The sequence below is a fragment of the Hyperolius riggenbachi genome, chromosome 8, assembly GCF_040937935.1.
Source record: "Hyperolius riggenbachi isolate aHypRig1 chromosome 8, aHypRig1.pri, whole genome shotgun sequence".
Lineage (NCBI taxonomy): Eukaryota > Metazoa > Chordata > Amphibia > Anura > Hyperoliidae > Hyperolius > Hyperolius riggenbachi.
The window spans coordinates 235,450,969-235,568,859 of record NC_090653.1 but is presented as its reverse complement, the minus strand read 5'-3'; the positions used below and the strand labels follow the sequence as shown (position 1 = coordinate 235,568,859).

Below are 117,891 nucleotides of genomic sequence, written 5' to 3'. Positions count from 1 at the left end.
TAAAGTTTCGTACATCTAAGTGGTCTCGTTTTGGTTTGGGGATGACAGTGATTATTGATTGGAGAAATTCTGGGGCTGGAGTTTTACCTTGTAATATGGAGTTAAAGAGCCGTGTGAGGTAGGGGGTTAGTGGCCTTTTAAATTTTTTGTAATAGATTGCGGTTAGGCCATCAGGGCCAGGGGATTTGCCATTTTTCAATTTTCTGATGGCCTCGGTCACTTCCAGTTCAGTAATCGGGATATTTAAAGTTGCTGACTTTTCTGGTATTAAGTGTGGAGTGGGGGTCGTATGCAGGAACTCACTTATGGATGGGAGGGCCCTAGTATCTTGGTTTGCCGAGTAAAGTGTTTTATAATAGTCGGCAAAGGTTTGGTGGATTTTAAGGGGATCTGAGGTTGTTGTTCCCTGCTGTGTTTTGATTTGAAGTATTTTGTTGATATTTTGTATTTCGCGTAGTTTTCTAGCTAGCCAGGAGTTGGCTTGTTTTGGTGCACATAGTGTTTTGACTTGGTCCACCACATGGCTTTTTTTTTTGCTTTACAGCTTAAAAGACAGAGTATGGTTTTAAAACTTCAACTGTGACAGTATGATGCAATGTTATAAAAAAAAAAAAAAAAAGCTGTATAACTAAAAATAAAAAATGTGAGACTTTTCTTTGCTGCAAATGTTTAATTTTTTATCTGTAATACACATACACTTCATTATATCATACTTTTTTTTCTCTTCAGTTTTGCTTTAAAATTAAAAAATGCTGGAAGTTCCTTCCAGCATTTTTTAATTTTAAAGCAAAACTGAAGAGGAAAAAAAATTGGACTTTAAAAAAAAACACTAAGAAATCAGCAGGCCCAGACCAGTTGGCACCAATTTTCACCGACATTTCTAAAACATCACTGACACCCACAATGGTCCCTACCTGTTTAAAATGTGCACATTTTGTACCAATTCCTAAAAAAATAACATCAAAAACTCACGTGTCTAAATGATTACAGTTGGCCTGACATCCCTGATCAAGAAAGACTTTAAAAAACGGATACTGGCCTATCTTAAATCCATCACAGATCCCCTCCTGCTGGACTCTCTGCAATTTGCCTACGGGCCTAAGAAGTCTGCAGATGAGCTGTTAACATGACTTTGCACTATAAACTAGACTAGAGCATCTGGTGTCCACAGGAACATGTGCCTGGATTTTATTTGTGGACTTAAGTTCTGCATTCAACACCATAGTACTATCATTATTACAGAACAAGCTCTACCAGTTAGCTATACCTGAATCCATCTGCATATGGATAATCAATTTCTTGATTGACAGCAGGAGACAACCGTTTAGACTGGGGAAACACATAGACTCTCTGTCAGTCAGTATTGGAGCCCTTCTGGGCTGTGTGCTCCCTCACTGCTTCATTCACTTTATACCAGCGAGGCAGCGACTGTATTTCCACAGATCCATCTGTAAAGCTTTAGAAGTTTGCAGACGACACAGCAGTAGATGTGTTCATACGAAATGGGGATGAGTCTGCATACAGGCAAGTAGTGGGACACCTTTCTTCCTTGTCTCTGATGAAGCAGGGCTAGTCCCTGCGAAACAGCTGTCAGACTTTGTCCTTCCCCCAGTTTACACACTACTCTGCATTCTAAATGATTTTACAGAGCAGGCCAATTAATTTTTGAACTGTCCTCTGCAAAGAAAAATAAAATACAGTGACTGATAGTTGAGATAACAAGCTTCAGAAGACAGAGCTCCAAATGGCTCTGTTGTATAGATCAGTGTTTCTCAACATTTTATTGGTATGTACCCCTTTTAAAACCCTGTACTCACCAAGTACCCCCTAGCATAGTAAACATTATCACAAGTACCCCTTGACAAATATATATTTCATCGTTGTACATTATAATTGGTTCTAAACTGTTTCCAAGCATTTCCTATTGCTTTTAATTTGCTAAAACACTAATTTGGTGTGGTTTAAATAAGATTTATCATTTTCTAAAACTCTAAATTTGTTATTCTTGGTTAAGTATATAAAGCCTGAGTACCCCCTGAAACCATCAGAAGTACCCCCTGGGGTACGCGTACCACACGTTGAGAACCTAGGGTATAGATAACAACTGAAGTTTCTTAACTTCTCCTGTACTGGAAACAATATTAGACTTATGTATCTGTGCCTAATGTTTTATTTCTTAGCTGTACTACACATACAAATCATCATAATTTTTTTTGTCTCTTTAAGGCCATGGAGTTGATAGATTTTTTTTTCATATAAAAAGCTTTTTATTTACATAAAGTCCAGCAAAATAACATCATTACCAACTGTCACAGTATACAAAAAGACACAGAAGGAACAATCAGAGTAAAATAAAAAAGAAAAGGGCATCATTAAGGACATAATGTGGAATTAAGAAGGAAGGAAACCTTAAAAAAAAAACACAATCTACCACACTCACCACAACAATGCTATGAGAACAGAATTATAACTAGAACCACCACCTGCCATAGTATATAAAAACTAAAGTCATGAACTCAAAAAAGACCTTTGTGCATAGTGCTGCTGGTCAGTGCTGCTCGGATACCCCTTTTCAAAATCCAGATTGGATACGGATCCGGATACCCAGATATCCGATCCGGGTCGGATATCTAAGTTCACAAATTTCCAATCCGGATCCAAATCGGATATCCGACCCTAGTATCCGGGGTATCCAGCCGGATTCAGATATCTGGCTAGAAAAAACAGAAGTGGCCTTTAAATTGCTTTAAAAACTTTTTTTAAGGGTAAATGAGGCATGCATCATTATTTTGTAAAGGGGAACACTAATTGATGATGTGAAAAATGGCTGTCAATTAACATCAGGCCTAGGTTCCAGACAGTGGTCGTGCAGCCCACATTGTGTCCAAACTCCAACCACACAATTGGGACATGGCAATTTTCAGCCCCAAAAAATTACGCAGCAATTGTGTTTTGGGTTAAATATAGGTGGTATCAGCACAGCAGCAGTGGCCTGTGGCACCCTGGCGGTGGAAGCCGCAAAGGCAGCAGGAGCAGGGCAATGCAGCAGCAGCCGCAGCAGGTGTAACGTCTGCCAGGAGCATGCCGGATGTGGCACTTGGCACGTGGCACTTGGCACTTTGCACGTGCCACCTGACACGTGCAAAGTGCCACGTGCAAAGTGCAAAGTTCCACGTCACGTGCAAAGTGCCATGTGCAAAGTGCCACGTGCAAAGTGCCACGTGCAAAGTGCAAAGTCACATGCAAAGTGCCACGTGCAAAGTGCCACGTCACGTGCAAAGTGCCACGTGCAAAGTGAAAAGTCACGTGCAAAGTGCCACATGCAAAGTGCCACATGCAAAGTGCCACGTGCAAAGTGCCATGTGCAAAGTGCCACATGCAAAGTGCAAAGTGCCACGTACAAAGTGCAAAGTCACGTGCAAAGTGCCACGACACGTGCAAAGTGCCACGTGCAAAGTGCAAAGATACATGCAAAGTGCCACGTGCAAAGTTCAAAGTGGTGCCACTTTGCACGTGATGTGGCACTTTGCACTTTGCACATGGCACGATGCACGTGGTACTTTGCACGTGGCACTTTGTACGTGACGTGGCACTTTGCACGTGACGTGGTACTTTGCACGTGTTTCCACGTGGTACATTGCACTTTGCACATGGCACTTTGCACGTAGCACTTTGCACTTGGCAGTTTGCACGTGGCACTTTGCATTCAGGGCATGTATTTAGTCCAGAGGGGCTGTGCATTGCCCCTGTAGGTTTGCAAGCGAATGCATCCATGAGCGCTGTCACCAGTCTGTATGTATGTTTATCAAATGTGTATACCATTTGTCTGATTAGCTGCACTGGAAATGTTGTGTTTTTATTGCTAGATTAGCGTTCGGTCTTCCCCAAGGGGGTCCGTCACAGCCGTGGGGAAGTCTAGTAAGCATAATTTGTGCACATATTATCGCTGAAGCTAACACCCCCCTTTGCCTGAAGTGAAGCTAGGTATGTATTTTAGTCCATTGGTCATTGGAGCTCTGCATATTTTGGCAGATAATTCATTCAGGTATAGGTTCACCCCTCACTGAAGTTATGTTCCCCCATTTTTTGTGCCTGCAATGAGTGTTGGTGTGTATTTTAGTCCAGGAGTATTGGAGCTCTGCACATCTTATACTATTAAAACATTCAGGTGTGAGTTTTTGAACGCGCTGCCATTTCTTTTGCTGTATGAATTGAATGTGTGTATACTAGTGGCTAGCTGCATTCACTGATTCACAATTATTCACAAAGCTTTAGATTAGAATTAGCACACAATTTGCATCTGCTTTGCATTCAGGGCGTGTATTTAGTCCAGAGGGGCTGTGCATTGCCCCTGTAGGTGTGCAAGCGAATGCATCCATGAGCGCTGTCACCAGTCTGTATGTAACTTAAACTATAGCTAGCTAAGGCTAATAGCTGGCCAGCAGGCAGCAGCTGGCCTGGTCTGTGCACAGAACACACACAGACACATAGCAGCTGCAGCAGCACTGGAGCTCACACTCTGACTGTCTGTCACACAATGAAATCAAGCTAATTAACGATTTAAGTATAGTGTAGTGATAGTGAAGGGGTTAATCACTGAACAGCTTTAGGTTTATAACTGTGTACAGGCAGCCCTTGCTACTAGGCCATCAGCACTGGAGCATGTCTCTCAGTGAGCATTCAGCAAGCTAGGACGATCTGTCTCATCATGGCAGCCCTCATTATTATACAGGGGGGCTGGCCAGTGTTCCTTTCTGTGATTGGGTGCCAGGGTTTAGGCTGGGAGCCCTCTGATTGGCTCAATGAAGTCAGGTGGGGCTGGCCAAGGTTCCCTTCTGTGATTGGTTGCTAGGGCTTCAGCTGGGAGCCCTCTGATTGGCTCCAGGACGTCATCTCCTTAGTTAAAGTATTTCGGATCCGGATATCTGCCTAATATCCGCGGATATCCAGGTTATGCGCCCAACTATCCGCAGATAGCTATCCGGATTTGGACCCAACTATTTGGAATCCAAATCCGGTTGGATGACTGAAAAAAGGTTGGATATCCGGGTTACCCGGATATCCGGAATCTGGATGAGCAGCCCTGCTGCTGGGAAACCCTTTCAAGGTTGCTGAAATATTGCCATAGGGAAAGAAGGATAGAAGGGAATGTCATAGACCAAGAACCATTAGGGAGAGGTAAGGACAGTAGAATAGGCATTGTGGGTCTGATAGTCTATCCAGAGTGCCCATGTCACATAGTACTTATCAAATAGACCCTATGATAATATATTTTAGAACTCGCCCTAATCATAAGTGGATTTGCTGGGACCTAAGTAGAGTCATACAAACTTTAGCAACCTAAAATGGGATAGCAACACTGTTGCCATCATCAAGAAAACCCATTAAAGGATGTACAAACTATGGCAGCTGAAAATCATTGAATCCACCATCACATCATAGATACTCTGGTTCAGTTCATGATTCGTACGGGAGAAGGTGAGACTGCAGCGCATCATTGGATCAGCAGAAAGAATCATTGGCTACAGTTTACCTTTCCTGAAGAACCTTTAAAATAGCAGGTGTAGAAAAACAGTGGCCAAGATTGACTCTGCCCACTCTAACCCTGCTCCCTCCTTCTTCCAACTTCTGCCTTCTGGGGTGAGATACCGGTCAGCTGTAACAAAGACTTCCAGGAACAGAACCAGTTATTTCCCTCAAGCAGTAGCCTTGCTTAAAAGGGAACTTCAGCCTAAACAAACATACTGTCATTAAGTTACATTAGTTATGTTAATTAAAATAGATAGCTTACATAATTTCTTACCCACCCTGTTTTAAAAGAACAGGCAAATGTTTGTGATTTCATCGGGGAAGCCATCTTTTTCATGGGGGCAGCCATCTTTTTGGTTGAAAGGAGGTGACAGAGCTTGAGACACAGTTCCAACTGTCCTGTGTCCTGATCACCTCTCCCAGCTGCTCGCGCTAGGCTTCACATCTCAATTTCAAATTTAGAACAACATCAGCAGAAATCCCATCATGCTTTGCACAGCATCAAGGGAAAAATGCCCGGGCAGTTTTCTTCTGTGCAGCTAAAAATTAGGCTTGGGTAAGAAAGACAACATTCTGATGCTGTGAAACTGTTAAAGAAACACCAAGCCTTTTCAGTGCTGATGAGTAGATTTTTAGTCTGGAGGTTCACTTTAATGTAGAACCACACTAATTCTGACACTACTAGGACTTGAAAACATTATTGCACATGCACAGAACTGGGACTGGAAAATAAATGCTTCATCCCCTTTTCAAATAATATTAACTCCTATACTATAATTATCTATACCGTCTGTCCTTGCACCATATTTTCTGTATCCATTAATAAATTGCTAAGTCAAATTCCTTGTAAGTTCAAACTTATTTGGGCAAATAAAATTATTAGGATCATCTTCATTTGTAAAGTTATGTCTAGCAGGGGAGGTTTGGAGACTTCAATTATGAGAACAGTATATTTTGCAGCTCTCAGTCCAGAAACCATGAGGTTGGAACAGGGACAGCAAGTGGCAGGCAGTGGTTCAGCAATTTAGGGGAAGACAAAAAGGCAGGAGTTGGCAGCAGAGGAGGTAATCAGTTATGTAGAGGTGTGGCAAAAAGTAGGTAATCACAGCCTGGAGTTGGGAGCAGAGGAGGCAATCAGCTAGGCAGATGTTTGTTAACAAAGCAAGAAATCACAGGCAGGAGTCGCAGAAGTGGAGGGGCAATCAGCCAGATAGAAGTTTGGCAAGGAGGCAGGTAGTCAGGAGTCAGCAGCAGTGCATGCAATCAGCTAGGCAGAAGTTTGGCAAGGAGGAAGGTAGTCAGGCAGGATTTGTCAGCAGTGTAGGAAATCAGCCAGTGAGAAGTTTGGCAAGGAGGAAGCTAGGCAGGCAGGATTTGTCAGCAGTGGAGGAAATCAGCCAGTGAGAAGTTTGGCAAGGAGGAAGCTAGGAAGGCAGGATTTGTCAGCAGTGGAGGAAATCAGCCAGTGAGAAGTTTGGCAAGGAGGAAGCTAGGCAGGCAGGATTTGTCAGCAGTGGAGGAAATCAGCCAGGGAGAAGTTTGGCAAGGAGGAAGCTAGGCAGGCAGGATTTGTCAGCAGTGGAGGAAATCAGCCAGGGAGAAGTTTGGCAAGGAGGAAGCTAGGCAGGCAGGATTTGTCAGCAGTGGAGGAAATCAGCCAGGGAGAAGATCAGCAAGGAGGAAGTTAGTCGGGCAGGCAGTAGTCAGCAGCAGTGGGTGGAGGCAATAAACTAGGCAGAAGTTCAGCAAGGAGGATGGCAGTAAGATAGGCAGGAGTCAGCAGCAGTGGAGGCAATCAGCCAAGCAGAGGTTCGGCAAGGAGGACGGTAGTCAGGTAGGCAGGAGTCAGCAGCAGTAGAGGCAATCAGCCAAGCAGAGGTTCGGCAAGGAGGACGGTAGTCAGGCAGGCAGGAGTCAGCTGCAGTAGAGGCAATCAGCCAAGCAGAGGTTCGGCAAGGAGGACGGTAGTCAGGCAGGAAGGAGTCAGCAGCAGGGGAGGCAATCAGTCAAGCAGAGGTTTGGCAAGGAGGAAGGTAGTCAGTCAGGTAGAAGTTAGCAACAGTGGAGGGGCAATCAGCCAGGCAGACGTTCAGCAAGGAGGAAGGCAGTAAGGTAGGCAGGAGTCAGCAGCAGTGTAGGCAATAAGCCAGGCAGAAGTTCAGCAAGATGGAAGGTAGTCAGGCAGGCAGTAGTCTGCAGCAGTGGAAGCAATCAGCCAGGCAGACGTTTGGCAATGAGTAAGGTAGTCAGGCAGGCAGGAGTCAGCAGCAGTGGAGACAATCAGCCAGGCAGAAGTTCGGCAAGGAGGAAGGTAGTAAGGCAGGCAGTAGCAGCAGCAGAGGCAATCAGCCAGGGAGAGGTTGAGTAAGGAAGCAGGTAGGCAGAAGTTAGCAGCAGTGGAGGCAATAAGCCAGGCAAAAGTTTGACAAGGTGGTAGGTAGTCAGGAGTCAGTAGCAGAAGAAGCAATCAGCCAAGTGGCGGTTTGGCAACACACAGGTAATTAGGCTAGCAAGGGTGGATTACAATAGGAATGCAATCAATATACACAGTGACTACTACAGCACTAGTCAGTGGGCATTCTTGGCCATTTGGTGTAAAAATGTTTACCTATGCACCATGGATGGTTACACAGTGATGCATGGTCTCACAAATATTGGTACAAACCTCTTTTGCATGTCAGTCATGAACCTACAGGCACTCAACTACTACCCAACTCCTAATACCATGGTCTGATGGGGAGGGGGGGGGGGGGGGGGAGGGGTGAATTGAATAAGGGCCTATATGTTCCCATTTTTAAAAACACATTAGTACTAACTTACGTAATGGAGGTTTCCTTACCAGACTACACTTGTAAAAAAAAGATTCCTGGAGTTTGACTTTAACGTAAAGCAACTTTGGCTGAGTTGAGCAATATTTTGCTTTTCATTACCATTTCAATGAAATTCAGACCTGCAATACACCACTACATAGCTTTGTGTGTTGTAATGTTTAGAATTACCGTTGGTTACCCAACCATGTCCATATGCAAAATGAAGGATTTGCAATCCTTGGGGAACTGAACCTCAATAAATGTGCAAGACATAAAAATAAGCGTTTTACCATATGAACAGCCTTCTAATTTGTGAAATTTTATTGCACGATTTGATTTGGGATCTAAGGAACTGCGTGTTTAGAACATCTGGTAAACATCTTATCAATGCCGGAAAAAATGACCCTTCGGTCTAAGAGCTAAATTGGCTTGTTCTGTTCAGGATGATTTAGAATGATCAAATGATTGAATCATTTATGATGGCAATGGGCATACAGTGCTGGCCAGTTTCGAGTCTAAGTTCCCACTAAAAAAACATAACAGAGTTCACAGACCTGTTGACATGTGACAAGATACATCTTTACTGCCATCCACCAACTGGCACACAGGGAGGTCTCAGCTTACACCAGGTTTGTGCTCTAAGGATGCATGTGCAATTTAAAGTTGCATAATTTAATCAAATAACCATTCAACACAACATGCTATATAGAACTGGAGGCCACATGTTGCTTCTACTGTACATGTTACACTTCAGTTGGGCCTGATGCATGTAGCTGCAGTAATATAGCTGTGCACAGGCAGCACACAGCAATGTTATTAATATTATTATTTTTATTAATTAGATTTTGCACATGCTTCACCCCTCCTCTGGAATGCCCTCCCACAACACATCCATCATTCGCCAACCTTTGTTACCTTTAACTACTAGCCGACCGCATCACACCGATGGGCGTGGCCGCGACGGCAGCTCCAGGACCGCCCAACGCTAATTAGCGTAAAGTCTTGGGGCTCTGTTTTGCAGATTGCGCTCGCATCTCCTGCTTGGTGGTCGGAGCAGAAACCACCGTCTACTTACCCGTACAGCGCTGCGATCTACAGCAGCGCTGTACTGGGGACAGCCATGTGACACAGCTGTCCCCTCCATTGGCTCAGAGGTGATCAGCTGTCATAGGCTGAAGCCTATGACAGCCGATCACAGTGATAGGCTGGCGGGAGGAGGGAGGGAGTGGCCACTGCACATGTAATAAAAAAAGACACAATTTTAATTAAAAAAAATAAAATAAAAAAAGACACAATTTTAATTAAAAAAAAATAAAACGAATAAATATTTATAAAATAAAAAAACAAATACCTGGGGTGCAATCAGACCTTACCAACAGAGTGCTCTGTTGGTGGGAAGAAAAGGAGGGGGGAATCACTTGTGTGCTGTGTTGTGCAGCCCTGCAGCTCGACCTTAAGGCCTCTTTCACATTAAAGTCGCACTTTAGAAAATGTTCCAACGCAGACTAACGCACAGCAATACAAAGTCTGTGCGACATTCACAGTGCACACGTTGCGTTTTGTGTGACGTGTAGCAATATTTAGAGAGTGCTGCATGCTGTGCGTTTAGCAATACATTTGCTGCGTTATGTGTGTTGCACATGCTCAGTAATGTTTTTTTTTTTTTAAATGTAACGCATGCGCCGTTTTCATTCCATCAGTATGCGACGAAAATGGCGCACCAAACGCAGGGCTAAAGAATGTACTATAACGTCCAAGTTATAGTCTTTCAATGTGTTACATTAGAGGCACGTTATGCGACCTTAACGTCGCATCTAACGCAACTTCCCACTGTGAAAGAGGCCTTAAGTTGCAGTGGCCTATTTTACAAAAAAAGGCCTGGTCTTTAGGGGTTTAACACTGTGGTCCTCAAGTGGTTAAACGCTAAAAACTCACTTGTTCCAACAAGCATATGCTCTACCTTAGGCCTCTTCCCCTTTGTCCTAAGACCAAACTGCACTCCTGCTAGATATCCTAAAACACACTGCCTTTATATGTTTGTTGTATACTGCCCCTCCTCTTGTCCCCCCCCCCCCCCCCCATTCCTTTAGATTGCAAACTCACAAGGGCAGCGCACTCTCCCCATTTTGTGTATTGGAAGTCATTATACATTTTATTCATAATGTTACTTTTATCACTGTCGTTACCAATTCCATATCTTGTATCGATTTGTACAGCAGGGATGGGCTGCACCTTAATGGGGAGGGTGCAGCTGCATTGGGGGAGAAGATGGCTAAACGGTTGGAGGAGATTTTAAACTAGGATCTGGGGGGAGGCGGGAGGATAAAGTCTCAATACGTAGACAAGATGAGGTAAAAAGACAGTGGGAGCCTAACATTATGGGGGGTGGAGAGGGGGGTGGAGACAGTGTAAAGATTAAGGAGGTTGGTAAAAATTCAAGTAGCCCATTTCATGTAAACAAAATTGGTAAATGTGGTGGTAAAAATATAAAGTGCATGGTAACCAATGCTCGGAGCCTTGCAAATAAAATAGACGAACTAGAGTTCATTCTGAATGACAAAGGCTATGACATTGTGGGAATAACCGAGACATGGATGGATGAAAGCCATGACTGGATAGCTAATTTAAAAGGATACAATGTGTTTAGGAGGGATAGAACAGGGAAAAAAGGTGGAGGGGTTTGTCTCTTTGTTAAGAATTCTCGTACAGCTGTCCTCAACGATGAGATGGAGGAAGATTGCGAAGATGTGGAGTCCGTTTGGGTAAATATTCATGGTGGAAATAAAAGTTGCCAATTGCTTATTGGGGTATGCTACAGGCCACCTCTTATTAATGAAGCTGCAGAACTGCGATTACTACAGCAGATTGAAAAAGCTGCAAGTAAAAATGAGGTCATAATTATGGGCGACTTCAACTTTCCAGACATTGGCCTCAATTCACTAAGATCATGCTAGAGATAATAAGGCAAGAGAAAACTTACCTCCACACGTGAGAGAGCTATCTTACCTCTTCATTCCTTAAGTTACCTCTCCTGTAGTTAATTTACCTCCTCTGTAGTTAATTTACCTCCTCTGTAGTTAATTTACCTCCTCTGTAGTTATTTTCACATGCAGCTAATTAACAGCCTGTCTTTAACTCTTGAGTTATTTTAAGGATTGGAGAGTTAATTTAAAGACAGAAGAGTTAACTTTAGGCTTGCCTGAGGTAAAATGTTTCCTGAATACTACATGCCTTATCACCATGGTAACAACTCTAGAAGAGTTATTAAAGACAGGCGATAAGTTTAGTGAATTGAGGCCATTGACTCTAGTATTGAGGCTACCCAGTCTGGTAAAAGCAGCAGATTTCTGGCAGCACTACAGGACAATTACTTGACTCAAATGGTAACTGAACCAACCAGGGGGAATGCGTTACTGGATCTGATCATTTCTAATAGACCAGATAATGTATCAAATGTGCAGGTTCAAGAACATTTGGGAAATAGTGATCACAACATGATAACGTTTGATCTGGTGACTGATAGGCCACGGCGCAGCGGGACCACTAAAACTATGAATTTTAGAAAAGCAAAGTTCAATCAAATTAGGCAGGCACTAAGGTTGGTGAACTGGGATAATGTACTACAAGGGGAAGACACTGAAGGGAAATGGCAAGCTTTTAAACTTATACTCAATCAATATTGTAGTATGTATATCCCATATGGAAACAAAATGTCTAGGAATAAAAAAAGGCCTCTATGAATGAATAGAAAGGTTAAAGATAAAATGAAGTGGAAAAAGAATGCTTATAAGGTCTTAAAACAGGAGGGGACCGAGGCTGCACTAAGCAATTATAAGGAGTGCAATAAAAATTGTAAAAAAGAAATTAGGCAGGCAAAGATTGAAGCTGAAAAACAAATCGCTAAGGATATTAACTCTAACCCAAAAAAGTTTTACAAGTACATTAACTCTAAAAAAAGAAAGGTTGACTGTATAGGACTCCTAAAGGATGAGGGTGGGAACTCAATGGTGGATGACCAAGGTAAGGCAGAGTTATTAAATGCTTTCTTTGCTTCTGTCTTCACAAAAGAAACAGCACTGTTGCAAACTACAGAGGCGGAAGAGTCTCAATCTTCTAACTGTAATATTAAATACTTAACGCAGGAAAAAGTGAAGGCAAGACTAAATAAATTAAAAATAGACAAGGCACCTGGCCCGGATGGCATGCATCCTCGGGTCCTAAGGGAATTAAGTTCAGTTATAGATAAACCCCTTTATCTAATCTTTTGTGACTCTCTTGCAACTGGCAGAGTCCCAGTGGATTGGCGTACAGCCCACGTTTTCCCATTATTTAAGAAGGGCAAAAAATCAGATCCAGAAAATTATAGACCTGTAAGCTTAACATCAGTTGTATGCAAACTATTTGAAGGGTTACTAAGAGATACTATACATGACTTCATAGTAGAAAATAATCTTATTTCTCAGCATCAACATGGGTTTACTAAAGATAGGTCCTGTTTGACTAACATGCTCAGCTTTTATGAGGTAGTGAATGCTAATATGGATATTGGGAATGCTGTAGATGTGATATACTTGGACTTTGCAAAGGCCTTCGACACTGTTCCCCACAAAAGTCTGGTGCAAAAGTTGAGGATGCAAGGACTGGGGAAGAGTCTGTGTTCATGGATAGGGAACTGGCTAATGGACAGAGAACAAAGAGTTGTGGTCAATGGATCGTACTCAAAATGGGAGACTGTTAGCAGTGGGGTCCCACAGGGGTCTGGTCTGGGTCCAGTGCTCTTCAATTTATTTATTAATGATCTAGTAGATGCAGTAGATGCAGTAGTGAGCAATGTTGCTATTTTTGCAGATGATACAAAATTGTGCAGAATCAACAACTCTCAGGAAGATAGTGTCATATTGCAACAGGATCTGGATAGGATGGCTATATGGGACATACATGGCAGATGAAATTCAATGTTGACAAATGTAAAGTCATGCATTTTGGACGTACTAATGGTCTAGCACCATACAAAATAAATGGGATAAAGTTGGGGACATCAAACTTGGAGAAGGACTTAGGAGTACTCATTGACAACAAGTTAAATAATCGTACTCAATGCCAAGCAGCTGCAGCTAAAGCTAACAACATTTTGGGATGCATTAAAAGGGAAATAAAAACTCGAGATGCTAGCATAATATTGCCCCTGTTTAACTCTCTAGTAAGGCCACATCTGGAATATGGAATTCAGTTCTGGGCACCACATTACAAAAAAGATATTGCAGTTTTAGAGCAGGTGCAGAGACGAGCAACAAAATTGATACATGGGATGGAAGGTCTCACTTATCAAGAAAGGTTAGATAAACTGGCTTTATTTAGTCTAGAGAAAAGACGCCTTAGAGGGGATCTAATTAACATATATAAATACATCAGAGGGCAATATAATAGCTAGGCGGATGAGCTTTTTGTCCCTAGGCCTTCTCAAAGGACTAGAGGACATGATCTGCGCATGGAGGAAAAACGTTTTAGCCATTTATTTAGGAAAGGGTTCTTTACAGTTAGAGTGATTAAGATGTGGAATGCATTGCCACAGGAAGTCGTTATGGCAAACTCTATACCTGGATTTAAAGGGGGCTTAGATGCTTTCCTTGCGTTTAAAGACATCCATGGCTACAATTACTAGGTAATGCCTAATGATGTTGATCCAGGGATTTTATCTGATTGCCATCTGGAGTCGGGAAGGAATTTTTCCCTTTAGGGGCTAATTGGACCATGCCTTGTGGGGTTTTTTTCGCCTTCCTCTGGATCAACAGGTGTATGTGGGGGACGGGCTGGTGTTGTACTTTATACTGGTTGAACTCGATGGGCGTATGTCTTTTTTCAACCAAAATAACTATGTAACTATGTATTTTGTCTCTAATTATTTATTTTGTATATTGGTGTACACCATTGCCTGTATTATTATGTACTCCATGTTTGTTTCTTACTTTGTACAGCGCCATGGAATATGTTGGCGCTTTATAAAGCAATAATAATATATGCAAATTATGCAGCGCTGTACAATAAATAAGATTACAGACAATGATAACAGGGGTGTCCGACAACACAGTACAAGTAATAAGCAATAAGATACACAATGCCAGATCATGTGCTGGAATAGTAATCCCAATAATACAAGTTCACATTATTCTGTGGGTAAAGTGCACAATCAAGTATGCTATAGAACAGGAGTGTCAAACTCAAATACGAAGGGGGCCGAAAGTTAAACACTGGAGCAAAGACGCGGGCCAACCACATGGCCGTTTACCTCACTTATAAAGTTCCCTGGTATCTAATGGTCGCCCTCCCTCCCCTATACAGTTACCTGGTGTCTAGTGGCCCTCCTCCCTTCCGTATACAGTTTCCTGGTGTCTATTGGTCCTCCCTCCCCTTTGCAGTTCACTGGTGTTTATTGATTTCGCCTCCCTCCCCTACACACTTCCCTGGTGTCTAGTGCTTTCCCCCCACCTCCACATGTGGCTTCCCTGGTATTCTAGGGCTTTACCTCCACTACAGCTTCCCTGGTGGTCTAGAGTGGGCAAAACATAATGCAAAGTGGGGAAACCAACTGGGGGCCAAATCTGATGGAATTGAGGGCCAGATTTGGCTCACGGGCCGGAGTTTGACATGTATGCTATAGAAGGAGAGAGGGCCTTGCCAAAGGCTTAGAATGTAAAGGAAGGGGGTGGTGACACAAAAGGAGGGGGCAATGACAAAGTAAGTGGGAGATGGAAGGTCCTCAAAAAATATTTTCAGGTATTAGGAGATAAACTTAAGGCAAGGACCAGGGCCGGATTTATTATAAGGCACTGTAAGAACACGCCTACAGGTGCCTGATGATGGAGGGACGGCTCACTCCCCTACCCAAGCACCTTCCTCCTTCCCTTTGCAGGGTCCTGAGCATATCTTAAATGAGAGTTTAGTCACTTGGCTCTCGACATTCCACTGACAAGATCTCCCTTCAGTGGGGGCACCACTAGCTAGCTACCTAATGGTAAGGGACACCTGTAACTACCTATGCACTCTACTGGTTAGGGAGAAGTCACAGCTGGGACAGGCAGCACACTTGCGGTGCTGTTCGGTGGGGGTTTGTAGGCTCATGGAGGGTGAAGTCAAGGGTGCCAGGGCATCTGTGCCTATAGGTTCCTGTGACGTAAATCCGGGCCTGGCAAGGTGGTATTTTCTGAAATAATGCCAGTGACACGTGCTACACCTGAGAGACAGGGGGGAGCTTAGAGAGTTAAATAAGTGGCTGAGAGATTGGTGCCGGAAGGAGGAGTTTGAGTTCCTGAAGAACTGGGCAGACTTTGCAGTCAGCTACAGGTTCTACAGTAGGGATGGGCTGCACCTAAATGGGGAGGGTGCAGCTGCATTGAGGGAGAAGATGGATAACCGATTGGAGGAGATTTTAAACTAGGATCTGGAAGGAGGCAGGAGGGTAAAGTCTCAATATATGGGTAAGTTAGGATAAATAGACAGTGGGAGCCTAGCAATATATGGGACAAAGGGGGAAGGGGACACTGTAAAGAGTAAAATTAGTATTTAAACAGAGCCGCCAGAATATGTAAAAATAACCATAAACAGTGGACACTGACCGCCAGTGGATGACAAGCTGACTTATAGTTCTCTTTCTCTATCTTTGAAGCTGGGGATACAGGGAGAGGCAGTGAGGGTGCAGGCTGGGGAGAGTTAAGTATGGGTGCTGGCTGGACAGAGGTAGGTGAGGGTGCATGCTGAGGACAGGTAGGTGAGGGTTCTGGCTGGGGAGAGGAAGGAGTGGGTGCTGGCTGCTGGGGAAAGGTAAGTGTTGGTGCTGGCTGGGTAGAGGTGGGAGACGGTGCTGGATGAGGAGAGATAGTTGACAGTGCTGGCTGAGGAGAGGTAGGTAAGAGTGCTGACTGGAGAGAGGTAAGTGTGAGCGCTGGCTGGGGAGAAGTGGGTGAGGGTGTTGGCAGAGGACAGTTAGGTGAAGGTCCTGGGTGGGGAGAAGTAGGTGAAGGTGCTGGCTGAGGAGTGGTAGGTGAGGGTCCTGGCTTGCGAGAATTAGGTGAGAGCACTGGCTGGAGAGAGGTAGTTGAAAGTACTAGCTGGGTAGAAGTAGGTGAGAGTGCTGGCTGAGGAAAGAGGGTGAGGGTGCAGGCTGGGGAGAGGTAGGTGAGGGTCCTGGCTGAGGAGAAGTAGGTGAGGAAGCTGGATGGAGAGCGGTAGGTGAGGGTGCTGGCTGGGGAGAGGTCGGTGAGGAAGCTAGCTGAGGAGAGGTAGGTAAGGGTGCTGTCTGGGTAGAGGTAGGTGAGGGTGCAGACTGAGGAGAGGTAGGCGAGAGTGCTAGGTGGAGTGAGGCTAGGTGAAGTGCTGGCTTGGGAGATGTGGGTGAGGGTGCTGCCTGGGGAGAGGTAGGTGAGAGTGCAGACTGGGGAGAGGTAGGCGAGAGTGCTGGGTGGAGTGAGGCTAGGTGAAGTGCTGGCTGGGGAGAAGAGGGTGAGGGTGCTGGCTGGGGAGAGGTAGGTGAGGGTGCAGGCTGGGAAGAAGTAGATAAGGGTGCTGGGTGTAGTGAGGCTAGGTGAGGGTGCTGGCTGGGGAGAGAAGTTGAGGGTACTAGCTGGGTAGAAGTAGGTGAGGGTACTGGCTGAAGAGAGGTAGATGAGGGTGCAGGCTGAGTAGAGGTAGATGATGGTACTGGCTGGGGAGAAGTAGGTGAGGGTGCAGGCTGGGAAGAAGTAGATAAGGGTGCTGGGTGTAGTGAGGCTAGGTGAGGGTGCTGGCTGGGGAGAGAAGTTGAGGGTACTAGCTGGGTAGAAGTAGGTGAGGGTACTGGCTGAAGAGAGGTAGATGAGGGTGCAGGCTGAGTAGAGGTAGATGATGGTACTGGCTGGGGAGAAGTAGCTGAGGGTGCCCTGTGGAGAGAGGTAGGTGAGGGTGCTGGCTAGGAATAGGTGGGTGAGGGTGCTGGCTGGGGAGAAGTAGCTGAGGGTTCTGGCTGGAGAGAGGTAGGCGAGGGTGCTGGCTGGGAATAGGCGAGTCAGGGTGTAGGCTGGGGAGAGATAGGCAAGAGTGCTGGGTGGAGTGAGGCTAGGTAAAGTGCTGGCTGGGGAGAGGTGGGTGAGGGTGCTGGCTGGGGAGAGGTGGTCGAGGGTGCTGGCTGGGGAGAGGTGGGTGAGGGTGCAGGCTGGAGAGAGGTAGGTGAGGGTGCAGGCTGGGGAGAAGTAGGTAAGGGTGCTGGGTGGAGTGAGGCTAGGTGAGGGTGCTGGCTGGGGAGAGAAGTTGAGGGTACTAGCTAGGTAGAAGTAGGTGAGGGTGCTGGCTGGGGAGAAGTACCTGAGGGTGCTGGCTGGAGAGAGGTAGGAGAGGGTGCTGGCTGGAAATAGGTGGGTTAGGGTGCTGGCTGGGGAGAGTTAGGTGTAGGTGCAGGCTGGAGATACCTAGATGTGAGTGCTGGCTGGGTAGAGGTAGGTGAGGGTCCTGGCTGGCAAGAGAGGGTGAGGGTGCTGGCTGAGGAGGGGTTGCCGTGTATGCTGGTTGGGAAGAGGTGTGTAGGAGCAGCTGGAGATAGCTAGGTGTGGGTCCTAGCTGGGGAGAGATAGGTGAAAGTACTAGCTGGGGAAAGGTAGGTAAGGGTGCTGGCTGGGGAGAGCGGGTGGAAGTACTGGCTAAGGAGAGGTAGGGGAGGGTACTGGATGGGTAGAAGGAGTTGATGGTGCTGGCTGAGGAGCGGCAGGGGTGGGTGTAGGCTGGGTAGAGGTAAGTGAGGGTGCTGGCTGGGGAGAAGTAGGTGAGGGTGCTGGCTGAGAAGAGGAAGGTGAGGGTGCAGGCTGGGGAGAGGTAGGTGAGGGTGCAGGCTGGGGAAAGGTGGGTGAAGTTGCTGGATGGGTGAAAGTAGGTGAGGATGTAGATAGGGAGAGGTAGATGGGGGTACTGGCTTAGGAGAGATAGGTGAGGGTGCTGGCTGAGGAAAGGTAGAAGAGAGTTTTGACTGAGGAGAGGTAGGTGTGGTGCTGGGTGCAGTGAAGCTAGGTGAAGGTGCTGGCTGGGGAGAGGTAAGTATGGGTGTTAGCTAGGGAGAGAGGGTAAGGGTGCAGGCTAAGAAGAAGTAGGTGTGGGTGCTGGCTGAGGAGAGGTAGAAGAGAGTGTTGACTGAGGAGAGGTAATTCCTGAGGGTTCTTAATCCAGGGATTTATCTGACTGCCATTTGGAGTCAGGAAGGAATTTTTTTCCTTTTAAGGCTAATTGGCCCAGGCCTTGTAAAGATTTTTCGCCTTCCTCTGAAGCGTACGAGAGGAATCGGCGCAGGAGACTTGGGCGCAGGATACAGCCAGTATATGGCTGTATTATATAGTATTCCCCCGCCAGGCCGCCATGGATAGTGGGGGAATGAAATAATTTGGCTTCCAGCGATTGCTGGAGGCCGAATTACAGTGTTTTATAAGTAACTTCAGCTCCGTCTTCTGACGGCGCTGAAGTTATTCACTGCTGCGCCCAAGTCTCCTGCGCTGGAATGGAAGTGATCGTTATCTGGTTCAACTGGGATATATGAGGGTATAGCGCACTATTGTACATGTTTTTGTATTTTATTTATCCATATATTCATTTTCTGGTTCCACTATTTGTAATTTCTTTCTTCTATAATAAATGTATTGAGCTTCATCCTTGTCTGTGTGTCACATTCCTTAGATAAGAGTGTTGTGCTTCCTATAGGTACAAATGATGGATATGTTGACAGGTAACTAGTAAGCTTACAATGTGTTTGCATACAGCACATGGGTAAAAATGTACCTGCTCATTTTATGTATGCATTAGCCTTACTGCCACTACAATTGTTTTGTTACACCTCCCCACCCCAAGAAAAAAGTGCAGGCCTCATCAACCACAATATGACATGCAGCAACCATTACCTTCAAATTCCACACATCATTACCCTAAAAAAAATAATTAAGAAAAAACCAAAAACATGCAGCATGTATTGACCCGTGCAACAATTATCAACCCTGAACATTTGGCTCTCCCATAGTGGCTCGCTGAGTGGCTTATACATCCAACAAACTAAAAACTATTAATGCACCCGATACCTTTCTTAAAGGATACCTGAGGTGAGAGGGATATGGAGACTGCCATATTTATTTCCTTGTCAACAATGCCAGTTGCCTGGCAGCCGTTGGTCTTCTGCCCTAAGGAGTGTCTCAATCAAAACCCTGGAACAAGCATATGGCTAATGCAGTAAAACCTGAGTCGTCAGAGTACCTAAGCTGCTGCATGCTTGTTCAGGGTCTATGGCTAAAAGTATTCGAGTCACAGGATCAGCAGACTAGTCAGGCAACTAGTATTGTTTAAAAGGAACCAATTATGCAGCCTCCATATCCCTCTCACCTCAGGTTCCCTTTAAATTATTGCTTCTGCTGCTGGAGTCAGAGTCGAGGAGATGGAAAAATGTATTGACTCCTAATAAATTTAAACTATGATTAACTGCCTAATGGCTGCTCCACACCGATTGGCGTGAATGGCCTGGAATAGAGATTGCAGGAGATCGCGCGCTGATGTTTGCGCAACCACACTTGAATGACGGAGCTCCGCCTTCAGCCTCGATCGCCGATTTAGCCGTCTATTAACATTATACAGTGCTGCGATCTACAGCAGCGCTGTACTGGGGACATGGCTGTCCCTGAGGGACACAGGAGCGATCCGCTGTGATAGGCTGACTGGGGAGGGTTAAAATAAAAAAAAAACACACACACACTATTTCATTTAAAAAGAAAGAAGAAAAATATTTGTAAAAAAATAAACAAACATTGGGGGAGCGAGCAGACCCCACAAACAGCAAGCTCTATTAGTGGGGAGAAAAAGGGGGGGGGGGGGAAGAATCACTTGTGTGCAGAGTTGTACGGCCCTGCAGCGAGGCCTCAAAGCTGCTGTGGCCCAATTAGGAAAAAATGGCCTGGTCACTTGGGGGGTTTAACACCATGGTCCTCAAGAGGTTAAAACAGAAAATATGATAAAATGTTCTATTTCTCAGTTAATAACCATCATAAATAACTTGTATATACAGTAATATCAGTACACAGGCCACAAAAATGAAATAAAAAAAAATGATTTGTGCTTCTGCAGTAAAGCAGTCACTGAGGGCCTGATTCACTAACCGGTGCTAACCTAGTTAGCACGCCTAAAGGCTTTGGGCATGCTAAGTAGTTAGCACGCACAAAGCTGAATCAGATTCACAAAGCGGTGCTAACGGTTAGCACGCTTGTGAAAAGCCCCTTATCACTCCTAAAAATCCTTTGCACGTGCTGATTAGCGCTCGCGTGCAAAGGCCAGTGCATGGGGTGCAAAGAAAACGGCGCATTAGGTGCGCCCTAAACGCCGCACCCATGCGCCGCTTAGGGCACATCCAATGCGCCGTCATAGGCGCATCGGGTGCGCCATTTTCGTTGCACCCAATGCGCTGTTTCGCGCGCACCGGCCTTTGCTAATTAGCATGCGCAAAGGACTTTTAGGCATAATAAGGGGCTTTTCACAAGCGTGCTAACAGTTAGCACCGCTTTGTAAATCAAGCCCTATATGTTTAAAGCCAGATAAACATACCTGGTCTTGACTGTATACCATATATACTCGAGTACAAGCCAAGTTTTTCAAAAGTAGGGGTCTCAGCTTATACTCGAGTCAGTGGCTGCTGAGTTGTGTCTCCCCCCGCCGTATGCATCAAGCTGTTTGCCCGTTTTGTACCGTGGCTGCAGATTTAGATTGCTACGTGCTACTGTGTTCCCCCCAGCAGCTGCTGGAAAGATACGCAAAGAGCGCACTTCTTCAGCGTAGACTGGAGCCGACTGCCTTAAGTGACGGGGATCGGTTCCCGAAGCTGCATGCAGCGGAGGCGTGGGAGCGATTTGAGCGGATGGGGCTGGAGGAAGCCCTAGGTATGTATAAGTCTTTTTACTGTTTTCAGCTCTGATACACTTTAAGTTAATACTGGTACTCATAGGTCAATAATGATTTTTCAATTTTCACCCAACACAGGTTGAGCGCTGCTTTTATTATGGCTTTTGTAGCCTCTGTATCCCCCATTGTAATAAGGGTGGCCAATGTGTCCTCAAGTTTAATTATCAATGGTAGAAAGCAATAGACATCTGGCATTGCCTTTGTCTTAAAGTGGTCATATAGACTGTATCTGTCCACTTAGTGGCCAATTGACCATCAGATTCAATAATTATTATCGAATCTGATGAAAATTGGTCCTGCCAGGTGCATTCCCGATCAACAATTTGACCAATTTCGGTCAGAAATTGGTTGCAAGTATCGATCGGACATGCTGAAAAATCAGAGCCCAACATGGTCGATTAGGAGTGCGTCGGTAATAACCCCGAATTATGAATGCAACGGAACCCCCCCCCCCCAACTCAAATTTCTATGAAAAGTTATAAGTAAGCTAAACTCAAGATACTAAGATACTGTATAATAGCAATTCCAAACAATAAGTACCTGCCAGGAAAACACACACCATAGATTTTGAATCATTTGTTTATTAGCATCGAACCAATAAGAGTAATTTGGTCGTTGAACCACTGATTAAGGCACATTTGATGATTCTTAAAATGGCAATAGACAATTACATTGCATAGTCTGTTAGAACAAGCACAGTCTCGATTTCTCTATTTGGCTATTAGAGTAGACAGTGATCAGCAAACGGACGTACTTTGGAGGGCAATCAATCTCCAGCCCAGGACTCTTCTGTATTATAAGCATACCTAGTATTTAGTCACGGCAGCCATTTTGTGTGAAGCCAATGGGAAAAAAGTGACAACACTGCAGTTTGAATAGAGGTTACACTATGGTTGCCAAGCATACCTAGTATTTAGTCACGGCAGCCATTTTGTGTGAAGCCAATGCTAAAAAAGTGACAACACTGCAGTTTGAATAGAGGTTACACTATGGTTGCCACAGCTTTAATATAATAGTCTCCTAAAAGACTCATTGGCTAACTTGGAAAATCATTTCAATGTGCAGTGTATTCTTCTTTCCAATTGTGCCTCCGTTCTTAAAATGGCTGCCAGCACTTTGATTCCTGCTGCAGTGATATTAACGCTTAGAACTAATACACTGCTGCTCACAAAATGGCTTCTTACATGACATGCATTAGGCAGCTTCACCTTCTGGTGTATCTAATAAAGCAGCCCAAAGAACAACGATAAAAGGAACAGTATAGTAACACATAGCAACCACTGTTGTTGTCACATCTTTACAAGATGCATTCTGATTGGTTGTCAATGGCTCTTGCACATTTTACATTAAATGTGTCCATTTTTAATGAATCCTTCTAAACGATAAAAATTTGTGAGTGTCATATAAAAATATCAAAGCTACAACAATTTCAAAAGATAGTTAAATGCCTTTAAGTGCTTACACTTCTATGAGTTATTTCGTTTATCATCAGAGTACAAAGTACAAATACGTCATCACTATAAATTTTTAACGCTTCAAAAACGTGGTTTATAAAATAGATCCGATCTAGATGGTTAGTAAGAAGAGGAAATGGCTTGGCAGGAAGTTTGGGCAGGTTGAACAGAACAGAGGCTATAGAGAAGATCTTGGAACAAAATGGCTGAACGATGGTTTAGCCACTGTCTTGCCATGGTTATGTCTATACTTGTGTAGCTGGTAATGCCAAATCAAACAGCGCCCACCTACGATGAGATGACCCTTTGTTCCCGGAACACATGAACCCAACATGTGTAGGATATTTATCAACTTCTCCAATCGCTCAGCAATTAATCAAAACGTCAGCGATTGACTGTTTGAGCTGAATATTGCCCCATATGTACCAGGTCGCCCTGCTAAAAACATGTCAACCTTCACAACTCACACAATTCAGTTATTAGCTTTCTGTGAGAATCTTTGTGTACAGTAAGCACTAACTTCAAGATCAATAGAGTCCTCTTGTACTTCTGTGTCGTAGTTAACACTCGTTATGTGTATATCCTTGTCATTTACCCACCCTATTTATTAGGCACCACAACATACAATGTTTGGGCTCTACAAAGCAGTAATTTACTTAATGTAATCACAGATCCTTCCTTTTTAGTCAATGCATATAAATTGGTTGACCAGAAAGTAGCAGCCACTTCCAATTCTCCACATCACCACCTTCTTTACTGAAGCATTTAGCATACATTTTAGAAGGTTTTCAAACCATTTGTTGTAGTTGCAATACAATCCATTCCTATGGGTTGTAGGGATGGAGGGTTGGGGAGGAGGGATGCATGTTAACATGTTAAAGACATTAGCATTGGAATTTTCTTTTTATTAAATAAACCACCCCATACTGGTGTGTGTCATTGGGGGAGAGAGGCATTATTACTTACCTAAGGGGTACTGCTCCTCCGGCCCGTACAACATGCCTGACCCCAAACTGTAAACCCCCCCCCCAATTTCCAGTGCTGAGGTAACTTTAATGCTGCTGGACAAACAGTTACTGGCATTCTGTAGCCATGTGATGAATGGTGCAATGACTGATGGATACAGGAATAATATCTTGTGTGGCAGACAACAGCAAGTGGCTGTTACTTTCTGGACTTATGCAGTGCCTTGGGTTTAGCATGTTCTTCCTTTGTGTGTGTGCCTTCCCTCTCATCTCCTCCCACAAATTCATAAGGATAATACCAGCTTAACTGGCTTCTCTACAACATGGCCTTAGACTCTGCTGGGAGTCTGAGATTGGGATCCCCTATGAGAGACAATTGGCAATGTGACAAGGGTAATGTCCTTTATAAAGTCCTCCAAAAAAAAAAAAAAAAAAAAAAAAAAGCACCAAGTAAATGAATAAAATAATAATAAATGTCTTTTGTAGACTTTGTCAGAATTTCCTCTTTTAAAAAGGATTATATATGTGTTTATCTATTCTGTTTATCACAGCTATTCATACAGGTTTGATTTTTTTAACAATACATTAAATAAAATGTATTCACACACTGGAGATCATTACATCATCCTGCAGATGTTTTTCAGTGGCCTTTCAATGGGAATGTAGCACTTAACGTGGAAGCCTGGCCTAAGTGATCTCTCTGGTTTAGGATGAACTGAAGGTAAGGCTAGATCTTTCGTCAGATTTGTACTGTTCTCTTTGTCCTCATTGGGAAAATCTTCTGCAGCTTCCTGTCCCAGAGGAAGAGCAGGAAGTTAGAGGTAATCTCCCTACAGGTAGGGGAAATGTTCTGGTAACAACTGTCCAATATTGGCCAGTGTCCCGAATTACAAAATGATCCTCAGTCCTTGACCTGGTGACTTCCCTGCTCTGTGGCCACCTTCCTCAGACATGGAGTGAAGGAGAATTTCACCAATGAAGGGAAAAAGATAAGAAAAAAAAACTCAACAGAGGCTCTACTTTAGACTGACAAGATTAAGCCTCCCTGGACTCTTACTTGAAGGCCCTTATTTGATTAACTTTTACTCCGGAGTTTCCTCCTAAGTAATATTGTCACACTTTATCAAAAAAATGCCCTTTAAGCCACTAGCAAGCCAGAGAATACTCAGAATGATTTTAACAGTATTTTTTCACTTAGTTTTGGTACTTTTTTGAATTGCAGAGTGCTAAAAAGTTATTTTGAAGAGAATATGCAAAAAATATCTCCTAGGAGATAACTCAGGTAAAAAAAATTAATTTAATAAGGACTGAAGAGTCTAAACACCAAGATGGTATTTTTACTACTTAAGTACTTGTGTCAGGTTTCCCAGATGAGGTTTAGGTCATAATGCCTCAGGGAATCATGGGTTTCTATAAAAGGCCTCATAGGCTGTGGCTTAAAGAGAACCTGAGATGGGGGCCTTAAAAAGAAAATATACGTACCCGGGGCTCCCTCAAGCCACCTCCGGCCTGATCGTTCCCTCATCGTCCTCCTCTGCCTCCTCCAGCAATTGGCCCCGGAAAGTCCTTCAGTCCGGGGCCAACTGCACATGCATGGGATGCTGCCAGCGACGAGAATGTGCACAGGTGGACTACACGACATGCTGGGGCCAGGTATGTATAATTTTCTTTTTAAGGTCCCACCTCAGGTACACTTTAAGAGGTATGTATACTGAACATGGGGGCTGCATATGGAAAATCAGCTAAAAATTGCGCAGGCAGGCTGCACATGGGGGTATGTAGCATCTGGGGGGATGCATATAGAAGAGGGGATCATGCAGCACCAGTGGGAGGTGATGTAGAAGAAGGTGGTTGTTATACATGGAAAATGGGGTTTACTTCACTTGCAAGCACAAATATAACATACATGCCAGGGGGCAGTAGAAAAGAGATGGCTGGGGTGGGGTGTCAATAAGTAAAAAACTGGTGCTTACTAGGAAAAAGTCCCACAATGCACTTCATCATGAAATACTGAAATCGCTGAGGAGGTAACAAAATGCTGAACGAACGCTATTGTATTCACTGAAACCCTATGGCCACGCTACATACCTGCACACTGGACAACTATATACATTTACTAGATCATGGCTATAGATGATACATAATCCTTTATCTCTACACTGTGCATTTCACTACAATTATCATTACTTTAAAGCCTGAAATTAAACTTGTAATATTTAAACAATTAAGTGCCCCCAAAAAATCATTTTAGATATTTTTTTTTTGCTTTTCAAAGAAAGTCTGCGTTGCTGTCAGACCATCCCTTTCCTGTTTCTAAAGCACCATGGCAAGCTGAATGGGGGAATCTGATTGGCTGCTGTGGGTGGTAAGAACGTCCTTCCTGCAGACGTGTTAGGCTAGATTCACAGTGGGACGTTGAATTTTGATGCCACGTTAAAGTCGCACTGCAAGCTTACAACGCAACGCGCCCAAAAAGTGGCAACGCAGCGTTACCGTCGCATACAGCAGATACAGTAAAAAATACAGGCAATGAAAAGTAGGCTTCCAAGTCATTACTGAGCATGTGCAAACAGTCCAACGCAGCTAATAACGTGTATAACGCACTGCATGCAGCACTTTTACTTAACGTGCAGCGTTAGACACCAACGCAACGTGTGCACTGTGAACAGGGCATTGATTTTTCATTGCAGTGAGTTATTCTGCGTTAAATGCTGTTTTAACGCACAACTTTAACGTCCCACTGTGAACTTAGCCTCAGTGTGAAAATTGTATTCTATGAAAATTGGTACAAGCCTGGCAGTAATGCTCAACTGAAAAATTACTTAAACGTTAATCTCTGGGCAACTCAGCTGGTTTCCTTGTGGTTCCATAGTAATCTCAAGAAAACCTCACCCAGAGATCCCCCTTCCCCTGGAACAGAAGCCTCTGCAGCCTTCAGAATTAGTTTATCAGCTATTGCTTGGGTTAAACTCTGTGCAGGCGCTGTTCTCATAGCAAGTTGTGCCGTGACACCTTCGGCACTGCAGCCACTGGCGTAACTACAATTCATGGGGCCCCCCAGCAAGACTTTGCTGCCCCCCATTGTTCACACCCTTTCCCTTGCCTCCCCTTGGTGCCCTTTGTGGCCTTCTCACAAGGGTCATTAAACTCGTGTGGCCATCATTGTCTTCACACCCATAACAAGTGTAGCCATAAAACACCTGATCTGAAGGATGGTCCCCTGCATCGGAGGAAGGGAAGGTTAGTAGTTGGGGTCCTCCTGCGATCGCTGGTTCTGCTCCACTCTAATTACGCCCATGACTGCAGCTCCTTCTCCCTATCATTGTTCCTTCCATAACACAACCTCCTGCTGATGAAATACCATCTTTGGAATTAGTGAGTCAGCTGAGGCCGGGCACACACTGGGTCCTTCCTTTTTTTATTTTTTTTTTTTTGGGGGGGGGGGGGGGGGGGGGCTTTGCGACCACATTTTCCGCAAAGGATCCATTTTGCTGCAAAATACAATAGCATTAGAAACTTGGATTTGCAGGCAGTTAACCAAATTTTTACTGCTGAAAAAAAACATGAAAACGTGATGCTGATGGACACAAAACTGAGTTCCATCTAGCGTATGTCTGTAACTTTATTCTACATACATACGACACCAGTAGGAGGTCCTTGAGTGTGGAACAGTGGCTGAGGGAGGCTCAGTAATAGAAAATACAAAATATAATGCCATGCTAAAAACGGTAAACCTTTAAGGCACTACTAAAAGTTAAATAAAAAATACACAGCAGGATAGGTGCCGACTAGTTCAGCATTGCTCAGCTCTTTCTGCCACCGTCTTTCCTATGTAGTGAAATATTTAGCATTGCCTCCCCCAAGGAATGAGGCCAATTATCCACATGACCCATAGCAACCAATCATATCCTCTCCTTTATAATCTAATCTCCACTAGAAAAATCACAGCGAGTATTTCACTGGTTGCCATGCAATGACTTCAGAAATTCCTGGTACCTGAAACAGACACATACCAAGCATCACCAGTGGGGATCCACACATCAGGGCTCATTCATCAGAAAGTGCAAGGAAAACTGAAGGCAGCTGCACAAAGCCACCAATCCGGTTTATGCAGAAAATGGAACAAGAATAACAAATGGTGACTGTAAGCAAATGCGTTACTTTTGCTCCAGGTTTCTTGGTAGATACATTAGCCCAGCTATCCCTATAGATCATGGAGGCATAGTGTGATCCTGCTGCCATGTAGGGGACAATGGAAGGATCCCTTCATGTATAAATGTTGTGTGGAGGCTCTAGTCATGCGCCAGCATGGCGCACTGTGATGTCATTCTACTCTGATGATATCACTATCATACTATAGTAATCCCAAAGATCACACACCAATGTCCAGCAGAGGTGGTGGGTGCAGGACCAAGTAGCCACAGTCCATAAGTACCCAAAGAAGGTCTGCACACCACTTTAACAGGTACTTTTTATTGCTCCATCACCATATACAATCGTTTCGGGGCCACACATGGTCACCTTTGATGATCATGATCCTAACTGTGCCTTGACAAAGGGGACCCTTTGTGCCTCTGAAATAATCTTCCGCTTTACGATAGATTGTGTGCATATGGTGATGAAGCAATGAAAAGTTCCCGTGAAAGTGGTGTGCAGACCTTGTTTGGAAACAACAAAACTATGGCCTGAGAGGAGGAAACTATACTTTTCTCATACCAGCCAACATACAATTTTATCTTTTTGCAGCTTTCATAGAAAATGCCCCATTAGTAGTTCTACAGTTCGATTCAGAAAACAGGTTCCACTTGTACAAGAATTAGTGGTGCGCAGGACCGTTACAAAACGGAGGCAGATTTGCTCCTACTGGCATTGAACAGGGTACATAGGAAACACCTAATGCCTTCTTCACATTTGCTTGGCTCAAAACCACAATACGTACATATGTTCAAGGTGGGAACAGAAATGATTCCTGCCTTAGCTGACCCAGCCTGCAGGAAGACCACATTCAGAGTCGGCATCCAGTCACATGGCATCCAATGACAGAAAAGTGCATGTTGGCTCCTGACCTGCCAGCATGGCATGCAACAGTCTCACCTGCACGACGTGCAAGCTGGACATAGGAGTCTCTGTGATATCTCAAGCAATGCTCCAAATCTGCAGCAAAGAATCAGATCACTAAAAAAAACGAATGCTGTGGTTAATATCTCCAGCCTAGAAAAGATGTCGGACCACAGACAGGGTGCACAGTGACAGCGGGGTGCTTCAGTGATGGCGGTACTGGGTGCTAATGCCCTTACATAGATGGCTCAGCAGACAGGAGATCTTCATCGTCGGGCACTTCGGAATCCTCTCCCAGCAACTGGCAAAGCTCGTTGAGCCGATGCTGCATTTTGGGCATTCCAGCTAACTGCTGCTCCAGACGCTGCTTCTCCTCTGTGAGTGAGAGACGTGCGGCAGTGTCCAGCTTCTCAAACTTCCAGCCTCCTTCACCATCAAACTGCAGGAGGTGAGTGTGGTACTTCCTGCAGGAGAAGAACCAAAGTGTAAAGTCATCATGGGCAAGGAAAGCCTATCTGATATAAAGACAACGTGCAGGGTTAAAGTGAACTTGTAAGGAAAGAAGTGCCCCGATGGGGTACTTACCTTGGGAATAAGCCTAATGAGGCTTCCCCCATCCTTTTCAGCACGGGGATCCAGCGCTGGCAGCCCCTGCTTCAGTGTGCAGCGATAGTTACCAATCCGGCCGGAATAAAAGTTCAAAGTATGGATCCGCGCACAGTCTTGTCAGGAACAGTGTAACACTTATTGTCCCATCACACTCATACAATCATTTGACTGTACACCAACGAACATTTCAGGGCCAATCTGGTCCCAATTGTCAAGGCTAGGACAGACATACACGGTCAAAAGATTGTATGTGTGTGATGGGACAATAAATACACTATTCCTGACAAGACTGTGTGCGGATCCATACTTTGAACTTGGAATATAACTTCGCTGAGGATCCGGCAACAGCAACCGCTGAACAGAGGTGTGCGATTATTTTCCTTACACGGGGTGCGGGGGGGGGGGCACTTCTGTCAGCACGGCTGTTTCTTTGTGTAAGGTGCACTTCATCAGACACTGTCTGTATTTATTCTATATTGCACAGCACTTTATTATTATTTAGTATTTCTAATTAATTGGTCTATTACGTAAGAACTTGTTCGTATATATCTACTGCTGATGGGCTTGCTCAATCTCCTTTTGTACTACTGTTCTAGTGGCATCTAGTGTAGTGTGTGTCTCAGTGCATTTTACCACCATTTGCCCAACACTTTTCTTGCTAAACAAAACTGTCTGTTGATATGTATTTAGAGGTTGCCAAGGGGACCAAATTGGAGAGCATGTGCTGTATGTAAAGAATAACAAGAATTACTCCCACCCCAGCCAGCCACCCCAAAGGAAGAATGCTGGGGGTTTTTTTTTGGGGAGGGGGGGGGATTTCATTGTTTGCCATAGGCACCATAGCACCCAGACATGCAGGGCCGGTTTAAGCAACAATGGGGCCCCAGGGCAAAATAAACCTGGGCCCCCCCCCCCCCCAATAGATACCCCGGAGCAAAAATTGGCATTAAGGGACCTTTTTTGCAGCTGGTATAGTCAGGGTTTGAAGCCCCAATCGGTCGGAGCTCCACATTCTGGCTACCCCAGCCTGCATGGGGGACAAGGGGTTTAAAAGTTTCAGGAGGGGGGACCCCACATAAATTTAAAAAAAAAAAATTCCTACACTCTAAACATAAAAAAAAATTGGGAAAATAGGAAAAAAATGCCAGGGATCTTCTTCATACAGCCATATTGCGGCTATATAGCGATCCCTGGCCAAAGCGCTGCGTATGGACCCCCTGGAAACCCCGTCAGGAAATTTACTGCTCTTTCTTTTGATGCATGTAAAATTACACTACCGTTAGGTTTGCTACTAAAAGTGACATTTGCCGCATTTTAAAGTATACTTTTTTCCTTCGAAACTTTAAAATAGATTTTCTCAAAAACTATAAGGTCTTTTTTCCTTATTCCCAATGATCTCCTTAACATATCCTGCAAATTTAGGGTTTCTAAAATTTAAGGTGGATTTGCTATTAACCATTAAAGTCGGCTGGTTTTTAAATGTGTATTTTTTTCCTTTGAAACTTTCAAATCGATTTTCTAAAAAACTATAAGGTCGATTTGAAAAAAAAGTTTTCCTCTTGTAGCCACTGGGGGCCCCTACAAGCTCTGGGGCCCTGGGGCAGCTGCCTCCTTTGCCTCTATGGTAGCGCCGGCCCTGCAGATATGACTCTGTTGGGGCAGGAGCACTGTTCTGCATGACATCACTCCCCCACTGCTCCGATGGCCCTTTCAGCCCCCCCTCCCATATTCCCTGTACATGTGTACAAGAGTTTAGTGATGACAACTTTAACACTGTCCTTTATTTTAAATCAGCAGTGTTTTCATAAGCAGGGTAGGTGAGGATTCCTCTCTGTTTTCAGGTAGCCCGGTGCCCTGGACCCCCTTCCCATTGGCCAGGATGCATCACTTCTTTTTATCATTCACATTGCTGTAAGAGGCAAAGTGTGTTCACCACCTAACAGAGGCGATGACATGCAGATGGGAATGGGTTGTAAGTGCTAGACGGGGCCTCAGGCGTGGTGTGTGCAGACGCTGAAGGAACACGGCGGCGGTGAGGACGTCCTGTAATAATATATGCGCATTGATTTTATATTTATGTGAGTGCAATAAATTGTGTCTTTTAAATGTATTAAACGGATTTATGCTATGAGAGCATTTGTCTCTTGAGTTTCAAAGGTTGGCAACGCCCGGAGGATTGTATATAGAAGAAAGCGCTTATAGCTGGTCAACATAGGATCAGCCCGTTCAGTCGGTGAGCGTGCATTTTATCTATATACCACTGTGGTGTTACACGTTTTAGAGTCACGCACCGAGCACTTATGGTGTTATGGTGTGGTGCTAAAGCTGGATTACGCTATGTTGTCCCTGTTTCTCTGAGTACCATTCAGGGAGAAGGTGATCTGCTGCGAGGGATTGCAACACGTATATGCTCTGTCTACTGATCTGTGATATAATCAGCCATACTTGCTGGTAAGCGTATTTTATCTGGAAATTAGTTTATGTGGAGCGCAAAGTGAGATCAAGATTCAAGTAGAACTATTGTGGACTCATGGGGGTTTTGGACTTTGTTGTGTACATAATATATATCCTGTAAGGAAATTGTCCTACCCCTTATTCTAGGTGGACTTTGAAAGAATAATGCAATACAATGTCATACATATTTTCTCCCACAGGCGGACTGTTCTATGATTAATGGTGTGCACATTATTGCAGTCAGAGAGATTGCTGTGATACATATTTTTTCTTCCTGAGGAAGCACTCCTGAGTCGAGTGCGAAACAGCTGTAGACCATCTTTACGTTGCTTGTCCTCTCTCTCCTGGCTGACTATTGCTGTGTCTGCATGTATTGCTTTTAAATGGATTTTTGAATAAAGGTCTGGTTTTACTGGATGTTCCCAGCGCTTGGATCTCTACAGTTGCTGATGTGTCGCTATTACACTGGGCTTTGAGCACTCCGGAGTGACCCAGTTTGGCAGTCCTGTGCACCTCTTTTCTACCTTTTGTACATATTTTTTCTTACAGGTTGTTGATTGTATTTTGCGAAGGGTTGTCGATGAGCGCTTCACCTATTTTTCAAAGTGCTAGACTGCCATCTGGTGGTGAAAAGGAGGTTTTACCTTTCCTACTAACAGAAACACACTCCTGGGAAATTGGTCAACATCGGCCCTGCTCTTTGATCAATTTATTTTAATTTAGTTAACTATTCAGAAACAAAAAAAAAAGTTTGACCAGTAATAATGACATACCTTGTTTTGTCTACTGCTGACTTATTTGTATTTATTTGTAGCATGACGGTTGTAAAGCTTACCAAAGAGAGGGTCTGTGGGTGATAGACAGCAGAGCAATCCCAGCATCCTTTGCAGATTGGAAGATCTTGCCTTCCACATCAATGCTCACAGCACTTGTGCACTCATCCAACAAGGCATATTTTGGTCTAAAAGGCAAACAGGCAGACTGTTAGAGGAGCTCCCACCAGCAGGTGCCTCATGTACCCAACTCATGTGAAAGGTTCGGCATGTGCTGCAGGCTGAGCAGCATTATAAATCCATTAACCAAAAATTTTACTTTCTGCGCATGTATTCAATCACTTGCGCGTCCAAACCAATGTTTAGTCATATGACAGTACAGACAATGAGAGAGGAATGTCCAAATTATTTTTTGTACATGAAACTGCTTCAGCTTAAAGGACCTCTGTCGCGACAATATCAAAATTTAAAATGCATGTAAACATATACAAATAAGAAGTACGTTTCTTCCACAGTAAAATGAGCCATAAATTACTTTTCTCCTATGTTGCTGTCACTTACAGTAAGTAGTAGAAATCTAACATTACCGACAGATTTTGGACTAGCCCATCTTCTCATGGGGGGTTCTCAGGGTTTTCTTTATTTTTAAAAGCACTTAGTGAATGGCAGTTGCTCCGTCCAACTGACAAAAAAAAGTGTACAGTGAGCAGGGAAGCTGGCCAGAATCTTCGTATAAATCTTTTTCAGGGAATGTCTTTATGAAGAATAAAGGCCATGCTGAGAACCCCTTATGGAGAGATGGACTAGCCCAAAACCTGTCAGTTATGTCATATTTCTACTACCTACTGTAAGTGACAGCAACATAGGGGAAAGGTGATGTATGGCTCATTTTACTCTGGAAGAAATGTACTTCTTATTTGTATGCGTTTTGAATTTTAAGATTTTCGCGACAAATCATCTTTAAAAGGACAATTGATTTGAGAAGGCTGCAATATTTATTTCCTTTTAAAATGATTCCAGTCACCTGGCAGCCTGGCATATCTATTTGGCTGCAGTAGTGTCTGAATTGCGCCAGAAACAAGAATGCAGCTAATCCAAAGAAGCAATACCGCTGCACCAGTGGTGAAGTAAAAATCCAATCTTTATTGCAGCATTAATGGACAGCACAGTAAAATAGCTCATGCGTATTAGAGCAGAAACATGGTTCCTTAAGGTCCATACTCACGGGGGACGGCCGTCGCCGCAACCACGTGGCACGGGCGTGTTGCGGCGACAGTTCCCCCGTGTGTATTACGCGCGCGCCCCGAACCGTCGCCCGTCGGAGCTGTCGCCAGGCAATTGACATGTTCAATCGCCGGCTACAGCTGTCGCCGCAACCTCGCCGCAACTGTCGCTACTCCCGCGTGTGTACGCGGGATAGCGACAGGAGACCTACGCAAGTGAATGGAGCATCCGGCCGGGGGATGCTCCATTCACAAACAGCTTCCGCCGCGTCTCTGCCTTTCTGGCGAGACGTGTGGACAGCTGTCGCTGGCAGGGAGCTGTCGTCCCCTGTTCACGTGCACACATGCAACGGGGGACAATTGTCCCCCGTGTGTATTTATCTTTAGTCTATGTTGCAACAGGGGGTGCTCAACACAAATGAAAAGATTTAGCTGCCAGAGGTAGATTCCAATCCAAAGTGGAACCGTGAAGACTGTACATATAATCCTCAGCGCTGTTGTTTCTCTCCAATCATGCTGCTATAGCCTGCAGGCACCCAGTGCTTATAAAGGGTATACAGTGTCCACCACCATAGGACAAACAATATGCCAGGCTTAGTATGATTTTTACCACAGGGGGTTACACTTTTATTCCACAATTGCATATGTTAAAAACAAAACAGCTTACATTGTGGGTCCATGCAAACTGGACCCAACTGCATAAAATTCGCTCATAAGGTTTTTGCACTGACTGACATCAAAGTGCACCTTATTACATATAGATGGTTGCTCAGAGATAACCAGTCTCTCCTTCCCTACCAGGTTTCGGCTCTATGCTGTCATCAGGGGATTTCTGGTGCAGCGGGATTCCTTCTTTGGATCGGTATGTTACGGCCTGACGTTTTCCCGCTCCCAGTGGTATGAAAATGTGGTGGTTGTAGCGACCCATTCTTGGTCTACAAAGTATGCAGCTAATCTTGTCAGATCTGACAATGTCAGAAACACCTGATCTGCTGCATGCTTGTTCAGGGTCTATGGCTAAACGTATTAGAGGCAGCAGGATGCCAGGCAACTAGTATTGCTTAAAGAGAACCCAAGGTGGGTTCTAAGAATGCTATCAGCACACAGAGGCTGGGTCTGCATATACTGCCCAGCCTCTGTTGCTATACAGTTCCCCCCACAGGCCCCCCTGCGCTCTGCTTGCCCCCCATAAATCAAACGCCGAGCTGTCGACACACAGCGTGTCGCAGCCAGCTGTTTATCTCTGCATCTGTCAGTCATGCAGCTCCCCTGCCTCCTCCATAGCTCCGGTCCCCGCCCACATCCCGTCCCTCCAATCGACAGGGAGGGAAGGGACGCGGGCAGGGACTGGAGCTCTGGAGGAGGCGGGGGAGTGGCAGAGACTGACACTTACAGTAATAAACAGCCGGCTACGACACGCTGTGTGTCGACAGCACGGCTGGGTGATTTATGGGGGCATAGCAGAGCGCAGTTAGGGGATCGGGATTCGATTCAATTTGCCATTGTTTTGCAATGGCAAATCGAATTAAATTGAATCCCGATTGGACATGTCGGATTTAATAAGATCGTAAATAGAATCGTAATCGAATCGCACAAAAAATCGTATCGTGTAGATAGGGCTTAACTGGATGAAAGCAAAGCACTCTCCTTCACCTAGGGAATTCAATAGCAAGCCTAATGAATTAACAAGTGGAAAAATAAACATTTTAGGAGCAGACAAATGTAACAATTACGTAGTGTATACAATGTGTTACTAATACATTATCAAAACAAAAGAACTCTTTAAATAAACAGGAGAGATAGACAAAATATATGTGGGTTTAATGTACAATAGAACTGTTTATATTAAAGCTATAATGTATGACAGTGGATAAATCGTGTATTTTTTCACTTTTTTCCCTATTTTCATTTTAAAATGCATAGAAAATAAGGTAATTACTGAACAACAACTATCAGCCACAAAAAGCCTAACTTATCCTGAAAAAAACAATATACAGATCATTTAGTGGTGATAGTTATTGATAAAGTTATTGCCAAAGCAATCAGAACTGAGCTGAACTGTGAAAATGACCAGGGACGTGAAGTGGTTAAAAGGAAATAAATATGGCAGCCTCCACATCCCTCTCACTTCAGTTGTCCTTTAAGATTATCTGGCATCTCCGAGATTGTACACGTCATAACTGCACAGATAAAACCTTACAGCAATTTACTGTCAGGATATGTAACAACAAAATTGTGAAGCAAATCTTCTGGGAAGTTCAGCTAAATAGTTGGGGCGTAATACAGTTACTGGTTTTTATCCATGTCGGGTCAGCAATCGACAACAGTTGTCCGTACAGTTGTGATAACATTGCGCGTATCACGAAATATGAAGCACTGGATATAAACTTCCAAATATACGTATAATAAATAAGCAATGCAAGTACCCTCAGAGTGCCCTTTTACTCATATAGTGAAATAAACTGTCCCAGAGACAAGAAAAGCATGGAGGGGCCCCTACTGTACACTGGAGCTGTACACTCACACCTGCCGCACACTCACACGGTTCACTCATACAAGTCCAAGAGCTGATGAGGAAGCGGCGTGCAAAATGTGGGAACTTGATACGAGTAAGATAAGCTAGTCCTGTACCAGAATGGAGGCTGGCAGTCCGATGGATATACTCATGGGTTAAGGTTGTTTAGCAGCTGTAGCTGCTTTCCTTTCATAGCTTCTAGACTGCATTAACCTACGAGTGTGTCCATGGGTCTGCCAGCCTCCACTCAGGTCCAGGACTGAATTATCTTACTCACATCAAGATCCTACACTTTGCATGCTGCCTCCTCATCAGCTCATGGACTCCTTGTTTGGCCTTGTTCACATTGCGTTCCGTTCGTGTGGCCATTAGCGTTGGGTGGTTTTTGACGCATTTTTTTCTGATTCCCGGCGCTTGGGTGGGCGATTCGTTTTTGTGCTAGGCGGTTTTCTAAGCGTTTTTCCCAAGCGGTTTTGTAATTCACTCCCTGACGCAAGTCAGGAAGTGAACTCTTTGATCTGGAGAATAATAAATACAATGTATTTATTTTTAAAAACGCAAACGCAATCACTACACTTTTGCGTTTCTCCTATACTTTCCATTGAGGTGGAATCGCCCCAAAACTGGCCCACGCACCCCTTTGCCGACTGCACAGCACACGACCCATGCTAATATGAACGTTCTCGTAGACATTCATTGCACAAGTGTTTAGTGGGCAATATTAACCTCCTGGGCGTTACGCACGCCGGAGGGTTTGCAGCCGACAGTCCCCCATCATAAATTTAAGTGACCAGATAGCTGTAATATATTCAGCTAGCACTAGGCTAGCTAGTAGTGGTGGGTCTGGCATCCTCTGATTACTTATGACCCCCCCCCCCCACCGCTAAATACATTACCCAGCCTGGATCCAGCGATCGCGCAGCCTCCCCAGACAGCTCCACTCTTCTCTATGGGGAGGATCGCACATGACGTCATGCGCAGACCAGATCCTCCCCATAGAGAGGACCGGAGATGTGCAGGGAGGCTGCGCCGATCGCTGGCTCTAGGCTGGGTAATGTATAAACGGGGGGATCAGAAGTAATCAGAGGATGCCAGCCACCACTACTAGCTAGCCTAGTGCTAGCTGAAGATATTACAGCTATCTAATCACTTACATTTATAATGGGGGACTCCTGGGGACAGGCGGTGGTATGCCCGACACAGTGTCGGGCATACAGGTAAGGAGGTTAAAAATCGCCCGCGTGTAAAAAAAAAAAAAAAAAAAAAGCCAAAAACGCCTCCATTGTGAACGAGCCCTTTCAGTGGATGATGTGAGTGTTTGAGTGTGCAGCAGGTGTGTGCGGACCAGTCCAGTGTAGAGCGGGGACGCAGGCCCCTCTGTGCTTTTTGTGTCTCTGTGACTGTTTTAAATAGGAAATTTGCTGAATATAACTTAATTAAAAAATTTTTTTCAAATAAATTCATTTATAAATACATTATTCAAATATATTTATTTCTTTATTGACGCAGTCAAACATAAGATGAAGTGAACATTTAGAACATAATTTCACACTAAGTCTGACTCCATAAACAAAATAATGCAGAGGGTCCGCACACTCGAAGTTAGAATAAAGCCTTCTTTATGCACAACTTGTGACAGTAGTCCATTTCGGGGCCCCGAGGAGTCCCCTTTGTCAAGGTAACACAACAGTATGGCAATTCTGTGGAAACGCAGCCTCATATGTAATATAACCAAATACTCACTTGTGATAAAACATGCGTGCCATTCCTACTCGCTGCTTCTCTCCTCCGGACAGAACATCCTTCCAGTCGCTCACCGAGTCCCAACCTTGAGGGCAAAAAGAACATCAGACTCCACAGCCCATCACATATAGCACAATCAGTGGTGGACAAAGCTAACAGTGGGTCCCTGTGCAGAATATATGTAGGGGGACTCATGTGAGCGGGCGTGGTCATAGCAGATAATGGGTGGATCCAAAAAGAGTCAGCAACATAAAACTATGTGAAGCTAGGCTGCATTCTGTAAGCACTGTATTAATGTAGCACATATTTTATACCTATTCACTATGTCTCATATGACTGAACCACAAGCAATCATCCCTACTCCTCATGCATCAGCGTCACACATGAAAACTTGTAAAAATGTAAATTGTGAAAAAACTACCACTATTATTATTATTCTGTATATATAGCACTGATCTCTTCCACAGTGGTTTTTACAGACTACATAGTCATGTCATTGATCATCCTCAGAGGAGCTCACAATCTAATCCTACCATAGTCATAGTCTAATGTCCCGCCATATTATTATTATGTATTTATAAAGCACTTAAATTTTCTGCAGTACTTTACACAGTACATAGTTATGTCACCGAGTGTCCTCAGATGAGCTCACAATCTAATCCCTACCATAGTCATAGTCTAATGTGCTACCATATCATAATTATTATGTATTTATATAGCAATTACATTTTCTGCAGCACTTTACACCATACATAGTCATGTCATTGACTGTTCTGAGGGGAGCTCACAAACCTAATCTTACCATAGTCAGAGTCTAGTGTCCTACCTTACTATAATTTATATTTATATAGCACTGACATCTTCTGCAGCACTTTACAGAGTACATAGTCATGCCACTGACTGTCCACAGAGGAGCTCACAATCTGCCGACACATACACAGGCCTAGAGGAAAAGGTGGGCTTTTTTGTGATAGAGCTGCATGGGCCCTTATAGGACACTGTGCAGGCTTATGTCCGCCCCCATCTTAACCCACCCTCTACTTTTGTAGACTGGACATGAAATCATGGATTACTGCAAAAGTCCACTCCCTCCTGCAAGGCCCTATGTTGGATAGAACAGGAACAGAGTCAGAAGTAGGGATGAGCTCCACAGAGCTCCGGCGTTCACAATCTGAATTCTGATTACAACTTGCGGGCTGTGGCACAGTTAACTCACCCTTGTCGCTGCCTATAGCTGATGCAGTCCACAACGCCTTTCACATTCTTCCAATACTTCCACTTCCTGGTTTTGAAGGAGGAAGCATTGGAGAGATGGGACGTGATGGAACGAGACATGGAGCACATCGGCTATAGGAGGCAAAAAGGGTAAGATAACGGCTACCAGGTTGCAGCCCACAAGTTTCTGTCACTTAAAGAGAATGTAACAAAATAAACATCCCCTGGGGGGTACTCACCTCAGGAGGTGGAAGCCTTAGGGTCCCAATGAGGCTTCCCCCATCCCGGTAGCTGCAGGTAGTCCAGCTCTGGCTCCCCCGAAGCAGCCTGGAATCCTCCCCCGACAAACGCTGATAAACGCTAATTTATTTACCTTCCCTGGCTCCAGCGGGGGCGCTGTTGCGGCTCTCAGCACAGAGATAGGCGGAAATAGCCGATCTCTGTTGGGTCTGCTCTACTACACAGGTGCAGGAGACTATCTCTGAGCGGAGAGCCGATACTGCGCCTGCCCTGGAGCAGGGAAGGTAAATATTTACATCCCCGCTATTTGGAGAGGCACAGCGCGGCCACCGTGGGACACAGGAGAACAGGGGAAGCCTCGGTAAGGTCCGAAGGCTTTCCCCACCTGAGGTGAGTACCCCCCCAGCCCCCCCCCCCCCACCGGGCTTTTTTTAGTTACAGGTTTTCTTTAAAAGCGATTTTAGGGAAAGTGATTTTGTGCACTGCTTTCCCTTATGAAGTTGCTCTAAAACAAAAGTTTGCTTTCTTAAAACAGAAAGAATTTGCGATAATTCAGATTGGAGTGAGCTTGAGATGTCTCCCAGGCACCACTGCTGAATATATGCAAATTAACCATTGTACCCTTAGAAGCTAAACACACCTCCAGAACCGCTGGAATGCAATGATGTGTCAGCTTGTTAATTTGTTGCTCTAAAGTTGCTCTAAAAATGCTGCTTGCAGGGCGATTGCGATTTCAGAATCGATTTATGTCACGAGCTACATGATCGTCCAGGTGACAATACTGGACTGATTTAGCATATTTATAATTACCTCCTTTCTATAAAATAAAAATATTTTATTCATTATCAGCACTGAATATATATGCACAGTCATAAGAAACATATCTGACATCTAAATCGAGTACAGGTGAATTCTTTGTCTGCTGTATTCTGTGTGATACCACAAGAGGGCGCTAGAGGACGGGTATTAACCAGCTCAGGAAATTCACAGCAAAAATGAGAATTTCAACTTGACACCTTTATGCCTAGAACAGGGATGACAAACTCACTCAAACACATAAGAAGACAACATCTATAACATAGTCATAAGCCAAATAACATTTATTGAACAATCACAAACAAAGTGAAGTAACTATTGTAATGGTGGCTGGCCTGCTCCTCCCCATCTACAGAGTAGCACAGTACAACAGCTCAATACCGTATATACCTGTTTCAGTACAGTTTTGGGTCTCCTCTGATCTTTCTTACAGCCACATGCTCTATGCAGCAAATCTCTGGCTCCTGCAGCATGTCATGTGATCAGGAGCTGGAGGTATGAAAGCACAAAGCATACGGCTGCCAGGAAAAACAGAAGAGACAATGGGCTTGATTCACAAAGCGGTGCTAACCTACTTAGCATGTCTAAAGTCTTAAGGCGCGCTAACCAGGGTGCTAAGTAGGTTAGCACCGGTTTTCTCAATTCAGAAATCCAGCGCTAACCTACTTAGCACCCTGGTTAGCACGTCTAAAGACTTTAGACGTGCTAAGTAGGTTAGCACCGCTTTGTGAATCAAGCCCAATGTATTGCTGGAGCAGGCAAACATTACACTGCTCGAAATAAAGGAACACTATCAATACCCAAGTGTTCTAAAATGACGATGTACAAATAATGTCTAAGAAGCAGTGTAAACCTTTTCCTACTTTTCATGTGAAATATCAGAGGCAAAAGCTTTGAATTTATTGAGTGTAGGATTTAGCTTTATTTGGAACAAATCAATTGCAGAAAAGGTGTAGGCTTCAATGCACAGCCAGTGTTGCACATCAGAATACAGAGTGTTTTTCTCTGAAAGCAAAAAAAAGTATGAAAAGCTGTGGTGCCACAGACAATTACAAATGTTTACAACAAGTTACAGCCAGTTTTGGCATCAGTAAAGTGTGAAAGTATTTTGATAACAGTAAACAAATATGTTGCCAGTGAAATGTATACACCAGTACTTAGCAGCACTTCCCAAACAATTCCTATCTCCATTGAAAAAAAAAAACATGTTAATCAATAGTGTTCCTTAAAGGAATGATCAGGCAAAAAAAAAAAATAGTTTTACTTACCTGGGGCTTCTACCAGCCCCATGCAGCCATCCTGTGCCCTTGTAGTCACTCACTGCTGCTCCAGTTCCCCGCCACCAGCTAGTTTCATTTTTGCCGACCTAGCATTCTTGCTAGTGCAGGAACATTAACGCATACATTTTTTCGCGTTAGCGTTGCAACGCCAACAAATTTCAACGAAAATTTGTTGGCATTGCATCGCTAACGCTAAAAAATGTATGCGTTAATGTTCCTGCACCAGCGGGAATGCTAAAAAAATGTAAGTAATGCAGCCTGCCGATCCCGAGGTCGACTAAAATGAAACTAGCTGGCAGCGGGGGACTGGAGCAGCAGTGAGTGACTACGAGGGCACACGATGGCTGCATGGGGCTGGGAGAAGCCCCAGGCAAGTGAAACTCTTTTTTTTTGCCTGATAATGCCTTTAATAAGTTTTGTATAGTAGTGATAAAATATCTTCTAGAATCTAGACCACATACAGGGCAGGGCATACATTTGTAATTACCTTTTTCTCCTACACTTTCTCCCAGGAGATAATTTTTCATCATTCTGTTTAAAATAACATTTCAGCACTCTGCAATTGAAAAAGTACCAAAAAGTGTGTGACAAAGTGCTGTCAAAATTATTCTTGCTTTCTGGTGGCTTAAAGGATTCCTTAGCGCTAACTTTTTTCAAGAAGGATGCCGATGCAGGTTGTGCCGATGCTTCCCTCTCGTGCCCCGGCGTCTCCCTCCGTTCTCCAGTAATGATCCAAGTTCTTCACTTCCTGGTTGGAGCAGTCGGTGCCATCTGACGCAGACATATTACGCTGCGCATGTGCAGTATGTTCGCTTGGTACCTTGCTACCGAGCTTACATCATATGGGGTCGCCGGGGAGCACGGTCACAAGGCACCCAAGTGGACACACTGCACATGTGCAGCGTAGAATGTCCGGGTCGGATGGCACCAACCAGGAAGTAAAGAACGTGGACAATTACTGGATAACGGAGCGAGACACTTGGGAAAACGGGAGGTACGGTGAGCATCTGCACAACTTCCCCCACACGAGGCATCTTTTTTGAAAAATAGTTAGCGCTAAGGTGTCCTTTAAAAGGCATTTTATTAGTAAGATGTGAAAATATCACCTAGGAGTAAACTTAGGAGAACTAGTGAATTGGTTCAGGCCTATTATATCACAACTACAAGCAGCTTCTTCTCATTAGAACTTAAAAAAGGTGTCCAGTCATTTATTTTTTGGGATATACTATAATCTGGATAAAGGAGAACCTCCACAAGTGTACAGCCGGAGACTGTTCTTACTATGCAGAGTGTGTAGCCTCACCTCCTTCTCGCTGCACCAGGTACTTCAGATTCACAATGTCCAGAATGGCATCCAAGTCTTTGGCAGTGAAGCCTTTTGCCCTCATGTCAACTGCAGTGTCAGGGTAAATGACTTGATCGCGGAGGGTGCCCACAGACATGTAAGGCCTGGAAATACAGGGGAAGCTGGTAAAACAGCCATTCAGTCACCACACCAATTTCATAAATCTGAGCTGCCAGGTTTAAAAGTGTACTCGAGGTGGACTGGAAAAGAAAAAACAGATACTTGCACAGGAAAAGGGAAGCCCCTGGATCCTGCAGAGGCTTCCTGTATCCTCCTCACCCCCACTATTGTGGCATGTAGATCCCTATAACATATCCAACAAGAGCATGTCAGGTACGTTATAGTGGCTACCCAACCTGCTCTCGTCCATGAGCGGCTCCATGCTACTGCACAGACAGGCACATTCTTGTGTGGGCGCAGGACCGCTTGATTGGGCCAATAGGCAGCCTGTCATTTGACAGGCAGCCTATTGAGCCAAAGTGCGGGGATCTCGTCCTACAAAGTGAATCAACCCCCACGTCAGCTAGCTAATTGTACAAGCTGTTTGTCAGTATTTCTCTTGTCTGGCTCTTGGGGAAATTGCTAATGTTGCTGAAACCCAAGAGAAGCTGAAGACATGTCTGACACTGCCTGGCGGATCAACTGTATACACATCTCCATGGCAACAGGGACGTGAGCCCTACTGTCCCAGTTTGAAACATATTGTATGGCTCTCATGGAATTACATTTTTAAATATATGGCGTTACGGCCACGCGACCTATGGGACGTGTTCCACGACACACTACAGCACTCTTCTTCCGGCTTGAAGAAGTGCATCCCATAGGTCACGTGCGAGTGGAGTGATACGCATAGGAGCCAGACGGACTTCTGGGTAAGTAACCCCTCGTCTCCCATGCTCACACCTGCCTTAATCAACAGTCATTACAATTTTCGAATTCTAGTGGCTTTCTACCCGAAAGCCCATCTCTGATAGTAAGCTGCTCCCCAAGAGTCAGCGATGCCCCCCCCCCAGACATCCCGCCCCCCTGTGGTCCCTGCAGAGTATTAGCACAGTGGAGCGCACTCATCGGTTCACCCAGCACTCTCATTCCTGTGTGCTTCCATCATCTCCTGGAGTCAGGTACCTGGAGGTCACCACAAGGAAAAAGTACAAGTAGGAGTAAAAGAAGGAGCATTAGATGTAAAAGAGGAACTGTAGTCAAAACAACATAATGAATAAAAATGCAGATTTTTTTTTACAGTATTCATTTATAATTTAGTCAGTGTTTTCCCATTGTAAAATCTCTCCCCTTCCTGATTTTCTTTCTGAAATTTATCGCAAGCAGCAACATCTTTAGTGCCAGCAGGAATGGTCGTTTATGCATAGTTCTAAAGCCAGTAGAAAAGATTTCTGGTCTCCCAGAATGCTCTGAGGGGGAGAATGTAGCATAATGAACTGCCTTGGCTCAGCCTCAGTGGGAGGGTGGGGCTACACACCAATATACAGCTATAGGAAGTGTTTCTGATGCTGAACTAGGATATAATGTAAAAGTGGGTATTCTGAATAATTGACTGCGTTCTTCTTTATGTTGTTATAGTTCCTCTTTAAAGTAAACCAGAGACGTCAAATTGTAAGGCTTTGATACTTACGCGGGGCTTCCTCCAGCCCCATAAGCTCATCTGAGTCCCTCGCCGTCCTCCCGCGGTCTGCCGTTCAGCCCCAGTAACAGGCTCAGTCAGGTGCAGTCTGGGTCTTCTGCGCATGCAAGGGAGGTCCGTGCATTCGCAGTAGACCTGGACTGACAAGACTGAACCAGTTACCGGGGCTGATCGGCAGACCGCGGGAGGATGGCGAGGGACTCAGACAAGCTTATGGGGCTGGAGGAAGTCCCGCGTAAGTATCAATGCTTTACAATTTGCCGTCTCTGGTACACTTTAATGGAGGCTGTTAGAAGACTAGATAGAGTATTACATAGGAACTCACCTTTGTGGAATATAGAACATGTGTTGGGGCGGAGGCTTGTACAGCACACCGCTATATGCCGGCCACAGGCCTCCCAGGATGCGGAACAGAGAACTCTTCCCACAGCCATTGGGTCCAGTGATAAGAAGGTGCATCCCCTCCTCTACCTGGAAGAGAGTGAAGATATATCACAGTCAGCAATTATATAAGTGAAAAGCTTTCATTCATGAAACATGCAGAGTACTGCTAAATACAAAGCGGAATTCCAGCCACAACTGTATCAGTTCTCAATCATCTCAGATTTATTTGCACCTCAATAACAATCCTACTAACTAATGTGGACTTTGCTACATGTAGATTTGGACAGGACATTTAATAAACACAAAAATAGATCTATTCTGTATCATAATAATTTGTATAATTCTTAATTATCTCAAATTTATTTGCACCTCAGTGACATCCCTGCTGACTAAAGGTGTCCATATATTACTCGATTTTCCTGTAAGGTCGACCATTTTATTGGATCAGGGGAGAATCCATTTTGTTCCATTCTACTCGATCGCTGCAAATTGGCAGATATCTAGTCAAACTGACCAATTTACTTGGATAAATCTTTGTGTGGCATCGCAAAATTCAATCAAATATAGGCCCACTCATTGACTATCTTTTAGGCCCGCAACAAGGTTCTTAGGCCAGGGATACTTAAGACATACTCACAAAAAAAGATCATAACCAATTACTGATGGACCAACGTCATCCGCTCGCCACTCCTCGTCCCCCAACTCTTTTTCCTTCTATCTTTTCCTGCTTACTCTCTCTATTTTTCTCTGATACATATGCTCTTGAATCCTTCATACGCAATCTTATTACTATTACCAGTCCAAATTAAATTAATTGGCCACACCCTTACATAGACGATAAATCAATTCCCCTTAGCTTCGCTAGAAGCTAGGTCTCATTTGCTACCTGTATGAATAACCTATCTACACCAAACCATGCAGGGTCCAGTTAATGGGTGGTAGATACACCCCACCATTCAAAACTCATAAGCCTCCTCCTCTACCCCTATCCAGTTTACGCTGTTTAAGCTTGACAGATGCTGTTCTACTTTGCTAGCCTGTCAATAACATATTCTATTACACCGCTTAGGTTGTTTTAACTATGGATATGGTTGGATTTAGAGATTGATATGCCTTACCTGAATGTTCACAGAAAATTATACAGTATTTGCACTATTTATGTAAGTCTTGCATATGATATTTGCCATTGTACTGTTTCCTGTTTTTCTCTTTATGGAAAATTGAACAAAAATAATTGAGAACTAAAATGGTTGTGTGGAGGTGTCCAGTCTAAGTTTCTGACTGAGATATATTATATCTAAATCAATATATAAGGATAAGAGAGGCAAGGCCTTACCTCTCCAATGGTGACACACCAGTGTAACTGGAAAAGATTTTTATTGAGCATGCATAATTGGACTGGACTGATTTAGATATATCTCAGTCGGAAACGTAACCCCATACACACTCTCAACAGCGACCTTTTATGCAGCACAATTATCCAACAACTTTTGTTGTGAAACAAGTTGAAATAACTCCCCAAAAAGTGGTTTGCTATTGTTCACACAACTGATAAGACGTCAATCCAACAGTTGGATTGACGTCTTATCAGTTGTTTGAACAATAGCAAACAACTTTTTTGGGGGTTATTTCAACTTGTTTCACAACAAAAGTTGTTTGATAATTGTGCTGCATAAAAGACCGCTGTTGAACGTGTGTATGGGGTTTTACACTGGGTGCCTTCACCCGAACGTTTTAGTTACCCAAGACCTCCAGAGGAGGTAACAGCTTTTAGATTTTAGTGCAAAACCAGAAAGACCCCCAGGAGACCGACCATCCAGGAGCTGGCCACCCTGGCAAACTGAGCGTGGACGGTTTATTTACCACATGCTGATACAGTGGTTGGAGGGCTCTGCAACCCATCTTTGTGAGTATTAAACGTCCATCACTAATCCTCCACCTCCATACTCCAAGATACTGCACCATTGGGCTCCTGGTCTCTCGGTTTCGCTTCAGGTGACCCTGGACTTTACCTCAGGATTCACCAAATACCCAATTTACCCGAATGGAAAATATTGGTGGATGGTAAAGGAACAAGCAACTGTTCACATTATTTAGATCGATACAGAATCGATTTTTGGTTTCAGAGCATGGAGGCATAACATCGTTCAGCTCGATTAGTGAAGGGGAAATCGCATAGGATCTCACTTGTAGTATGTGGGCCGCTACTCGATCTACTTTTGATCAACTCTGTAGTTGATCACCCAATAAAAGTGATCACTTAATTGCTCGATGGAATAAAAAAAAAAGTAATGTATGAGTATCTTAATGTGGACTTTGGTACATGTATATTTGGGCAAGATATTTATTGAACACAATTCAAACATAGATGACACCTGTGTATAGCTTAAAAAAATAGCTGGCAGTTGAAGGGTTAAAGTCAATGTAAATACTGTTACTTCCCTGGAATGTACTGTATGTATATATTGTGAATCAAGGCTTGGCAATAGCCACAAAAGACCTCTCACCCATGTACATTGCTGCATGACGGAGTGTCTTCTAGGTAAAAGGTAAGTGACTGTACATGAACTCTGCTCAGTATGGTCCTACCCATGTGTAGCTATTGGAACGCGGGCCTATATAATCAGCTGAATGTTAGTACACAAAACTTTGTGTAATGAGTACTGAGGTCACGACTGGCACACCATGGACATGCCTACGTTGTACTATTATAGCGGTTTTCCAACAAGACCTGGCCCTTGGACCTTTAACTTTATCTCCTTGCTATCACTGCTGATAAGTCCTCTCAGTCCAGTGGTTATCGGAACAAACCATTTAGATAGAAAATCATACTATAAATACAGAGTCCATATGATAATTCATTAATGATTCCTGAGATAATGTCCCTTAGTTTACAAGTCTGATTCTATTATCTGTGCTATTGACAAAGTCCACCAAGTGCAGAATCAAAGTGCTTAGTAAGGAGCAAGCGTTTATCTAGATTCAGAGAAAGTTATCAGAGATGGAGTTGAGTAACGGGAACATAACCTCAGCTCATGACACTGACACACTGACAATATCATACAGAGGAGAGGTGAAATGTGGGGTTATTCTAGGATAGGAGGGCAGAGGTGAACTCTGGGGGAAGCGCGAGATACGTTCTCCAGGACTCACCCGTATGTTGAGGCTTGCCACTACCACGTCTCCTGTGGGGGTGACGATGGGGATATTTTCACAGATTATTCCGTTCTCCACATCCACCACTTGTCCTAATGAAATATACAAGGAATTAATAACAGGACTGTAATATGGTAAATTTAAAAGCTATAGCAGGTCTTTACCCAGTAAGCTCCTTTGTTATTCATCCCTACACAATTTGGGCCCTGGATACATGAAGGACTTGCTGAAACTGCACCACACCTCTCACAACCTCATCAGCAGGATCCATAAACTTGGACACTCCCAGAGTGCACCTCAAAACCTTTGGAGCCAGAGCTTTCTGTCATACTGCACCTACCACACCCGATAAAGACAGCCCCATCCCTGGAGTTGTTCAAATCCAGACTGAAAAGCCACCGGTTTAGCCTGGCATTTGCAGACTTGTAGAATTCTTCCTCTGTACCACAATTTGCCAATCAACCAATTACTGGTCTGAGCCATGCTTATGCGCTTTGAGTCCTATGGGAGAAAAGCACTTTACCAATGATGTTTGTTGTTGTATGCGCAACTCTGCACCAGGGGAGGCAGCATAGCATTATAATGAACGGAGAACTAATAGAGGCACTGTAATGAAGGAAGCACAGTGAGGGCACAGTAACAGCAGAAACTATAATGGAAAGCACTACAATGGAGAGAGCAATCATAGGGAGCAGTATAATAAGAGGCATTATTATGGTGGGGCAATAATGGTAAGCACTGTGACAGGAACCTTAATATAAGGTACCATAATAAAAGGCATTTTACTGGTGGAAGCACTAATAGGAGATACAATAATAGCGTGTGCACTGTTGAGGGTACTATACTGTAAGAAGCAAAAATTATGAGAGGAGAGCACTATAATGGGGAGCAGGGGACACATTGCAGAAGTTGGAACAAAGCGGTGGGTTACTAAGATAGTAGGACACTTTTTGTGGCGCACCAAAGAGCAGTGACTTACTGGAATAGGTGGGGGGAGGAGCACCAGAAAACTTTAAAGCGGACCTGAACTCAGAACCTCCTCTCTGCTCTAAAACATACACAACAGCATAATAACCTTTTGAAAAAAAACATTTCTGTTTTAGCTGATACAAATCCTACAATAATTCTGCACTGTTGCTGCTTCCTGATTCTTGGAAGCAGACATAGGGTTAGCATCCTTTGCTTTCAAATGAGCTTATTTGCCATCTCTGCCGTGGCAGTCTTGTGACACGGGGAAAGATCAAATTACAACTTGTGATTAGACACAAATGAGGGGGAATTGAACAGGCCCAACTCTCTAAATACATACAGGGTGCATTTCTCTCTGTTTTCCTTCTTTCCTGTACAAGAGTTCAGGTCCACTTTAACGTCAGTTGTTTGGAACCATTCATACTTTAGGCCACGCCCAGGGATACTTTGGAATTAGTTACCAAGACACAAATGCTAAGTTCTCAATCAAGCCAGACTCCAGCAGCCAGTGATAGTGGACAGTCTAGTTGTCTCTGGTCTGACGGTCCACTTGTGGACTGGTTGGAGACCAGGGCAGATGTGTTTCAACCATAGGATATATCAGGAAAGCATCTGCTTGTCCATAAAAATCCCGGACCACACAAAAGTTTGATCCATTTTGCTTCCCAATTTGATCCGGCTCTGTCCTGCAAGTGTGAACTGATCCCATTTACTGTATAAACGGGATCCGTTCTCTTTCAGTTTTCTACAGTGGCTAAATGTACAAAATAATGTCCGTTTTCCTCTATAGTGAAAACTGAGCACCAGGATGATGTGACCTGTAAAAGTCTGAAAACCACCGATTTATGGTTCTATGTGGTGGGATCATGCCATTACAGACTACCCCAATCAACCTACGGAGAATCAGGATTTGTTGTACTGTGCTTACAGGTGGTGACATTTAAAAATACCTTTGTTTAACTTCCGGAAACATATTGTAAAAGGAAACTGTCCTCAGGCTTCCCCCCCCCCCCCCCTTTCTCCTCAGTCCACCTCCTTTCTTTCACAAATGCCCCCTGCAGCTACTTCCAGGTCGGCTTGGTTGAGCATTAGTAGACAGACGTTGGCCCGGCTGCACGCATCTTTGATTGCGCGGCTGCGAGCGCTCTGCGTATGACGTCACGGCTACGTAGTGCACATGTACAGAGCGCTCCAGCCGTGGGATCAAGGATGTGTAAACTTAGACTTCTCACTCAGACTCCAACTCCACAGCCCTGTTAATATCCTTAACCACTTGATGACCCACCCTTTACCCCCCCTTAAGGACCAGCGTGGTTTTTAATGATCTGTGCTGGGTGGGCTCTACAGCCCCCAGCACAGATCAGGGTGCAGGCAGAGAGATCAGATTGCCCCCCTTTTTTCCCCCATATGGGGATGATGTGCAGGGGGGTCTGATCTCTTCTGCCTGCGTGTGGCTGGCGGGGGGGGGGCACCTCAAAGCCCCCCTCCGCGGCGAAATTCCCCCCTCCCTCTCCTACCTGTTCCCCCCCCGGTGATCGAGGCTGCACAGGACGCTATCCGTCCTGTGCAGCCAGTGACAGGACGTCCCCTGTCACATGGCGGCGATCCCCGGCCGCTGATTGGCCGGGGATCGCCGATCTGCCTTACGGCGCTGCTGCGCAGCAGCGCCGTACAAATGTAAACAAAGCGGATTATTTCCGCTTGTGTTTACATTTAGCCTGCGAGCCGCCATCGGCGGCCCGCAGGCTATCGACGGAGCCCCCCGCCGTGATTTGACAGGAAGCAGCCACTCGCGCGAGCGGCTGCTTCCTGATTAATCAGCCTGCAGCTGGCGACGCAGTACTGCGTCGCTGCTCCTGCAGCTGCCACTTTGCCGACGCACGGTATAAGCGTGCGGTCGGCAAGTGGTTAAATGGCAAAAAAAAAGTCTTGTACATCACCAAAGAATGTTGATGGGAGTTTTAAAATGAAACTTGAATCTTCCTTAAAAGGCTTTGGATTTATGAACAGTTTCTAGAACAAAGAGGCCTCACTAATCAACAGATAATTTATGCAGAGACAGATGCAAATATCTTTATCTTCTCTTTCAACTCCAGCCAAGTATATTGCTACAGTTATCTATGAATAATATTAACCACAGAGGGATGAGCCAAGACTAGTTATCAGCTTACACTGTTTGAAATATGTCACTTCAGCATCAAGGACTGGCACTTGTCCGATCTGTGAAATGCTAAGAATCCTGCACATATCAGGGCGAGCGCTCTAAGCACTACGTTGATTTCCCATCGATATACAGCATATTTGATCACCATGATCGAATCTACTGTGAAATCGTTAACGTAAATGTTCACCGATCGACCGACTTCCATCCAAAATCAATCGATGCAGTCAATCTGTCCAGGCTAAAAAAAAATGTTAGCGGCGTTTGATTCGGCGATGACCGACGCAGCAATAATCTCACTTGTCCAGCTGGTGCAAGTCCTTGGTCCGTGCTATCCCTTTTTCTCCATCTCCTCTTCACTTCCTGTTCCGTCCTGTGAGAAGGCAAAGTTCAAACAGTAGAGCGCCCTCTACCGTTTGAACTTCCGCTTGTCATAGGACTGATTTTGCATGCATGTCCCCGCACCAGCAAGAAACGCATGCAATTCAAACAAGTGTGCTTCCAGATAAAAGCGATGGAGTTGTTACAACAATCATCCGACTCCGAATGCTCAGTTTATGATTCCACCGACTCCTCTAATTTGCATATACCAATCTTGCTGATTGTAAGTATGTAGCATAAATGGCATTTCCTCACAGCAAAAAGCTTAGGAAATGTTAAAGCTGTATTAAGCACTTCTGGACCACGATGATTAAAATCTATGACCTGTTTGGGAGCAGTTATTCCTGCCAGGGCATAGATTTCAATCACTACAGCCACATGCACTGCTCGCTCTCGCCCCTTCCGCGCCGCTGCAACCTCTTGCTCTGCTGTCATGCTGATGGCAGAGCTTCCGTATACTGGGCAGGAGCCAAATTGGCACCTGACCCGTGATTGCTGTGACCCAATCACAGCAATCACATGGCTTAAAAGGGCACAGACAGCTCTTAAAATGGCACGACAGAGCCATCTGTCTGCAAAAGGTTAAGATTCCATCTGCTTTTGGCACCAAAATAAAGCTCCTGTCCAGGAAGCTAACATTCTGCCCCATCGGCCATCCTGACCGGTCATTACCGACATAAATGCGCCAGATCATTGCCTATAGATTAAGATTCACAGAAGCCCCATATCAGCGAGTTTCTGGTGTGAAGCCCTGCCACCTTTCAGAAAAAGACTTCTGCTTTTTCTATATCTGATATAGGAAAAGGCCAGGGCCATTTTCTGAAAGTAAGTGGAGATACCGTATATACTAACATAAGTCGAGGTACCCACTTTTCCCTCAGAAACCAGGAAAAAGTGATTGACTCATGTATAAGCCCCCTCCCCAGTATTCATATGTGACCCCACTACAAGTTAGCCCCTTCCCCATAGCCAGATGTCCCCCAGGATGATACAGCTGTGTCTCAAGACGTCACTAGATGATATCATAGATATGAGACACAGCGATTGCCACACAGGAATAATCCCTGATTATTGCACCGCTGCTTGCACGCTCTGTTCCACAAGCCAAGGAACACAGGTAGTCTTGAGTAGCGCACTCTGAACACCATGTTAAATGGGATGGGGAGCATGGACAGAGCAGGGAGCAACCTGGCAAGAACAGGGTCACTAGTACACGTTCCTTATGCTCCTATGCCAGTTACAAAAATACCTGCTCCACCGACTCGCATATAAGCCGAGGAAGTAACTTTGAGCAAATTTTTTTATGCTGAAAAATTAGGCTTATAAGCGAGTATATAAGGTATATGCTGATACCCTGCTGATATGGGGTTCCAATAATGTTATTAAACAGACAATTGGCATGATTCACAAAGCTTCTTCACCTGTTTTCACCTTATCTATGTTACATTTGTAAGCTCCCAAAGAGCAAAAATATAATTAAGGAAACAAAAAGTAATATAGAACTTACTTTGAGTGATTATTTTGCTTGTAAATGTGCGGAAAGGTGGCTGGAAAGTGTAATGGTTAAGGGCTCTGCCTCTGACACAGGAGACCTGGGTTCGAATCTTGACTCAGCCTGTTCAGTAAGCCATTCAGTAGGAGACCTTGGGCAAGTCTCCCTAACACTGCTACTACCTATAGAGTGCATCCTAGTGGCTGCAGCTCTGGCGCTTTGGGTCCGCCAGGAGAAAAGCGCGATATAAATGTTCTGTGTTTGTTTGTTAAAGGTTATTTTTATCAATTAAGTGATAAATAAGTCATTTCTGAGAAGCTTTGTGAATAGAGCTTAATGTGTTAGGGAATTCTACCTTAAGCATTAGTGTACATCTGTGTTTTTATGTAAACCAGATACGCACTTTAACCACTTAAGGACCACAGGCTTACACCCCACTAGTGACCAGGCGATATTTTACACTTCAGTGCTCTGCAGCTTTAAAAGCTCGCTGCAGAGCCATACAACTTAGCAGCCAAATAAATCTTGGCTCCTTTTCTGCCCACCAACAGAGCTTTCTGTTGGTGGACTCTGATTGCTGCTGCAGGCATTAATATTTTCTTTTTAATTCATTTTATTATCTTTTTTTTTTAATTACCAAAAATAGTCTTTTTTTACTCCCTCCCCCTGAAAGTCAATCAGGGCAATCGCCTCTCATAGGCATTAGCCTACGAGAGGGATCGCATTTCGAATCAATCCAGGGGACAGCCACGTGACAGGGTTGTCCCCAGTACAGCGCTGCAGTAGATTGCAGCGATGTACAACGAAGAGAAACAGCCGTTTCTTTATTGTCCGCTAGCGGCGATTACTGATGGGAGACTGTTGACGGAGCTGAGAAGCGGGGATGAGCACGTATCTGTGCATGCGATCCCCTGCAAAACACTCCCCCAGGACTTGATGCCAATCTGTGTAATGCGGTCCTGGGGGAGTCACCTTGCGGCCGCCAATCTGCGTTAGGCGGTCGTAAATGATTAAAGTTAGGGTACAGCTGCAAAGTAGCTGTTTAATATAAATCAAAACTAGTCCTAGGTAAGAGTACTTGTAGAGGATACAGACAGGAACAAGGAATATCCATCAGGCTCTAGGCAGTCTAACTGTGGGTACATCTAAGAGCAGGGGCATAACTACAAATCATGTGCCCCCCAGCATTTGATGGGGCCATGTAATGTTCACAACCCTTCCTTTGCATCTTCTAGGTGACCCTCACTGACTAAGCACTACTACTACCGTATATACAAGTTACTGTAGTGTATTTATGATGACTATTATCTGAGAAACAGAAAATGTTATATTTTTTTCTTTGAATGAAAGGGCTCCACAGCCCTGTCCCAGCATTAGGGTAAAGTATGAAGAATGGGTTATTGTGGAGAAGGGATGATCGGTCAGGTGTAAGGAGGGGTGTTTTGGCGATTGTCAGGAGTAGTCAGAAGACAAGGAGAACAATGCCTTTGAAGACCATTGCTTTGCCAAAGGACAGGGACAACTCAAAAAGAAAGAGACTCAAAATCCAAAGTTAGCACATTTTAAAATAACTGCACTGGGCAAATGGAATACAGAGAGAAATGCATCCTGTGTGTATATAGAGTGTATGGCCTGTCTAATTCCCTTTCACTTGTGAATAATCACCACTAATCAGAGCTCTCTGCTGTGTCAGCTGACTGCCATGGCAGAGAAGCTAATTGGTAAACACAGGATATTAACAATATGTTTGGTTCCGTGAATCAAGAAGTAGAAACACTGCAGATGTATTGCAGGATTTGTATCAGCTATAACAAATAAATGTTTTTCTTTAACCACTTAAGTCTATCTGGACGGATATATCCATCCAGATAGCTTGCCCTGCTGCCGCTGAGCCGGGCGCGTGATTGCGCTCTCCCGCCGCCTTCCTTTAGCTTGGAGATCAATGAATGGGAACACAGTTACCATTCATTGATCTAAGTCCCCGTATGAAAAAGACTAATGCTGTCAACGAGACAGCTCTGTCTTTCAGAAATCCCCTTCTGCCCCATCCACGCTTTACTTCCGCTTGCGTAGTAATACTATGCATGCCGAAGTAAGCTCCTAGGGCAACCTGTGGCCAAATAGTAAAATTACATCAGGCTATAAAAATTTCTAGATAATGACATTTTTTACTGTTAAAATTAGTCCATTACCTCCCACACTCCCCAATAGCTACACACTTTTTTTTTTTTTTGCAAAAAAAAAAAAAACAACTAAAAAAAAATACAATAAAAAAAAATAATACAGAAACATTTACCTTAGGGGCTGAACTTTTCCAATATGTATGTGGTAAGATATATTACTGTTATTTTTAAAATTATGGGCTTGTAATAAGTGATGGACGCAAAACTGAAAAAATGCACCTTTATTTCCAAATAAAGTATCAGCGCCATACATTGTGATAGGGACATAATTTAAAGAGACACTGAAGTGAACAATTTTTGCCAATTTTACCTTATGATTCGCTTCAGTGTTCTCATCACAAGTAATCTGACTTGGTCGTGGATATTTGCAGAGGGGTTTGGGGGCTCGTTTAGCCGCGGGGACACGGCGGATTACTTGCGACAAGAGCACTGAAGCGAATCATAAGGTAAAATTGGCAAAAATAGTTCGCTTTAGTGTCTCTTTAAAGAGACACTGAAGCGAAAAAAAAATATGATATTATGATTTGTATGTGTAGTACAGCTAAGAAATAAAACATTAAGATCAGATACATCAGTCTAATTGTTTCCAGTACAGGAAGAGTTAAGAAACTCCAGTTGTTATCTCTATACAAAAAAGCCATTAATCTCTACGACTTTCAAGGTTGTGGAGAGGGCTGTTTTCTGACTTTTATTATCTCAACTGTTCCTTAACTATTTACTTTTTCTCTGGCAGAGGAGAGGTCATTAGTTCACAGACTGCTCTGAAAAAATCATTGTGAATGCTGAGTGTTGTGTAATCTGCACATATTAAAGAATTATGCAATGTTAGAAAAAACACTATATACCTGAAAATAAAAATATGAGAATATTTTCTTTGCTGCTAATCTTCTAGTAATTATTCATAGTACACAACCAATTCATTATATCATATTTGTTTTCGCTTCAGTGTCTCTTTAAATGGTGTAATAACCGGGACAAATGGGCAAATAAAATACACGGGTTTTAATTAAAGTAGTATGTATTACTTTCAAACTATAATGGCCGAAAACTGAGAAATAATGATTTTTTTTCCATTTCTTTCTTAATCTTCCTGTTAAAATGGATTTAGAATAAAATAATTCTTCGAAAAAAATGTACCACCCAAAGAAAGCCTAAATGGTGGTGAAAAAAACAAGGTATAGATCATTTCAGTGTGATAAGTAGTAATAGTTATTGGCAAATTAATGGGAGGTGAAAGTTGCTTGGATGCATAAGGTGAAACAACACTGTAAGCTGAAGTGGTTAAAGGTTATTATGCTGTTGATTATCTTTTAGAGCAGAGAGGAAGTTCTGAGTTCAAGTTTGCTTAAAGGTGGGTACACACGTCAGATAAAAGTCTTTGGAAAATGAAAGATCACAGACCAATTTTACCCCCTTTCATGTAGTATGAGTGCCATACTCTACACAGTGTATTCTATGGAGCTGAACTCCCCATCAGTTAAAAATCTTTGCAAGATGCTGCACACAAAGATGCTGTACACATGCAACAGATCAGTATCTGCAAAAGATCTGTTCCTGCAAAAGATCCATTCCTGCAAAACGCATTCATAGTCTATGATATCTGCAGATCTCATACACACCTTGTTTAACGGACAATTATCTGTAGATCAGATCCACCAGGTTGGATCTTCAGATCGGCAGATAATTGTCTGATCTGCAGATGAATGTCCATTAAACAAGGTGTGTATGGGATCTGCAGATATCATAGACTATGAATGCATTTTGCAGGAACGGATCTTTTGCAGGAACAGATCTTTTGCAGATACTGATCTGTTGCATGTGTACAGCATCTGTGTGTGCAGCATCTTGCAAAGATTTTTATCTGATGGGGAGTTCAGCTCCATAGAATAGACTGTGTAGAGTATGGCTCTCATACTACATGGCAGGGGGTAAAATTGGTCTGTGATCTTTCATTTTCCAAAGACTTTTATCTGACGTGTGTACCCACCTTTAGAGTGAAAGAAGAGGCAATTAAGAACATACCATCTAGCAGCCAAAGGCAGAATCAGCGGGGTATGTAAACATGGCAGCATCTGCTGTGGGCGGGGGCAGGCACCAGTGTTCTTTTTTTAGTACCTCATGAGTTTTAGGTATTTGTTTTGGGGCGTTATCTAGCATGCAGTTGCATACATCAAAACAAAGACAATGCACGTGTTTTATGCACAGTGTTATTCATTCTCATGATAGTTTAGATGGTAACACCTCAGTAACACCTAAGGCACTTCCTTTTTGCATCACTAGATATCTGAATGACAGGTAAGAAAAATGATGCAGTGGCTTAAAGGATTTTTCATATCGTGTGATAATAAACTCCAGATGAGCGTATTATAAGCTCAGCTTTCATGAGTCAGGAAATCTCAGCGGTCCTGGTTTGGCTCCTCCCCCACTTCCTCACCATTGTTCCCCTATGAGAAGCCTGCTGATGCAGTGGTCAGGCATCTTGGACGCTGACATACCAGCATCATGTTCATTGTAATATCAGTTTGCCATTCAGTCTTCACAGTCACATTCAGCTTCCTGTAGGTTCTAAACACATTCAATTAAAAACAACCTAGGCTGCGCTTGTCATTGCAAAATTAACAACTTGATTTCTCAGACAGGCGGTTTTTGTATTGCAATGCCTGTTCCTGTTTAACCATTAAAGCAAACCTGTCACTTTATACAAAGTGACCACTTTTAGGGTTCCCATACATTTCTCGAGTAAGGTTTGCACATGCCCAATAAAACAAAGCCGCTTGTGCACTTTTTCCTGAGTGCACGGATGCTTCATTGTGCTGGTTATGCAGACTATAATTGCGCATGCTTAGTACAGATAAGCTCGTACACAAACTGTAGCACAGCCACAAGAGGAAGAGGGTTCTTAGGGAGCAATGTAGGGCTGGAAGAGTATCTGGGAAGCTCCTGGCTCATCCAAAGGCTTCCCACTGCTGAGGTAAGTATACATACCGTGTTTCCCCACAAATAACACACTGTCTTATATTATTTTTTCCTTCAAAAGATGCGCTAGGTCTTATTTTCGGGGAGGTCTTATATATTTTGTTAGGGCAGCAAGATCCCCATTCCAAGATCCTCATTCCCCCACCGCCACTTTACCGCCTGATGACCCCCTCCTCCAGAAAGACGCATCCCCACTCTCCTCTGCCCGCCGACACCCCGGTAATTCAAGACGCAGATCAGCGGTAAACTGCTGATGATTCCTCCACCGCTGCTTTATTACCTGCTAGCCCTGTTCTCTGTTGCCCACCGGCATAATTCAAACCGCATATCAGTTGTAAACTGCGGTAAAGGCAGCTCGTTACACTGTAACAGCACTTCCATGTACAGGAAGTAAACAGAGATGTCACTTCCTGTACACGGAAGTGCTGTTACAGTGTAACAAGCTGCCTTCACCGCAGTTTACCGCTGATATACGGTTTGAATTATGCCGGTGGGTAACGGAGAACGGGGCAAGCAGGCGATAAAGCAGCAGTGGGGGAATAATCAGCAGGTTACCGCTGATTTGTGTCTTGAATTACTGGTATGTAGGTGGGCAGTGGAGAGCGGGGATGCGTCTTTATGGATAAGGGGCCATCAGGAGGTAACGTGGCTGTGGGGGAAGGGGGCGGGCGCGGGCGCAGATAGACAGGACTTCCACAGCCACTAGGGCTTATGTTAGGGGTAGGGCTTATATTTCGAGCATGTTTAAAATATGTGATAGGTCTTACGTTAAGGGGATGTCCTACTTTCGGGGAAACACGGTATTTCAATACTTTCATTGTCACAAGTTTCCTTTAATCTTATGAAGGTTCTAATGCCAAATGCCACTCAGCTCCTAGCAGCAGGGCTGTGGAAAAAAAACATCCGACTCCTCAGTTTATGAAACCACTGACTCCAGCTCTACAGCCCAGTGATCACCAGCTGTTAAGGAACTACAAGTCCCACAATGCATTCCAGGAGTCTGACAGTCAGTCATGATTCATAAAGGCAAATGCATTGTGGGACTTGTAGTTCTTTAACAGCTGGAGAGCCAAGTTTGCAGATCACTGCCACAGCCCTTGCAGGAATATGGAGTTAGTACAAAAATCATCCGACTCTTCAGTTTTGGAAACCACCAACTCCGACTTCAAGTACACAAACATTTCTCTGACTCCACAGCCCTGGTGCTGCACATGTGGCCCATTCATCTTGTATACAGCTGGAAAATGCCACATATTGCCTGGTAGTACCTTTAATCTCCAGGGGCCCCTCAATACGGATCCCATGCTGGATAACATCTTTTTTGTTGGGGTCGGCTTCCTCCAGTTCTCCTGGGCGTTTGTAGATTCCATTCTGCACATCTTCAAATACTTCAAACATTTCGTGGACACGGGCCGTGTAGCCGGCCAACTCTGTCACCTGACATAAATGACACAACACTTTTACTTCATTAGTGTCCTTCTGCGCATTTCTGGCTATTTAAATATTACAGGTAGAGGGCAGAGATGGCACAGAGGGGACACAAAGCACAGGGAGGACAGAGATGGCACAGTGTTCTGACTTGAGAACGCATTCAGGTTAAGAACAAACCTGCAGTCCCTATCTTGTTTGTTAACTGGTAACTATCGGGAGATCGGACGTGTCAGAAATTATCTATCGAGCCATCTAAATGGCTCAAAAACGAACCGTGTATTCCCAGCATTAGATCCAATGCAAATCTATGTGCCATCGATCTGCTGCCAGCAGCAGATCAACCTAGATTTTCCATCCTGTCAGATAGATCAAATCAATTGAATTCGGCCGCAAAGCAATCGGCAAACGATTTCCGATCGATCAACTTGATCAAAGGCTGAAATCGACCAGTGTATTGGCCCCTTTATTCAGATGGTGGTAAGAGGTTAAATATTGCAGCAATGTGTGTTCCATCTTTTGTTCTCTGACTGATAAAGATCCTGATAATGCCTAGCAGCCTATGAAGTAGATGCAGCCTGGAATGTAAGTCACAAGCAAGCCAGCCAGTCAGGAGTAGTGTATACACATCTCCCTGCTTTTTATATTTCAGCAATATTACAGCTCATCTAGTTACCTGTTACCTTCTCAGATCAGCCTCCTCATGTCTCCTGCATGCTGTGACACAGTGGAGTATATTTGTGAGCTGGGTGAGGAATAAAGGAGGATTTTTAAGCAGGGAGAGAACTGGGTGAATAAATAAAGTGCCCCTAGCACTAGTGGTAATGTGTACCCTACTAGAGAGTATTAAAAAAAGTAATTTTAATTGATAGCATTCCTTTAACTTACAGTAATTTTAAAAAGGTCAAAAAGACAACCTCCTATTCACCAATGGAAAATCTGGAAGAGTGAACTCTAATAGGAGACAGCTGTGTAATTGGCTGCAGATCGCCCAATACAGTATTTAGAGCAGCTGTCAGACTGTATTAGCCTTACAAGACACAGATATAGGTTATACTTATTCAGAATTCTGTACTTCCATCCAGAATGTAATGTGCACATTCATTGTGTATATGCCTATAGTTCTGCTGCAATATAATTCCCTGCTTTTCAGTCACTCTGGAATTAGTTTTTTCAGTAAGTCTACTTGCCACTCACCTCCTTGTAAGATGACATCACTCGTTCTATGGCATCAGCAGCAGCAGTTAAAAGGTTCCTTGCAGTAGTGAAGGCTTCAGCTCGTTCACTTACTAATTCCTCTTCCTTCATCTCCATTGCAGCTTTCTTCACATCCTCAGAGTCTGAAAAACATACAAGATGTCAATGCAGAATACAGGGAATATGATGTTGCCATGGTGAGGCAGCAGGAAAAATTGGATCATACATTAGTGGAATTCTGAGAGAGCCCTATATGAGGAGGTCACTACGCTAATTTGGAGGCAAAGCTGTAGTACACAGACTTACCACTAGTCCACCACTATGCTGCCTTACCAGTAGATCTCCACTATGCAGCCTCACCAATAGACCACAACTATGCAGCCTCACCACTAACCCACCACTATTCAGACTTACCACTATTCCACCACTATGTAGCCTTACTACTAGCCCACCACTATGCAGCCTTACCACTAGTCCACCAATATGCACCATTACCACTAGTCCATCACTATGCAGCCTTACCACTAATCCGCCACTATGCAGCCACACCACTAGCCCACCACTATGCAGCCTTACCACTAGTCCACCACTATGCAGCCTCACCACTAGCCCACCACTATGCACAATTACCACTAGTCCACCACTATGCAGCCTTACCACTATGCTGCCTTGTTACTAGTCCTCTACTATGCAGCCTTACCATTAATCCACCACTATGTACCCTCACCACTAGTCCACCACTATTCAGCCTTATCAGTAGCCCACCACTAAGCAGCCTCACCACTAGTCCACCACTAAGAAGCCTCACCACTAGTCCACCACTATGCAGCCTTTTCAGTAGCCCACCACTATGCAGCCTTACCACTAGCCCACCATTATGCTGCTTCACCACTAGTCCACCACTATCCAGCCTTACTAATTGTCCACCACTATGTAGCCTTATCAGTAGCCCACCACTATGCAGCCTCACCTCTAGCCCACCATTATGCTGCTTCACCACTAGTCCACCACTATCCAGCCTCATCACTAGTCCACCACTATGCAGCCTTACTACTAGTCCACCACTATGCAGCCTTACTACTAGTCCACCACTATGCAGCCTTACTACTAGTCCACCACTATGCAGCCTTACTACTAGTCCACCACTATGCAGCCTTACTACTAGTCCACCACTATGCTGCCTTACTACTAGTCCACCACTATGCAGCCTTACTACTAGTCCACCACTATGCAGCCTTACTACTAGTCCACCACTATGCAGCCTTACTACTAGTCCACCACTATGCTGCCTTACTACTAGTCCACCACTATGCTGCCTTACTACTAGTCCACCACTATGCTGCCTTACTACTAGTCCACCACTATGCTGCCTTACTACTAGTCCACCACTATGCTGCCTTACCAGTAGCCAATAACTATGCTGCCTTACTACTAGTCCACCACTATGCTGCCTTACTACTAGTCCACCACTATGCTGCCTTACTACTAGTCCACCACTATGCTGCCTTACTACTAGTCCACCACTATGCTGTCTTACTACTAGTCCACCACTATGCTGCCTTACTACTAGTCCACCACTATGCTGCCTTACTACTAGTCCACCACTATGCTGCCTTACTACTAGTCCACCACTATGCTGCCTTACTACTAGTCCACCACTATGCTGCCTTACTACTAGTCCACCACTATGCTGCCTTACTACTAGTCCACCACTATGCTGTCTTACTACTAGTCCACCACTATGCTGCCTTACTACTAGTCCACCACTATGCTGCCTTACTACTAGTCCACCACTATGCTGCCTTACTACTAGTCCACCACTATGCTGCCTTACTACTAGTCCACCACTATGCTGCCTTACTACTAGTCCACCACTATGCTGCCTTACCAGTAGCCAATAACTATGCTGCCTTACATCTACTCCACCACTATGCAGCCTTACTAGTAGCCCACCACTATACAGCCTTACCAGTAGCCCACCACTATGCAGCCTTATCACTAGTCCACCACTATGCAGCCTTACCAGTAGTCAATCACTATGCTGCCTTACCACTTATCTACCATTATGCTGCCTTATCAATAGACCACCACTTAACTTTTGTGGAACACAAGCTGGTTTTCACTTCAGGTTTGCTTTAAAGTAAGGTGAGATAATTCATTAGATAAGTAGTGAACCAGACCTATGGAAAGCAATACTATCCTAGTTCTTTTTTTATCCCCAAAACTCTTTAGGTGTATTTTACACACTGCATGGTGAATACTTTCACCGCTGTCAACATGTCACTTGTTAGAAAAAGCACAGGTGTGATCAAACATTACAAAGCAAGTTACCACATGTGAAGGAAAGACTGCTTGAATGTTTCAGGGACTTGTAAGCCATTGCATGAATACCTGTCCCATAACTAAGTGTGTGCTAGGCCTGGAACCCTCCAGCAGTACTTTACTAAGCCATTTCTAAGCGCTTGTGAATTGGAAAGCTCTTGCTAATGTAATGTAGACCTTTAATTACACAACACCAGAGACTGTTGGTGTCAAAATTATATTTAACCCTATGATATTAAGAGTCATATTTGAAAAGAGTAAGAAGAAAGAGAAATAGGAAAGTCAGGAATTAAAGGAAAAGAGCAGAGAGGAAAATAGAGAAAGGAAAGAGAGTGTAAGAATCCCAGCCGGATCTCCTAACCCATCTCTTTAATGGGGATGTGCTCCAATCAGAACTCTATCAAAGTTGAACAACCAGGGGAGGCCCCTTCACAGTAAGTAATCAGGTAGAGGACAAAGCATCCCTATATTCTTGGGATTCTGTAAATAAATGCCAATGTACCAGGTCCGGTTGCAAACCTCCTCTCTGCCATGGATAGCATGAGTCATGGACTCCATTTGATTGATATTGCTTACTTCAGCCAGCCACTCTGGATAGTAGGTGCGGTGCTAGATTTCCAGTATCTTGCAATGAGGATTCGTGCAGCCTGAATAAGGTGCTTGGCAAGCGATTTTTTAAACTTTTTAATGGGTTTCTGGGTATGATACAAGAGATAATATGCAGGATCTGGATTAGGACTTTACAGAATATTTGACATTAATGTTAAATATTGCTCTCTGTTGCGTTTCACCTTTTTACGGGTGCAGTCACACTGCGCAAGCACAAAGTACAGCGCGTGCCTATGCAGCAGCACAGAGTGGTTCGTGTACGGCACAGCGCAGATGCAAAGTACAGCCCGGGCCTGTGCACAGCACTACGCAGATGCAAAGTACAGCTCAGGCCTATGCAGCAGCACGGAGTGGCACGTGCACGGCACTGTGCAGATACAAAGTACAGCCCAGGCCTATGCAGCAGCACGGAGTGGCTCGTGTACGGCACAGCACAGATGCAAAGTACAGCCCAGGCCTATGCAGCAGCACGGAGTGGCTCGTGCACGGTACTGTGCATATGCAAAGTACAGCCTGTGCCTATGCAGCAGCACGCAGTGGCTCGTGCACGGCACAGTGCAGATGCAAAGTATAGCCCATGCAGCAGCACGGAGTGGCTCATGCACATCACTGGGCAGATGCAACGTACAGCCTGTTCCTATGCAGCAGCATGGAGTGGCCCGTGCACAGCACTGCACAGATGCAACGTACAGCCTGTGCCTATGCAGCAGCACGCAGTGGCTCGTGCACGGCACTGCGCACATGCAAAGTATAGGCCATGCCTATGCAGCAGCACGCAGTGGCTCATGCACGGCACTGCGCACATGCAAAGTATAGGCCGTGCCTATGCAGCAGCACGGAGTGGCTCGAGCACAGCACAGTGCAGAAGCAAAGTACAGGCCGTGCCTATGCAGCAGCACGGAGTGGCTTGTGCACAGCACAGTGCAGATGCAAAGTACAGGCCGTGCCTATGCAGCAGCACGCAGTGGCTCGTGCACGGCACAGTGCAGATGCAAAGTACAGGCCATGCCTATGCAGCAGCACGGAGTGGCTCATGCACGGCACAGTGCAGATGCAAAGTACAGGCCGTGCCTATGTAGCAGCACAGAGTGGCTCGTGCATGGCCTTTTTTACCCATACATGAGTGGCCCTCTGCTAATGCGGAGGTGTAAACTCTACTGCCACCTGTGCAGTGCAACCAGGCTTGTACACGCAGGGGATCGCGGCAGTGAAGATGAAGAGAACTCCTAGGAGTGTGTAAGGGGCTACAAAGTGAACACTTTCATTCCAGCGCAGGAGACTTGGGAGCAGCAGTGAGTAACTTCAGCGCAGTTAGAAGACGGAGCTGAAGTTACTTATAAAACACTATAATTCGGCCTCCAGCAATCGCTGGAAGCCGAATTATTTCATTCCCCACCATCCATGGCGGCCTGGAGGGGGAGTAGTATTTAATATAGATGGGAATTTGTGCAGGAGCGGAATAAGCCATACAGGCTGTATCCTGCGCCCAAGTCTCCTGCGCCGATTCCTCTCGTACGCGCTACAAAGGACCAACAAGCCCTCTTACTAAAATGTTATGCAAAACAAAAGTTTGCCTTCTTAAAACAGAAGGTATTTGCAATCATTCAGGTTGATTTCAGAAAGCATATGATGTCTCCCACGATGCATGACTGCTGAATATGCGAATCGTTCCTTTATTGTCCCTGATAGCTAAACACACTTCCAGAACCGCTGGAATGCAGTGATGTGTCAGCTTATTAATACCACAGAGCCAAACATGCATACAAACTGTTTCAGAATCTGTTGCCGATTTCCCAGCAAGCTCATGGTGAACCGGAACTCCTAGGTGCGTGTAAGGGGGCTGAAAGGGATCAAAAAGCCCCCTTACTGAAATGCCATGTAAAGCAGAATTTTGTCCTCTTAGAACAGGATGTACTGGCAATATTAGCATTATAATGAGGCTGCCTGTAGATATGTCCCCATTATGGCTTTTTAGTTCTGTTTTCAGTGAATTGTTTTAACAATCATAAAAGTTTTACGGGCTCCCAGGTCCTTATTCTGCTACAATTCATATGTCCTAGTTCGAATTTTGTATTTTTTGTTTAAACATGGTATTGTGTATTGTAAACATCTATAATGTGTTTTCTAGTTCACCTGGAGGAAAGAATGTCATATCTAACAATCTGAGCTGCACTTTTATCGGTTGTATTCACTGCCTGGGAATGGCCACATCCCGCCAAGTGAAAACCTGTATCCAAATTGCACCTAGTAAGGCCCAGTGCACACCAAAAATCCCTAGCGTAAAAGCAAACGCTTAGCACTTTTTGAAGTGATTTTTAAGGCGATTCTAGGCATGTGCTTAGCAATTTTCTAAGCATGCCTAATGATTTTTGGAGCGTTTTGGGGTAGTGTTTTTTATATTTTGCTACAGTAGAGCTGTAACTAAACAGCTTCTGTAACAAAACCGCTTGGAAAATCGCTCTGATCTAGCACTTGTCAAAGCGATTTTCCACTTTCCTATACTTAACATTGAGGCTGAATTGCCTCAAAAATCAGCAAAAATGCTGCAGGACACGCATTTGCGAAATAAGCACATCACTCTAGTGTGCTCCATCCCATTCAAATACATTCGCCAAGCGCTTTTCAAAGTGCTACTGCTATTAAAAACGCTCAGAAAAGCTCTTGGGGTGCGCCAGCCCCAAGTCAGATTTGCGTACAGTTGTAATAACTAAGAATCGCCTGCTGTCTGCATTCACTTTGCAAGCAGCAGGTTTTCAATAGGCACATATACATATTCAGGTACAGACACCAGCAGGAATCAGGATTGAAATGATTAGGCGACAGTTCAGGGCGGAGTTCTGTACGGACGTGTCATTAGACTAGAGCATACAAGTCAAACTCTTGCCCACGGACCAAATCTGGCCATCAGAGCCATCAAATTTTACCCCAAGTGGTTTCCCCACTTTGCATTATGTTTGGCGCACTCTAGACCACCCGGGATGCTATATTGGAGGTAAAGCCGTAGATCACCCGGGAAACCATATGGGGGAGGGAGGGGGGAAAGCACTAGACACCAGAAAGCTGTATAGGCAAGGGAGGCTGAGTACTAGACAGCAGGGATCGGTATAGGGGAGGAAAGAGGCATTAGGCACCAGGGAACTGTATATGGGAGGGATGAGGGCCACTAGACACCAAGGAACTTTATAAGGGAGGAAGGTGGCCAGTAGACATTGAGGTTGGCCCGCGACTTGGTCTCAATTTCGGCCCACTTTGTATTTCAATTTGCCACCCTTGGCCTAGAGGCTAGCCATGCATTCTGTGGCTACAGAGTCGAGTAGACAGACAACGGTGCAGAGAATGATGGAGCGGAAGTGGTGGGGGACCTCGGCCTGTTGCTCAGGCAAGATCTGGCATTCCAGAACTCTGGCTGATGCACTGGGGATGGTCAGGGCTGCCATAAACATGCTAGACTCTCAGCGGAGGCAGTCTCGACTAGCTGCCTTGGCTGCCATCTAGCATGTTAGTCAGTGGCTGGATAGTGTAATGATTAAGGGCTCTGCCTCTGACACAGGTGACCTGGGATCGAATCCTGTCGAGTAAGCCAGCATCTATTCAGTAAGGAATCCTTGGGCTAGGCTCACTAACCGCATCCCTCCTCGATCTTGCTCCTGTGGACGGTGGTTCTCACTTACTGCGTAAGCACAGGAGGAGCCCAGCCTCAAGAGCGCAACAGAGGAGGCGTGTGGCGGGGAGGGGGGGGGGGATAGCGGAGGAAGGGAGCAGCATGGAATGACAGCAAGCGGCCAGGAGGACTTCAGAGGGCTTGAAGAAGCCTCAGGTAAGTAACTGCCACAATAGTTTTCACTTAAAGAGAACCTGTAACAAAAAAAACCAAAAAAAAACGTCCCCTGGGGGGGGGAACTCACCTCTGCAGGGGGAAGCCTCAGGGTCCCAATGAGGCTTCCCCCTCCGCTGTAGCTGCAGGCAGTCCAGCGTTGGCTCCCCTGAAGTGTCCCGCAATCCTGGCTCGACAAGCTAGACATGGCGAATATATTCACCTTCCCTGGCTCCAGCGGGGGCGCTGTTGAGGCACTCAGCACGGAGATAGGCAGAAATAGCCAATCTGTCGGGTCCGCTCTACTGCGCAGGCGCAGGAGACTGCGTCTGCACAATAGAGTGGACCGACAGCGATCGGCTATTTCCACCTATCTCCGAGCGGAGAGGCGATACTGCGCCTGTGCTGGAGCCGGGAAGGTAAATATCTACATTCCACTGTTCGGAGGGGCACAGCAAGACCGCCGTGGGACCGAGGAGGATGGGGAAAGCCTTGATAGGATCTGGAGGCTTCCTCCACCCGAGGCGAGTACTCCCCCGGGGAACTTTTTCTCATTACAGGTTTTCTTTAAAGTTTCCTTTAAAATGAACCCGAGGTGAGAGTGCCATATTTATTTCCTTTTAACAACAATACCAGTTGCCTGGCAGCCCCGCTGCTCTATTTGGCTGCAGTAGTGTCTGAATAACATCAGAAACAAGCATGCAGCTAATCTAGTCAGATCTGACAATAATGACACCTGATCTGCTGCATGCTTGTTCAGGGCTCTATGGGCTTCAGGCAAAGGATCAGCAGGACTGCCAGGCAACTGATATTGCTTAAAAGAAAATAAATATGGCAGCCTCCATATCAATCTCACCTCGGCTTCACTTCAAGTGATGCTGAGTAATTTTAAGCAAGAACCAATCTAATGGTACCCATACATGGTACAATTTTTTCATTTTCTTTCGATAAGACATTTTCTTTCGAAGTACAGCCTGGGCCCACTCTGCCCCGGGCCACATAGCAGTTGCTATGGCTGTTGCTACGCCCCTGAATTAATCTTAACGCACACAATTTTTTCTTTGTCAGCAAATGTATATTTTTGCAGTAGATACGTGTAAAACACTTCATGCAGCAGTTCATTGTTGCTGCTCACATTGTTGCAGAACTTCAGTTGGTGCTTACTTCCTCCTACCCTACCTCGGGCTGAATTCAACTTCCTGCGGTGGCATAAGCAGCGAGAGGGAGAAGGAACATGTCTCGATACTCACGAACAGCCGCTGTCAATCAATAGAGAGAGAGGTGTAGTTTGACTGTGGTGAGCAGCTCTTTACTCCACCCTGTTACTCATGCCATTGCAAGGAGTGCTAGATTAACACAGTTGCTCACATAAAGCTGAATTATCACAAATACCTTCTATTTTAAGAAGGCAAACTACACTGAGCAATGCTTTTTAATAGGAGGGCTTTTTGGTCTCTTTTAGTTCCCTATACTTTCCTAGTAGCTTTGGGTCTCCCCAAGCTGCTTGGGTATGCTGTTGTACTGGCCCAAGCACTATCCCATAGAGCCATATCAATCCATACCATGCATTGATGAGGACCAACAGTCCGAAACAAGCTGTCTGCATGTTGGGTTGATGTGGCTCTGCAAAATGTATAAGCTGTCGGCTAGCTGGACACCAGCGGTTCTGGACTTAAGCCTAGGTTCATGGGCATAAAGAGATAATTTGCATATTCAGTAGCGATGCATTGTGGGAAGCCACAGTTGCTTACTTAAAGCTAAATTATTGCAAATACCTTCTGCTTTAAGAAGACTAACCTCACTGAGCACTGTTTTTTAGTAGGACAGCTTCTTGGTCTCTTAAGGCTGCCATACACTGGTCGATTGCCACCAGATCGACCAACAGATACATCCCTCTCGGATCAAATCTGATCAGAGAGGGATCTAATGGCTGCCCATACTCTGCAAACAGATTTTGAATCAATTTCAGCATGAAATTGATTCACTACCTCTACCTGTGGAACTGCAGCCTGCCTCGCGCCCCTGCTCCCATGGCCAGCCGCAACACATTACCTGTTCGCCGGCGCGAGTGCCCGGGTCCCCACAGTCTTATTTCTTCCAGAGTACTCCATCTTCGCTTCACTTCCTGTCCCGTCTTGTCACAAGCAGAAAGTTCAAACAGTAGAGCGCGCTCTACTGTTTGAACTTTGCTTTCTCACAGGACGGGACAGGAAGTGAAGAGAAGACGCCAGAAGAAGTGAGAGACTGCGGGGACCCGGGGACTCGCACCAGCCGGACAGGTGATGTATTGCCGCGTCGGTCGTCGCAATATCGAACGCTGCTATCGAGCAAAATTTTCCGCATGAGCAGATTGAGATAATCGATAGATTTCGGATGGAAATCGATCCGCATTTGCGTTATCGAATTCACAGCAGATTTGATTTCTATCGGCGGGAAATCGCATTAGTGTATGAGCACCTTTAGTCCCCTTTACTTTCCTAGTAGTTCTGTATCACCCCAAGCTGCTTGGGTATTCTGTTGCACTTAGTGAGGTGAGAGGAAAAGGTTAGCAGAAACTGCAGGTCTGCAGCAAGGATTAACAATTAGGCTTCACACCAGACTGTCAGTTTCCTGTGTGCATTTTCTGCCTGCTTCTTCTGTGTTTGCATGAAGAAACAGGTTTTTTTCACAGCCACTAATATATTTGACAAAGAAAACACACTCCACGTGTGAAATTATCCTTCAAGATCTCATTTTTTTTTTTCTGCGTGCGAAAAACACATTTAAACATAAACTAGCCCATTGAGTAACATGAACACTGTTTAAATGCATTTTCCTGTGCAGAAAATGCACATGAAAATAATGTGTACACCCTGCTTACTGCTGCCCTAAGCAGGGCCGGTTCTCTCATGAAGCAAGGTGAAACATTTGCATCAGACGCAGAGATTTCAGGGGCAGCAAAATTTGCATCCGAAAACGCATACAAATTTCCTATTAATTACATTGTATGCGAATCACGAATTGTGATGGCTCTGCTGTGCAGATTTTTCCTGCACAGAAAAACGCTTTGTTTTCCTGACAAGTGGAAACAGGCTAATTAAGTTGTATTGGTTGTGCGGATCTGCGTGCAGAAAATGCATGCAGATTTGCGATAGTGGAAAGGGGCCCTCAAGCTGTAACGCACCACCTTTATGTATTCATACTAATCAGCAACATCCTTACCGCTCTCCGAGTAGCCGGTGGCTGTGATGATGGGTACGGCTACCATGACGAGGCCCGAAGCACTCCATACATATTTCATTAGAAACTGTTCCAGCATCACATACCACAGTCGCTCCAGCAAGATGAGATTTATCTGGGAGGACAAATCTTTGTAGCATTGCTGCAACAAGGACATCTCCACCTGTAAATATACAAAAGGTAATTAAACATCACACCATTTAAACAAAACAAAAAAAAAAAAAACTGCGAAAGAAACCGTTAACAAGAAACTATACAGGGCACAGAGCAATGATGTGCAGCAGTACAAAAAGTATACAAAGCACAGGACTACAACTTAACACAGGACCTGAACTCAAAGGGGAACTTCAGCCTAAACAAACATACTGTCATTAAGTTACATTAGTTATGTTAATTAGAATAGGTAGGTAATATAATCTCTTACCCACCCTGTTTTGAAAGAACAGGCAAATATTTGTGATTCATGGGGGCTGCCATCTTTGTCATGGGGGCAGCCATCTTTTTGGTTGAAAGGAGGTGACAGGGAGCAGGAGACTCAGTTCCAGCTGTCCTGTGTCCTGATCACCCATCCCAGCTACCCTAGGCTTCAAATTCAAAATGTAAAAAAATAAATAAAAAAAATTGCACCAAAGCAGCAGAACGAGAACAACATCAGAAATCCCATCATGCTTTGCACAGCATCAGGGGAAAAATGCCCGGGCAGTTTTCTTCTGTGCAGCTAAAAATGAGGCTTGTATAAGAGAAACAAAGTTCTGATGCTGTGAAACTGTTAAAGAAACACCAAGCCTTTTCAGTGCTGCTGAGTCGATTTTTAGTCTGGAGGTTCACTTCAACTTCCTCTCTGCTCTAAAAGCTAAGCAACAGCATAATAGCCTTTAAAATGCCAGTCATGGGAAGAAGAATAAAAAAAGTTGCTTGAAAAATCACGTTGTGGGTACTGATCTTAAAGAGGAACTCCAGTGAAAAAAAATTTAATTATTTCCCACAATGCAACAAGGCTCCCACAGTGTGATGTCAGAACCATGGTCCTGACATCACACTGTGGGAGGGGTTCCACCACAATATCAGCCATACAAAAGCCCCTTGATGATCCGTTTGTGAAAAGGAAAAGATTTCTCATGGGAAAGGGGGAATCCTCTACTGATTAGGATGAGCTGTAGCCCGACGAAGGCTGCAAAGCCGAAAGCTCGCTTACTCTTATTCTTTTAAGTTAGCCAATAAAAGGTATCATCCTGATTCAAAACGTCTTGATTAGGATGAAGTTCAATTCTTGGTTACGGTTCCTCCTCAGGTCCTTACATCAGCCTATTTACCTGATTCCAACACACCACCTTCAAGAAATGATTGCGTGCTTCCCGCTTTGTTCATATAAAATTTTTAGACTTATCTGTTCAGTGTACAACAGCAAACCAATCATTCCATGAGAAAAGAAAAGAAAAAAACTTATAAGATCAGAATAAACAATACACAATGAGGTCGAAGCACTAAAATGAGTCAAAAGGGAGGGTGAAACGTGGTCCAGTCCAGTCAGCAGTACTGTGAATGATAAAAGACCTTAGCAAGTCACACAGGGTTTACTCAATGTGACAAGCAAGTGTGACTAATGGCCTGAATAACATTTCCTCTTTCGCTTTGCTAATTAGCAGACACAGCGCACAGAAAAAAAAGCAAATACCGCAGTGAAACATCTCATATTCCTCACATTCTAACAGAGCACACTGCATAATCAGTGTAAATGCTCCATGCTCCAGGGACACATCTTCTTCTAGTCCCGTGTACTCATTTAGTATCAGAGCTCGTTTCCCTGGTGAAAAGCTCCACTATTTGGTAATAAATCAGCTTTCAAGTGGTATGAAAGTCAAAATTACATTTTTGCTCTAAAACATTAAACACAACAACAAAATAGATAAAAGATTGGTCAAATGTCAATGTCCTTTGTAGGCAGATTTAAAGTGGTCTGAAACTCTGACATAACATTCAATAAAAATTTATTTTTCTACTTTTTATTACCCATACAGTTATATTTGCTTTTGTGCACAAGTAATATTGTCTATTTACAAATTACAAGTTCCCAAAATACAGTTTATCTGCTCTGAAAGCTGCCATTGCATTTTACTCAAGCTGCTTTTTATTACCGTATATATTAAAATCTTCTAGTGAGCTGTTCTGAACTGTGTGCATGCTTGAAGCAAGGAGAGCTGGTTTTCAGTTGTTACACACAATGTAACAACTTTGGAATGTAAACAAAATATAATGTTATCTCCTCTGTGGATGCGGATTTCCAGTGCAGAGCAAAATGGTGTGTTTGAATGCTGTTCTGCTACAATTTTTGGGATAGTAGGTTTAAAGCTGTGAGGAATCTTTTAGAGCAAAGAAGAAATCTTGCATTTCAGACCACTTTAAGGGGGCTATACACCTGTTGATCTGCCACCAGATAGAGATCTCGCTGATCAAATTTGATCAGAGGGGGATCTATTGCCTGCCCACACACTGCAGACAGTGGTCCAACAGATTAATCATAAAATCGCTGCTTGTCGCATCTTCTGAGCTGGCGGCCTCTTCCTCTAGGATAGTCCCCGGCCCCTTCGCCTCATCAGAGACCTCAGATCAGTGGGATTTGTATAGGCATCTATGGTGGTGCTTAATCTTCCTGTTTTCAGTCACTCCCCCTTCCCTCCACACAGATTTAAAGGGACAGGTGCAATATCTTAGATCGATATGGAACTAAAAAGAGTGTTTGAGACTGGCACAGTACTGTGTCATCATGCCAACACCCCAGCTTCCAGTTCAGCACCCTTCTGACATGGCGACAGCTGGTGAAGAGGCAGTGCAGTGATATAGCCACCTGAACACAACCTTATAACCGTATCGTGTTACTGTCTGCACATACTTTCGCCGTGATATGCAGCTCACGCCGCTTACTGAACTCTTCTGGCCAGCTGCTACTGCATTTCCCTGCTGCTCCCCTGCCCTCTCCATGGCATAGTACAAGCTGCTTTGCAGAGCCAAAAATGTCTATACAGAGACAACTATTATTTAAAGAGGCACTGTAGTGACATACAGTAGAATGTAGTAAATGATTCAGGATTCCCACTACATTAGGAACACTTCCTATAATCTATATATAGCTGTATCTTGGTATGTAACCCTCCCAAAGATGTGTAGCCTAGGCCAGGAGTTCTCAGACAGATGCCACAGCATCATGGTGCGCCTCAGCGTTCATCCACATCGCCATCAGTTAATGCAACCGCACATTGATATACAGTTAGTCCCTGCAGCCGTGGTTGACGTTGGACATCGGAGGAATCGGGGTGGAGCAACAGATCAGTGTGGCTTGGGTAGGTATGTAGGTAAGGAAATGTTGTTCCAGCTAATGAGGGTCACTTACAATTCGGAATGGGTGCTGAGGTGATGCTGCAAAATTAAAGAGGGCGTTACTAAATGCAGTTCCCATGTGGGGAAATGTCTATGTGCTCTACAAGACTGACTATTTATCCTTGTCCTGTTCATTCAGGGGGGGGATGCTGAATAATGGGGAAATGCTCTCTCACTAACTGGAGTGGGGATTCTGCCTAATGGGGGGGTCACTGATAATTTGGAGGGGGTGCTGCCTCATGGAAACTCAGTGACATTTTGGAGGGGGTAATGCTGCCTACATGGGGGGCACTGACTATTTGGAGGGGAGGATTGCTGGCAGGGGGGGGGGGGGGGGAGAGGGGATCTGGGAAAAGGGTGTTGGTCAGTCATTGACTACTTGGAGGGGGGATGCTGCCTAATAAGCATCACTAGCAACTTGGAGGTGGCGTGTCGCCTAATGAGGGTCACAACAGCACTTTGGTAGATGATTTTGCCTAGGGGTGTCTTGAAAACTTTTTACCGCCATCAAGGGCAACCTCACCCAAAAAAGTTTGGTTTGAGGACCACTGGCCTAGGCTGTTTAGTTATGCAGAATTCTCCTCCCAGGGATTAGCAGTAAAGATGCAGCCACCTGTAATAAATTAAATAAATTGAAGAATGTAAATCAAGGAGAGGCAATATTTAACTATAAGCAAACATTGATAATTTATAACTTTACTCATGGCATTTTATTCAGTACAGTTCCTCTTTAAGACTTGCACTGGGCTCTGGGATCAGGGCCCTGTGTAACAGGGAAGAGGTTAATCAGGCTGCCTAGCTCAGACTCTGCACTCACAGCATCCTGGTAACCAAAGCAGAAGTGTGGAAAGTAAGGCAGAGCAATGTCCTATAGTAACCTTTCCCCTGAAGCTTGAATGGCTCTGCAGAGATTAGAAGCTGCAAAATACCACCAGTTATCCAACTCTGCTATGAGTGCCTCATAACGCCACAAACCAACAGCAGAGCAAGTCCTCACTACAGCTAGGCCGAGAACCCTCAGCCATTCTGACCAGAAAGCTGATTATTCCAGTGAAAAGCTCACAAAAACAATAACAATACACCCTTTCCCATTTCTCTCATACAAATGAAACATAAGTAGGCATAAATGGTCTAAACCTTTGCCTATTTATGCAAGCTTCAGGGAGGAAATCAAAGTTATTACATAATCGTATTTGAGACTGGTGCTCTTTACATTAGCATAGCGGTGTCTTGTTCTGCCCCGAGGTAAGCTGGAGGTCATTTGAATGTCTGATATAAACTGCCAAACTACACACCCAAATAATAGCCAACGGTTTCAAGACACTCGAGCTGTACAACAACAGGTTAGTCTGGACCGGCAGCATATTTCACTGCCACACAGTGAGCATTCAGGGACACATTCCCAGGAACACCAATGTTATTATAAGGAAGGCATTCAGCAGTAATAAATAATACACAGAAACATCGCTCAGTATATAAGGTTTCGGAAGATGACTGTACACATGTAAGCAGACATTATCCAATGGCCTGGATGGGTGTTACTGGCCAGACCAGTAGAGTCCATCATATGTACAAGACTTAGCTGGTAGGTGGCCACACGTTTAGTGACTGGAATGGGGAGGTGTTGCAAGACTCACTTAGGTTAGGAGATTAAAGCACACCTGACCTGAGGCAAAGCTACGTAAGTTAAAGAGGAACTGTCGTGAAAATCTTAAAATTTAAAAACACAGAGATAAGAAGTACATTTTTTTCCAGAGTAAAATGAGCCATGAATGACTGTTCTATGTTGTTGTCACTTACAGTAGGTAGTAGAAATCTGACATTACCGGCAGGTTTTGGGTTAGTCCATCTCTTCATGGGGAATTCTCAGCATGGCCTCTATTCTTTATAAATACATTCCCTAATAAAGATTTATATCAAGATGCTGGCCAGCCTCCCTGCTCGCTGCACACTTTTTGTCAGTTGGACGGAGCAACTGCCATTCACTAAGTGCTTTTAAAAATAACGAAAACCCTAAGAACCCCCTATGAGATGATGGGCTAGTCCAAAATCTGTCGGTAATGTCAGATTTCTACTATTTACTGTAAGTGACAGCAACATAGGAGAAAAGTAATTTATGGCTCATTTAACTCAGGAAGAAACGTACTTCTTATTTGTATAGGTTAACATGTATTTTAAATTTTAAGATTTTCGTAACAAAGGGTCCTTTACGCAGAGAAGTATGTTCATGCTGAATCCACATACCTTGCCATTGCCCATTTTTCCCAGATCCCCGTTTATCACTCCTTGAAAAGTCTGACTTTTGGCTAAAGCCAAATGTTCAGACAGGAAGAAGCAGACTTGCTGTGATGTTACCTCCTATCACCCTCCTGTTCCATCTTCTTCCCCACCCCATCCCTTACCCATAAATCAGACCTAAACTCTTGCACAAGAGACAAAACACAGAGCAATCCCCCTGTGTGTGTTTAAAGAGAACAGCCTGTCTAATTCTCCCTTATTAAATAACCACAAGTATAATTTCAGCTGTGAGCTCTGTCTGATCTGTGATAATATGTAAACACAGGAGGTTAACCCTTTCTGTGCTCCCATGAAACCAGGAAGTAGACACTGCATATTTATCGCAGGAGCGCTGTAACAAAGACATTTTTTTCTTTAAAGTTATTATGCTGTTGCTTATCTTCTAAAAAAGAGAAGAAGTTCTGGGTTTAGGTCCGCTTTAAGAGGAGATAAAGGGAGGGAACATCACAGCAAACCTGTCTCTTTCTGTCTGAAAATTTGACTTTAGACAAAAGTCTAATTTTTCTAGTGATAGTCACAAAAGGATGTTTCAGGTGATATTTACCCCAAGTATATATGCAGCTTTATTTGTGGCTTTATACTCCAAATTAGAGATTTTCAATGAGATACAAATATTTCCACGTTTATGCAGATGTAGGTACATTTTTATGCAAATATATTCAACCTAAACCAATCAAGTCCCGCCCAGGCTTAAAGTGATTGGTCCATTTTCAAGCTACATATATTTGCATAAAATGTACATAAATCGTCATGAGCTCAGAAATATTTGCCTCTCATTGATCATCCGTACGCCAAATCCTTTTCGGCTGGGTGTACACATGGCAGAAACGCTATTGTAGCGGGGAAACCCCAAGTTTTTTCCACCAATGGGAGTCTATGGGCCGCAGAAAAAAGCGCGTTTTATATGCGCTTTTAAAGTAAGCGTTCCGCAAACGCTGACAGTGGTGCATTATATGTAGGACGACTGCCAAAACGCACATAATAAAAGTCAATATGAACGCAATGGTGTGCGTTTTTGGTTAAAAAAATTGTTTAGTGATGCATTCTCTCTTCCTGTTGTCTTCTTAGTGATTTGCATAAAACCCAATAGAAAAAAAAAACGCATACAAAACGCATATGCGTTTTGTATTAGCGAACCGCAAATGCGTAAAAATGCACTCAACACACATCAAAAATGAAAACGCACAAAAAAAAAGCAACAAAAACACACACAAAAAAAAAAAAACGTCAAAAAACGCTACCTCACGTTATGTCATATGTGAACCCAGCCTCACTGTGTGCTCAAGGATCATTTACAAGTGGCCTATGCTGAGGGCTCTTTCCCACCACGCAACACATGCAGGAGCCGTTCTCGTGCACGCGTTGATAGCCTGCGGCGTGTCGTCCGGTATCTGCGGTGCGACGCAATTAGCGGCGGTAGCTATTAATTGAACCCGACGGAAAACGCCGGCTCGACACTCCCGAGTGCGTCGGAACCGCAACGTACCAAAAGGCAGCGTCGGGTGTGAAAGGTAAAATGAAAGTCTATGGACTTTCATTTTACCTTGGTTAACGCAAAGAACTGCCTTTGCGTTACAACGCAGAAAAGGGCTCTGGTGTGAAAGAACCCTGAGGCCTTCTAATTTGGGGCTGTATTCTGTTATTAATCACAGCTAGAGATAGAAACACTGGCTGACATGCTGTTTAGTCAGTCAAAGGCCAACTTCACATTGTACAAGGTTACACTGCCCTCATATTCTCTCCAAGTAAGTGAAATCCAATAAGGACACACACAGATGTCAAACAATATTTTTAGCAGAGTGAAGCAGGGTGAGAATGTCTGCATGCACATTTCATACAAACCGAATGCAGCATGGAATCGGGACAATTCCAAAAACACACTTCCTGCTGAATGCGATTGGCCCAAATCCATGCTGAATAACATTTGCATCAAAGGACACCAGAAGTGAGAGGAATATGGAGGCTACCATATTTATTTCTGTTTTAACAATACCTGTAGCCTGGCAGCTCTGCTGATCTTACTGGCTGGCATCAGTAGTGTCTGAATCACACACTTGAAACAAGCATGCGGCAGATCACTTTAAAGGACTACACCAGCGGAAAAAGTAAGCAAATAAAAGCTAACAGAGCTGGTAGGGTTTAGACTATTCCATCTCCTCATGGGGGATTTCTTTGTTTTCAAAAGCATTTAGTAAACAGTAGTTTAACTGCCAAAATAGTAAGATACCAGGTCAGCCTTCCCACTCACTGGCACACTATTTTGTCAGACTTAGCAAGTGCTGTTCAGGAAATACTTTTGAAAAAAAAAAAAAAAACATGAGGAGCTGGACTAGTCCAAAGCCTGTCGGTTCTGTCAGGTTTTAATTGCTCATTTTTTTTTCCGCTGGAGTGGTCCTTTAGAAGAACCTCAGCAGTTCATGATGGGACCAGTGTCATGGTTGGAGTACCTCTTTAAAGATATCCAGTAGAGGTAACTGGGGAGAAAACTTGTTTGGCCAGTACAGCTTGTCCTGTCTATTCTGTGCATTGTACTGACTGCAAAGTCGTGTAACAGCGCATATATTACATCCTGTCCGTGTATGCCTGGCAGTGCACTCTATGGAAACACGACCAATGTGTGTGCACATAAAAGTAATGGCATGGAGAATATGTAAGAGATACATGAACAAGGAAGGAATGTCACCTTACGGGTTATTATTGTAGAGGTGAAGAGAAATACACCGGATTATAAAGGCACAGCAGAATAGTAGTGCCACACATTACATCAGGATCACTAGGTTACCAGGACATACCTTTATATTCATTGTTTTGGTCTAATTCACTCACATTCTTCAATGCTGGAGTGTTATGGAGAATCTAATGAACTAGCAAACTTGGTCTGTTTATATTAAAAACACATCTCCTATAAGATGACAGGACGAGTGGAATCTGGGGCAGATGGGTGGCATAGTGGATGGCACTTAAAGTGTACCAGAGACCTCGGAAACAAAAGATTTGATGCTTATCCAGGGCTTCCTCCTGTCCCATAAACACGTCTGAATCCCACGCCGTCCTCCCATGATCTGCTGTTCAGCCACGATCAGCCCAGGTAACTGGCTCAGTCAGGTCTAGTCTGGGTCTTCTGCGCATGGGCGCATGCGCAGTAGACCCAGGCTGACACGACTGAGCCTCTTACAGGCAGACTGTGAGAGGTCGACGTGTTTATGGGGCGGGAGGAAGCCCCGGGTAAGTATCAAATCTTTCGTTTCCAAGGTCTCTGGTTTACTTTATAGAGGAAATAAAATCTTCAACAGGAGAGAAGGAAAATCTTCAACAGGAGAGAAGGGTGCGTCTCCTCCACAGAGGAGGAGACCCACCCTGCCTGCATTTAGAGAGAAGAGCCTGTCTAATTCTCCCTTATCTAGAAGTAATGAGTCACTGTAATTTGATCTGTCAGCTCTGTCTGAGCTGTGCCACAGCACACAGGCTATATGTAAACACAGGAGGTTAACCCTGTATGTGCTTCCATAAAACCAGAAAGTAACTACACTGCAACATCTGAGGAGCTCTGTAAGTAGTAACAAAGAAATGGTTTTCTGTAAAGGCTATTATGCTGTTGCTTATTATTGAGAGCAGAGAGGAAGCCGTGGGTTTAGGTCCGTTTTAGTGCTGTACTAGAGTGGTCCAGGGTTGCAATCTGGGCCAGAACACTAACTACATGGAGTTTGTACTAATCACAAAACTGATCATATGCTTCTCCATGAGTTCTCCTAGATATGACCGTTACTATCTGAGAGGGATGGAGATTGCCATATTTATTTCCTTTTAAACAATGCAGTTGTTTTTGAAAATTTGTCCCAATGCATGCTGGTTCCAGGGCACCAGAGATAAACCAAATTCCTACCCTGGAACCGGAACCCAGCTGTTCCAGCACAACTACAATTGGGAATGTTCCTTTGCATGGCCCAAATTATGCAGTATAAACATCACAAAGAGCAGTCTGCTTTTCATTAAAAATTAATTACATGATGTTATTCCATTCCACAAGAGTTTAAGCTTGGTTTAAGGTTTTAATTTGTTTTCTTTCTGAATAATAGTCTATGGAAGTTGAATTTCAGGGATGAAAGCAGATAGACAGAATGGCCAAGCAGCGGAGGATACGCAATGGGGGTCTCAGAGAAGAGGACATGCGATGGGGGTCTCAGAGAAGAGGACATGCGATGGGGGTCTCAGAGAAGAGGACATGCGATGGGGGTCTCAGAGAAGAGGACATGCGATGGGGGTCTCAGAGAAGAGGACATGCGATGGGGGTCTCAGAGAAGAGGACATGCGATGGGGGTCTCAGAGAAGAGGACATGCGATGGGGGTCTCAGAGAAGAGGACATGCGATGGGGGTCTCAGAGAAGAGGACATGCGATGGGGGTCTCAGAGAAGAGGACATGCGATGGGGGTCACAGAGGAGGACATGCGATGGGGGTCTCACAGAGGAGGAGATGCGATGGGGCTCACAGAGGAGGAGATGCGATGGGGCTCACAGAGGAGGAGATGCGATGGGGCTCACAGAGGAGGAGATGCGATGGGGCTCACAGAGGAGGAGATGCGATGGGGCTCACAGAGGAGGAGATGCGATGGGGCTCACAGAGGAGGAGATGCGATGGGGCTCACAGAGGAGGAGATGCGATGGGGCTCACAGAGGAGGAGATGCGATGGGGCTCACAGAGGAGGAGATGCGATGGGGCTCACAGGAGGAAAAGATGCGATGGGGCTCACAGGAGGAGGAGATGCGATGGGGCTCACAGGAGGAGGAGATGCGATGGGGCTCACAGAGGAGCAGATGCGATGGGGCTCACAGAGGAGGACATGCGATGGGGATCACAGAGGAGGACATGTGATGGGGATCACAGAGGAGGACATGTGATGGGGATCACAGAGGAGGACATGTGATGGGGATCACAGAGGAGGACATGTGATGGGGATCACAGAGGAGGACATGTGCTGGGGATCACAGAGGAGGACATGTGCTGGGGATCACAGAGGAGGACATGTGCTGGGGATCACAGAGGAGGACATGTGCTGGGGATCACAGAGGAGGACATGTGCTGGGGATCACAGAGGAGGAGATGCGCTGGGGATCACAGAGGAGGAGATGCGATGGGGATCACAGAGGAGGAGATGCGATGGGGATCACAGAGGAGGAGATGCGATGGGGCTCACAGAGGAGGACATGTGCTGGGGATCACAGAGGAGGAGATGTGCTGGGGATCACAGAGGAGGAGATGTGATGGGGATCACAGAGGAGGAGATGTGATGGGGATCACAGAGGAGGAGATGTGATGGGGATCACAGAGGAGGAGATGTGATGGGGATCACAGAGGAGGAGATGTGCTGGGGATCACAGAGGAGGAGATGTGCTGGGGATCACAGAGGAGGAGATGTGCCGGGGATCACAGAGGAGGAGATGTGCCGGGGATCACAGAGGAGGAGATGTGCCGGGGATCACAGAGGAGGAGATGTGCCGGGGATCACAGAGGAGGAGATGTGCCGGGGATCACAGAGGAGGAGATGTGCCGGGGATCACAGAGGAGGAGATGTGCTGGGGATCACAGAGGAGGAGATGTGATGGGGATCACAGAGGAGGAGATGTGATGGGTCACAGAGGTGGACACAGCCTGTACCTGTCAACAGTGGAAGGGGTCCTGTGGACCAAGCATTGGGATTAGAGAAAGTCAATGAGATACCACAGAGTTGATGCAGAATTATGCAAATGTTTAATGCACATGTAATGAAAACAACCAATTAAATCCCACCAAGGTGGTATTCGATCGGTCCAATTTTACTAGACACCAGGGAAACACGCTATGGAAAAGAAAGGGGACACAGGTACACTGTATGGAAGAGGGATGGGGGACCACTAGACACCAGGCATGCTGTAAGGGGAAGAGAGGGGGGGCACTAGACACCAGGTAACACTGCATAGGGGAAGGGGTAGGGCCACTAGACACCAAGTAGGCTGTTTGGGGGAGGGGAACACTAGACGCCAGGTAGCATTGTTTAGGGGGAGAAGGGACACTAGACACCAGATAGGCTGTACGGGGAGGGGGGACCACTAAAAAACAGGTAATATTATATGGGTGAGGGAGGGGGGGAACCACTTCCTATTTTGAGTGTCACATGGTCGCACCTGACTGACTGGCACACCAGCTTAACCTAAATGAGAGAGGAAATAACCTATTTTGCAGTGATAAGCACATTCAGTCCATGTGACAGGAATTCTGCCCACCAGTTACCTTCTGTACACTGCTTATATTCATTCATTGCCCGCAATTAAGGCTCCTGCACAAGTAATCCTATGGGATTACTCTCACTGCAGTGATTGCGGCACGTTGCTATCGGTGATAATCGCATGCAGCATTTTTCCAGCAATTGCTGCATGATTCTCACTCACTAGAAAGAAAATCGCAAAAAAAGCAATCTCAGAAAAGAAAGTAATGCACCAGCATTTAGAAGTATGAATGGGGCCTATAGCTGCGCCCAGTCAATAATGCAAATTTAGTGCATCAGAGATTGTGAGTACAGTCAGCCTCTGGCATGGAACATAACCGGTTGTGATTACAATATTGTGACTAGTGTGCTAATTAGCAGCACCACCCAGGAGGAAGAGTTTATGATTACTAAATCACAGCTTCTGGCAGCTGTTGCAGCTAACCAGCTGCTAGCACTAATTGCACCTGTCCTGGTAAAGCTGATTTTCAAGTTTCAAGAGAATTCAAGAGAATTTTAAGCTTCCCGCTAAGGATGACGTGAAGGAGGATTCACAGAAAGCAATCTCATCAGTTTAATCACGTGATATAATAAGTCTTTTAGGCTGGATTCACACTGCCAGGAACATTCCGTTTATGGGATCTGAATCCAATGTGGTACTTATCCGTTAGCCGGGCGCATCCGGCAGGTGGCGCTAATTACTATTCCCCCTCCAGGCCGACATGGATAGTAGGGAAAAATGTAACTCTGGTGGAGTTTTGTCGCCACCTGCCGGATGCGCCCGGCTAACGGATAAGAACCTCCAATGTAATAGGATCTGTTCACATCAGTCCGTTCAGTGGTGAGTGGAGTGGCGACGGAATCAATGCTAGCCTATGAGAACGGACAGTTCCTGTTCTCATTAGGCTGCTAGCCGTTCAGGTCCATTCGGGTCCTCCTCCACTGCCGTTTGTTTGGGTCCCTGCATGGAAGAAAAGCCTGTATACTGTTCCCAGGGGCCAAGTATCAGGCACCCATTGGTTTTCAATAGACCAATGGGAATGGTCTCTCTCCAGGGATGATCCTAATTCGTTCATCGAGTAGCGGACCAATGAAAATCCTCCCTGGTGCTCAGGAAGAATTCCCATTGGTCTTTTGTAAACCAGTTGAAGCCTGGTACTTTTGATGGGGCTCTGGGATTGGTATACCAGCATTTCTACGTAGGATCCCAAAAGTTACAGCAGCAGGTATCGAGCAGGTGTAGACGTGAAAACGGAAACGGACAGAACCGGATGAAAAACTGACGCCATTGCTTATCTGCCATAGGCAGTCATGTGACATGGGGGGGGGGGGGAGAACAAATTACAACTTGTTATTAGACACAAATAAGAGGGAATTTAAACAGGATAAACTCTCTAAATACATACAGGGGGCATTTCTCTACGTTTTCCTTCTGTCCTGTGCAAGAGTTCAGGTCCACTTTAAAAGAAAATAAATATGTCAGCCTGAAAATTTCAATCACTTGAGGTGTGCTTTAACCTCCCTGGCGGTAAGCCTGAGCTGAGCTCGGGCTATGCCGCGCAGGAGGATTTCTCCGCATCTATTGGGGCGATTCGCCCCATTCAAAGTGCTGTGCGCGCAGCCAGCACTTTGCTAGCCGCGCGCACAGCTTGATCGCCGCCGCTCTGCGGCGATCGGCCGCACGCAGCGGCAAAAGAGGGCCCCCCCGCCAGAGCCCTGCGCTGCCCGGACCAATGAGTTCCGGGCAGCGCTATGGGCCGGATCGGATGCGCCTGACGTCAGGACGTCGGCTGACGTCCATGACGTCATCCCGATCGTCGCCATGGCGACAGGAGAAGCCAAACAGGGGAACGCGTTATATACGCGCTCCCCTGTTTGCTATTAGTGCCGGCGACGATCGCACTAGAGGGACACATGCGCCCTCTAGTGGTGTTTCATGTAGCTACCACTCTGGTAGCTTTACATGAATCAAAAAAAAAAATTAAAAAAAAAAAAAGGATTTTTGCCCATGTGGCAAAAAAAATTAACCGCCAGGGAGGTTAAGGCTGACTGCTTTGGCCCAGGAGGCCTTCCTGGCTTTCCTTCTCCATAATACAGTACTGGAGGTTCAGCTGAGTAAAATCTGTGAGTCTGTCAGTGCCTGGCTCAGACTGGTGGCCAAAATCACCTGTTTCGGTAAACAGACACCATGCACCTGTCCGCGGGTCCGCAGTTGCCGTCCAGAGCACACACACTTCTGGCTAGAGAGTGTCCAGAGGCATGTTTCCCCATGGGGATCTCCCTGACTTGCATACAGTGGGATGCGAAAGTTTGGGCAACCTTGTTAAGCGTCATGATTTTCCTGTATAAATTGTTGGTTGTTACGATAATAAAATGTCAGTGAAATATATCATATAGTAGACACACACAGTGATATTTGAGAAGTGAAATTAAGTTTATTGGATTGCCCAAACTGTCGCATCGCACTGTATGTCTGTCCATCGTCAAATTATGAGAATTCTGTGGACAGATTTGGCTTAGACCAATTTTTGCCTTTACATGAATGTGATATCTTGAAACGTTGGCTTCATGGTGAAACTCTAAAATCAGTATCTCACTGCATGGAGGGTGCTGGCCAGTTTTATTGGTGTATGTGGGTCTAGACTGAAGACTTGGGAATGATGTCAACAGATAAAAACACATTTTCCCTATCGGAATTCCACTTAAAGTTTGTGCCAGGTGCTCTTGTGCTCTCGAGTACGAAAGGTTTAAAGAGAAGATAACAAAATTGCTTTTCAAAGAATTCATTGCCAAAATAAGAGAAAAAAATGGAATTTGCCCTTAGTGAGGTGATGGTGTGCTAACCTTGAACTGAAGCGATGGAAACATCAAGCTGTACTCCTCCTCTGGGCTGTGACAGGCCAAGCATGAACTAAACTAAACCCCGGGCAAGAATATTATTTTACCTCTCAAATGAGGAGGTCATCTTAAGCACAAAATCAGCAATATTGTTTTAACGTATGATTTTGGGTGATAATCTGACATCTGAATAGGCATCCCGCAGCCTCTACAGACTCACTTCTGTACAAAGTGTCTGACATCAAGTGTTCCCCAGCCTCTACAGTGTCACTTCTGCACAGGCGTCCCCCATCCTCTGTAGTCTCACTTCTGTACAAGTGTCTCACATCAAGTGTTCTCCAGCCTCTACAGCACAGGTGTCAAACTCCAGTCCAGGAGGGCGATATCCATGCCAGAGTTTAGGATGGACAGAGCGATGGAGAAATGTGTTCTACTTGATGAACCACATTTTTCTTGATTTAGTTCCATCAATTAATTTGAGCTGCACCAAAAATGTGTAAGGTCCTCACCCCTTAAAGGAAACCTGTAATCAGAAAAAGTATACCTGGGGGTACTCATTTCCGGCGGGGAAAGCCTCCAGATCCGATTGAGGCTTCCCCGTCCAGCTCGGTCCCACGGCGGCGGCGAAAAAGCTCCCGGAACAGCAGGGATGTAAATATTTACCTTCCCGGCTCCAGCCCAGGCGCAGTATCGGCTCTCTGCTCGGAGATAGGTGGAAATAGCCGATCGCTGTCGGGCCGCTCTACTGCGCAGGTGCAAGTCGTCTGCACAGTAGAGCGGACCCGACAGAGATCAGCTTCTGCACTGGTGTCCCTCATATTCTGCAGTCTCACTTCTGCACAAATGTCCCTCGTCCTCTGAAGCCTGATGTCTGTACAGGCATCCCCTCTCCTCTGCATTCTGACATCTGCACAGGGATTCCCCCATCCTCTGCAGTCTGAAGTGTTTTTGCCCTCTTTACACCAAGCAGGGCCACTCCCCTATTTGAATGAGTCTGGAGATAACAGGAGAAGCAAAAGATGTCACTTATATGAAACACATTATTACATAGTGGTGGCTGGATAGTGTAATGGTTAAGGGCTCTGCCTCTGACACAGGAGACCTGGGTTCGAATCTCGGCTCTGCCTGTTCAGTAAGCCAACACCTATTCCGTAAGGAGTTCTTTGGGCGAGACTCCCTAACACTGCTACTGCCTATTGAGTGCGCTCTAGTGGCTGCCTCGCAAGCGCTTTGAGTCTGACAGGAGAAAAGCGCTATACAAGAAAAGGAATTATTATTATTACATTTATTTATATATGCTGTATGCCAGGGAACTGTCTGAACTGCTCATCCTGTTTAAAATACATCTTTACATCACTCACCTGGAATGAATACAGCACAATATGCATATCTCGCTGTCCTGATCTGCCCCACAGCGCAAACAAATTTTCACCGAAAGCATAAGTGGCTTATCAACAAATCACTGGCTGCCTCTAACAAGATCTGGAAACTCAAGCTTCCCATATTCCAACAGGGACCTCTAATGACTGGAGGGAGCAGACACCGGCACAAGTGAGCGGAGCTGCTGGCTAGACAGGCTCTGGAGGCTTAAAATCGGGATTATAAGCAGATGAGATAGCTGCTTGTACTGAGAGTGGACTCTTATTCAAATAACCTGTATTTAAAGAGAACCTGAGCCGAAACTCGGGTACACAACATCAGATACTTACCTAAAGAGGGGGAAGCCTCAGGATCCTATGGAGCCTTCCCTCCCCTACTATGTTGCCCCCCGTCGCTGAGTGCGGCCCCACAGAAGATAAACGACAATGCATTGTCACTAATCCTAACGGGGCCGCGCAGCTCTTCCTGCTCCAGCATCGCCGCGCAATAGCCGACCCAGCCTGCCCGCGCATGCTCAGTACTGCGCATGCACGGCTACTGCGTGACCCTGCATCAGGAAGAAGAGCTATGCAGCCCCAACATGGAGAGGGGCAGCGCTCAACAACGGGTGGAAGTAGATCAGCGAGGGAAGCCTCAGTAGGATCCTGAGGCTTCCCTCTATAAGGGTATGTACACGATTTTGATCCCGGGCTTCGGCTTGGGATCACTTTAAAGTGTATACGGGGCGAAACTGGGGTCAAAAATCAAGTATATACCTAAGAAGAGGAAAGCCTCTGGATCCCATTGAGGCTTCACACTGCATCCTCAGGTCAACGGTTGCCGACCACGGACTCCCCAAAGGAATACAACAAGAGCTTGAAAGAGATTAAGTTCACAAACATTCTCCTCTTCAAGCACTTGCACAACCATACTGCACCTGTGCAAGCAGGGCTGCATCTGAGCAGTAAGCCAGAGCCACTCGAGCAGCCCCATACTGCAGCGCAATTGTGGCTGTACATGAAGAGGAGTGGGGTCGCGATGTGCAGGGGGTCCTGGGCAGTGGGGATGGTCCAGAGGATGGCGTGGATCTAGAGCAGTGCTGTCCAACTTCATGGGCAGGAGGCGTGGCTAGCACTGGATTTTCCGTTAGAGGGACAGAGCATCAATAACCTGGCTTCTGAGGATGGAGCCAAGCGCGAACAAGAGGTGGGCCATCTAGAGAAGGGGCAAGCGAGGTTCAAACCACAGGCCGCCAGTTTGACAACACTTCTCTAGAGGATTCAGAGGCTTCTCTGTTCTTAGGTAAGTATTTGATTTTGACCAGGGCCGGATTTACCATAAGGCACTGTAGGCACGTGCCTACAGGTGCATGATGACGGAAAGGCGGCTTATTCCTCTTTTCAAGCACCTCCTTCCCTATGCAGAGTCCAGGTGAGAGTGTAAATGAGAGGTTACTCACCCTGATGTTCACATTCCACAGTTGAGATCTCCCTTCAGTCAGGAGCAGCTCTAGCTACTTAATACTGAGGTTCCTCTAGCTACCTAATACCTGGGGGCACCTCTAGCTACTTAATATTGAGGGTACTTCTGACTACCTAATACTAAGAGGCACCTGTAGCTACCTACCTACCTGACAGGCAAGGCAAGGGAGAAGTGACAGCTGGGACAGACTGCACAATTGCAATGCAGTTTGGTGGAGTTTTGTATTTCATGGAGGGTGAAGTGTAGGGTGCCAGGACATCTGTGCCTATAGGCTCCAGTGATGTAAATCTGGGCCTGATTTTAACCCAAGGTCAGTCTCAGGTACTCTTTAAAATATCTACAGTATGTGAACAGTTCCCAGGTGTAATGCACATCTGCAAACTCCCTCCACTGCCACACTTATCTGAATTTGTGCATGTTGTGCAGAATTGCGATTATGTGTTCTTCGCACAGCTCATATTTCAGTAACCTACGTTTTTCTTCTTTTTCATGTGTTTTCCGTTTTTAAATCGATAGTGTTTTTTTTTCCCTTTTCGATTCGCATTTAATGCGAGCCAATGGAAATGCAGAAAGATCGCTTTTGTTTTGTCAAAACTGCATCAGATCTTGAAGTTAGATACATTCTCATGTAAATTAACGTCATTGGAATGCGCCATCAAAATTTGGTAATTTGAAAAATTGCATCGCAGAGGAGAATCCAAAGGACAAAAGATCAAAAAAGCAGAATTGAACATGCATAAAAACGGTAAAACTCACTGGCGGAATTCGCTGGGATAAAGATGGCCATACATCTTGGTGGCCAATCGACCTTCCGATTTGATAATTATCAAAATCGGATGAAAATTGGGCAGCCACAAATATGCCCCATCAACAAATTCACTGATTTCGGGACCATATTGGTCGAATGCATCGATCAGACATGCTGGGATATCTCTGGCCATCATGATCAATCGGTGCGCTGTGATATTGTGAGCTACGAACGCAACGGAACCCCTGGCCGCTCACCATCCCAAAGGTTATATGTGCCCCCGATGCCTGTGCAATAAAATACTTTACTTGTCACGCCGCCCATTAGTGTGCATCACTGTGTCCGCCATACTCCGCATTCAGGTCCCAAGTGAATACCAGCATATCACACAGGTGCCCCATGTGCTACTGTATAACGCTGGCAGCCACGTGGCGCACCAGAGCAGAAGTTCAGTGGACAGCAGACAGGTAGGTATTTTAAGACAAAGGAATTGGGGGGCACATATAAAATTTGGGAGGCATGATGGCGTCCATACAGTTCTCATACTGCACAGCCTGAAACAAACAATCTGTTATGCTGGGCATACACGGGTCGATTATGCGTCAGAATCGAGCCAGTGCGTCCCCGCTGCCGCCCGGATCGATTCCCGCTTGTCCCCGCAGGTGCTTCTTATCTGCCGCTCGTTTTCTTCCATTGTCCGCCCGCGGGGATCAAGCGCGGAATCGATCCGGCGTGGTGATCGGACACCTCGGAAATTATCAATCGAGCCATCAGCGGCTCAATTGATAAAAAGAAACTATCCGTGTTTCCCCAGCATTAAATCTTAATCTCATTACACACTTTCAACATTTGTCTCTTGAAGCAATCCTAATGCTGGGCATACACGGATAGTTGTTTCTTATCAATCGAGCCGCTGATGGCTCGATTGATAATTTCCGAGGTGTCCGATCACCGCGCCGGGATCGATTCAGCGCTTGATTCCCGCGGGCAGACAATGGAAGAAAACGAGCGGCAGATAAGAAGCACCCGCGGGGCGAGCGGGAATCGATCCGGGCGGCCGCAGGGACGAGACGGCTTCGAGCCGCTGGCTCGATTCCGGCGCATAATCGACCCGTGTATGCCCAGCATAAGTCTCATATCTTAAAAACACTGACAAACCCATCTCCTCCCACTGTACTCTCTGTGGCCTGCACTGCAACTACAGTCTATTATGGCTCAGTATGTAATTAAGCCTTTAATCTCTATCACACCCCGTATCTAATAAAAGCTATGAGAACTTCTTAAAACCCTGCTCTGCCTATCATAATAAAAAACAATTCTCACTGCTCTTTCATTTAGGATTTTTATAGACATCGGAAAGGGTGTGGGGAGAGTAAATGCTTTATTATACACGAGCAGGGAGGAACTAGACAGAAATGGATGATGAGACTCTGCAGAGATGTAGTGGTGCAGTGCTGGCCACAAAGAATTGGGGGCTTTTTCCACGGCATTGTTTCATTTTTGAAAACTGGATCACACACAATCTGCCTGCACTTTGCTGTTTGCAAGGGCACTGTGATTTTCACTCTAATTATCATGCACCATTGCCACTTGGATTTTGGATCGTCTCCGATGGAGGTAAGATGGCTTGAAGCTCAGTGTACTGGCCAAGAGTTGGATTTCACCCCATTGCCACTAATGCAATCTGATTTTTACCCAAAAGCAAACATAGCCCATGCTGCATTTTTCCTGCATTTGCCTTTAAGTCAGAGGGAGCGCAAGAAAAACCAAATAGCAAACAATTAAGTGCAATGAAGAAAACTCTGTGAAATGGAAACTAGGATTATTACATTTTCTTGTGATTTAGCCATTCCCTTTTTTTAACAGAATCCTTGGAAACACAGTCGCAACTCGAGAACGAATGATCGCACACAAATCTTTCCAGAAAGTTAAGGACATAGCTGTAAATTGCAAAAAAATATAGTGACAAAAATTGCAATTTTTCAGTGCAAAAAAGCCCACCGCCTACTTTTACACATGGTGTGGTGCGATTGTCCTGCGTCAAAAAAACCCTAAGCAAGACAATTGCACCGCACCACTTCCCCTTGCATATTACCCTGCGTCAGAGTGCGCACACAGGGTAATATGGATAGCACCGCCCCCTGCTACCTGCTGGACAGGAAGTACATCACTGAAGTTTTGATGCTTGCGACCGGCGATCGCCAGACCCTAAATTACATCTCCTTCCGAGTACTACAACTCGAAGAGGGAATAGTATTTAAAGAGACACTGTAACCAAGAATTGGACTTCATCCCAATCAGTACAGTAGCTGATACCCCCTTTCCCGTAAGAAATCTTTTCTTTTTCACAAACAGATCATCATTTCACAAACAGCTCTGTATGACTGATATTGTGGTGAAACCAGGACCATGATGCTGACATCACACTGTGGGAGCCTTGTTGCATTGTGGGAAATAACAGCTGTTTCCAACTGCCAAAAAAGCAAGCAGCATCTCCTTCCACTGACATCACCTTCCAGCAGTAAAAATGTCACCATGTGATAAATGTCAGAATGTAAATCAGGGAGCGGAAAGAATTTACAATGGACAAACACTGACTAAATCATTTATACAAAATTACTGTAAAAATGAAGCACTTTTTTATTACATTGTTTTCACTGGAATTCCTCTTTAACGCCGCCAGGGAGTTACGCAGCAGCAGGGAGAGCAGTCATATGGCTCGCCCTGCGCCGAACTGCCCGGCCGCGATATAACAAATACCCCAATAAGCCCCTACGAGTCAATGATTTACAGATCTGCTCCAGAATTACACAGCACCCTGTTATCACTATATGTAGCATCAGTCCGTGCATTGCTCTGAATACACCCCCCCCCCCCCCCCCCAACCTCACTAGACCATGCTCTGGCCTATAAACTGATGCAAAGAAAGGACAGGGGCTAGACTTCCGCTATACAGACCTCATAGGCGCAGTGATGGCTAACCTTGGCACTCCAGCTGTGTTGGAACTACAAGTCCCATGAGGCATTGCAATACTCTGACAGCTCTAAACATAACTTGGGGAGGTAGAGGCATGATGAGATTTGTAGTTTTGTCACAGCTGGAGTGCCAAGGTTAGCCATCACTGTAATAGGGTGTTTGAGGGTCTGCCACCATAGGCTGAAAACACATTTTTGAAGTGGACAGGGCATGTAATCATTTAATATTGATGGTAAGTTACTAGTGTGTATTAAGTTTGCAGGATAAAGTTCAACTCTTTCCACTTCAAGAAGGAATGTTTAGCGGTCTTAATCGCTCAGCTCTTCATCTTCCCCAAACAAAGCAAAGAGCCATTTATAGCTTGAGCCCTTTGCTGAAATCAGCTATTCTGACACGCCAAATGTTGGGGAAGTGCCACCATAGGATTCAATTCAGTTCTTTGAGTTCCTATAACAATTTCTCTTCTAATGAGCATTTTTTTTATCAGGATGGCCGATTTCAGTGCTAGTTAACTTTAGGTGACCCAGCAGGAAACCTCATAGGAAAATTCAGCTATTGTGATTGAGTAGACAGCACTCTCACACTACTAGGTTTCCAATAGGTTGTAGTAAACTACGCCCACACTATTCAGCCAATTACAACTCTTTGCGCTGTAGAGGGGTGCTGTAAGTAAACAAGTGTCCCCTGTGAGGTTTCCTGCTGGGTTCCCTAAAGTAGACTAGTACCTTAATTTCATGTAAGGAATTACCGAGTGCTATAAATCATTAAAAAAGAGTTGTGAGGTGAGAATAATGTACTAAGATTTACTTGCCTGGGGCTTCCTCCAGCCCCTTGAAGTGTGTGTGTCCCTTGCAGCTGATCCGCAAAGCCCCAGATAAGCAGATCTAAAAATATTATTCTCACCTCGCAACTCCTTTAAACAGTGTGGCCATGAAAATAGATGTACTAGTTTTGGTACCCATTTCAAACATCCCACATCTCACCTTGTGACCTCCATAGAAGGCAATCTCTTCAGAATTGGCGACCACTCTAGAGTGCATGTACCTCAGCTCTCCTTTCCTTCTGGCTTCCTCCGCTACCAATTTCCCAAATTTAGGAGAGCAGCCCCTCAGCACTTTGGCAGTAACGACAACCACCAGTCCAGCAAGAGCAGAAGGCCAACCTGTATCGGCTCCCTTGGTCTTGGCTGTGCTCACCAACGTGTAAGTGGTCACCACTACGTCCAACACAGGCTTGGTCAGGTTGGAATACAAATGGGCCACAGAATTAGCAAAGGCCACCACATCTTCTGTCAGGGACTGGTCAGGGTTCCGCAAGCGTCCGTCCATATTGCTGACCCTGTAGTAAGTCTGATTGCCAAAGTACATCTTGTAAGCGTGGGCCACCAAGCGGGTGCGGAAGGCCAGACTGAGCTGTCCCTCTAAATAGCGTATGGCACTGTTGATGAATGTCGCAGGGAGGGCAATGAGCAGCCACTTGAGCAGCTGAAACACAAAACTGGCTGGCCGTTTCTTCACGATGCAGCGGGTCAAACGACCATCCAGCTGAGCCACATACACAGACAAGAATGTCCTGGAGATGAGAGCGGCCGAGTGCAACAGCAGTAGACCAAACTCTTTGCATGCCAACCTTGGGAACAACAAGCGGAGAAGGCGAGCAAGTCTTCGGAAAAAAACTCTGTTGACCCCAGTCCGCTCATAACCGGAACCCGATGAACCAGGCGTCGAATCTTTTTTACTGCGCTGAAGTCCATTGGAATCTTTATGCCTATGCTGCTGGCGGTACAAATGTCTCAACAGCGGGTAAACCCGGCGAGCTCCATAAGCCGCTAAGGCAAACACAGCCACCCGCTTCAGGACAGCGGCGCGGGTGACAGGGGATGGGCAAACCTGAATCATGTCTGTAGTTATAGATACACACACAAGTGGATATTCCACTGGCCCAATTCACCTACTCCCAACCAAAAGATTACAAATATTTGAATAGATGAGAATGCACATAGTTTGCAAGAAAATTGGCAAGCATGCAAATCTGACACTTAAGGGTTCTCCTGACTATTAATCTAAACTATATGTATGCTGTAAAACATTATACAATGTTTTGTGTATAAATCAGCTATAAATAATTACAGGCAGCCTTTTGTAAGCTGCCTTAGACCCCCCTCTTCACTTCACCTACATAAGTCACAGAATATTCCCCCATTGCCTTCTGCCATCACTAGAAGTTGGGCATCTGCAAACATGTGGCTACTTGGCAATGTTACTAGGAAAGATCAGGCACGTATATACAGCTAAGTATATAGTTTGGAGAAAACTGGAAGTGCGTACAGTTGTGTGTATGTCCCCTGCCGCCCCCACCCCCTTTCTACAGGGAAGTGCCCGGCTCCTGCCACCCAGCGATCACCTCTCCTCTGTGTCCCCCAAGTCGCTGTCACCGTCACTCTTCACTGCCGCTAACGGGGAGCCGGCGGCTAGCCCCGCCCATTCGGCCAGATGACAGCTGTACTGGCAAAGAGGTGGTGCTATTGGGGGAGGAGACGTGACAGAGGTGGAGTCTCAGCGTTATCATGAATATGTTTTGCCAGTCTCAATGGCGCCTGTAAGGCTTCACGAGACTCCGCCCACTTTCAAAGCAGAAGTCAGCGACAACTGAACTTTATTCAGAAGAAACAAAGGTGGGATTATGAGCAACAGGTGACGTCAGCTGTCACACTTTCCCCTCTAACGGAGGCTACTACAGATGGGAACTCCGGATCTTTTCAAGGATTCGGATCATTCGAATCGGATCATTGAAAAGAACCGGATCTTTGATCGGAATCTTTGACTCATGAGGGGGGGTGAAATGACTAGCAGGACAGGACTTTTCCTGCACTGTACATTCTGTTCAAGCCTGGCTGCTAGTATAGCAAGCTATGTGTCAACTTCTGTGATAGATTTTACTTTTAGTTCTGTTTTAAGACATGATATGTAGACCCCTGCAGGATGATAAGATAACCTTTCCCCACCTAAAGAGAGAGGTTTAGCAAGCAAGGGGCCTTATCCCCTCCAGAGTTAAAGAGACTCTGTAACATGAAAAAGATCCCCTGGGGGGTACTCACCTCGGGTGGGGGAAGCCTCCGGATCCTAATGAGGCTTCCCACGCCGTCCTCTGTCCCACGGGGGTCTCGCCGCAGCCCTCTGAACAGCCGGCGACTGTGCCGACTGTCAGTTCAATATTTACCTTTGCTGGCTCCAGCGGGGGCGCTGTGGCGGCTTTCCGTTCCGAACTACACAGAAATACCCGATCTCATTCGGGTCCGCTCTACTGCGCAGGCGCAGGAAACTTGCGCCTGCGCAGTAGAGCAGATCCGACGGCGATCGGGTATTTCCGTGTAGTTCGGAGCCGACAGCCGTCAGAGCGCCTGCGCAGGAGCCAGGAAGGTAAATATTGACGTCACCGCTGCACGGACTCCACGGAGGGCTGCAGCGAGACCCCTGACGGATGGAGGACGGCGTGGGAAGCCTCATTAGGATCCGGAGGCTTCCCCCACCCGAGGTGAGTACCCCCCAGGGGATCTTTTCATGTTACAGATCCTCTTTAAAGTAGAGTGACCAGATTTTTGTCGTCCAACCTGGGACGGGGAGGGAGGGCGCGGGGGGGGGGTGAAAAGTGGGGAGGACTGAGGAGCGCGCAGCGGCGAAGACAGGGGGGGGGGGGGGGGGGGGGTGGGCGTGGCCATGACCTTGTATGGGCGGAGCTAAGGTAGTGATGTAACAGCGAGGCATAAGAAAGCAGTGTTTACGCCATGATGTGGACAAACGAGACTTTGCATCATGGGTGTGCAGAAACTGTGTGATGCTAATAGTATACCGTAACCACAAAGCAGCAAACATAGCCATCTATGACCATTAAATAATAAATGCAGTAACAGTTACCCCGGACACCAGAAAATAAACGCAATGAGAAACATGTCAGCACAAAATAAACGCAATGCGGGCAACATGTCAGTACAAAATAAACGCAATGCGGGCAAACATGTCAGTACAGAATAAACGCAATGCGGACAAAAATGTCAGTACAAAATAAATGCAATGCGGGCAAACATTTCACCAGAAAATAAACGCAATGCGGGCAAACATTTCACCAGAGAATAAACGCAATGCGGGCAAACATTTCACCAGAAAATAAACGCAATGCGGGCAAACATTTCACCAGAAAATAAACGCAATGCGGGCAAACATGTCAGTACAAAATAAACGCAATGCGGGCAAACATGTCAGTACAAAATAGACGCAATGCGGGCAACATGTCAGTACAAAATAAATGCAATGCAGGCAAACATTTCACCAGAAAATAAACGCAATGCGGGCAACATGTCAGTACAAAATAAACGCAATGCGGGCAAACATTTCCCCAGAAAAGAAACGCAATGCGGACAAACATTTCACCTGGAAAAGAAACGCAATGCGGGCAAACATTTCACCAGAAAATTAACGCAATGCGGGCAAAGATTTCACCAGAAAATTAACGTGCTGCTCCCGGGACCACCTTCCTCCTTCTCTTGTCTCCCGCGCTGACAGGGCTACGGCAAGATGGCGCCCAAAGCCCTGTACTGGAGACACAAATAGTCTCCAGTACAGGGCTTCGGCAGCCATCTTGCCGTAGCCCTGCTCGCCTGCCAGTGTCGGAACAGACACCGGAAGAAGGAGGCTGGAGCGGGGCTGCGGGCAATGAACTGGCACGGCGTCTATAGACGCCGCTGCAAGTTCATGAGGATAGAGTGGCCAGAGTCCCGAGGCTGGGACGTTTCCCGGGACCTCATGCTGCCTTGGACAGCGGACCCCGAATCCGGGATGCGTCCCGGGCAGTCCGGGACGTCTGGTCACTCTAGTTAAAGGGAAGATCCACGCAGACTATAAAAAACAAATTGCACTTACATGAGGCTTCTTCCAGCTTCTGGTAGTCGATTGGTGCCCTCGCCATAGCTCCTCTCCCTCCCGGCGTCCAGCGATGAAGAAGCCAACCTCACCAGGACGGTTTCCGGGTCGGCTTCATGGGCGCGGGTCACATGGTGTACGTGATGTCATCTGGTCTCTACTGCGCAAGCGCAGTAGTTCTGCGCCTGCGCAGTAGAGACCCGATGACGTCCTTATACCACGTGACCCGCGCCATGGAGCGCACATGAAGCTGACCTGGAAGCCGACCTGGTGAGGTCGGCTTCTTCATCGCTGAACACCAAGAGGGAGAGGAGCTGCGGCGATGGCACCGATCGACTACCAGGAGCTGGAAGAAGCCCCAGGTAAGTGAGTATGAGGCGCAACACGTGCACGCACTCCGAACCGTAGCTCGTCGCTGCTGTCGCCAGGCGATTGGCGAGGTCAATCGCCCGGCGACAATTGCCACCGCAACTTCGCCGCAACTGTCGCTAGTCCGCATGAGTATGCCGACTAGCGACAGCAACATAATTGAAAATCCATGGCGCTTCCGGCGAGGGGGAGGAACGTCGGTGACAGCTTCCGTCGCACAGCTGATCCCTCTTCCGCGTGTGTACGCGGAGGGACCTGGCGACGAGCTGTCGCCGGCCTGTCACACACACGCTCACGTGTGCTGGCGACAGGCCACAAATGTAGCCCGTGAGTATGGGCCATTACTCTTTGCAGCTCAGCAGAAGCTGCAGTTCCTCACTGTGAACCGAATCACTCCTTGTGATGATCCGGATTATTCGACTCACAAAAAAGATCTGGATCAAAGATCCGAATCGTTCATGAACCGGACAACACTAGAGGCTACTGCTTAAAGGATACCACAGCCCAAAGGCTGTGGTAAAATCAAAGTTGCAATGTGGAGGAAAAGAAAGATACATACTTACCGCTTCCCTCGTTCCCTGCCGACGGGTCCCGCTCATCTGTTACAGCTCCCGGTACCGGCCCGACTCTTCTGACCCTTCACCCGGATATACTGCTCTGCGCATGCGCAGTATATCCCTATACTCTTCGCTTCTGCCGTCGCATTGTGACGGCAGAAGTACGGACACTCCCCCGCCTCCTCCTCTCCCAGCGTGTGCGCTCCAGTATAAAGCTAGCGTGACGTGCTAGCTGGAGTTCGCACTGGGGCAGTCCATGTGGAGAGAGCGGAGGGGGAGTAAGTTCAAAAACGCTGCCGGCCGGAGGAAGGGAGGGAGGGTTGCGAGTGAGTAAGTGGGCGGATGGGCGGCGAGCGGGCGGGTGACGAGCGGCCAGCATGAAAGCATTCTCTGTACATAGATGCAATGACATCTATGCTACAGGAAAACTAATATACCCACATTTATCGCTGCATATTTGCATGTATATACATGTGTATACATGTATATACATGTGTATACATGTATACACATGTATATACATGCAAATATGCAGCGATAAATGTGGGTATATTAGTTTTCCTGTAGCATAGATGTCATTGCATCTATGTACAGAGAATGCTTTCATGCTGGCCGCTCGTCACCCGCCCGCTCGCCGCCCATCCGCCCACTTACTCACTCGCAACCCTCCCTCCCTTCCTCCGGCCGGCAGCGTTTTTGAACTTACTCCCCCTCCGCTCTCTCCACATGGACTGCCCCAGTGCGAACTCCAGCTAGCACGTCACGCTAGCTTTATACTGGAGCGCACACGCTGGGAGAGGAGGAGGCGGGGGAGTGTCCGTACTTCTGCCGTCACAATGCGACGGCAGAAGCGAAGAGTATAGGGATATACTGCGCATGCGCAGAGCAGTATATCCGGGTGAAGGGTCAGAAGAGTCGGGCCGGTACCGGGAGCTGTAACAGATGAGCGGGACCCGTCGGCAGGGAACGAGGGAAGCGGTAAGTATGTATCTTTCTTTTCTTCCACATTGCAACTTTGATTTTACCACAGCCTTTGGGCTGTGGTATCCTTTAAAGGAGTCATCAGGGTAAATATAGTAAAATGAGTGGTACTTACCGGGGCTACCTCCAGCCCCAAGCTCCCAGGACTTCCCTCGCCGCAGCTCTGCCCACAGCCGTTCGCCGGAACTCTGACCCGGTCCCCGGCGATGACGTCAGAGCGACCTGGAGGTCGCTCTGTACTGCGCCTGCGTGATCGGCGCTGTCAATCACTGCCACGTGGGCCGGAGCGGACTGCGCAGGCGCAGTAGTTCTGCGAGCTTGGGGCTGGAGGAAGCCTCCGGTAAGTACCACTCATTTTACTATATTTGTCCTGATGACTCCTTTAATGAGCAGTGCATGTGGTCACAGCGGACCTTGCTACACTCATTTCCAGGAAACGGTCATCAGTTTTTAATTGTGTGAAAAGGGTTTAGATCTTTTCAGTGGCGTAGCTAAGGAGCTGTGGGCCCCGATGCAAGTTTTACAATGGGGCCCCCCAAGCACTCTATACATAACAATTGATACGGCGCACCAAAACCTGCCAATGGCAACTACAGTGTCAGAGGTGCAAGAAGCGGATGGGGAACAGTTTGTTAATGATTACTACTATCCAAAGTATCTATAGAATTGATTATTATGAGCACAGGACCAATAGAGAGCTAATACTGTAGTTGACCCCTATGCGGTCGCAACCTCTGCAACCCTATTGCTACGCCCCTGGATCTTTTTGTATTGCCATCTGTGTCCTACTGGTGGAGAGACTGACGGTGATTTCGTGTCTGTGGGAACTTCAATAGTGCTTTGCACTTTTAATGTGTATTTAATTTTAAATTAAAGAGGAAGGCCTCATTCACACCTAAAATTTCAAACGCAAGCGTTTTGCGTTTTTTTGTGCGCTTCCCCTCCCCCCCACCGGCGCTCCACTGCGCGCTGCATTTCTGGTAAAATCGCTTTTCGAAGCGCTTTTCCAGAGCGGTTTTGTAATTTACTCCTTGACGCAGGTCAGGAAGTGAACTCTTTGGCCCGGAAAAGAATAAATACAATGTATGTATTCTTAAAAATGCAATCGTTGCACAAAGCGATTTTGTAAGCGTTTCACGTTTTTCCTATACCTTCCATTGAGGCAAAATCGCTTCATAATTGGTACAGGCACCGCTTTGCTGAACGGATCGCAAATGAACTGCTCAACTGTGAACTCTCTCATAGGGAATCATTGCACAAGCGTTTTTAAGGCCTGCGCTTGAAAAAAGGGCAAAAACATAGTGTGAACGAGCTCGAAATGTTTTTAACCAAGCATTGAACTTCGTTCCAATCAATAGCCGATAACCCCTTTCCCACGAGAAAGCTTTACCTTTTCTCGAATAGATCGTCAGGGGGGGGGGGGGGGGGGGTCTGTCAGGGGGTGTATGGCTGAGACCACTGAATATGTTGGCGCTGTATTCCTTAATAATAATAATAATAATGTGGTTGGGGCGCCTCTTAGTCTAAAAGCAATCAGTGTGTGACGGCTGGAGTGGGAGGGATGGAGGAGCGCACTTTGGTGTCTCAGCCTTGGGCGCTGGAGGACCTTGTCCCGGCTCTGCCCATTTACACTAAATACTCCCCAATTTATACTTAATACTCCTCCATTTATACTAAATACTCCCCCATTTATACGAAATACTCCTCTTATACTAAATACACCCCCATTTATACTAAATACCTCCCCATTTATACTGAATACTCCACCATGTATACTTAATACTCCCCCATTTATACTAAATATTCCCCCATTTATACTTAATGCAGTCCAATTTATACTAAATACTCCCCCATTTATACTTAATACTCCCCCATTTATACTAAACATTCCCCCATTTATACTTAATACACCCCAATTTATACTAAATACTCCCCCATTTATACTTGTTACTCCCCCATTTATACTAAATATTCCCCCATTTATACTAAATATTCCCCCATTTATACTTAATACACCCCCATTTATACGAAATACTCCATAATTTATACTAAATACTCCTCTTATACTAAATACTCCCCCATTTATACTAAATACTCCCCCATTTATACTAAATACTCCTCTTATACTAAATACTCCCCCATTTATACTAAATACTCCCCCATTTATACTAAATACTCCTCTTATACTAAATACTCCCCCATTTATACTAAATACTCCCCCATTTATATTAAATACTCCTCTTATACTAAATACTCAATACACTAAATACTCTTATACTAAATACTCCCCCATTTATACTAAATACTCCTCTTATACTAAATACTCAATACACTAAATACTCTTATACTAAATACTCCCCCATTTATACTAAATACTCCTCTTATACTAAATACTCCCCCATTTATACTAAATACTCCCTCATTTATACTAAATACTCCCCCATTTATACTAAATACTCCTCTTATACTAAATACTCCCCCATTTATACTAAATACTCTTATACTAAATACTCCCCCATTTATACTAAATACTCCCCCATTTATACTAAATACTCAATATTAAATACTCTTATACTAAATACTCCCCCATTTATACTAAATACTCCTCTTATACTAAATACTCCCCCATTTATACTAAATACTCCCCCATTTATACTAAATACTCCCCCATGTATACTTAATACTCCCCCATTTATATACTTAATACTCCCCCATTTATACTTAATACTCCCCTATTTATACTAAATACGCCCCCATTTATACTAATTACTCCCCCATTTATACTAAATATTCCCCCATTTATACTTGATACACCCCCATTTATACTAAATACTCCCCCATTTATACTAAATACTCCCTCATTTATACTAAATACTCCCCCATTTATACTAAATACTCCCCCATTTATACTTAATACACCCCCATTTATATACTTAATACTCCCCCATTTATATAATTAATACTCCCCCATTTATACTAAATACTCCCCCATTTATACTAAATACTCTTATACTAAATACTCCCCCATTTATACTAAATACTCCCCCATTTATACTAAATACTCAATATACTAAATACTAAATACTCTTATACTAAATACTCCCCCATTTATACTAAATACTCCTCTTATACTAAATACTCCCCCATTTATACTAAATACTCCCCCATTTATACTAAATACTCCCCCATGTATACTTAATACTCCCCCATTTATATACTTAATACTCCCCCATTTATACTTAATACTCCCCTATTTATACTAAATATGCCCCCATTTATACTAATTACTCCCCCATTTATACTAAATATTCCCCCATTTATACTTGATACACCCCCATTTATACTAAATACTCCCCCATTTATACTAAATACTCCCCCATTTATACTTAATACTCCCCCATTTATATACTTAATACTCCCCCATTTATACTTAATACTCCCCCATTTATACTAAATACTCCTCTTATACTAAATACTCCCCCATTTATACTGAATACTCCTCTTATACTAAATACTACCCCATTTATACTAAATACTCCCCCATGTATACTTAATACTCCCCCATTTATATACTTAATACTCCCCCATTTATACTTAATACTCCCCTATTTATACTAAATATGCCCCCATTTATACTAAATACTCCCCCATTTATACTAAATATTCCCCCATTTATACTTGATACACCCTCATTTATACTAAATACTCCCCCATTTATACTAAATACCCCCCCATTTATACTGAATACTCCCCCATTTATATACTTAATACTCCCCCATTTATACTTAATACTCCCCCATGTATACTAAATACTCCTCTTATACTAAATACACCCCCATTTATACTAAATACTCCCCCATTTATACTAAATATTCCCCCATTTATACTTAATACACCCCCATTTGTACTAAATATTCCCCCATTTATACTTAATACACCCCCATTTATACTAATTACTCCCCCATTTATACTTAATATTCCCCCATTTATACTTAATACACCCCCATTTATACTTAATACACCCCCATTTATACTAAATATTCCCCCATTTATACTTAATACACCCCCATTTATACTAAATACTCCCCCATTTATACTTAATACTCCCCCATGTATACTAAATACTCCTCTTATACTAAATACACCCCCATTTATACTAAATACTCCCCCATTTATACTAAATATTCCCCCATTTATACTTAATACACCCCCATTTGTACTAAATATTCCCCCATTTATACTTAATACACCCCCATTTATACTAATTACTCCCCCATTTATACTTAATATTCCCCCATTTATACTTAATACACCCCCATTTATACTTAATACACCCCCATTTATACTAAATATTCCCCCATTTATACTTAATACACCCCCATTTATACTAAATACTCCCCCATTTATACTAAATACTCCTCTTATACTAAATACTCCCCCATTTATACTTAATACTCCTCTTATACTAAATACTCCCCCATTTATACTAAATACTCCCCCATTTATACTTAATATTCCTACATTTACACTAAATACACCCCCATTTATACTAAATACTCCCCCATTTATACTTAATACTCCCCCATTTATACTAAATATTCCCCCATTTATACTTAATACTCCCCCATTTATACTAAATATTCCCCCATTTATACTTAATACACCCCCATTTATACTAAATATTCCCCCATTTATACTTAATACACCCCCATCCATTTATACTAAATATTCCCCCATTTATACTTAATACACCCCATTTATACTAAATATTCCCCCATTTATACTTAATACACCCCCATTTATACTAAATACTCCCCCATTTATACTTAATACTCCCCCATTTATACTAAATATTCCCCCATTTATACTAAATACTCGTCTTATACTAAACACTCCCCCATTTATACTAAATACTCCCCCATTTATACTTCATACTCCCCCCATTATACTAAATACTCCCCCATTTATACTTAATACTCCCCCATTTATACAAAATACTCAGCCATTTATAAAAAATTATCCCCCATTTATACTAAATACTCCCTCTTGTACTAAATATTCCCCCATTTACAGGCCTGGGCCTTTGTGGCCTTTCCAGAAATCCAGCCATGGCAGACACCAATAGGAACCCTACGCTTGCCCAGTAGCTGCTCATGCACGAAGGAAAAAGCTGACTCAGTGCTACTGCGCAGGTGCAAGGAGAAGTCATCTGTGGATGTGAGCACAAAATGCAGCATGTAACAAATGCTGGAGAGGCAGCCGCGTTGAACAGCGCTACCACCACAGCTGCCTCCAGCTCCCTGTCTAGCAATGTATCCGTGCCTCAGGCGTCTAGCACGCCGAGGACGGGTCTGTCAGTTGCACATAGGGTTGCTTTGTCGCGTGCGCGCGCGCGCACAGACAGGACCTTTATGCGGGGAGGAGGGGCGTCAGCTGACCGGCCGGTTGGCTGACATAAGAGGAGACGCTCGCCGCTCCTCATTGGTTGATAGGAGGGGGGCGTGCCTGAAGGGTCTTCTCTGCTTCAAAAGCCTAGCTGAATCACTCGCAACTTGTTTGCTGTTGTGAATACTCTGTGTTAGCGTTCAGACCCTTAGATAGTTCCGGTGTGCTTTGATCCGGGAGGAAACCGGGGATTTCACACAAGATAGGAATTGTTTGATAGCCTTAAAGATTTACATTACTGTGTTATTATTTGTGTATGACTCTGGCTCGTTCTGACTACTCTTCTGCTCAGTGACTTTGTACCTCTGCTCATCTGATCTTGCTGCCGACTCTGCTTGCTTAAACCTTTCTGTCTCTGCCTCCTGATTTTGTACTGCCTCTGTCTGTCTGTTGCCAACTCGATCTGTCTGACTACTTTACTCTCACCAGAGGGCCCTTGACTCTGGTGAGGGGCACTGTACTGTTAGTACCCACCAGCTCCTCTGGTGAGGTGTTACCAAAGCTATTAGTACTACTGTTGCCAAACCCGATCTGTCTGACCACTCTACTCTCACCAGAGGGCCCTTGACTCTGGTGAGGGATACTGTACTGTTAGTACCCACCAGCTCCTCTGGTGAGGTATTGCCAAAGCTATCAGTACTACTGTTGCACCAATCACTCATTGCTATTTGTTGTCACATCAGCTTCTTATATACCAGTATTATAGGTGATTCTGCAGATCACCATATAATCAGGTATATATCTGCATTATAGGTGATACTGCAGATCACCTAATAATCAGAATTCTGTTCTTTGCTGACACAAATCGTTACAGAACAGCAGACCAAAATGTCTATGGACGCACTGTGTAACCAGGTTGGGGCCTTGACCACATAATAATTTAACCGTATTGGTCAATACCCAACAGACTCAGATCACCCAGCTGTCTGGGGTGGTCCGCACCCTCCAGACTGCAACTGGACCAGTGCAGTCCCCTCCAGTTATAGAGCCTAGAATGCCTATGCCAGGAAAATTTTCAGGGCACACATCTGATTTTCAGAATTTCAGGAACCGCTGCCTCTCTTAGTTTGAGATGAGACCTGTTTCATCAGGGACTGAGAGTCAGAGGGTAAGCTTCATTAAAACACTTCTATCAGGGGATTCACAGACATGGGCCTACAGTCTTCCTACTGGTCATGAGGCATTATCTTCAGTCCAGAATTTTTTCAAATCAATGGCTATCATATACGACGATCCAGATATCACAGTCACTGCTGAGAGGAAACTTAAAAATCTCAGGCAGGGACATAACACCGCAGAGACCTGTGCTGCAGAGTTTAGACGGTGGGCAGTATCGGCTAAGTGGGGACAGTTTGCCTTATTAGACTGTTTTTTATCTGGGTTATCTGACCCCATTGTGAATGTAATGCTAAGTCATCCTGAACCCAAGACTGTTGATGATGCGATCTCACTTGCAGTAAGAATAGATTGCCGTGGTATTCGTTATCAGAGGCAAGCTCGTGGTAGACGCCCTGTGAGGTCTGTTCCCATCACCTCTCCTACCCCTTCTCTTCCTCAGGATGAACCGATGCAGATCAAACATTCTAAATTGTCAGAGGTTGAGAAAAATCGGAGATGGTCGGAAGGGCTCTGTTTATATTGCGCAGAAAATGGCCATATAGTACAGAACTGTCCTAAAAAGGCGGAAAACTCTGCCGCCTAGGAGTAGCCACTACCCAGAGGTACTACTCTAGGCAAGCCAGTGTTACCTCTACTTGATAATCGCTTACTACTCCCTTGTTCTATTTCCTGGGACGATCAAGTCCGGTCTACCCAGGCATTTATAGACTCGGGTTCTGCCGCCAATTTTATAGATTATGATTTTGTTAAGAAATTGGGGATTCCCCTGCTTCCCTTAGACAGACAGATTGTCCTCACTGCAGTGGATGACTCTCCACTTCAAGGGAACCATCCCCTGTATCAGACTCCGAGTTTGTTATGTCATGTGGGGGTATTGCATAGAGAACAAATACAATTTTTTGTACTTAAAATGGCCACTTCTACTGTAATCCTTGGGATGCCGTGTTTGTAAAAGCATTCTCCTCAGATAGATTGGAGCTCCAGGCAGTTGCTTAGCTGGTCCTCCTTTTGCCATCATCATTGTATGGAGAAAGTTTCTGTTTGCACCACCAGGATTCAGATAGAAGGGTTACCTGCACAATATGCTGAATTCGCTGATGTGTTTTGTCCTAAGTCGGCGGACAAACTTCCTCCACACAGAAGTTTTGACTGCCCCATGGAGTTAAGGCCTGGTTGTATGCCCCCTAGAGGTCATTTGTATAACCTGTCCGCTCCTGGAAAACTCGCTATGCAAGACTACATTAAAGAAAACCTTGCCAAAGGTTTTATCCGTCATTCTAAGTCTCCGGCCGGAGCAGGGTTCTTTTTTGTTAAAAAGAAAGACGGTGGGCTTCGCCCCTGCATAGATTATCAAGAACTGAATAAAATTACCATAAAGAATCGTTACCCACTCCCGTTAATTGACGACTTGTTCTCCCAGGTTACTGATGCATGTGTCTTTTCTAAACTCGATCTCAGAGGGGCATACAACCTGGTACGCATAATGGAGGGTGACGAATGGAAGACGGCTTTTTACACACCTGATGGGCACTACGAGTACCTTGTTATGCCCTTCGGGTTGTGTAACGCTCCTGCTGTCTTTCAGGAGCTGGTCAATGAGATTTTCCGTGAGGTCCTAGGACGATTCGTCTTGGTATATCTGGACGACATACTGATTTTCTCACCCAGTCTAGCTAAACACAGGGAACATGTGAAGTTTGTCATGCAAAAACTGAGACAGAATTCTTTGTATGCAAAAATTGAGAAATTTTTCATTTCAACCTCAGGACTCTCCATGGACCCCAAAAAAGTATCTGCCGTTTTGGAGTGGCCACAGCCCATGGGACTGAAGGCACTCCAAAGATTTCTTGGCTTTGCCAATTATTACAGAAAATTTATAAAGGGATTTTCTTCTGTAGTGTCACCTCTCACTAACCTCACCAAAAAAGGAGCTGACACTTATAATTGGTCACCCGAAGCACATTCTGCTTTCTCATCTCTGAAGAACTTGTTTTGCTCCGCCCCTATTTTGCGACATGTCGATGTCACCTGTCCCTTTATAGTTGAGGTGGACGCATCAGAGATTGGGGTTGGGGTACACTCGGGTTTCCAGGGCAGATTGCATCCATGTGCTTTCTTCTTACGTAAATTCTCTCCCGCAGAGAGAAATTACAATATCGGTAACCGAGAGCTGTTAGCCATTAAACTCGCGTTTTAAGAATGGCGTCATTGGCTCGAAGGGGCAGAACATGTGATTACAGTCTATACTGACCACAAAAACTTGGAATATATTGAAGGGGCCAAGGGGCTTAGTCCTCGACAGGCCCGCTGGTCATTATTCTTTTCAAGATTCAGATTTATTATTAAGTATAAGCCAGGGAGTAAAAATGTCAAGGCAGGTGCCCTGGCTAGATGTTTTGAGCCCGAGACAGTTCAGCCACCAACTCCCGAGAACATACCGCCCGAAAAAGTTTTCATGGCAGCCACCGAGACCTGGGAAGATTGGTTGCTTACTTTGGGGCCTTATCAACAGGATATTCCCGAGGGGAAACCTGACAGAGTTCTATTTGTGCCTCTTCATTTGCGGCTTCAAATTTTACAGTTGTTTCATGCACTTAAAAATGCAGGGCACCCTGGGGTGGTCAGAACGCAGGATTTACTGTCTAGGTGTGTGTGGTGGCCCTCACTGGTCCTAGATTGTAGGGAGTTTGTCAGAAACTGTTCAGTTTGTGCCAGGAATAAGCCATCCAGACAGGCTCCTGTGGGCACCCTTCAGTCTTTGCCAGTACCTATAGAACCATGGACCCATTTGTCCATGGACTTTGTGGGTGAACTCCCCAGCTCCGATGGGAAAACAGTCATATGGGTGGTAGTCGACAGATTCAGCAAAATGGCTCACTTTATTCCACTGGACGGACTCCCCTCTGCCCAGAAACTGGCGAATCTCTTCATTTAACACATTTTCCGCTTACATGGCATACCAGAAAATGTGTTATCAGATAGGGGAGTCCAGTTTGTGTCCAAGTTCTGGAAAGCCTTTTGCCATCATCTTGGAATGAACCTGTCATTCTCCTCCGGCTACCACCCACAGACCAATGGGCAAACTGAGAGGGTTAATCAGTCCTTAGAGCAGTTCCTTAGATGCTATGTGGCTGACGCGCAGTTAGAATGGGCAAAGTTCTTGCCATTCGCAGAATTTGCGCATAACAACCTGAAAAGTTCCTCTTCAGGTTTTTCTCCCTTTCAGGTGGTGACGGGGAGATCTCCCAAATTCTCTCCATTGCCAGTGGTGTCTTCTCCTTTCCCTGATTTGGAAGAGTGGCAGGGATCTTTTAAGAAGATTTGGACCATGGTCAAAAGGAACCTGGAAAAGGCCTTCCAGACCCAGAAGAAGCAGGATGATAGAAAGCGATCTGTGGAGTGGGACTTTGTACCCAGAGATATGGTATGGGTTTCTACCCTGAAACAGCCATCAGCAAAATTGGGTCCCAGATTTATAGGCTCATACCCTGTGTCTAAAAAGATTAATAATGTCACTTATGTCATTTCATTACCACCCAGTATGAGAGGTGTTAAGTCATTCCATGTGTCTTTGTTGAAGCCAGCTGTGCATGTGGATTCCTCTCCCCCCCCCCTGAGATGATTGATGGGGAACCTGAGTATGAGATTGAGCGGATTTTGGATTCTCAATGGGTGCCTAACTCGGTACAGTACCTTGTTCAGTGGAAGGGGTATGGGCCTTGTCACAGACCGCAACGCCAGTCTGCGGATGGGGTAAATAGATCAGCGTCTGAAATCCTCTCACACGGTCATTTTGTTAATCACGAAGGGTAACCCGAGTTCGCAATTTGATGAACTGACTCGCGGAGGGAGCGTTCGGATGCCAACGGATTCACCTCACACATACAATTCAAAGATCTGCCACCAAGCGAGTTACACAGCCCGCTACTGTAATTATACTAGGACTTGGAGAACACTCTATTAACCCCTAGCAGTATGCAGGAACCTGGGTCAGATCGTTATATCTGGGCCGGGTTCTCGCATACGGGTTATAAAGGCACACTTCTATTAAACACAGGGTAGCGATTTCAGGAGAATAGGTACGATTGTGTATGTTCAGCAACAGGTCATAACCGCTAAACAATTTTTAAAACGTTTAATAACAAAAATGCATTACATACAGTTATATACACCAGTTAACATATATACACAGAGCTTAAAAATAAAAAGGAATAAAATCAGAAAATTCTTACTAATTAGCTGAGCAGTCCATTTGAAGAATGAAGGAAAATAGTCCAGTTTAAAAGTAGGCATTCAGGTTAAGAGTCCTTTGAACACAGGATGTGCCGATTCTCCTTGAGCACATGCTAGGACTTTCCTGGTCGATGAAATTTGGAGAACTGAGGGAGGGGTCCCTCGCAACCACTTTTGACTGACCTGAGTTTTGGGCTGTCACTACCTGGAAAGTAGGTGTGTTTCAGGCGGGGTTACCTCCTAATCAGCAGGTTGCCGCCCACAGACTCAGAGCAAGAAATGTACCAATTATTAATAATCTGTGTGACTCCGCCCCAGATTGGTGCATCACAAATCCGAGGCTATATTCATAAGCGGCCTGCGACCCTGTATCAAACGAGGCTACTCGTGCTTATTCTATCGCATGCGCTCTGCGCAGACCGGATAAAGTGGTTTTCCTACGGATCCCTGACAGCTAAAAAATTGCAATTCATGGGAATGATAGAACTGATTTCTAGGTATCAGAAAATGTGTTTGTTGTCTTTCTGTGCCAAACCCATTTTGAATTATTAATACGTAAACGTTCTCTTTGTTTGTGTCGATGAGCTTGGAGGGAACTTTTGGTCTCAGCCAGTTTGAGCGGGCTTGGAGAAGATGAGCTGAAGCAGGAAATGGTCCTCGGCAGGGGGTCACAGGATGTGGGGGTGAGGGGCTGTTCTGTCAGTGGAGGAGAGCAAAGGAAAGATATTTGTGTTTTATTCTACCCAGGACTGACAGTCATTGTGCAGGCCCATACGAAAATTGTTGGTGATTGCGCACAACTTTCCGTAATGTTCGTCAAAGGCCTGAGGAGAGATCTTGGGTGCCGGGTCATCGCATGCATGCTGAGGAACTTAGGAAAAAGTTTCATGAGTTGCATCCTGAGGAGCCATGCAGGACGTGTCCGGAGTCCACGCCTCAAGGCAGGAATACTGTAACAAACGCTGGAGAGGCAGCCGTGGTGAACAGCGCTACCACCGCAGCTGCCTCCAGCTCCCTGTTTAGCAATGTGTCCTGGCCTCAGGCATCTAGCACGCTGAGGACGGGTCTGTCAGTTGCACATAGGGTTGCTCTGTCGCGTGCGCGCGCGCACAGATGGGACCTTTATGCGGGGAGGAGGCGCGTCAGCTGACCGGCCGATTGGCTGACGTCAGAGGAGCCGCTCGCCGCTCCTCATTGGTTGATAGGAGGGGGGCGTGCCTGAAGGGTCTCCTCTGCTTCAAAAGCCTAGCTGAATCACTCGCAACTTGTCTGCTGTTGCTAATACTCTGTGTTAGCGCTCAGACCCTTAGATAGTTCCGGTGTGCTTTGATCCGGGAGGAAACCGGGGATTTCACACAAGATAGGAATTGTTTGATAGCCTTAAAGATTTACATTATTGTGTTATTATTTGTGTATGACTCTGGCTCGTTCTGACTACTCTTCTGCTCAGTGACTTTGTACCTCTGCTCATCTGATCTTGCTGCCAACTCTGCTTGTTTAAACCTTTCTGTCTCTGCCTCCTGATTTTGTACAGCCTCTGTCTGTCTGTTGCCGAACCCGATGTGTCTGACTACTCTACTCTCACCAGAGGGCCCTTGACTCTGGTGAGGGGCACTGTACTGTTAGTACCCACCAGCTCCTCTGGTGAGGTATTGCCAAAGCTATCAGTACTACTGTTACACCACTCACTCATTGCTATTTGTTGTCACATCAGCTTCTTATATACCAGTATTATAGGTGATTCTGCAGATCACCATATAATCAGTTATATATCTGCATTATAGGTGATACTGCAGATCACCTAATAATCAGAATTCTGTTCTTTGCTGACACAAATCGTTACACAGCAACTGCATCTCTCCTCGGGAAGATTGTGGATCCCATGGGGGTGGTAGAAAGAGCAGCAGACCCCTTTAGGTAAGCAATGACAATCACCCCCACCAACTAACCACTCTATTATGAGCCTCCCTTAGGCGTAGGCCCATTTTATATATATTCACTTGCAAGTGCTCAGTTGTCTTAAACTGGATCTGAACTCTTGCACAGGACAGAAGGAAAATGTAGAGAAATGCACCCTGTATGTATTTAGAGAGTTTAGCCTGTTTAATTCCTCATCATTTGTGTCTTATCACAAGTTGTAATTTGATCTCCCCCCTGTGTCACATGACTACCTATGGCAGATAAGCAGATAAGCCCATTTGAAAGCACAGGCTGTAAACAATATGTCTGCTTCCATGAATCAGTAAGTAGAAACTGTGCAAATTAATTTAGAATTTGTATTAGCTGTAACAAATACATGTTTTTTGTTTAACCTTTTGTGGACCGATGCAAGTAAATCCTACGCCGCACTTGTGGCTGCTCTAGGATTTACGCCACCCGCCGTTTTCGCTCCCAACGCAATTGTGCGCACCCGAGAAGGGAGATTAAGCCGTCGTATGACAGCAGACATCTCCCCTCAGGGATCAGAAGCCATTGCGTATGGCTTCTGACCACGTGATCATTAAGATCGCCAGCGGGTCGTAGTGATCCCTGTTACTGATGCGATAGGGGGAAAAAGAGGAGGATTCACTCACCTTTCTGCCGTTCCCCCGGCGATTGGCGCTCCCCTCTGATCTGGCCAGCATCCCCGCTTGCTCTGACGTAAGTGCCAGGTCCCAGTTTGATGATGTCATCAAGCTGCCACCTGGGACTTAGCGGCAGTACAAGCGGGGATGTCTGCCAGAGCAGAAGGGTCCACAGCAGCTAATCGCTGGAACCTGGGAGTTGAGTAAATGCTGCTTTTTTCCCTACAGGTATACTTTAAAGGGATCCTTAAGCCTGTAAAAGAAAAAAAAATCAGTTTTACTCACCTGGGGCTTCTACCAGCCCCCTGCAGCCATCCCATGCCCTCGAAGTCATGGATGCTCCTGTCCTCCGCCGCCAGCTACTTTAATTTTCGGCCAACAGGCTCATTGCACTAGCGCAGCCTGGCCACACGTCATCATCTTCGCATTCCCGTCTGCAATAGCGAAGACTACGCGTCGCCAGGCCTGTGGGCGAATCTATGGTATAGGCATACAGGCCTCTCTATAGAGATACAGGCCTATATCTCTCTCTCTTGTAACCCTGCTGGAATGCCTGTATGCCTATACGACTGCAATTAAATCCCTATGTTAATGAGCTGGTGCTCCGACTGTTCTTCTTCTTCCACTAATTCAATAGAATCGATCGATCGGAAATCAATTCTATTGAATCAGGCGATCGATTTGCGGCCGATTTTGATCAATTTGATCTATCTGACAGGATGGAAAATCTAGGTCGATCTGCTGCTGCCAACAGATTGAGAACCCATAGAGTTGCATTAGATCTAATGGTCCAATAATGCATTTAGATCTATTTCCAATAGATTTCATTCTGAAATCTACTAGAAATCTGTTCCTAGGCACACATCAGATTCCACTTGACAGGCATCTGACAGAAATCTATCTGATGGTCGAATCTGCTGAAAATCTATAGGTGTATGGCAACCTTTAGTTTGGCTGAAGATGACTCCACAGCTGAGAGTCCCTATCAGCTGGCAGACATTCTACAGCTTTTGCTTGTTACTAGAGATGAGGTAACATTTTGCCACAGGCAAACTTTGGCTCATCTTGAAACCGTAGAACAAGTTTAGCAGGAACTATTAGGAGGAGGTATTAATCATGCATAATTTAAATTTTATTTCTAATGCTGCCTAAAAGATATGGCAGAAACTCCCCATTCTGACCGAAATTATGTCAAACTGTAACGATTGCGGGTTTCTATTTCCGTGGTCAGCGCACAAGATGCGCGCTGACACAGCGGAAATCCTCCACAAGCGTATAATTAGTTAGTACCGAGGTTAAGTGCAATGCACCGGTAGAGGGCAATTCCCACCAGCAGATGGAGCTGTGGTGTGCAGACGAGCACAGCCTCTGCACGGCCACAGATGCCAGATGGGAATTGTATGAGCAGGAGCAAGCAGGGCAAATTGCCCTCAAAGAACGAGAGCACAGAGACAGGATTAATGTGTGTCCCTCAATCTAGTCGCCACCCAGCGACGGCGAACACACATTCGCAGAAACAAGCTGGAACGCAATTACAAGAGATGCGATTGCCAGAAGTGACAGAAGGCAGAACAGAGCAGAGTACGAGAATAGCAAAGGCACAGCAAACAACAATGAGAAGATAAAGAAAATAACAAACGCTAGCTAACCGCGAACACCACACTCATTCGCAACAGCGAACGCGTTTCTGCACGATCACCGCACGTTAGGTGCACAGTGATAAGCGTGCCACCCTAACTGACCAATGACACACAAACACAAAATAGAGAACGCGAACGCTTGCTAACGGTTACCTCACCGAGCCTACAGCAAGCGGTCGTATCAGACAAGACAGACAGGTGGGGCTGCCAGTAGCAACCGCTGCTCTGGCTAGCACCCCTAAGGCAGAGATACAGAAGGAGGCACTGCCACTACCACTAGGGCAAGTGCGATCCAGACAGATAAACAGAAGGGGTTACCAGTAGCAACCGCTGCTCTGGTTAACACCCCAAAGGCAGAATACAGAAGGAGACACTGCCACTACCACTAGGGCAAGTGCGATCCAGACAGATGGAGCAGCCAGTAGCAACCGCAGCTCTGGCCTACACTCCCAGACAGACAGAATGATTCCCTGTCGACCGCCGCTGGCGACAAGGCAATCGAGACACAGAAGGAAGCACTGCCACTACCATTAGGGCTAATGCAATCCAGAGAGATGAACAGAAGGGGCTACCAGTAGCAACCGCTGCTCTGGTTAGCACCCCAGACAGACAGAACGATTTCCTGTCGACTGCCGCTGGCGACAGGACAATCGCAACAGAAAGACAGTACAGGCAAAACAGATAATACAATCCGGCTGCACTAGAGGGAATGCCTAGTACAGTCCCAAGAATTACTCTAAGATAATCTTTAACAAACAGGCAGGGCTGACACTCTAGGAGTGTTTAGCAGTAACAATCCATTCAAATGACCAGCAAAGGATTCTGGGAGAACATGGTATTTATACTGCCAGCCTTCAAAGGAGGCAGCTAGGCAATCTGCATAACAAATATATGCAAGTTCCTCAGCAGCAGAGCAGGTCTGAAACTTGGAAAGCAAAGACAGCTCTCTTTTCCAGAGACCTGCAGCCCTCAGACTTAAGGAATGGTCAAACAGCTGTCTGCCCGTGCAGCCAGCTGGGTGGATCATTACACAAACCCAGACTTTCAGGAAGGCCTTCAGGTTCCGGCCTTCTCGCGGTGGTCAAGGGAAAACAACCCCACAATCAAAGCATATCTCCAAAGAGAAACAATTCCTACTTGGCCACAGCTAATAGAAACTATAAAACCACGCCTATCTGATTGGCTCAAAATCAGACAATTATATAACTTTCTGCTATCTTTGGCCAAGCCGGGAACCTTCGCTCACCCTACCCAATTTGAAAGCTTTTGCTCAAATGACCCTATGCGAAAAGGAATTCTCTCATTCCTCTACTCCACTCTAAACTCCCCCCCATCCGATTATGTGCATACTTACCAAAAACAATGGGAGTTTGACTTTTGTTCTCAACTCACTAGCGAAGAATGGGCACAATGCTTTGAGACCCTATCAAAAGGTAGTCTACAGACAACAAATATGGAAGTCTCCATAAGGCTGCTTCATCCCACTTACTTAGTCCCTCATAAACTACACACTATAGACCAGGAGAGAAGCCCACTCTGCTTTAGAGGTTGTAGAGTCCCTGGTACAATGTACCATATTTGGTTCTCATGTCCAAGGGTCGCCCGCCTCTGGGAAATAATTCAGCTTCTGATAAACAAATCAATCCCTACCTACATAACCCTCGACCCTAAAATCTTCCTACTAGGCCTAAAACCAAGTTCCATACTTCATGCACAGCATAAATGTATAATTTCAGCTGGAAAAAAAAACACATTGCCGCTAACTGGAATACACCAAATTTATCCTACCTACAAGTGCTCAACAGGATAAACTCCACAATGACATCTGAGCGCATAAATGCCATAATCAATGACCGCAATTCCAGAGAGTGTGGGACCCTTGGACATCTAACCAACTTTCGAGACGTGCACAATTTCAAATGGGCCTAAACCACTCCACATAAATGCCACCTAGCTGTCTTGATTCTGCAATATGCTTCTTCTCCCAACTAATCCTATTGCTATAGCATTTGTACGTGTATGGAAAACTATTACAACCCTTCCTGTAATATGCATACCCTTGTTGTTCTGGATCCAAGGTTTCTATTGTCTCCGAAATGTTATCTGAATTTGTGTTCTTATGAACGTGATTGTTATTCTATACTTTATAGCTAACTTTATGGTTTCTGTAACCCATGTTGGGTGTCTACAGAATTACTGTTTGTTGTATTTGTTAAATTGGCACAATTGTGCCCAATAAAAGCTTTTGAAACTAAAAGATATGGCAGACAGGTAGTCACAAACAGAGAGGCTGGTTTCACAGTGGGACGTTACAGGCGCACGTTAGAGCAGCCTGTAACGCAGCCCACCGCACAGTAATGAAAAATCAATGGGGCTGTTCACAGTGCGGACGTTGCGTTACATTGTAACGCTGCGTCACAAGGCAACGTACTGCATGCAGTACTTTGGACGCGGCTGAGCCGCGTTAGACTGCTTGCACATGCTCAGTAATGTTGGGGAGGAGCGGAGAGCGGCCAGGCACATGGCTAATTAATATGCACTGCACGTTATGACGTGCAGTGTTTACTTCCTGGAGCAGCCGCTCTCTGCGGCGATTGGCCGGCGGGACCACGTGATGCCGCATACGCACAAGAGTGCGCATCACGGCATTACTGACGCCAGAGTGAGCTGCACAACGCGGCTCACTCTGACGTCCAGATCCAGCACCACCAGGCGTTCCGTTAGGGGGACGTTATGCGACCTTAACGCCCCCTCTAACGCAACGTCCTGGTGTGAAATTAGCCAGATGGTCTACTGTCTTGCATCAACATTTAATGCGACTTGGGACTAAGTCAATTAAAATCAACAGAAAGTGCATTTGATTGGCCAGATTCCAAGCTGCATGCAATTTGTATAAATATCTACATAGAACGTTTTTCACCCACGGCATTACAGAAAATACAACAATGCCTAACTACTCCTCCACCATTGTTTAACATTTTTGATAAGAGGGTTGCTGCATCAAATTCAGGCTACCACCATTGTTAAAACCGCAAGAACACTCAATTTTTCTGTAGTAGTTGTCCCAGCATGCAACGTGCTCTTCTGACACCTCCAGGTTCCTCATTGTCTCTGGCTTCCCTTCCATCTTGCTGCCGTAGTCCCAGTTTGTAGCTGTGACCTTCACCCTAAAAAGGGAGGTTCGTCATTGATGTGGGTTTTTGGGGGGGTAGTGTGCATTTACTTACCCATGGTGGGTGCTCCATAGCTGATGTCTATATGAGCTCCTGCTTGCATATGAGGGCAGATCGTGAGCCCAACACGTCAGTTGTATCTATGGATGTTTTTGTTCCTGTGTCTGTTTTGAATAAAATATGCAGTTTTTAGATCTTAAATGAACCTGCCGATCTCCTTCCTCTGTCTCGTTTTTTTTATGGCTAATCAGATCTAGCACCTGTGAGCAGTACGCTAGGGAATTGGGCGTTTGAATCCCTCCTTCTCTGCAGACGGTTCACCAGTCTAGAGCCTGTTACTACAGAGCCAAATTAAAGGACAACTGTTGTGAGAAGAATATGGAGGCTGCCATATTTATTTCCTTTTAAACAATACCAGTTGCCTGGCTGCCCTGCTGGTCTATTTGACTGCAGCAGTGTCTGAATAACACCAGAAAAAAGCATGAAGCTAATCTTGTCAGATCTGACAATAATGTCAGAAACACCTGATCCGCTGCATGCTTGTTCAGGGTCTGTGGCTAAAAGTATTAGAGGCAGGGCAGTCAGGAAACTGGTATTGCTTATAAGGAAATAAATATGGCAGCCTCCATAACCCTCTCTCTTCAGCTGTCCTCTAAAGGGAACCTGAAATAAGTTT

The 117,891-nt window shown here is 45.1% G+C and overlaps 1 protein-coding gene across 1 annotated transcript; it reads right to left on the bottom strand.

Annotated features, from left to right (window-relative positions):
- Nucleotides 1–21,844: 21,844 nt before the first annotated feature.
- ABCD1 (ATP binding cassette subfamily D member 1) lies at nt 21,845–94,713 on the bottom strand. The gene is made up of 10 exons (XM_068248358.1): nt 93,202–94,713; nt 70,884–71,064; nt 60,938–61,080; nt 59,581–59,749; nt 48,148–48,242; nt 44,936–45,081; nt 42,930–43,075; nt 38,076–38,160; nt 32,657–32,782; nt 21,845–29,222 (listed from the first exon to the last, which is right to left on the bottom strand). Exons 1-10 carry the CDS (start codon nt 94,114–94,116, stop codon nt 28,994–28,996), a joined length of 2,235 nt encoding a protein of 744 aa, XP_068104459.1. The 5' UTR covers nt 94,117–94,713; the 3' UTR covers nt 21,845–28,993.
- Between the last annotated feature and the right edge of the window lie 23,178 nt (nt 94,714–117,891).

Coding starts and splice junctions, on each gene's coding strand:
- ABCD1 (XM_068248358.1), bottom strand. CDS start 94,116: ATGATTCAGGTTTGCCCATCCCCTGTCACCCGCGCCGCTGTCCTGAAG. Junction 45,082..48,147: donor TGGCAAGCCTCAACATACGG/GTGAGTCCTGGA, acceptor ACTCTCTTCCAG/GTAGAGGAGGGGATGCACCT. Junction 38,161..42,929: donor CCTGGTGCAGCGAGAAGGAG/GTGAGGCTACAC, acceptor TTTGCCCTCAAG/GTTGGGACTCGGTGAGCGAC.